Source organism: Microcaecilia unicolor, chromosome 14, assembly GCF_901765095.1.
Source record: "Microcaecilia unicolor chromosome 14, aMicUni1.1, whole genome shotgun sequence".
Taxonomy (NCBI): Eukaryota; Metazoa; Chordata; class Amphibia; order Gymnophiona; family Siphonopidae; genus Microcaecilia; species Microcaecilia unicolor.
This window is the reverse complement of record NC_044044.1, coordinates 26363332-26506352: the sequence shown is the minus strand read 5'-3', so window position 1 is coordinate 26506352 and position 143021 is coordinate 26363332. Positions and strand designations below refer to the sequence as shown.

The window sequence follows — 143021 nt, the reverse complement described above, 5'->3', positions numbered from 1 at the left end:
CTTTCCCCGGGGAAGTGTCTGAAGATAATCCAGCGCTGCTGTGACAATTAGTTCTATTAATTATCCTCCTACATCTCTCTTCCGCCTTTCCTCCTCTGACATGAGGAAAGGCTAAAGCAGCTGGGGCTCTTCAGCTTGGAGAAAAGGCGGCTGAGGGGAGATATGATAGAGGTCTATAAAATAATGAGTGGAGTTGAACGGGTAATTGTGAAGCGTCTGTTTACGCTTTCCAAAAATACTAGGACTAGGGGGCATGCGATGAAGCTACAATGTAGTATTTTTAAAATGAATCGGAGAAACTTTTTCTTCACTCAACGTGTAATTAAACTCTGGAATTTGTTGACAGAGAATGTGGTAAAGGCGGTTAGCTCAGCAGAGTTTAGAAAAGGTTCGGACAGCTTCCTAAAGGAAAAGCCCATAGACCGTTATTAAATGGACTTGGGGAAAATCCACTATTTCTGGGATAAGCAGTATAAAATGTTTTTGTACTTTTCTGGGATCTCGCCAGGTGTTTGTGACCTAGATTGGCCACTGTTGGAAACAGGATGCTGGGCTCGATGGACCTTTGGTCTGTCCCAGTATGGCAATACTTATGTACTTCTGACATTCTCTTCCTCTCTCTTTGCCTGGCTCTCTCTCCCCTCTCATTATCACCCTTCTCCATCTCTCTCAGGTCTTTCTAAGTCCCGGGCACCGGTTTGATCGGGATATGGAGCTGTTGATTTACTATCAGGACGCAAACACACCTAGTGTTAGTGTGGAGGGAAGAATGCCCAGTGCTGAAGCAGGTCAGTCAGTCCATAACCAGATTCCCCTGGGAAATCTATTCCAGGCATAAGGTGCCGCGAGGGAAAAGGACCGAATAATGTTACACATACTCTTGTTCTGTCCTCTCAGTTTCAATTCTCCATTTCATTGTTCTATTATTTTAAAGATTTACAACCCAATGAGATCATTGTGGTCCGAGAATGACAAATGTTTGACTACTTCAGGACCCAGGCCTAAACATTATGAAGAGACCATTGTCAGATTACTATGGGCCTTAGATTACTCACAAACAAGAAAACAGTCAAAAACATATTATTTTCAAAACACTACCAATGGGACATGAATTATAGCAGATGTGAACTTGTTTTAAGCTTTGTAGATGTTTAGGTAGGATGATATTTTCTGTTTGTTGCTTGTGTGTTGTGGTTAAGTAAAAAGTTGGCGTATTATTGACGTTGTGATTGTTATTTTATAAAATCTGCCTTTTGTCAACAAGGAATATAAATAAAAAAACAAACACTCTCTCATGTTTTCTCCTTCTGGAAGATTCCCTGATGTCGAAGGCAGCCATGATGCTGAGTTTCTACCCGCATTTCCCCGAGGCTGAGGAGCAGTCTCACTGTGGGGAGTTCATCTTCCTCATAGATCGTTCTGGAAGCATGGAGTTCAATGTGGGCAATGTGCAGAACTCTCCTAGACGCATTGACAGTGCCAAGGTACTTGATCCATCTCTTCTATGTGTCACTGTACCTTCCCAATCTTTTGTCACCGTCCTGTCTCTCTTCTGCTTACATGTTTCTGAGCGGTCTCTCTCTCTCTTCTTTCCAACAGACTGACTCCCTCATGGTCTTTAGACTTTATGATGTCTCTGGATTGGGTTATGTCTCTTCGACTGTCCTTGCACTGCATGGTCTCTTTTGTCCTCTAGGTGGTTTCTGGATATCTGACAGGCTGTCTCCTGAGACACTCTCTCTTTCTGTTTCCAGTTCTCATGTCTGCAGCTTCTCTTTCAGGAGACACTCCTTCTGCTGTTGAAGAGTTTACCACTTGGCTGCTACTTCAACATTTTTGGCTTCGGTTCTACCTTTGACTCATTTTTCCCGTGAGTGTCCTGATGGGGGAAGATAGGAGAGGGAAATGTTAGGTAAAAAATGTACTGGACCTCTGATTGAAAGGGACATTTGGATGACATCATATCATGAGAAATCCTGACCAGCAGAAATATTGTCACTGCTGTAGTGATTTTGAACCAACTGACTGGCGGCCATTTTGCCTGGCCTGGAAAAAAATTGTTTAAAATAATCCTGTCCACTCTGAGGAAAGGCGCATTTCCAGTAGTATTGCAAGTACCATTCCTTGATCTGGCTTCTTTTAACACTTTCATAAGGGATATTGCAGAAAGGTTATTAGAAAAAAAAAAGTTTCTTTTGGTGGATTTCTGTCATTCTGACGTCTTTCCCTGCCTCTTTTCGGCTTTATCTGATGTTCTTTCCTGTGTCCATAGTGGTCTCTTCTCCCTCAGAGTTATACTTTATATTTCTCAGTTCATCTTTTAAGAAGATTCTCTGGGTTAATGTAGCTACATCTACTGTATAATGTTGATTCATGAGTCTCTAGTGTGGAAGCATATTCACGAACTCAGCTGGGCTTTCTATGGGATTCTGTGGCCCTGTCTCTTGCTGTTTCTGACTGGTGCTTGTTGATCTGTCAGGGAGAGCGTGGAGTATACCCAAAAGGCCATGGACTCAGCCCTGGAAAAAGTGAAGATGATGTCTGCTGACCTTGGAGGCACTGAAATCTTAGAACCTCTGAAATATATCTACAGTACAGCTGGTAAATCAGGGCACCCCAGACAGGTAAGAGTTAGAGGGGAGATGGGTTAATAATGTTGCTACCGCTGGACTCAACAGAGAATCTCTTCTAGGTCAGGTTAGAATTTATTGCTTTTGAGATGGAAATCCCTTGACCCATTCATGACAAAGGACACATGTTGGTGCCTGGCTAGAGATAACCCATGATGCTCTCCTGCAGAAGGAAAAGTGTCAGCTTGGGTGGGGAAGATCATCTCTCCTGAGGTGTGACTTTCTAGGCAATATCTATTGATTAGATCAACAGCTTTTCTTTTCAGCTCTTCGTTTTCACTGATGGAGACGTCGGGAACACCAACCAAGTGATTGCAGAAGTTACACGGAATGCTGACAACCACCGGTAATTATGACCATGGACTTCCCTTGTTATCCCTATAACAGAGTGTGTTGTGACACTGTTCTTTGACATGTCTATGTGTTCCTCTGACTTATTCTCTGCAGATGCTTTGTCTTTGGGATTGGGGAAGGGGCTTCCACAGCTCTCATCAAGGGCATTTCTCAAGCAGCCAGTGGTACTGCAGAATTCATCACAGGGAAGGAGCGAATGCAGTCCAAGGTTGAAACCCTCCACATTCTCCCTCACTCTGTTGTCCCTCCCTTGCCAGCAGTGCTTGGTCATTCATAACTGTATATCCATCCCCAGAAAGAGACTCCTCTTCTCATTCTTCCTGCTCATGGGCCCCTCCATCTCCCTGCATTATGCTGCCTTCCCCAGTGACGCTGCACTGACTTTCCAATAACTATCTTCATTCACAGTAAAAGAAACACCTCAACATACCATCCCTGCCATCACTGGGTGATTTATACTTTTTTTTTCTGATGAGTTGATTAGTGGAATAGCATCCGTAATTGTAATAATGTTTACTGATGAACCTTGAAATGACAGTGACCTTCTTGTAAAGCACAGTGTGAGGGCGGCGGCCAAAAAAAGCCAACAGGATGCTAGGAATTATTAGGAAAGGGATGGTGAATAAGACCAAAAATACTATAATGCCTTTGTATCGCTCCATGATGCGTCCGCACCTTGAGTATTGCGTTCAGTTCTGGTCACCGTACCTCAAAAAAGATATAGCGGAATTAGAAAAGGTTCAAAGAAGAGCGACCAAAATGATAAAGGGGATGGAACTCCTCTCGTATGCGGAAAGGCTGAAGAGGTTAGGGCTCTTCAGCTTGGAAAAGAGACAGATGGGGGGGGGGGGGGGTGGATATGATTGAGGTCTACAAATTCCTGAGTGGTGTAGAATGAGTAGAAGTAAATCAATTTTTCACTTGTTCCAAAAGTACAAAGACTAGGGGACACTCGAGGAAGTTACATGGAGATACTTTTAAAACAAATAGGAGGAAATATTTTTTCACTCAATAAATAGTTAAATTCTGGAACTCTTTGCCAGAGGATGTGGTATCAGCAATTAGTGTTTCTGGGTTTAAAAAAGGTTTGGACAAATTCCTGGAGGAAAAGTCCATAGTCTGTGATTGAGACAGACATGGGAACCAACTGCTTGCCCTGGGATTTGTAGTATAGAGTGTTGCTACTCTGAGATTCTGCATGGAATCTTGTCACTCTTTAGGACTCTAGAATCTTGCTATTCTTTGGGGTTCTACATAGAACGTTGCTACTCTTTGAGAGTCTGCATGGAATCTTGTCACTCTTTAGGATTCCAGAACCTTGCTATTCTTTGGGGTTCTACACGGAATGTTGCTACTCTTTGAGATTCTGCATGGAATCCTATCACTCTTTAGGATTCCAGAATCTTGCTATTCTTTGGGGTTCTACATGGAATGTTGCTACTCTTTGAGATTCTGCTTGGAATCTTGTTACTCTCTAGGATTCCAGAATCTTGCTATTCTTTGGGGTTCTACATGGAATGTTGCCACGATTTGGATTTCTGCCAGGTACTTGGGACCTGGCTTGGCCACTCTTTGGAAAACAGGATACTGGGCTACATGGACCATTGGTCTGACCCAATTTAAACACTGCCTCGCCCTTACTGTGTCTGTTTATTACTAGATAAAAGTGTCCTTTTATACTGCTGTTAACCTTTTTGAACTAATGTAAGCCACATTGAGCCTGCCCATGGGCGGGAAAGTGTGGGATATAAATGCCTAAATAAATAAATAAAATAAATTTAAAAAAAAACAACAACAACAACTCTAGCTTCGAAATTTAAATAAACTATGTATATTAGACTCGGGTATCTGAATAGTGAGCGGCACTCAATACATGTAGAGAGCGGTCATGCCTCTTGCTGTCTGGAGAGTGGTGATCAGAAAACCATCCCGATACATTTAGGACAGATTTTTGCTAGTCTCTGGATAAGCAAGTGAAAGGCCCGGGCTTTACCCGCACTTTGCCCCAGTGCCGAGCAGCTAGGTTTATTATATAGAGGATACAGACGTTATCCGGAGAAATGTCTGTGTCTATCGAGCAAAGTGGTTTTTCTGCGTAGGAACCAAGGGCTTAGCCAGACAACAGATTTTGGGTGGGCCTAGGCAAGAAGTGGGTGGGCACCAAGTGTTCTGCCCCCTCCCCCCAACCACCAAAAAATATCTCAGCTGGCGGGGAAATGCTTCTTTCCACCTTGGCAGTCTGCAGCAGGCATGCGTTGAAAACTGAACATGCGAAGATGCCTGTATTGTGGAGAGTAGCGTTTTCGTTACCATCAGGGGGAAGTCTTCAGCTGGCAGAGTTTGGGATCCCCACTAGCCACTGCTAGGAACAGCCCAGAATTTTCTTTTGCATTTTTAATTCAATGATTATTTTTACGGACTAACTAATGGATTTTGAGCTAGTCACGAGGGGCCATTTTACTAAGCCACGTAAGCGTCTACGTGCACCCAATGCGCGCCAATTCTGAGTTACCGCCTGGCTGCGGCGTGGCCCGGCGGTAATTTTGTTTTTGACGCGCATCCCCTACGTGAGCCAGAAAATAATTTTTATTTTTCTGGCGCGCGGCGCTACTGGGCGGTAAAAAGCATTTGATGTGTGTAGACCATTACTGAATGCATGAGACCTTACCGCTAAGTCAATGGCTGGCGGTAAGGTCTCAGACCCAAAATGGACGTGCGTCAATTTTCATTTTGCCGCACGGCCGTTTTCGTTCGAAATTTTTTAAAAAAAGGCGTTTTTACAGGTGCGCTGAAAAATGGATCTGCGCACGGCCCAAAAAAAAAAACGCACCTACACTAGCGCAGGCCATTTTTCAGTGCATCTTAGTAGAAGGACCCCTCTGGAAATCGCTAGAATTTTTGGTATCATTTGCCAGTTTTTGCTGTAGTGTGTATCTACTATCAGAAAAGTATAACGTTTTTTTTTCTGACGGTCACAGTAGTTGACCCTGGTGAAACTTGCGTTGGATGGTAGCTGACGTCTCATCTCTCCCACAGGCCCTGCGGTCTCTGAAGGCCGCGCTTCAACCAGCGGTGAATAACATCGCTCTTAGGTGGACTCTCCCGCTTGGCCTGGAGGCTGCCGTGGTTTCTCAACTCCCCAGTGCAATCTTCACGGGTCAGAGGTCAATTGTCTACGCTCTGTTGAAGGGAAAGGTGCGTGGGCTGTATCTGTCTGTCCATCTCTCAAATTCACTGAAACAGTATTTCAACTGTTTGGCTGTGAGTTTGCGTTCAGATTTCTGCTCTCTGTACTAACCTAACCTGCTTAGTTAGTTATATATATCTGAAGGAAAAATAAATGTGGATTTCTGTCTCTCTGCCTTGCCCTCCTGGAGATAACAGGCCTTTTAAATTCTCTCTTGCTTTCCTTTGCTGCAATCTGTTGATGAATTTGCTTAATTCTTGGCTAACGAACTGTTGAAAATCTCTGTTAGGTTTTTACCCACTGCCATTCACAGACAGGTAAGCTTTTAGATGATATACCCGATTTTAAGCTGTAGTTAAGAGTTCCATTAAAAACTGCTGGATTTATAGGAAAAATTGGGTTGTAAAAGGGCTTGATTTTTAGTTTTGTCTCATTCTGTAAGCCCCTCCTATCTAACGTTAATAATCGTGCTTCAGCTGTTCCAATATCATTTATGCGGGAATCACCAGATCCAATCTGAAGAAACTACAAACTTTGCAAAACTCAGCCATTCTTACGTCATGTCCATAGGTTTGATCATGAGCTTGTGTTAGTTACAATTAGAGAATGACACAGGGACTAGCAGTAAACGCGGGGACGGGGACAGAGCCCACAGAGAAGGGGACAAACTTTGTCCCCGTGTCACATTTTCTAGTTGGAAGGGTAGAGGGTGGTGGTGGGGAAGGAGGGTTATTATAGCTGCTCATTGTTATTATTGTTTTCCCTTTGTAATTTATACACACCAGTTGCACAGCACATTGTTCCTTTTTAAATAAAAAGATTTAAATATAAAATCATAAGTGTTCAAGGCCTTCTGTAGATGAGGACAGAGCCCACGGGGCGGGGATGCAGACAGGGCCTGCGGTGATGGGGCGGGGATGGAGACAGAACCTGTGGGGACGGAGACAGAACCCACGGGGACGAGGACAAACTTTGTCCCCGTGCCATTCTCCAGTTACAATTTCATTAGGAGAGTTCAATAGGAGCTACAAGATTTTCATCCTTGCATTTCAAGTGCTACGTATATGCCCTCACCCAGTATCTTGCAAATGTTATTACGTTTCATCGCCCTCCACGCTTACTTCCTTCTCTGCATAGTAACATAGTAGATGACGGCAGAAAAAGACCTGCACGGTCCATCCAGTCTGCCCAATAAGACAACTCATGTGTGCTACTTTTGTGTATACCCTACTTTGATTTGTACCTGTGCTCTTCAGGGCACAGACCGTATAAGTCTGCCCAGCACTAGCCCCGCCTCCCAACCACCAGCTCTGGCATAGACCGTATAAGTCTGCCCAGCACTATCCCCGCCTCCCACCACCGGCTCTGGCACAGACCGTATAAGTCTGCCCAGCACTAGCCCCGCCTCCCACCACCGGCTCTGGCACAGACCGTATAAGTCTGCCCAGCACTATCCCTGCCTCCCAACCTCCAGTCCCGCCTCCCACCACTGGCTCTGGCACAGACCGCATAAGTCTGCCCCGCACTATCCCCGCCTCCCAACCTCCAGCCCCGCCTCCCACTACCGGCTCTGCATGTCATATTGTTGATTGTTTATCTTGTAATGACTGGTTTTGATCTTGTTTTATAAAATGGCATTCTGTTTCAATTTTTCTTTTATGTGTTTTAGTATGTACACTGCCTTTTGACCTGCCAGTTAAAGCGATACATAACATTAAAAAAAAAAATTACACTATAAATTATAGTCAACTCAAGACACTCAAACAATATTTCTCAGTCAAGTCAAAATCAGGTAATCTTGCTGATTGGTTGGGAAGGAGTTGAACAGGGATGTAAATCAACATTACTTTCATTCAGTGCAATAACTGTAGTGTGTTAGTCCTAAGACGGATCCATCTGTAGGCTTCAGACTTGCACCATTTGTCTCCAACTCTCTGCTTTGAGAAAAGAGTTGATCTGAGGGTGGAATCATCTGTACTAAAATGAGCCTCCCCCAGATTCAGCCTGTCCACCTCTGCTCCCACAAAGAAATCAAACAACTCAGGAATAAATAGATTCCTGGGGTTCCGACAGGGTATGTGACCTGTTGCACAGAAACACCCATTCCCTCAAATGATATAAATACATAAAGTACATACGTGTTGCCATATTGGGACAGACCGAAGGTCCATCAAGCCCAGCATCCTGTTTCCAACAGTGGCCAATCCAGGTGACAAGTACCTGGCAAGATCCCCAAAAAGTACAATACATTTTATGCTGCTTATCCTAGAAATAGGCAGTGGATTTTCCCCAAGTCCATTTTAATAATGGTCTATGGACTTTTCCTTTAGGAAGCCATCCAAACCTTTTTTTAAACCCTGCTAAGCTAACTGCTTTTACTACATTCTCTGGCGACGACTTCCAGAGTTTAATTACACTCCTCCATTATATTTAACAAGACTTGAATCCACACACCATTTGGCTTGCTGTTGCACCTTTCCATTGAAATTCTCTTCCCTTGGATATCTGTTCTGAGCTGTCTTTATTTTTTCAGGCACTTACTGACTAAAAAGACATGACCTTCGCACTCCTGGGTCTTGGGTCCCCTCATTGGCAGTGACTTCTGGGATAGTTACAACACTTTCTTTCCTTTTTTATTCACTGCTTTTTTTCCTTTGTAGTTCCTTTCTGTTTTTTAAATTGTAAACTGCTTTGACTACTCTGTGAAAGGTGGAATGAAACACGATCAACTGTATCACACGCGGCCGACAGGTGTGAAAAGCACATATCTCAAACCACCCTTTCTCTTCACAATTATGCCATCATGAAATTGTTCTTTTCTAGATGTGAAGCACCATCTCATTGAATTTTCCATGCATTTTCTGCAATGATCTGTCTTGGGATTTTCCAAGGTGGACAAAGAAATGTTTCTCCACCGCTGCTCTGTCGTCTGTCTGAGGCATTGCTTCCCTCCCTGTTTCTCTCTTCATTTTAGATGGAGGAGACAGCTCAGGGAACAGTCTTTCTGGAGTACACTTTCAAGGATGAAACTTTTCAGAACCAGCTGCAGTTCCCTCTCCAGTCAGAGAAAACCTCCAGGTAAGAAAGTGTCCATCTGTCTGCATATGTGGCTGTCTGTCTGCCTGGGTCTATCTTGGTCTGTCTGGACCCGTTGGTGTTGGGTTGTCCTTCTTTCAGTCAAAGTGTCCATCCCTAGAGGAAGGCTTTCTTCACTTTCTCTCTACATCCCCCTCCCCAGCTGTCCCCTCACCTCTGTCACCTCTTGCTCAGGGCCACCATCCATCGCCTAGCTGCGAAATCCCTGATTATGGACCTGGAGCACAGCCGTGACAGTTGCTCTGAGGAGGTGAGGAAGAGGATCCTGGAGACCAGCCTTCAGTCTGGGGTCATCTCCTCTCTGACCGCCTACGTGGCTGTGAACAAGGACTTAAACCAGCCTATCCAGGGCCCGCTGATCCGCAGGGATATCCCATTAGGTGAGCTGTTTGGAAGGGGTGCCAGACCCAGCCCTTGTAGAGCTTGTGGATTTGATTTCGACTGAGAACAATCCCTTCATCGGACACTGGGGGAGCTATTTCCAGCCCTGGTTTGACTGGGTTGCTGTTCTTGCTTTTTGCCCTTATGCCTTTCTGTCCCCACAAGTGTAATTATGGGGTCCTTCTACAAAGGCGCACTGAAAAATGGCTTGCGTTAGTGTAGGCGTGGGTTTTGGGCATGCGCCGATCCATTTTTCAGCGTGCCTGTACAAAAGGCCTTTTTTTTTGTTGTTGTTGCTGAACATGAACGTGCGGCAAAATCAAAATCGCCGTTCGTCCATTTTGGGTCTGAGACCTTACCGCCAGACATTGACCTAGCGGTAAAGTCTCATGCGGTAACCGGGCGGGTAATGACCTACGCGCGTCAAATGCCACTTGGTGCGTGGCCGATACGTGCGGCCGAAAAAAAAAATATTTTTCAGACGCGGGTCAAAAAAATGAAATTACCGCAAGAGCCATGAGGTAGCCGGGTGGCAATTCCATTTTTGCACGTTGGGCGCGGGTAGACGCTTATGCGGCTTTAGTAAAAGGACCCCTTTGTTTGTTCATGAACTCTTAAAGTGACAGCAACCTGCAGTGTGTTTGGGTTGGGAACAGCCCAAAACTTTTCTTTTTTTCATTTTCAATGAAACAATTATTCTTACAGACTACCGGTAATTAATTGATAGATTTTCACTAAACATTTAACAAAACATCCCTCAAGGCTTAATATCTTGTACCAGTTTTCGCTGTGGCAAATAAAAGGACGGTTTTCTAAGGCTCCCAAGCCAGACAAATAACTATGGAGATTTCCCTGTCGGAAAATTGTACCCTTCAGAGCTGCCAAAACTATATACAGGATTTCACATTATTAGCTGAGTGAATGACCATCTTTGATTATCAAATGTATGTCCATTTTATTACCCCCCTCCCCCTTCCTATCATCTCACATAAATTCCAGGTGCAATTATATAAAACACTACAAGGATCTGCACCTTGCCAAAAATATGAGTTGTTTAAAATTGTCCCCTAAGAGAACACGGCAAAATTTAACAATGGCAAAAGGAACCACAAATCTGTCATTCTTGGAGACATGTCCCCATTCTATGCCCATTAGCACGAATGATGTCACATTATTATTTTCTGGCTATGCATTTTTTTTTTTTTTAAATCTTATGGGAAAAGAAATCATTAGAGATCCTTGTGAGAAATGTGTGTAGAACTGACTCTTTAAGGCCATCCTTTTTGTAGGTGAAAAATTTTCTTAAACAGCTGAATATTTTGCTTCAGAGGTGTTAAGACCCCCTCCCCCCCCCCCCCCCCCTAAATGAAGTGACGTGAGGAAAAGGTTTCAAATACGGTGTAATGGAAAGAAAACAGGGTTGATTTCATGCCAGGAAATTCACAACATGACATGACATGGATTCTTGTATTCCGCAGTTACCCTGGGAATTCAGCGCGGATCACGATAAAGAAAAACAGGCGTCTCCTGAGAGCGAACAATGCGAACTCTAATACCACATATACAGTTAATTAAGCTAAAAATGTGTTTAAAAGAAATATTTTAAAAAGTTTCCTAAAAACATCGTAACTAGTGAGAGGAGGGGATAGTGCTGGGCAGACTTATACGGTCTGTGCCCTGAAAAAGACAGGTACAAATCAAGGTAAGGTATACACATATGAGTTTATCTTGTTGGGCAGACTGGATGGACCGTGCAGGTCTTTTTCTGCCGTCATCTACTATGTTACTATTATGTTACTATGTAAATGTGCTGCTGTGTTTTGACTTGCGTGGATTTATTTAATTTACTAGTAAAAAAGGCCCGTTTCTGACATAAATGAAACGGGCGCTAGCAAGGTTTTCCTCGGAGTGTGTATGTTTGAGAGAGTGTATGTGAGAGTGACTGTGTGTGTGAGAGAGAGAGAGAGTGAATGTGCGAGTGTGTGTGTGAGAGAGAGACTGAGTCTGTGTGCGAGTGTGTCTGTGAGAGAGAGAGTGTGTGTGTGAGAATGAGAGTGTGTGCAAGTGCGTATGTGAGACAGTGCGTGAGAGAGAGTGTGTTTCAAACAGATACAGTGTGTGCGAGAGAGAGAGAGAGTGTGTGAGACACAGACTCTTTGTGAGACTGACTGTGTGAGTGACTGTGTGACACATAGAGAGTGAATATGATACAGTGTGAGACATAGAGTGTGTTAGAGACAGTGTGTGAGAGTGAGAGAAAGACATTGACTGTGAGAGAGAGAGTGTGTGTGTGACAGAGATACCTCCCCGCCCTCTCTGGTGTCAGCCCCCCCTCTCTCTCTCTCTGGTGTCTGAGCGTTACTGTGCAGGTTGCTGAGCTCTGGCTGTGCTTCAAGGAACTGACCAATCCTATTTCATAGAATGCACCTCCAACATTCTGAAGCCGAGAAACCTCGTGTGGTTGGTCACTTCTGCTTGTGACCAACCCGGAAGTATGTGATGTCAATTCAGGAGATGGACACAGAGAGCAGGAACGCCTCAGCCATGCAGTCAGCTTCAGAATGTTGGAGGTGTGCTTTATTATATAGGATTTGCAGCATTTGTATCCCACGTTTTCCCACACACAAGCAGGCTCGATCTGGCTTACAAGACAATAATAAATAGGGTCAGGTAAGGGAGGGGTACACGTGTAAAATAAGAAACAAATATGTAATAAAATTGTACTCTGAATCAATACAAAGTAGAGTCTATTGAGTAGCAGCAGTAGGAGAGGCCCGACTAAACAGATAAGTCTTTAAAGATCGCCTGACGTCTTGATGATCATGTAGCGTTTTCACACAGGTCGGTAACGCATTCCACATCTGCATACTTAAGTAGGAGAAATTAGGCGCGTAGCTGGTTTTGTACTTAAGACCAATACAACTTGGGTAATGAAGATTCATATAAGTACGAGATGACCCGATTCTATTCCTCGCCGGAAGGTCAATTAAATCAAGCAAGCGTATAACCCGGGGCATCACCGTAGCATATTCTCTGGACTAGAGTACAAAATTTAAAAGCAATACGGATTCTTCTCATAAGGGGTGGACAGCAACTCCCCACCCCTCATCCGCTCTTCTTCTTCCACCAAGCCTACCTCACCAAACATTCTTGTCTCACCCTCAGCCACTCAGGCTGTTGGCCTCAACTTAAATCTCCTCCTTTCCCCTACCCATAACCTCCACTCTCAAGACAAATCCCTCCTTTCAGTACCCTTCTCCACCACCGCCAACTCCAGGCTCCGCCCTTTCTGCCTCGCCTCACCCCACGTGTGGAACAAACTCCCCGAGCCCCTTACGCCAGGCCCCCTCCCTGCCCATCTTCAAATCTCTGCTTAAAGCCCACCTCTTCAACGTCGCCTTCGGCACCTAACCTCTACACCTCTACCCAGGAAATCTAGACTGCCCCAACTTGACATTTCGTTCTTTAGATTGTAAGCTCCTTTGAGCAGGGACCGTCCTTCTTTGTTTATTTTGTACAGCGCTGCGTAACCCTAGTAGCGCTCTAGAAATGTTAAGTAGTAGTAGTAGTAGTAGCGTTGGGCTGCCTAGTGTCTTTGAAGATGTGTAGAATACCCATCCTGAACCATTTCTCAGCAATGCCACCAAACAGCAGCCTCCCTGTAGCAATGAGCTATTAAGTTGCCAATTATGACAGCCCAGAGATTTATGACTCTGAGGATACTGCAGAGTACCCCAACCTGCTGGATGACTCAAATAATTTCTGCAGGTCTTTATGTTATAATGTACTGTATTAAGCATGTTTTTTTTTTTACCAGTTCGTCAGATAGACTATTGCTGTATGAGAGCGGCAGTCCTGCCAGGTACTCCTACAAACATGGGGGGGGGGGGGGGGGGAGGGGGAAGGGCTTGCTGTTCCGAGGGAGGGGGAGTGGGGAGGAAGGGGGGGAGCCGGCTTTGATTTCAGTTGGGTGGGAGGGGGAGTGGGGAGGAAGGGGGGGGAGCCGGCTTTGATTTCAGTTGGGTGGGAGGGGGAGTGGGCATTGGAAGGATCAGAAGGGGGCAGATCTTTTTATGTGGGTCCTGGCCAATATTCAGCCAGGAACCATATAAGCTCCGGAGGCTAGCGTCTGAGGAATTAGGCATGGCTATTCAGTACCTGTGGTAGGATATGGCCCAGCATTGTATAGCCAACCCTTTTCCGGAGACGGGAAGGTGGTAGAACTAGAGGACATGGATTGAGGTTGAATGGGGGCAGACTCAGGAGTAATGTCGGGAAGTCTTTTTTCAGGGAAAGGGTGGTAGATACGTGGAATGCCCTCCCGGGGGAGGTGGTGGAGATGAAAAACGGTAACGGAATTCAAACATGCGTGGGATAAATACAAAGGAATCCTGTTTAGAAGGAATGGATCCACGGAATCTTAGCGGAGATTGGGTGGCGACGCCGGTAATTGGGAAGCGAAACCGGTGCTGGGCAGACTTCTACGGTCTATGCCCTGATTGTGACTGAATAGATAGGGATGGGCTGGAGTGTAAATTTTAAGGGGTTTCGACGCTAGCTTCAGAACTTAGTACAAGAACAGTGTTGGCAGACTTCTACAGTCTGTGCCCTGAGAATGGCAAGGAGAAATCAAACTCGGGTATAAAATATCACATCCCATATAAAATGAGTTTATCTTGTTGGGCAGGCTGGATGGGCCGCTCAGGTCTTTATCTGCCGTCATTTTCTACGTTACTATGTTACTATTGGGCTCATTTTCGAAAGAGATAGACATCCAAAAAGTGACATAAATCTGCATTTGGACGTCCATCTCACAGAGACGTCCAAATCGGTTTAATCGAAACTGCATTTTGGACGTCTTTCTCAGAAGTCCATCGCAAGGACGTCCAAATCTCAAGGGGGTGTATTAGAGGCGTGTTCGAGGCGGGACTTGGGCGTTCCTAAGACTTGGATGTCTTTGAGCCATAATGGAACAAAGCAAAGACATCCAGGATTCAGCTAGACCTGTTTTTATTATGAATAAGGCACAAAAAGGTGCCTGAAATGACCAGATGACCACTGGAGGGAATCAGGGATGACCTCCCCTTACTTCCCCAGTGGTCATTAACCCCCTCCCATCCTTGAAATATATAAATAAAAATATTACTTGCCTATGCCAGCCTCAGAGGTCATACTCAGGTCCATGACAGCGCACGCAGGTCCCTGGAGTAGTTTAGTAGTAGGTGCAGTGCACTTCAGACAGGTGGACCCAGGCTCCTACCTCCCCCTACCTGTTACACTTGTGGAGGAAACAGCGAGCCCTCCAAAACCCACCAGAAACCCTCTGTACCCACATATAGGTACTACCTTCACCTGTAAGGGCTACGGTAGTGGTGTACAGTTGGGGGTAGTGGGTTTTGGGGGGCTCAGCACGCAAGGTAAGGGAGCTGTGTACCTGGGAGCATTTTAAGAAGTCCACTGCAGTGCCTCCTAGGGTGCCCGATTGCTGTCCTGGCACGTCAGGGGGACCAGTGCACTACAAATGCTGGCTCCGCCCACGTCCAAATGGCTTGAATTTGGACATTTTAGACTTGGACGTTTTTGTTTTCGAAAATGGCCGAAAATCAAAGACGTCCAAATCCAAGGACGTCCATGGTATTTTCGAACACAAAAGATGGACATCCATCTTTTTTTCGAAATGACCTTCTCCCCGCCTCCGAATTCGGACGTCTTTGTAAACCGTGCAAATTCACACTTAGACGTTTCTTTCGAAAATGCCCCTCCACGTAATTCTGCCCATGTCAGCTAGTGTTTAAAAAAAAAAAAAAAAACCCGCTGACTGTCGCAGGCCGAATATTGTTATAATTAATGGTATTTCTCAGCTTCTTTTCAACCAGACCTTTTTCCGACAGATTACAAATTATATAGCTGTAGCCCAGAAATGAGGGGCCGGTTGAAGGCCTCAGCGGGAAAACGCCTTTGGAGATTTCTCCTCAGATGGTTCTCTCCACAGCCAGGTAAGCCCTTGAAATGCACCACTTGCTCTTCTAAACTCAATTACTTCATACAAAGATCACATATGACGGCTGAAATAATAAAACCCCAGAATAAAATCCAGAGCACCCGATGGTTTTCTTTCGATCTCCTTCAAACTTTCTGTTGTAGGCTTTCTGCGTATGGTTTCCTTTCAAAAGATTTGAGGCACGTAAAAAAAATGCACAATTAATTGGCTTTACACCAATCAGATTTCCAAATGAATGCATACAAAGTTGATTCACACAAGCTAAAAATGTGCATTAATCACATTTTACACGAGTTCGTTTCTGAAAAAAAGAAAAAAAAAAATTTATTTTTGTGCATTTTTATCCCACATTTTCCCCACAAGAGCAGGCACAATGTGGCTGGGAATGGAATAGGGGTCTATCCTAAAAGCAGTCAAAAAAAATGACCCTGAAACAAATACAATTTTTTTTTTACATTCATACTGCTACATTCTTGCTGTATCTCCTGATCTGCTGCTGCTATTAATCATTTCGGAGTCCCTTTTATAAAGCGCGCTGAAAAATGGCTTGCGTTAAGTGTAGGCGAGGGTTTGGGGCGTGCGCAGAATCATTTTTCAGCACACCTGTAAAAAAAAACCAAAACAAAAAGGCCTCTTTTTTTTTTTCTCCCGAAAATGGACGTGCGGCAAAATGAAAATTGCCGCGCGTCCATTTTGGGTCTCAGGCCTTACCGGCAGCGGTAAAGAATTTGGGCGGTAATGACCTTCGCGCATCAGACGCCGCTTGGTGCGTGTCCGCTACGTGTGCCAGAAAAGGAAAAAAAAAACAATTTTCAGACGCAGTAACTGAGCTGTAACTCCAATTTGGCGCATGTTGGCCTTGCGTAGGTGCCTACGTGGCTTAGTAAAAGGGGCCCATAGATAGCGCAACAAGTTATACACAGCACTGTGCAGGTGTGCGTAAGCGACCGTCCCTGCCTCATAGAGCTTGCACTGCAGCGGCTGTGCTGAAACAGGAGCAGGGTGTGAGTTTCCTGTTTCATTCCTTACAGAAGAAGCAGAACAGGTCACTTCGGAGGTCTTGGAGTCTCATCTCCTGAAACTCATCTCCCTGCAGAACGCGGACGGCTCCTGGACCCTCAGTTCCTCCCTGGCTTCTGTCTTAGGAACATCAGAGGCCAACCTCAAAGCCAAGATCCCCAATCCGGTATGAGCCTGATAGCAGGGGCTGGTGATGAGGGAGGAAGGTTTTGGGTTGGGGGTGAAGGTGGAATCTGTGACTGCCTCCAAAATTACGGGAATAAGAGAAACACATGATACAACCCCCCCCCCCCCCCCCCTCCCAATCAAAATTACTGCCATCTATGTGGTAATGAATCAGGCTGTTATCACTGCTATTTCTGTATCTCCCTGTTCGTCTGGGTCCTCTCAGTCCGGTTTTTCACTGTGTCCCTGCGGAGTGATCTCTGGGAAGGACCTGTCCATTTTCCTACGCACATCCTCGGCGTGCCACCTGCTGCTACCTTTCGCCGACAGGATGTAGGGCGAGATGTACCTTTGGTCTGACTGGGTCTCTGCAGGACGTGGAATTCAGGGTTTCTGGATCATCTCCTGCCTATGGGATTTTGTAATAGGGCTGTAACGGTCTCTTCCTCTCTCCCCCCTCTCTCTCTATAGGGTCTAGACCCTGCAGTGTGGGCCACAGTTTTGGCTGTCATCTGGTTGTACACCTCTGCGGCAGAGCAACGGCAGGAGTGGGAGCTGCTGGAGGGGAAGGCTGTGGAGTGGGTGAAGGGAAAAGCAGGTGAGGAGTTGGGGGAGGGAGAGGTCTCTCATGAGAGGTCAGTGCCAGAGACATGTATGCCGATGCCCTGGCAAGCTGCGTGGTAACTTATCTCGCTCTGTTTTCTCTCAGGAGCCGCACTCAGTGACTGCGTCCGAGCCGGCAATGTTCTTCTGAAGGCCTCGGTGGATGCTGCGGTGTTTGGCTTGTGAGGGGACAGACCCGTGTCCCTCTTTCCTGGATCCTGGAGCCCCGGGTGCTCTCATCCTAATCCGCTTTGATCGTGTACTCGCCCCAGCCTTCATCAGGGGTATAAATTTACGGAGAGGCCACTCAGTAATCGCTGACCACTTCAAGTCTGCTTGTATAAGGATGTACCCCAGTCCTGAATCTCTTTAATTCCTGTATGGCTTTAAGGGGTAGATGCACTAAAAAGATCGTTAAAACCCTTCCCTTACTGATTCCTTAGCGAATCGGTAAGCAACGGGAACGCATCAAGGAAATCGCATGCAAATGAGCTGGTCGCTGCTAGCTCATTTGCATCGGATTTCCTTCCAAGCCAGTCGGCCAGCTGAGCATGCGCAGAGCAGCCAAGCGTTATGCTGGCTGCTGTGCGCATGGCAAGGACGTCCTTCACTGAAAGAAAAAACAAAGTCGTCCCCATAATCGGGAGGGAGATGAAAGGGCTACGAGGAGGCTCCCGATGCTGCTGGCAGCTATCGGCGGCTTCTGCTCCGGCCGCCTTGCTCCTTTCTGTCTGCCACAGGGTGTTAGCAGCACGTCCGATGCCCCTCCTCCAGGTCTTTCTCAGCCAATCACAGCGCGTTTAGCTGTCACTGGTGTCAGCTAAACGCGCTGTGATTGGCTGAGAGAGACCTGGAGGAGGGGCATAATCGAAAGAGACATCTAAATAGTTTTTTGATTTGGACGTCCTCGCACGTCATTACAGGACACTCATCACAAAAAAATCTGAGGGAAAACTGTCCTAGTGCTCGTCAGGGACGTCCTTTTTTTTGTTAGTGAAGGACAGCCCCGACGAGCACTTGGACATGGCTAGGCAAAGGTTTCCGGCTGGTTGCTTTTTTTTTTTTTTTTTTGAGTAAAGGACGTCCCTGACGAGCACTTGGACGTTTTTTTCCCCCGATTTTTTTTTGGGGGTTAAATTTATAGAAGTTTTTAAGAGGCGAATAAATCCCACGCAGCCCCAACGAGAGGTACAGACCTCCCGTTAGATTTTCCACGGATAGGCAATCGGAAAACGGTAGTGCACCTCATTACAATACGATTTAGACACGTTATAATACTAATGTGCCCATCTGCATTCCGTTTTCGTTAGCTGCTACCGTGACAGGACAATGCCCTTTTGTGCATGTCCTGGTTTACTACTTGCGCGTTAAACTGGCTAGAACCAGTTTAAAACCCACGTTAATGTCTCGTTAAGTTTAGTGCATCTGGCCCTAGGACTAGGACAGTCTTTGGATCCCGCTGTGATATAAATGCATCTTTGCCCTTCCTTAATATATGAAAACCTTAACAGAACCCTCCATCCGCCTTCCATGTTTTCTCCATTCTTTCTCCTGGGGGTAGGAGGAAGGAAGGGCTGCGAATAGTTCCTTAATACAGTGCTGGGGGGGGGGGGGATGGGGTAGAGAGCAGGCATTATGTCCCCTTTCCCAATTTGGGAGGGGTAACTCAGGCTGCCCCCCCTCTTCTACATTTGGATCATGTCCTTGAAAATAAGAAATTCACACATTTAGCAATAAAACTTGGCTTCTATGTGTTCCTGACTTTGTTTGGGTTGTTTTTTTTTTTTTTTTTTTAAGTATTTTCCTCATATACGCAGATTTTTTAAAGTTGATTAGGTAGAATGTTCCTGTCCTGTTGGCTGTGGATTCGATGAGACGGGCAACGCTGAATTCAAAACAGGTTGCAGTAATAAAATCAGCAGCGCAGAACGTCACACAGATAACCTAACATGACGTCAATTCACCGATATAATATGAAACCCGCCCTCCTCCTGAGTGACAGATCATTTCACATATACCACATCCTCAAAGACACATAAGTACTACTACTTATCATTTCTATAGCGCTACCGGACGTACGCAGCGCTTTACACTAGAACATAGACAGTCCCTGCTCGATAGCGCTTACAATCTAATTAGGACAGACAGACAGGACAAGTGAGGGATAAGGGTTAGGACAGACAGGGCATATCAGGGATAAGGGACAGTTGAAGGGAGGATGAAAAGGTGAGGGTTTTGAAAAGGTGAGTAGGGGTTAGGATTTAAAAGCAGTATCGAAAAGGTGGGTTTTTAGCTTAGATTTGAAAACTGCCAGAGATGAGGCTGGACGTACCGGCTCAGGAAGTCTATTCCAGGCATACGGTGCGGCAAGATAGAAGGAATGGAGTCTGGAGTTAGTGTTGGAGGAGAAGGGTGCAGACAAGAGAGATTTTCCCAGCGAGCGGAGTTCCTGGGGAGGAGTGTAGGGAGAGATGAGAGTGGAGAGGTACTGAGGAGCTGCAGAGCGAATGCATTTGTAAGTCAGTAAGAGGAGTTTGAATTGTATGCGGAAACGGATAGGGAGCCAATGAAGTGGCTTGAGGAGAGGGCTAATATGAGCATAACGACACTGGCGGAATATCAGTCGTGCAGCCGAATTTTGAACAGATGGAAGAGGAGAGAGATGGCTCAGTGGGAGACCTGTGAGGAGCAAGTTGCAGTAGTCTAAGCGGGAGGTGATAAGAGTGTGGATGAGGGTCTTTGCACTCCTCCTGGGATGTTGGAAAACTGCTTCTTAAAAACAGCAATGCAACTTAACCAAAAGCGGAGACATAGGTTCAAACTTTCTGGCTGAACAAATCAGTCTAGCAGTTGCATTCTGTAAGGCTCGAAAGGATTTACAAAATGTCACAGCCATTCTGGAGCAATCAACGGAAGACGTGACTGAAACGGGAACGTTGATAGTTTCATTTGTTTTCCAGCAGGACTTGAACCCAATAATGCGGCTCTACCTTGTAGCGCTATAGAAATGCTAAATAGTAGTAGTAGTACTTTAAATCAACTAACCGTATGTTTGCTGCCCAGAAAATCTGGCTTTACCCTGATGTGACTAAGACTACTCAGGAAAAGAGGAAACAGTTTCTCTCTATGAGGTCAAAATATTGGAATTAGGGGGTTCTTTTCTCCTTGCGTACCCCTGCAAATGTGCCATCAGGTTAAATCAGATAAAATATGTATATTATATACCTGATCAGCTTAAGACCTTCTTAGAAGCAAAACAACATTAGAGACAAGTTGTATGGGAATACGGCGCCAAATTTTCCCTTTTAATTTTGTTTGAAGTGCATGAATATTTCACTAATTCCTATCTCCCCCCCCTTTTTATCGAGGTCTAAATAAGCCAAATTGAATTTGTGTTTAATGGCTGTATTACACTTAACAGTAAAATATATCTGTATAAGTATATAAAAAAATTAATAAAAATTATAAATCATGAGGGTTCTAGTTGCGTACTCAGAAAGGAAAGGGCGAATTTTGGTAATGTTATAGAGGAAGAAACGACAGGATTTAGCAGTCTGTTGAATATGTGAAGAGAAGGAGAGGGAGGAGTCGAAGATGACCCCAAGGTTACGTGCTGATGAGACGGGAAGGATGAGCGTATTATTATCCACAGAAATAGAGAATGGGGGGAGAGTAGAGGTCGGTTTAGATGGAAAGATAAGAAGCTCAGTCTTGGTCATGTTTAGCTTCAGACGGCGGTGAGACATCCAGGCAGCAATGTCAGACAGGCAGGCTGAAACTTTGGCCTGGACGCTTGCTGAGATTTCTGGTGTGGAGAGGTAGATCTGAGAGTTATCGGCGTAAAGATGATACTGAAAACCATGGGATGAGATCAGAGTACCAAGGGAAGAAGTATAGATAGAGAAGAGTAGAAGTCCCAGGACGGATCCCTGAGGTACACCCACTGACAACGGGATAGAAGAGGAGGAGGATCCACCACCAGAATGTACGCTAAAAGTACGTTGGGAGAGATAAGAAGAAAACCAGGAAAGAACAGAGCCTTGAAATCAAAGTGAGGATAGCGTATCAAGGAGTAAGCTCTGATTGACTGTGTCAAAAGCAGTAGATATATCAAGGAGGATGAGGATAGAATAGAGCCCTTTGGATCTGGCCTGGAGCAGGTCGTTGGAGACTTTAGTAAGCGCTGTTTCAGTTGAATGAAGGGGGCGAAAGCCAGATTGAAGTGGATTAAGGATTGCTTTAGATGAAAGGAAGTCGAGGCAACGATGGTGAACAGCACGTTCAAGCATCTTGGATAGGAAAGGGAGGAGGGAGATGGGGAGATAGTTGGAGGGACGGGTAGGGTCCAATGAGGGTTTCTTTAGGAGTGGTGTTACTACGGCATGTTTGAAGGCATCAGGAACAGTCGCAGTGGAAAGTGAAATATTGAGGATATGACAGATGAAAGGGATGACAGTGGGTGAGATAGTGTTGAGTAGATGAGTGGGAATAGGGTCAGAGGAGCAGGTGGTTAGTTTTGAGGAGGAGAGAAGGAGTGTAGTTTCGTCTTCAGTGATTTTAGGAAAGGAAGAAAAGGAGGCGGGGGTTGGGGGGTTGAGAGAATGGACTAAGGGAGGGAGAGGTGGGGGTGAACTGGTTGAGAATTCAAGTTTAATCTTGCGGACCTTATCGTGGAAGTACTCAGCTAGAGTCTCGGGAGAAAGTGAGGGGTTGTTGGAGGAGAAGGCACTTTGAGGAGAGAGTTGAGAGTGGCAAAGAGGCGTCGAGGGTTTGAGCCAAGAGAATTTGTCAACTGGATGTAATAGTCCTGTTTGGCGAGGAAAAGAGCATACTGGAAGGAGGTCAGCAAGAATTTGAAATGTATGAAGTCAGCATGGGCACGAGATTTTAGCCAGAGGCATTCGGCAGAGCGGGCACAGGAACGTAAGTAGCGGATTGTAGAGGTCAGCCAAGGCAGGGGTTTGGTACGTTTTATAGGACGGGGCATGGGAGGAGCGAGAGTGTCCAATGCAGAGGAGAGAATAGTGTTGTAGGCAGAGACAGCCTCATTGACGGACTTGGATACCATAGTGGTAGAGAAGAGATTTGAGACGTTGGAGGATAGGGTCGAAGGGTCGATAGCCTGAAGATTCCTAAATGTGTTGCTTAGGATTGAATGTGCCTGGGGAGGAGGGTGTTTAATTGTGAAAGTTATCAGATGATGGTCGGAGAGGGGAAGAGTTGAGGTGCAGAAATGGGAGAGTGAGCAGTTTGAGGAGAGCATAAGATCGATCGAGACAGTGGCCTTTCTGGTGAGTTGGGGCAGTGGAGCACAGTTGGAGATTGAAGGAAGATGTTAAAGAAAGAAACTGAGAAGTATGAGAGTCAGAGGGATCATTAGTATGAATGTTAAAATCCCCTAGAATGAGAGAAGGAGATGAGGGTGCAACAAAGAAGGAAAGCCAGGCATCAAAGTCGGTGAGAAAGGAAGAAAGGGATTTATCAGGGGGTCGATAAATGACTGCTACTCGGAGAGGCAGAGGAGCGAATAAGCGGATGGAGTGGACTTCGAAGGAAGAAAAGCGGTAGGATTGAGGTGGGAGGAGAGGTTGAAATCTACAAGAGGGCGAAAGTAGTAGCCCAACACCGCCTCCACGGTCAACTGGGCGAGGAGTATGGGAGAAGAGATAGCCTCCATGGCATAGAGCTGCAACTGAAACAGAGTCTTCAGGGTGAAGCCAAGTTTCAGTTAGGGCAAGCAGATGGAGGGTGCGAGAAATAAAGAGATCGGGGATATAGGGAAGTTTGTTGCAGATGGAGCGGGCATTCCACAAAGCACAGGAGACCAGGTGGGGGGAGGGCTCAACATACTTTGAGGAGAGAGAAAGATCAGAGCAGAGTACATGCAGTTTTAAATCTAGTGTTCAGATATCAATAACTATAGTCAATAAGCAAAATTACGGACACAGCAAGGAGGTCTAACAGAGCAGATAAGCTTAAAACTTGTAGTCTGTGTTTCCTGTAAAATCTATCTGTAGAATCTATCCAGAGCTGTACTCAAAAACCCAATAATGCACCAGAAATACCCAAGAACCAAATTGTGCCCAAAACAATTACTGCCAAAGCAGACATCTGAGATCTTTCAGCAAAGTGGGCAGGATGGAAAAGACTTCATGGGAGCCTCAGCTCACACACACACACACACACACAAAAAAAACAGCAGCTTAAACCAGGCCTAAGTGATTCAAAAACTGTTTAGAGGAGACCAGGTGTGGGGAGGGCTCAACATACTTTGAGGAGAGAGAAAGATCAGAGGAGAGTACATGCAGTTTTAAATCTACAGTTTCAAATCTACAGTTTTAAATCTAGTGTTCAGATATCAATAAAGATAGTGAATAAGCAAAATTACAGACACAGCAAGGTCTAACACAGCAGATAAGCTTAAAACTTGTAGTCTGTGTTTCCTGTAAAATCTATCTGTAGAATCTATCCAGAGCTGCACTAAAAAACCCAATAATGCACCAGAACTACCCAAGAACCAAATCGTGCCCAAAACAATTACTGCCAAAGCAGACTTATCTGAGATCTTTCAGCAAAGTGGGCAGGATTGAAAAGACTTCATGGGAGCCTCAGCTCACACAAACAAACAGCAGCTTAAACCAGGCCTAAGTGATTCAAAAACTGTTTAGAGGAGACCAGGTGTGGGGAGGGCTCAACGTACTTTGAGGAGAGAGAAAGATCAGAGCAGAGTATATGCAGTTTTAAATCTACAGTTTCAAATCTCTGCCTGCTGCCCCATACATAATGTCAACTAAGGAGCCCTTTTACAAAGGTGCGCTGAAAAAATGGCCTGTGGTAGCGTAGATGTGTGTTTTGGGAGCACGCAGAATCATTTTTCGGTGCACCTGCAATAAAAAAAAATGCCTTTTAAAAATCTTTTTCATTTTGCCACACGTCCATTTTTGGCAAACTGCCGCGCGTCCATTTTGGCTGCGAAACCTTACCGCCAGCCATTGACCTAGCGGTAAAGTCTCACGCGGTAATGACCTGCGTGCATCAAATGCCACTTGGCGTGCGTCTGATACGCGTGTCCGAAAATAGAAATTATTTTTCGGACGAGCGTCAAAAATGAAATCACCGCACTGAAATTTGTTCTAGTGTCTGTAATGAACTCATTTAAGCAAGCAATTGCAACTGGCAACAACATACTCCTCCTACAATTCGACTTGTCCAGTGCCTTCGACATGGTCAATCATGGAATACTTCGGAGCAGGAGGCACAGTTCTCTATTGGTTCAGAGGATTCCTGACCACAAGATCATACCAAGTAACAAGGAACGCAGACCTATCAGCCCCATGGACACCTGAATGTGGAGTCCCCCCCAAGGATCCCCCCTCTCACCAACCCTCTTCAACCTAATGACAATACCCTTAGCCAAATTACTAGCCAATCAAAACCTCAACCCTTACATATATGCAGACGATGTTATGATTTATATCCCGTTTAAACATGTTCTAAATTAAATCACCAACGAGATCAACCAAAGCCTCCAAATCATGCATTCATGGGCGGATGCATTCCAGCTGAAACTCAACGCAGAGAAAACTTAATGTCTGGTCCTCACCTCACAACATAACACAAGCAACTTCACCACCATACCCACACCAAACTACTCTCTTCACGTCTCAAATAACCTGAAAATTCTTGGAGTTACCATTGATCGAGACCTCACACTCGATACCCAGATGAAGAGTACAACGAAAAAGATGTTCCACTCCATGTGGAAACTCAAAAGAGTAAAACCTTTCTTCCCGAGACACATCTTCCGTACCCTGGTACAGTCAATGGTACTGAGTCATCTAGACTACTGCAACGCACTATACGCTGGCTGCAAAGAACAAACTATTAAGAAACTCCAAACAGCCCAGAATACCGCCGCCAGACTCATATTTGGAAAAACTAAATATGAAAGTGCAAAACCCTTAAGAGAGAAACTTCATTGGCTCCCACTTAAAGAATGCATCGCGTTCAAGATCTGCACGATTGTACACAAAATCATCTACGCAGATGCCCCGACCTACATGTTAAACCTCGTGGACCTGCAGCCCAGAAATGCCACAAGATCATCCCGCAAATTTCTTAATCTACACTTCCCTAGCTGTAAAGGACTAAAATACAAGATGATACATGCGGCTACCTTCTCTTACATAAGTACACAGTTGTGGAATGCATTACCTTCTGCCCTGAAAACAATCGACAAAATATCTAACTTTCGTAAATCTCTGAAGACGTATCTCTTCAACAAGGCCTACATAGAGAACCCATAACCTAACTAGATCACCTCACCAATCCACCCCGGTCATGAAAGTCTTCCTTCTACATTAATATGCTGTAAAGGACTAAAATACAAGCTAGCACACGCAACTACCTTCTCTTACAGGAGCACGCGGTTGTGGAATGCACTACCTACTGACTTGAAAACTACTGACAAAATTACCAACTTCCGTAAATCCCTGAAGACGTATCTCTTCAACAAGGCCTACAAAGAGAACCCATAACCTTACTAAACCACTTCTCCAATCTACCCCATCAGGGCCGTGCCAAGGGTCTCTGGCGCCCCCCTGCAGACTATCAGTTGGCGCCACCCCCCCCCCCCCCCCGGGTGGCACAAGATGCAAAGGAAATAGGAGCTGAAAGATGGAGTGCATCTTTGTGGGATTGCTGAACAAATAAAGGGTTTACACCCACTTAGCTTTTCGTGCTTTCATGTTCATGAAATTGGTAATTAAATCTTTGATATCTAACTAGGCACATATATCATTCTCAGTAGCAATCATGGCAAGGCTTACAAGCCTTTCTTGCAAAATACTTGATTGCAAATAATTTTTTATGATTTTTAACCGTGAAAATGATCGCTAGCACTGGACTCTAAAGTTTAGCAATTTCATTAAAGCAAAATGTATTTTCACATATCACAAACTCTTTACTCTTCCTATCCAAGGAGAATGTTTTATATAAAAACAAACACAAAAAAAAAGCAATCAGATTTTCACTTACCACCTCTTCAAACACTAAACAGTCAGCTAAACTTCTTTGAAACTACTGTTGGAACCATCAGCCAATGAAATGGCTTTTAGCTCTAGCTATCTCAGGTTACCTGATAATTATGCATACATCATTGCAGCCATCATGCCCTCCTCTCAGTGTACATGCTCAGAAAAACTTTGAACCACTTACAGATTTTAACAATTACACTATTTATTTTTTATTTCTCCCCAGTCTCACTTGCACACCTCCCTCCAAACCTGTTCTCTTTAATTTGAATGTTGTTCAAGCTCACCCTGACTAAGGAGTTCTTCCCACACCAAAGACATATATAGCACTTGTATTCTTTCAAACAACTTCAGCAGAGCCTGCCTGCCTCAGTGAGCACTGCTACGTGAAGAGGGGAGGGCAGGGGAGAGAGGAGAATCACAACTTCAGGTAAAAGATTTTGCAACTGAGCAGACCTCAGGCGCCCTCCTGCAGTGCTTACCTTGCTTACTGTGTTGGCACGGCCCTGTACCCCATTACGACAGTCCATCTTCTACACTCACCCTGTAAACTCTCTTTTCCCCTACTTATTCTAGTTACATCACTAATTGTATTTGACATCCTGGAATGACAATGCCATAACAGGACTCTGTAAGCCACATTGAGCCCGCAAATAGGTGGGAAAATGTGGGATACAAATGCAATAAATAAATAAATAAATAACTACTACTACTACTACTATTTACTACTACTACTTAACATTTCTAGAGCGCTACTAGGGTTACGCAGCGCTGTACAATTTAACAAAGAGAGACAGTCCCTGCTCAAAGAGCTTACAATCTAATAGATAAGAGTGAGACAAATATAGGACAATCAAGCCATTGTGACATCACTGATGAGGTTGGCTCTTAGGCATTGGTGGAATGAGGCATTATGACATCACAATCTCAGCTCTGGTTAAATCACTGCTATATGTAATTGAGCCAAGTATAGGACAATCAAGCCATTGTGACATCACTGATGAGGTTGGCTCTTAGGCATTGGTGGAATGAGGCATTATGACATCACAATCTCAGCTCTGGTTAAATCACTGCTATATGTAATACTACTACTACTACTACTTAACATTTCTAGAGCGCTACTAGGGTTACGCAGCGCTGTACAATTTAACAAAGAGAGACAGTCCCTGCTCAAAGAGCTTACAATCTAATAGATAAGAGTGAGACAAATATAGGACAATCAAGCCATTGTGACATCACTGATGAGGTTGGCTCTTAGGCATTGGTGGAATGAGGCATTATGACATCACAATCTCAGCTCTGGATACCAGAGACTGAAACTCTTCACACTAAGGGGGGAAGTGGGCCAAGTATAGGACAGTCGAGCCATTGTGACATCACTGATGAGGTTGGCTCTTAGGCATTGGTGGAATGAGGCATTATGACATCACAATCTCAGCTCTGGTTAAATCACTGCTATATGTAATACTACTACTACTACTACTTAACATTTCTAGAGCGCTACTAGGGTTACGCAGCGCTGTACAGTTTAACAAAAGGACAGTCCCTGCTAAAAGGAGCTTACAATCTAATGGGCGAAATGTCAAGTTGGGGCAGTCTAGATTTCCTGAATAGAGGAACGGTGGTTAGTTGCCGAAGGATTTGAAGATGGGCAGGGAGGGGGCCTGGCGTATGGGCTCAGGGAGTTTATTCCACGCATGGGGTGAGACGAGGCAGAAAGGGCGGAGCCTGGATTTGGCGGTGGTGGAGAAGGGTATTGAGAGGAGGGATTTGTCCTGAGAGCGGATGTTACGGGTAGGAACGTAAGGGGAGATGAGGGTAGAGAGGTAAGGAGGGGCTGCAGATCGAGTGCATTTCTAGGTTAGTAGGAGAAGCTTGAACTGTATGTGGTACCTGATCGGAAGCCAGTGAAGTGATTTGAGGAGAGGGGTGATATTTATTTATTTTATTTTTGTTACATTTGTACCCTGCGCTTTCCCACTCATGGCAGGCTCAATGCGGCTTACATGGGGCAATGGAGGGTTAAGTGACTTGCCCAGAGTCACAAGGAGCTGCCTGTGCCTGAAGTGGGAATCGAACTCAGTTCCTCAGTTCCCCAGGACCAAAGTCCACCACCCTAACCACTAGGCCACTCCTCCACTGTTGCTACTATTTGAAGTCGGCCCTTGCAGATCACCAATGTGGCCGCGCAGGCTTCTACATGGAATGTTGCTAGTGGAATAGGAACATTCCATGTAGAATCTCCAATATTATCTATTTTTTTTTTTGTTACATTTGTACCCCGCGCTTTCCCACTCATGGCAGGCTCAATGTGTCTTACATGGGGCAATGGAGGGTTAAGTGACTTGCCCAGAGTCACAAGGAGCTGCCTGTGCCTGAAGTGGGAATCGAACTCAGTTCCTCAGTTCCCCAGGACCAAAGTCCACCACCCTAACCACTAGGCCACTCCTCCACTCCACTATGAGTATATCGGTCCAGGCGGAAGATAAGATGCGCAGCAGAGTTCTGAATGGATTGAAGGGGGGATAGATGGCTAAGTGGGAGGCCAGTGAGGAGTAGGTTGCAGTAGTCAAGGCGAGAGGTAATGAGAGAGTGGATGAGAGTTCGGGTGGTGTGCTCAGAGAGAGGAAAGGGCGAATTTTGCTAATATTATAGAGGAATAAGCAACAGGTCTTGGCTGTCTGCTGGATATGCGCAGAGAAGGAGAGGGAGGAGTCGAAGATGACTCCGAGGTTGCGGGCAGATGAGACGGGAACGATGAGGGTGTTTATCCACTGAGATAGAGAGTGGGGGGAGAGGAGAAGTGGGTTTGGGAGGGAAGACAATAAGCTCAGTCTTGGCCATGTTCAGTTTCAAGTGGTGGTAGTTTGTAGATGCTCCCTGCTGCAGGAAGAGAGTCTGGGTGGGATATCTTTCTGAGACTGACTCTGCAGCTGGTAGTTTGCTGTTTGCAGATGCTGAGATCTTTCTGGGTGGCTGTCTCTTTGTGGGGTTGTCAGTTTCAGCTGGGGTGTCTCTTGTTCTCTGGGGTTGACAGCTTGTAGACACTCCTTGCTGGGGTTGTGATGTCTCTGTAGGAGTGTCTTTCTGCAGAATTGTTGGTTATTTGCACATTCTGGGAACTCTCTTTCTCTCTCTGTCTGTCTCTTTGAGGGCTTGTTGGTGTCTAGACCCTGCCTGCTGCTTCTTTTCGGGGGCTGGTACTTTGCAGACACTCCCTAAACGCGAACGTATTTACAGGAAAGGGCTGGCACAGTCTCAACAGTCAGAGACAGCATAGCCCGGAGCCTGCACTGCACAGGAGGGAGTAACCTGGTACCAGCAAAAACCCCAGCTCTGCCCCAAATCGAGACCACCAGAACCAGAGGCTTCAGTGACAGCAGGTACCGGTAACACTCTGGGACCACGGGAAAGGGGGGGTGGATTGAGGAAAGAGACTGCAGAACCTCATCTAGGGAGAGACAAGAGACAGAGCTGCGTTGAGCAGCAGGGAGAGAGACCCGGTTCTGTCTGAGAGCAGAACCAGCCCTGATGACAGTGACAGCAGCAGGGTCCCTTCAAAACTCCATGCTACGAAAGCATTTCTCTGCAGTCTCTCTGGAAGGTATGTGACAGCAGGGAGGGGCAGCTCTTGTGCTCCAAGGGCTCAGTTAGTTCTGTACCAGCTTAGGACTCTCTTATTGCATAAGAGACCTCGTGCCCCTCCACCTCCTGAATCGAGATGGGATAATCTCCCAGTCACTTGCCCGTTTTCCCAAGATTTCAATTTCGTGCATTTTGAACCGAGAGAACAGAAAGTTTGAAACTGGTGTGTAAAGGCAGAACCAGGGAAGTCTTCCTAATTTTTATGCATGGTGGGTGGGTGATATAAGATGTGCAGCTTTCATTATATTATTCACTCTTTCCCTTTTCCTCCCTGTACACTGCTGTTCAGCTGTCCTCTGTGTGGGGGTTTGAGCAGACTGTCAAAGCTGAAGATTAGAACCTAGGGGGAGATAAAGCGACTTAGGGTCACAGAGAGTTAGTGACGGAGCTGGGGATTAGAACTGACACAGGAAGGTAAATTGGCTTCCCCAGCATCACACAGAGAGTGACAGAGCTGGGGCTTGGTTCCCCAGCCTCTGAAATGCTACGTGGAGGGACATAATCAAACGGGGACGACCATGTCTAAGGGCGCCCGTCTCTAAGGACGTCCCGGCGAAGGGGCAGGGAAACCCGTATTATCGAAACAAGATGGGCGTCCATTGTTCGTTTCGATAATACGGTCGGGGACGCCCAAAATCCCAACATTTAGGTCGACCTTAGAGATGGTCGTCCCCAGTTTTCGGCGATAATGGAAACCGAGGACGCCCATCTCAGAAACGACCAAATCCAAGCCATTTGGTCATGGGAGGAGCCAGCATTCGTAGCGCACTGGTCCCCCTGACATGCCAGGACACCAACCGGGCACCCTAGGGGGCACTGCAGTGGACTTCAGAAATTGCTCCCAGGTGCATAGCTCCCTTACCTTAGGTGCTGAGCCCCCAACCCCCCCCCCCAAAAGAAAACCCACTCCCCACAACTGTACAACACTACCATAGCCCTAAGGGGTGAAGGGGGGCACCTATTTGTGGGTACAGTGGGTTTCGGGTGGGTTTTGAAGGGCTCCCCATTTACCACCACAAGTGTAACAGGTAGGGGGGGGATGGGCCTGGGTCCACCTGCCTGAAGTACACTGCACCCACTAAAAACTGCTCCACGGACCTGCATACTGCTGTCAGGGAGAGCTGGGTATGACATTTGAGGCTGGCAAAAAAAATTTTTTAACTTTTTTTTTTTAGGGTGGGAGGGGGTTGTTGACCACTGGGGGAGTAAGGGAAGGTCATCCCCGATTCCCTCTGGTGGTTATCTGGTCAGTTCGGGCACCTTTTTGAGGCTTGGTCGTGAAAAAAAATGGACCAAGTAAAGTCGGCCAAGGGCTCGTCAGGGACGCCCTTCTTTTTTCCATTATCAGCCGAGGACGCCCATCTGTTAAGCACGCCCCAGTCCCGCCTTCGCTACGCCTCCGATATGCCCCCGGGAACTTTGGTCGTCCCCGTGACGGAGAGCAGTTGAGGGCGCCCAAAATCGGCTTTCGAGTATGCCGATTTGGGTGACCCTGAGAAGAAGGACGCCCATCTCCCGATTTGTGTCGGAAGATGGGCGCCCTTCTCTTTCGAAAATAAGCCTGATAGTGGACTCTTTTTAAATTAGTTTCAGATTTCCAGTTCCCTGCATTATACCGTGATTTGCTCCATTAATGAGCTGAGAGAAGGTTTGTTAGCTTTAGAACTCAGTAGCCCTTGGTGGGTGAGTTCCAGTCCCTGCTCGAGTCACTGGGTTCTGAGTTAGTCATGGTCAGGCTGATGGTGTAGTGAACTGTCCGAGGTGAAACCTTCACTGGGTCGAGTTGATCGGTCCTCTCTGTGGTGGGCACACAGTTAGATTTTGCTGCCTATTGAAATTCTTATGGACCCAGGGTCCAATCCCAGGCAGATCCTCACTGAGAAGATTCTGATGCTTCCATCGGTGTCCATGTAATAGTCGCAAGAGCAGGATTATTCACAAAGTTCACATCCACAGGTACTTCGCAGTGAAGTAGATTCGTCCCACCTGTACTGACATTACGGCAAGACATCAATTTGCCTTCGTATTATTCTCCAGAGCAAAGTGCAAAAGCAAGACCAGCAGCTCTCAGAAGAGCTGGAGAGCGTCCACAAGACAAGGGCTGAAGGTCCCCACCACCCTGAGCAAAGGAAACAGCCTTTTGTCTCCTCACAGGCTTCCTCTTAGTGAACCAGATCAAGTTATCTCACCTAGGTGCTGGAAATCAGATCCAAACCGTCCATGATGCTGGTAAAGCCAGGAGCACAGTAAAGCCAACCATTTCAGTTAAAGATGTTATCATCCTGATAGATCTTGCCACTCACGTGCCAGGAGTCTCCAGGTAACGCAGTAACATAGTAAATGACGGCAGATAAAGACCTGTACGGTCCATCCAGTCTGCCCAACAAGATAAACTCATTTCACATGGTATGCGATATTTTATATGTATACCTGAGTTTGATTTGTCCTTGCCATTCTCAGGCCACAGACTGTAGAAGTCTGCCCAGCACCGGTTTTGCTTCCCAATTACCGGCGTTGCCACCCAATTTCCGCTAAGATTCCGTAGATCCATTCCCTCCAAACAGGATTGCGTCGTGTTTATCCCACGCACGTTTGACTGTTTTCATCTCCACCTCCTCCCGCGGAAGGGCGTTCCACGTATTCACCACCCTTTCCGTGAAAAAAATAACTTCCTGACATTACTCCTGAGTCTTGACTACCCCCCGCCAACCTCAATTTATGTCCTCTAGTTCTACCGCCTTCCCGTCTCCGGAAAAGGGTTGTTTGCGGATTAATACCTTTCAAATATTTGAATGCCTGTCTCATGTCACCCCTGTTTCTCCTTTACTCCAAGGTATACATGTTCAGGTCGGCAAGTCTCTCGTACGGTTTGCGTTGCTTCCAGGTTCGAGTGCAAGGGCTTGAAGGTGTATAATGTATGGTTGCAGAAACTGTCAACATGTGATGAAGTGGACTCCAGTTCTCAAAAACTAATGTCTCAATAAATTGATTAACCTAACTGTGAGTAAGATGGACAGTAAGAGACTTGCTCGCCAGAAAATAAGAGATCTAGATAGCATATTTTATTTTTGTTACATTTGTACCCTGCGCTTTCCCACTCATGGCAGGCTCAATGCGGCTTACATGGGGCAATGAAGGGTTAAGTGACTTGCCCAGAGTCACAAGGAGCTGCCTGTGCCTGAAGTGGGAATTGAACTCAGTTCCCCAGGACCAAAGTCCACCACCCTAACCACTAAGCCACTCCTCCACTAGCAACATTCCATGTAGAAGTCGTCCCTTGCAGATCACCAATGTGGCCGCGCAGGCTTCTGCTTCTGTGAGTCTGACGTCCAGCCTTCTACATGGAATGTTGCTAGTGGAATAGCAACATTCCATGTAGAATCTCCAATAGTAGCAACATTCCATGTAGAAGTCGGCCCTTGCAGATCACCAATGTGGCTGCGCAGGCTTCTGCGAGTCTGACGTCCTGCACGTACGTGCAGGACGTCAGACTCACAGAAACAGAAGCCTGCGCAGCCTTCTACATGGAATGTTGCTAGTGGAATAGCAACATTCCATGTAGAATCTCCAATAGTAGCAACATTCCATGTAGAATCTCCAATAGTAGCAACAGAATCTCCAATAGTGGCAACATTCCATGTAGAATCTCCAATAGTATCTATTTTATTTTTGTTACATTTGTACCCCGCACTTTCCCACTCATGGCAGGCTCAATGCGGCGTACATGGGACAATGGAGGGTTAAGTGACTTGCCCAGAGTCACAAGGAGCTGCCTGTGCCTGAAGTGGGAATCGAACTCAGTTCCTCAGGACCAAAGTCCACCACCCTAACCACTAGGCCACTCCTCCACTCCATATGACCAGGATAACTGTATTATAAAGCAGAAAAGACGGGAACATATGAAATGATGTTAAGGGGGGTGGAGTAAATGATGAACAGATTATGGGATATGTCAAGCAATATTTTCGATAGGTGTAATATGTTAAAAAATGGTTAAGTTATGATGTAACGTTATGATTCCAAGCATTTATAAATAAAGATTAAAAAAATTTTTTTGATTAACCTATAACAGGGGTTCTCAATCCAATTCTCAGGACTCACCCAGCCAGTCAGATTTTCAGGATTCCCCTAACAAATATGCATGAGAGATTTACACACAATGGAGGTTGGCTAGGTGTGTCCCGAGGACTGGTTGAGAACTTCTAGTCTATTAAATGCCACCTGCCTTCGTCAATTTTGTTACACCAGGCTAACACAGCCGTCCCTTTTAAAAAATTTTTGCTGTAGGGTACTGATGCAAGGAACCGATCAGGGCTGGCTCGAGGGGTTGTGGTACCCTGAGCAAAGGAACAGGCTCTGATCGCTGCGAAGGGCGAGGTAAAGTTTTGGCACCCTGAGCGCTAGGGTCACCTGTCTCATGCCTGAAGCAAGCTGACTGTACGATGGCCCAGGGGCATAGCCAGACAGCAGATTTTGGGTGGGCCTAGGCAAGAAGCGGGTGGGCACCAAATGTTCTCCCCCCCCCCCCCCCCACACACACCAAAAAAATATCTCAGCTGGTGGGAAAACGCTTCTTTCCACCTTGGTAGTCTGCAGCAGGCATGCGCTGAAAACCGAGCATACACAGGTGCCAGTATCGTGGAGAGCAGCGTTTTCGTTACCTCCAGGGGGAAGTCTTCAGCTGGCAGAGCTTGGGTTCCCCACAGCTACTGCTAAACCTGTGTTACTGTTGGGTGGGCTTGAGCCCTAAGTGGGCCCACCCAGGCCCACCTGTGGTTACGGCACTGCGATGGCCCTTCCGTTTCTCATCACCCTGGCAGAAGCTGGGGCACTGTCCCTTTAATCGGCTGGGTTCTGGTGAAGCAGGTTACCACAGGACACTGGCTTTGTAAAGACAGAATCCATGGAGCAGCTGCAGGGGTGATGATTGCGGTGGCATCACGAGGTTGGGTGGCTATGAATCAATGGGAGCCTATCTGAACTATGGATCAGCAAATGAAACTGAAAACCACAGCGAGAGAGCCTGAAGCGTTTACATGTGACTTTTACAGTGAGGCTGAAGGCCAAATAGTCAGATTTTGCAGACTGCGTCTGGGGTATAAAGCTAAGAGAGTGTTCAAGAGTAGACAAACCAGAACCACAGAAAATAAAAAGCACAAACGGGGCCTCCGAGACATGAATGATTCAAGAGTCCTGTATTGAAAAGACCCAACACGGGCCGTGTTTCTGCATATTTACGTCTGCATCAGGGGTCTAACAGAAATCATGCGAAAATATAGATGATGTGAAGTGTTTGTTTACAATTTCAAACAATAATAGAACCAGGGGACATAAGATGAAGCTAGAATGTGGTAGATTTAAAGCAAATAGGAGAAAGCTTTTCTTTACTCAGCGCGTAGTTAGACTCTGGAAGTCGTTGCCGGAGAATGTGGTGACGGCAGTTGGCCTCGCTGAGTTTAAAGGGGGTTTGGACAGATTCCTGGAGGAAAAGTCCATTGAACATTATTAATTTACATTTTTTTGTTTTGTTTTGGGGTGTTTTGCCGGGTTCTTGAGGCCTGGATTGTCCACTGTCGGAGACAGGATGCTGGGCTTGATGGACCCTTGGTCTTTTCCCAATATGGCGGTGCTTATGTTCTTATGTATATAAGATAATAGGGCTCATTTTCAAAACAACTTAGGCTCCTGTTTACTAAGCTGCACCTTAGTAAACAGAGCCCTGAGACTTACAAAGTCCCATGGGTTACTATTTAAGCTTTTTCTTTGAAAATATGCCTTAACATAAATTACGTCAAGGGTTTCTGTTAGAACCCCTGACGCAAGCGCAGTGGCGTTCCTATGGGGGCTGACACCTGGGGCGGGTTGCCGATGTGCCCCACTCCCCTGGGTGCAGCGCCACCCGGAACAGCACGACGCCCCGCCCCCCAGCGAAAGACCCCCCCGGGTGCACGCCGCTGGGGGGGGGGGGGTGCCGCGCGCCTGCCGGCTCTTCGTTTTCATGCTCCCTCTGCCCCGGAACAGGAAGTAACCTGTTCCGGGGCAAACGAAGAGCCGACAGGCGCGCAACACCCCCCCAGCGGCTTGCACCCGGGGCGGACCGCCCCCACCTTGGTACGCCACTGCGCAAGCGTAGATACTCTGAAACGCAGCCTGTGTCGGGTCAAAGGACTCTTGATTATTCAAGTCTTGGAGGCCCATTTGTGCTTTTTTTTTTTTTTTTTTCTGTTGTTGGGGTATAAAGCTAGAAAGATTTGGAAGCTTAGGGTCGTTGCGACACAGGAAATTTTTCTTCCCGATCACTTCAGAAGGACAACTCAGGTTTTTATATTAGTGTAGCTGGATTACTGTAACGGCTGTATATTCTGGTTGTTTGAAAAAAGCTACTTAAATGCTTTCGAGCCTTACTGAATGCAACTGCTAGACTGATTTGTTCAGCCAGAAAGTTTGAACCTATGTCTCCGCTTTTGGTTAAGTTGCATTGCTGTTTTTAAGGAGCACTTTTCCAACATCCCAGAAGGAGTGCAAGGACCCTCATCCACACTCTTATCACCTCTCGCTTAGACTATTGCAACTTGCTTCTCACAGGTCTCCCACTGAGCCATCTCTCTCCTCTTCAATCTGTTCAAAATTCTGCTGCACGACTAATATTACGCCAGTGTCGTTATGCTCGTATTAGCCCTCTCCTCAAGTCACTTCACTGGCTTCCTATCCGTTCAAACTCCTCTTATTGACCTATAAGTGCATTCACTCTGCAGCTCCTCAGTACCTCTCCACTCTCATCTCTCCCTACATTCCTCCCCGGGAACTCCGTTCACTGGGTAAATCTCTCTTATCTGCACCCTTCTCCTCCACCGCTAACTCCAGACTTCGTTCCTTTTATTTTGCTGCACCATATGCCTGGAATAGACTTCCTGAGCCGGTACGTCAAGCTCCATCTCTGGCCATCTTCAAATCTAAGCTAAAAGCCCACATTTTTGATGCTGCTTTTAACTCCAACCCTTATTCACTTGTTCAGAACCCTTATTTTATCATCCTCACTTTAATATTCTCTTAGCTCTTGTTTGTCTGGCCTAATTAGACTGTAAGCTCTGTCGAGCAGGGACTGTCTCTTCATGTTCAAGTGTACAGCGCTGCGTATGTCTAGTAGCGCTTTAGAAATGATAAGTAGTAATAGTAGTAGGAGAGCTGAGAGGAATGCAGACGACACTTTTTTTGGCATGTATTTGCATGCAGTTAGCAGTCAGAGCTATCGAGCTGATTGTTTCACGTGCTTGTTGCCTCTGATCATCAAGTGCAAGTCCAACGCTAATGGCCTGCAGCGCCCGCGTTTGTTTTTATCATTGGGCATGAGTGTGCTATTGGAAGCAGGAAAGGGGCACTCTGATTTTTCCTACCGGTGGGACCACATGCAGTGGCATAGCTACGGAGGGCCATGGGGGCCTAGGTCCCCCCCAAATTGGCTCTGGGCCCTCCAATTTGGCTGGTGGGGGGTCCCCAACTCCCCTGCAAACTGAAGCATTTGTCCCACGCTGGTCTCCCTGCATTGCCTGCCGTGCACAATTATTTTAGTGAACCTGAGCATGTTCGACACGTCACACATGCTCAGTTTCATTAAAACGAGCGTATATGACGCGACTGAGAACAGGACAGGCGATGCCAGACTAGCACGGGACAAATGCTTCAGCTAACAGGGACTGGGGAGCGGGGCAGTGGCAGGGAGGCTGGCTAAAATGTGCCTCCCCCCCCCCCCCCAGCCACTTGGCTTTTCTCTTCTCATGAAAGCAGTGATCAGGAACAGGAGCTTGTACTGAAGCTCTAAGGAGTGAGAGAAGAGCTGAAAGAGCCTTGGATTGAGTGAGACTCACTCTTAACTAGTGAGACTGAAGCTCTGCTTTTTACTAAATCAAGCATTAGAGCATTCCTACCTGACCGAGGGGGGTCTTCCGCATGGAAGAGAGATTGGGCTCCTTGCCACTGGCCGTAAGTCATGGTGCACTCCCAACCCCCTCTCTTGTGAATAAAAGTGCTCACTTGTTACTGTTTTTCACTTTTTTTTTTTTTTTTTTACAGATTTCTCTCTGCCATGATGCCCTGCTGTGGGCTCCTCACTGCCTCCAAGCATCCAGGTGAGATTCTCTTTCCACCTAGTGCATGTAATCCTTGACCTCACAGATCGTGGACTGGACTCTTTTTGGAGAAAAAAGTTTATTTGTAAGAGATTTTTTTCCCTTTACCCTCCTCTCACTGTCTCTTTTTCCTTGCCTATACCATGTTATTTTAATACTTGAGTGATCTGTAATAAAAGGTTTGTTTATTTTATTAAGACATTTGTTAGGCGATACTCAAACTGGATTGACTTCTGTGACTGGTAATCAATAGAAATAAAACAAAATAAATCATGGAAAAGAAAATTAAGATACCACCTTTTTTTTATTGGACATAAAGCTTTTGGTTGCCCTTTCTTCCTCAGATCGGAAATAAGCAAATGTTGGTAGATGACAGTATATATATGAGTGAAACAAAGCATCAGTGACAGTCTATATTGTGAGCTGGTCACCCTTCCAGACTCCGGCCAGGGCTGACCCTGCTTAGCTTCCTCCACACACACAGTCACTGCTGGGCTCTGCCCTTCTTGGTAACTCACAGGACTCTGCCTCAAACACAGGGGAGTTCTCTGCCTCCCCTTCTCCTTTCACAAATATTCACCAACACCAGGCTTCTTATAACTAAAGGTTTTATTAGTTGCCACCTAACATACTCCTCAAGGCTTATTACATAAGTACATAAGTACATAAGTACATAAGTACATAAGTAGTGCCATACTGGGAAAGACCAAAGGTCCATCTAGCCCAGCATCCTGTCACCGACAGTGGCCAATCCAGGTCAAGGGCACCTGGCACGCTCCCCAAACGTAAAAACATTCCAGACAAGTTATACCTAAAAATGAGGAATTTTTCCAGTCCATTTAATAGCGGTCTATGGACTTGTCCTTTAGGAATCTATCTAACCCCTTTTTAAACTCCGTCAAGCTAACCGCCCATACCACGTTCTCCGGCAATGAATTCCAGAGTCTAATTACACGTTGGGTGAAGAAAAATTTTCTCCGATTCGTTTTAAATTTACCACACTGTAGCTTCAACTCATGCCCTCTAGTCTTCTTTAACTCAGACATAACAAAAGGCATTTATTCATGGTTTTCTAATTAAACCCTTTTCAGACTTAAAAGCAGTTCCTTAAACTTTCACAGTTCAAACAGCAAAACAAAGCATTTACTTTCCCTTCTCAGGGGGTAGTGCGGCTGTCACCGTTTCAGCAGAGAGCTTCCCCAGTGCTTCCATCTCCCACCAAGCAGCTTCCCACCAATGTTTTAATAAAGCTGCCTGAAAAACCCCTCACACCTGGTTCAACTTCTCAATTAACTCCTGGCTTCTCACTCTCCTGCCCAGAGTCCCTTGCTGCTGCAGTGCATTCTGGACTTTGTAGTTGCCTGCCTCCTCACATACCCCTCCCTGGCCAAATTGCTAGTCCGTTTAACCTTTAGTTCTTTCTTCCACGGACTAGCAATCCGAGACCCAACATCTGCTGGAGGTACCCCCCTTCTTTGCCTGATGTTCTCCCGGCTTTCTCTCTCTTAGCAGCCCCGCTTTCCCTCTTACACAGCGGGGAAATGCGGGCCAATCTCTGCCCAGAATTAGCTCTTGTGGCAGTCTAGGTAATACAGCCACCCCCACACCCAGTGTGTACCCAAGGGCCCTTTTGTCTGAACCTTTTGTAGGGGATATGTGGTGGAAGCCCCGTGAATACACTGAATACTAACCTCCCGGCCCTATTATTAACTCTCCATCTCCCTCTTTTCTTTATTCTCTCCCACAGGGACCGAGAAAGCAGAGTCTGGTCCGCTCCGGAATCTAACAGTGCATTAACCCTGACACCCAGTACCTCCACTGTTCACTGCCATGGCTTCACCCCTGGCCCCTGGGAGTAGGTGGTGAATCCCAACCTTGCAAGACAATCCTTCTTTAAGTGTTCCTTTCTCCCACATCTATAAACACATTCTCTCCTCATTCACACTCTGCCTGGCCTCTGCTCCCTTATACACTTGAGAAGCCCTCCGGGACATGCTCTTGGACTGGGAGGCAACCCCCCCCCCCCCCCCCCCCCCATGACCTCCTAAGCATTGGGACTCCAAACATTTAACAGCTGCTTCTAATGTTTCACAAACCCCTCTTAACCAAGTCCACAGCCTCTAGAAATTACTCTAATACCACCTCTTGTAAGATCTGCCTTACTGACCTCTTATCAAGGCCCAACCACTTTGTGGCAAGGTCCATTAGTTTCTGTGCCAGAGCCACAGGACCCAAGTGCCGCTCCTCAGGGTAGATATCCTGTCTGGAGCCCGTGACTTCTCCACCTCTCACAATCCTCCCCCAACTCTGTACCTGCTTACCGGACACCGGTGAGGTACTCGCATCTGCCGGCAGGGCTTCAACGGATCCCACCACTGCCACCGCTTTGTGAGCTGGTCACCCTTCCAGACTCCGGCCAGGGCTGACCCTGCTTAGCTTCCTCCACACACACAGTCACTGCTGGGCTCTGCCCTTCTTGGTAACTCACAGGACTCTGTCTCAAACACAGGGGAGTTCTCTGCCTCCTCTTCTCCTTTCACAAATGTTCACTGACACCAGGCTTCTTATAACTAAAGGTTTTATTAGTTGCCACCTAACATACTCTTCATGGCTTATTTCTTCTTTAACTCAAACATAACAAAAGGCATTTATTCATGGTCTTCTAATTAAACCCTTTTCAGACTTAAAGCAGTTCCTCAAACTTTCACAGTTCAAACAGCAAAACAAAGCATTTACTTTTCCTTTTCAGCAGAGTTTCCTCAGTGCTTCCACCAATGTTTTAATAAAGCTGCCTGAAAAACCCCTCACACCTGCTTCAACTTCCCAATTAACTCCTCTCACTCTCCTTACCCTGACTCTGAGTCCCTTGCTGCTGCAGTGCATTCTGGACATTGTAGTTGCCTGCCTCCTCACAATATGCATGGAGACAGGGGATGACTGAAACATCAAAGCATTTCAGTGACAGTCTAACAGGATGTGTGGGTGGATAGGTGAGAATCAGGAGACAGAGCAATACAATTTACAAAGCAATACAATTTTATGCTTTATAATGGGCTGGAAAACCCAGATCTTTGTTACATCCTGTCTGGTGGGTGTCAAAATATTTAATCACTCTGACTTCAAAGGTCTTACATTCCTGTATTGTTTTAAAGTTCCCTTTCAGGATTCTTACAATGAAGTCACTGATACAGTGTTCTGGTTTTGTAAAGTGCCGCCCCACAGGCGTGACATCTTTGTTGGCACTGGCATTTTTCATATGATGTCTATGTAAATTTAATCTCTTCTTTAGCATCTGACTTGTTTCTCCAATGTAGCAGGCCTTCATCGCATTTTTTACACTGAATGATAATATACCACATTTAAAGGTAATCTTTCACATGCTCATCTTCCAAAGTGGACTAACACGGCTACCGCATCTCTCTACTTCTGTTACTGAAACCTGGCTTACAGGCGGGTTGAATTATACCAGCAAGGCTATAAAATCCTGCATTGCTGTAGGGCCTGGTGCATCTTAACCCAGTTCTCAGGGCACAGCCAGCCAGTCAGGTTTTCGGGATACTGACCACGAAGTTACACGGAAATACTTTTAAAACAAATAGGAGGAAATATTTTTTTTCCACTCAAAGAATAGTTAAGCTCTTGGGGAATCCCGGAAGTAATATAGCTGAGTTGGCGCTAAGCGGCATAAGGGGGGGGGGGGGGGGGGAGTCCTTGATACAGCTTAATAGCGAAACATGCATGTCGGGTGTCTTTGAACCCCCCAGTCCGAACATCTACACAGAAAAGTGTTTAAATTATACACAAAATAATATATATAAGCCGATGAAGATTTGGGTGCTAAAGTAATTGCCACAGAAATCGTGACTGGGCAATGAGTACCACTGAGGCAAATGGAAAATAACTGAAAAGAGCGTGTAGAGTATTGTGAATACTTGATGAAGCAGGTGGAGGGAAAAGGCTATCTAGGACCGAATAATTTGAAGATACAAATCAAGGTCAGGTATACACAAAAAGTAGCACTTATGAGTTTATCTTGTTGGGCAGACTGGATGGACCGTGCAGGTTTTTCTCTGCCGTCATCTACTATGTTACTATGACTCAACATTAACCACCAGAAGTGGAACAGGTAGGGGGGGTAGGTATGTCTTCCTTAAGGCTCCAAAAAGAGGGGGGTGGGGGAAGTGAACTTGAATTTACGAGGAAAGCACAAGAAGAAAAATTATTAGTAAAGAATAGGCCCTAAGCTGAATGATCCACAGCCATTTAAAAGTGTCGAGCACTTTGATGATCAAATCCCACTGGAGATCTTCTTAGTATCTAGGAAGGTTTGCAAGTATTGAAGGTCAAAAAAATACGTATTTAACGCCCAAATAACGTATAATACGTTTATATGGATATTCTAATCAGCTTGGAGAAGAGACGGCTGAGGGGAGATATGATAGAAGTGTATAAAATAATGAGTGGAATGGATCGGGTGGATGTGAAGCGACTGTTCACGCTATCCAAAAATACTAGGACTAGAGGGCATGAGTTGAAGCTACAGTGTGGTAAATTTAAAACGAATCGGAGAAAATTTTTCTTCACCCAACGTGTAATTAGACTCTGGAATTCGTTGCCGGAGAACGTGGTACGGGCGGTTAGCTTGACGGAGTTTAAAAAGGGGTTAGATAGATTCCTAAAGGACAAGTCCATAGACCGCTATTAAATGGACTTGGAAAAATTCCGCATTTTTAGGTATAACTTGTCTGGAATGTTTTTACGTTTGGGGAGCGTGCCAGGTGCCCTTGACCTGGATTGGCCACTGTCGGTGACAGGATGCTGGGCTAGATGGACCTTTGGTCTTTCCCAGTATGGCACTACTTATGTACTTATGTAACAAGGCTCCTAAAGAGCATATTTCAGCTCTCATAGCCAGAAACAATTTTCTCCTAGCCTGCGTAGCTGTAGTATTATCAGGGTACAACCACACAGGGTTTATCTAGTTAGGGGTCATTTTCAGTCCACAGACCAGCTATGAGCCCGGGTAAAGATAGGAGAGAAAAAGGCTGTCTTGACTTACTTTATCCAGGTGTTTATCTGGCCAGCAAATGGATAACTTCTGGTAGTCGCTATTGCCTGGGTTATGCCCGGCCCTGACTGTTGGGTGTTTAATTCAGTCTGTGGCTGTCAGCAGCTTTGAAACCACTGCAAGCTGAATATTGGCCCAGTTTTCTTTTTTTTTTTTGGATATTTCAGTGAGCGCAGAGGAGACTAGTTGCATCACTGCTCTGGGTTGGATGGGGTGTGTGTCTCTGCAGTCTCTCTCTCTGGGCTGTTTCATGGGATGAACAGATAAGTGTGTTACTGACCTCTCTTACGTAGGGTGTGTCTGTATCTCTGCAGTTCCTCTCAAGGGTATCTCGGTGGACGTACAAGTGAAAGGTTTTGTTGCTGACGTCTCGGCCACTCTAAAATACAAGAATGAGGAACAGAATCCCTTGGAAGCCGTTTTCGTCTTCCCCATGGATGCTGACTCGGCCGTCTACAGCTTCGAAGCCCTGGTGGACGGGAAGAGGATCGTAGCTGAGATCCAGGAGAAGAAGAAGGTGAGGAGATATGCTCTCTCTCTTGCTCTCCCTGCCCTCTGTCTCTTTTTGTGATGTCTAACCTCTGTAGCAATGGACAAGGTGAAGAGCAGGCAAGATGGCTGCCAACCATTGACTTTGCTGTGATCCTTTGACAATTGGAGAGATACTCTTTCTTTAAGGGGTGTGGGCTGGGCAATGAGAAGCTCATATAAACCTGAAGAAGCTTCCAGGAGAAGCTCAGGTAAACCTGTTCTGGACTGTGTGATTGTTGATCAGGCATTTTGGTGGATTTTGTGCAGGAGAAATAATGTTGTGTTTGTCCACCTAATTCAGGTGGAAAGTGTCTGTGTCATCATATGTATGGCACCTGTAATGTTTTCTCCTCATTACGGACGCCAGTGAAAATCCTCCGAGTCCTCGTGTAGTGGGAAAAGATGAAACTAGGGGTTTGCTAGATGTCTTCATGCAGTTTCCGATCCTGGGTTTGCCCTATTGAATCCCAAGGGCTTGGTGTTATAGCATAAATTACAACTCCCAGCATTCAACGGGGCAAAGTCATATCTCTCAGCCTGTCGCTGTCTAAGCATAGCTCTGGGATACAAGAGGGGTAAGGCCCCCTGGCTCTGGAGCTCTGAGGGATGAGAGGAATGAGCTCCTACCTGGTGACACTGTTGTGTCTCTTGACCCCCAAACCCAGGCCCATCAGACTTATGAGGATGCTCTAGCTCAGGGGAAGGAGGCCTTCTTGCTGGAGGAGGATGAGAGCTCTGGTGACATCTTCAGCTGCAGCGTGGGGAACCTGCCCCCGGGCCAGGAGGCTGAGGTCAAGCTGGCATTTGTCCAGGAGCTGCCTGTGGAGGCTGACGGGGCAGTGCGGTTCGTATTACCAGCGGTGCTGAACCCAAGGTACACTCCACAAGGTAAGAGGACCCCACACTGATCCACCATACACAGAAAACACTATCCTTTGACCCTCCCCCCGCACACTATACACACTCTCAGCACAGGCCTATTGGGTTGTACAGGTGGCTGACTTCGTTACTAGTTATACGTTGCATCTCATAAACACATACTACAGTCTGTATTCCAGAAGACATGGGTGGGTGTGGGATGCTATGAGCAGGGCTTTTTTTGAGGGGGTACTGAGTACCGGCACCTTTTTCATTATCTGCTAAAATTTTGACCCATGGACCCCAAGTTTTAACGAAAGAGCTCTACACACCAATTCTGCCTTGTCATAGATTCTGTGACTGGTTGCAGGGGGCCTGGCTATTGTGGGGTGGGTCCCTCAGTGATCAACTCACCCCTGAAGGGTGGCCTGGCATTTGAGTACCAGCACCTTTTTTTGCTAGAAAAAAATGCACTGGCTATGAGTCTTAATTATAGGAGAAAGGAGAGATTTGTATACAGGATTATCACAAGTTTTTTCTTCGTTCTCAAATAATATCCATTTCTGGAAAACTCCATCAGTGACTGGAAGTGTGTCAGAGCTCAACTGAGGCAAGATTTAACCCTCTTGCTGCGTGGAGGTTCTTCACCCTTGGCGGTTTAACCCTTTCTTCTACCTTCCCTTTTGCAGATGAACAGACACAAAGTGTGACTGCCAACATCCCTCGGGCCCCTAAGGGGAGTCTTCCCTACACTCTGGAGCTATCAGTGAGTCTCCAGTCTCCATATGGCATCGCCCGGGTGGAATCTAACTGCAGCCTCACCCCCCTGCGGTACACAAAGGATGACAAGACCACAGCGCAGGTATGGAGCCAAAGACACACCCTAACCCCATACGCATCTCTCCACCCCACCCCACCCCACCCCCCTCAGATCCTCTTCTCCTTTCATACACTTCCTGTACCTTCACCCTTTTTTCCCCTTTCCCTGGGGAAGTGTCAGAAGCTATCCCAGCACTGCTGTGACTTTTAGCACTATAATTTGACTTTCTCTCTCTCTCCACCTGTGACATTCTCTACCTCACTTTTTGACTCTCTCTACTACCCTTCTCCCGCCCTCTCAGATCTCCCTGGGCCCCGGGCACCAGTTTGATCGTGATGTGGAGCTGTTGATGTACTATGAGGAGGTGAACAAACCCAGTGTCAACTTGGAGTGGGGGATACCCAACGCCAAAGCAGGTCAGTCAGTCAACAGACAGATTCCACTACAAAGCCCCAACTCCCCATCCTGTGTCTGTAACCCTTTGGGGAAGGGACCCTGCATCTCCTAAAAGATGTGTCTCCTTTCTTATCACATTCATCAGTGATAAGGAATCCCTTGTAGAAATGCTCATGTGCAATTCATCTCCTCTGCCTGATATATCTTTTGGGTTGGAGGAGGCCAAGCAAACCAATCTCCAGCCCTGTTTCAAGTTCTATGGTAGCCGATGCTATCCTGGGCAAAGTGTTGGTGGGTATCAGAGGAAGTGGGAAGTGGACCAATGTTTTTAGAAACACATAATCATATATACACACACAAATAGAATTGGTGAACTGACCTCATAAGCCTTGTTCCCTTTGTAGGAACGTGAAATCTCTCACATTTTCCTTCTCCAGGATCTGTGTAAGTAATGTTATATACACTCTTCTAATGTTCTGTCAATGTATCTCTCATGTTATCTGATTCTGGAAGATTCCTTGATGTCAGAGACAGCCATGATGTTGAGTTTCTACCCACGTTTCCCTGAAGCTGAGGAGCAGTCTGACTGTGGGGAGTTCATCTTCCTTATAGATTGTTCTGGAAGTATGGGGTGCACAATGGGTGATGCTGAGAACTCACCTACGCGCATTGACAGCGCCAAGGTACCCTGCACAATCTTGGGCCTCTGAGTTTCTTCTGTCCTTGACGTGTCTCTGAGCTCTCTCTCTCCCTCTCTCTCTACCCTTTCCAACAAACTGTCTCCATCATGGTCTTCAAACTTTTTGATGTCTCTTCATCTGTCCTTGCACTGCATACTCTCTTTTGTCCTCTGATGGTCTTATGGGTTCTGGGTGTCTGAGAGGCAGTCTCCTGGGACACCCTCTCATTCTGTCTCCATTTCCAGTATGATCTCATGTGTGTTTGTCCTGTTTCAGGAGACGCTCTTTCTGCTGCTGAAGAGTTTACCAGTTGGCTGCTACTTCAATATCTTTAGCTTCGGATCTACCTATGACTCTTTTTTCCCGTGAGTGTCCTGGTGGGAGAAGAGGGGAAGGGCAGAGAGAAGGAGATGGGAAGAATGGGAATTGGAATAGTGTTTGGTAATAAATGTCCTGGACCTCTGGTCATCTTCTGCAGTAAAAGGGTCTTTTGCTACCTTGCCATTTTGAAAAGGGTATTTGGATGGCAACATGGCATTGGAAACCCTGGTCAGCAGACATCATTTGTTACTGCTGTGGTGATTTGGAACCGACTGGCTGGTGGCCATTTTGCTTAACCTGGAACATACATAATTCTATATTGGAAAAATATTGAAAAATGATACTGTCCACTCCAAGGAAAGGAGCATTACCGATGGTGTGGTGCAGGGAAAGGTTATAGGGGAAAATGGGTTTTTTGGTGGATTTCTGTCATTCTAACTTCTTTACTGAAGAACAAAAACCTCGCAGAGATAAAATCTCTACAAAGATAGTGAAGGTGACTGAAACGATGATGCTGTACTGGTCTAGATGATGTATTGGTGAACAACAGTGACTCGACATGGACGTGTTTTGTCCCACTGGCCTGCCTTAGGAGTCTTCTAATGTTGTTTGGATTGGCCTATTCTTTTCGGACCATGGACGAGTTGCACAAGCCGAGAGAAGTTTTTGAAGTGCGTTTATTGGCGTGCTGCGCTATTTTCAGTGCTTCTCGCCATTGTTTTTTGAAGTGCAGCAGAAAATAGAATTTGATAGGCTTCACTGTAGCAAGTGAAACAACATTAGAAGACTCCTAAGGCAGGCCAGTGGGATGAAACACGGCTGTGTCGGGTCAATGTTGTTGACCACTAAATCTTCTAGACCAATACAACATCATTTTGCATAAGCTTCGCTGTCTTCTTAGAGATTCTTTCTTTCTCGGCCTCTTTCAGCTTTATCAGATATTCTTTCCCGTCTCCTCTTGAGTTTTATTTACTTAGAAGAGGACCTTTCACTAAAACGTGCTAAATGCTACGTGTCCGATTTTATACCTGTGGGCCACATGGCACCTAATGCATACATTAGCTTGCCCTAAGCTTTAGTAAAAAGGGTCCCTTAGTCTCGTATGGTGATGTTTCATGAATATCCAATGCGGGATCCAAGAGGCTGCATTTCGACTGGGCTTTCTGTGGGATTCTGTGGCCCTTTTAGTTGCCGTTTCCAACTGGTGATTGTTCACCTGTCAGGGAGAGTGTGGCATACACCCAACAAACCATGGAGTCGGCCCTGGAGAAAATGAAGACGATGTCCGATGACCTTGGAGGAACTGAAATCTTAGAACCTCTGAAACACATTTACGATACAGCTGGGAAACCAGGGCATCCGCGACAGGTAAGAGTTACAGGGGAGATGGGATGATGTTGTTGCTAGTACTGGACCCAGTGCATTTTTTTTCTAGCGAAAAAGGTGCGGCACTCAAATGCCAGGCCACCCTTCAGGGGTGGGGTGATCACTGAGGAACCCACCCCACAATAGCCAGACCCCCTGTAACCAGTCGCAGATTCTATGGCAAGACAGAATTGTTGTGTAGAGCCTGAGCTCTTTCATTAAAGCTTGGGAACCATGGGTCAATTTTAGCAGACAATAGAAAAGGTGCTGGTACTCAGTACCCCCTCAAAAAAGCCCTGACTGGACCCAACAGAGAATCTCTTCTAGATCAGGTGTAGAGTTTGATGCATTTGAGATGAAAAGTCCCTGGATCATTCATGATAAGGACACATTTCCCCATATTGGTGCCTGGCTAGAGATTGCCCACAATGTTTTCCTGCAGCAGGAAAGTATCGCCATGGTTGGGGAAGATCCTCTCTCCTGAAGGGTGACTTTATTGATTAGATCAACAGCTATGCTGGTGTTATTTTCCCAACTTTTCCTTTCAGCTCTTTCTTTTCACCGACGGAGAAGTCAGAAACACCAAGGCAGTGATTGCAAAAGTTAGCCAGAATGCCGACAAGCACCGGTAATTATAAGCATGGACTGTCCCTGTATCCAATAATGGTGTCCTTGGACATGTCCCCCTAACTTCCTTGGCTCTGTATTCTCATCCCTTTGCTCTTTGCCTCATTTCGCATTCTCTGTTCTTCCTGCAGATGCTTCGGCTTTGGGATCGGGGAGGGGGCCTCCACGGCCCTCGTCAAGGGCATCTCTCAGGCAGCTGGTGGCACTGCGGAGTTCATCACAGGCAAGGAGCGAATGCAGCCGAAGGTGGGAGTCCTGGACACGTTTCCTCACTTTCACTGTGCTCGGTTGTCCCTCCCTGCTGACAGTGAGCAGCACACCCAACCTTGCACGACAAATTCAATCCTCCGTAAGAGATGCCTTTCCACAGAGACTTTATATTCTCTTACTAGTCAACTCTTTGTAATACAACCAGTTGTATTTTTTCAGACTAAGTACGAACTGCAAAGAGCTAGTTATAACTCCAGTAACTCTTGATGGTCACTGGTTGTAGTAATACTTGTCTAGGAATCAGCTAATGTGGCTGTCACTGTTTGGCCCCTCTCATCTCACCCACAGGTCATGCGGTCTCTGAAGGCCTCACTTCCTTTCATCTCTCCCACGGGCCCTGCGGTCTCTGAAGGCCTCACTTCCTCTCATCTCTCCCACGGGCCCTGCGGTCTCTGAAGGCCTCACTTCCTCTCATCTCTCCCATGGGCCCTGCGGTCTCTGAAGGCCTCACTTCCTCTCATCTCTCCCACGGGCCCTGCGGTCTCTGAAGGCCTCACTTCCTCTCATCTCTCCCACAGGCCCTGCGGTCTCTGAAGGCCTCATTACAGCCGGCAGTGAAGAATGTCTCCCTGCAGTGGACCCTTCCTCCTGGACTGGAGACTGTCTTGGTCTCTAGACTCCCCACTGCGATCTTTAGGGGTCAGAGGTCAATTATCTACTCCCTTTTAAAGGGAAAGGTGAGTGGTGCTTCTCTCTGTCCCTCAATTCAGAGAGACTTTCTGGGCCTTACTGTTTGCCTATGTAAATGAAGGGCCCAATATTCAAACGACTTTAACCGGGTAGAAGAGGCTCCGTTAGCGGTCATGGCGGCCATTTTGCAGCCGGATCCAGCATGGACAGGAGCGGCTGGGGATTGTTCCTGCCCAAACCACCCGCTATACCACCAGGAACCCTAAAGTAAGTACACAGGGACCTACAAGGGGATTTTGGGGGTTGGGGGAGTCGAGCGGAGGGAGGCTAGGATCATGGGGTTGGGGGTATGGGAGGTGGAATGCTGAGTGAGGGTGGGGGATCAGAAGGAGCTATCCTGATATTCAGCCCACTACCCGGTTAGCTAACCGGTGGGCTGAATATTGTACCTGGCAGTATCTGCATAGGTGTTGGCACTGAGTATCTGGGGCTTTATTCAAACTGTGGTATTCGGCATTAAAAAAAAAAAATGCTGACCACTGCCAGCTGAATAATTGACCAGGAATTGTAAGAAAAGAAATAGCAAAGTGTGTTCCTGGGTTCAGATGCCGGTCTGTATAGTCCCTGCTCAAACCCCATGGTATCGTGGTCATTGTATCATTGTTGCTCCGTCTCCAAGGATTTGACAATTTCTTTGACCTTTTTTTCTCTCTGTTCTGGTAACTGGGCATCTCTGATCTCTTTCGATTTTTTTGCATGGCGCAGGAAGAATTGCGGCTCTGAATTTGTTTCTTTCGTGGTACTCTGTCTCCCTCGGTCTCAGGATTTGTCTTCCCTGTCGCTCTCTATATTAGGTAGATGAGACAGCGCAGGGAGCGGTTTCTCTGGAATACACCTACAGGGAGGAGACTTTCAGAAACCAACTGCAGCTCCAGCTAGAGAAAACGTCCAGGTAATCTTTTTGTCTAGGTCTCCCTCCACCGGTAAATCTCAGTTAAATTATTGAAGATTTTATGCAGTTTAAATCAGCTTGTAACCACACAAACCTAACCAATTAAAATTCTCCTGTCCCCCAACTTTGCCCAGCTAAAATCCAGGTAAAAATGAGCCGCTACATTGGGGGGGGGGGGGGGGGGAGGGCATACAGGGAGGGGCTTTCAAACAATATTCAGTGCACATCAGCTTCATTTGCCCACCTAAATCCAGCTGCACGAACAGCTGTTTTAAATCTAACCACAAAAGCTCAGTGCAGTCAGATTTAACTGGATATTTCGTCCCAAATTTAGCTACTTGACCACAACTGAAATCTTGACGGAGTTAACTGGTTAAAATCTCGTGAGGGTCCATGCCTTAATTTTTTCTCTACGTCCTCCTCCTTAGCTGTCCCCTCACTTCTGTCACCTCTTGCCCAGGGCCACCATCCATCGCCTGGCTGCAAAATCCCTGATTATGGACCTGGAGCGCAGCCCCGACAGTCGCTCTGAGGAGGTGGTGAAGAGGATCCTGGAGACCAGCCTTCAGTCTGGGGTCGTTTCCTCTCTGACCGCCTACGTGGCTGTGAACAAGGACTTAAACCAGCCTATCCAGGGCCCGCTGACCCGCAGGGATATTCCATTAGCAGCAGTAGGTGAGGCTTGAGTTGAGGAGATGCTAATCCCCCCCACCCCAAATTCCTGGCCCTGCTGTAATGGGGTTTGTTGATCTTCACTTTATTCAGAGGTCTGGGGCAGGGGAGGAAAGAATCCATTCATGGCAGCACTGGGGTAACTAATGTCTGCCTTGCTATGCTGAGGGGTGCCAATCCCAGCCCTGGTTGGCTGGAATTGCTGATCTTGCTGCTTGTTTATGCTGAGTGTCCAGAAAATTGCAGATTTTTGTGCAGAATGTTTTAATATTTGTAATTTCCTCTCTGAGTGATTAACACCTCCTCCAGAAGATTTATTGACGAATTCTTCATTATGTGCCTTAAATACATCATGAAAGTCACTATCTGGATGCCTACCAGCAAAATCCTTATTGTCATGTCATCTTGAGTACCTTTTTGCTGGTCAGTATCTCAGAAGAGACCCATTTTATTTACACCACACATGCATGCAAATGACTCAAAAACTTTCCCTCACCGTGTGATAAGAAAGCTAAGCCTCAGAGCCTTTTCTTGCCAGTTGCTATGCTCCTGGATTGTTTTGAGTTTTGCTTTGATCGTAAGGTCATCGATGGATGGATCGGTCTGGTCCTGAAAATTGCTCTCATAGTCATCTCCAGGGCTTTTCTTGACGGGGTGCTGAGTACCGGCACCTTTTCCATTGTCTACTAAAATTGACCCAGGTCCCCGAGTTTTAATGAAAGAGCTCAGACCGTACACACAAATTCTGCCATCGTAGATTCTGTGACTGGTTGCAGGGGGGCCTGGCTATTGTGGGGGTGGGTCCCTCAGTGATCGCCCCCACCCCTGAAGGGTGGCCTGGCATTTGAGTGCCGGCACCTTTTTCGCTAGAAAAAAAAACGCACTGGTCGTCTCTGTGGTGTTTGATCATGGGTTTATGTAAGTTGATTCTTATCTCTAGCTTGTGGTTTCTTTCACCAGCTGTATGAGAAGGAACTGATAACACCCCTCCTCCCCCAGCAAGGAGGAAATCATAAGGACTGTACGGTTACATATCTCGTGCCTGGCTGACGGCAGAAGGCCTGTACACAGAGACGCACAATACGGTAGAACAGTTTATCTAACATTCCTCCAAGGCACTCAGGAGCCTGCTATCCATTTCCCTACCTGCAGGGGGCGCTACAGCAATATTGTAGCTTCAGTTGCAAAGGGCAGGCAGGTTCTGTGAGATTCCCAGTGGGACCCGCCTGCCTTGTGCAGTTGAAATCACGATATAGAAATGAATCTGATTCTTCTTGTCAGATGAATTTTGCTAATTTCTTTGACTGGCTGGCCAGAGAGTTGGATTGAGGGAGAGCGCTAGATGTGGTGGATTTAGGTTTTAGCAAAGCTTTTGCCTAGCGTACTTAATAACTGACTGCCTTCCGTTTGGGCCCTAAAGTTTACTGACTTTTTTTTTTTTTAAATAGCATTATTTAATAATTTCCTGGGAATGCCCAGTTTCTTATTTTGTAAACCACACTGAATTCAGGAGGTAAGTGTCATAATGTAATATGATTTTAGATACTCTGCAACCCATGCATGCTACTGCCAAACACCCCCCCCCCGACCTGCCCATGTCCCTTCCAGGTCCTCAACCCCTTGCAGTTACGCACTCTGGAACTTCTGTGACTGCTGATTACTGCCATCGACGACGGAGGGCGGGTGGGACTGCGGTGCCAGGCCCCCCTTTGAGGCCCAGGGAATTTTGTCCCCCCTGTATATTTGATCTTGTGCCCTTGCTGCAAGGTGTATGTGGATAAGACCGCACATAGATTAAAGACTCTTCTTGCAGGTTTTTGTTGGTTTTTTTTGGTTGTTATGCACAAAACAATTCCATTTGGAGACCCTGCCCCCAAGAGAGCAAAAATTCCAGGCTTACACATCCGTGGGAGAAGTGCAAGAAATCCAAGCTACGAAAATTTTTTTTTTTTTTTTTACAAGATCAAACTAACAGAGAGGCATCTTTCAATTCTCTGGATCCATCTTAGAAATATGAATTTCAGAATTTAAACACACGGGGGTAGTGTTGAGCAGCACTTTGTCTAGTTAAACTGGATATTCAGTCACATAACAGCTTAAGGTGGGAAGTTATCAAAGCGGGCGGCCGCTAAGATGGGTTATTTTACCACAATTTGTGCTGTTTTAGTCCAGGCTTCCATTTTGTGGAATGAGACCTGTTCCTAATAGCCCAGGTTAACAGGAAAATAACATGTCTTCACGGTAGCCCATGTTGATAACTTGTCTCCTTTGTGTCTGTCAGATCTGCCAGGTAACTATCCCTCCCTTCTGCACACAAAGGGGAGACATGATAGAGGTATATAAAATAATGAGTGGAGTGGAACAGGTGGATGTGAAGCGTCTGTTCACACTTTCCAAAAATACTAGGACTAGGGGGCATGCGATGAAACTACAGTGTAGTAAATTTAAAACAAATCGGAAAAAATTTTTCTTCACCCAACATATAATTAAACTCTGGAATTCGTTGCCGGAGAAAGTGGTGAAGGCGGTTAGCTTAGCAGAGTTTAAAAAGGGGTTGGACGGTTTCCTAAAGGACAAGTCCATAAACTGCTACTAAATGGACTTAGGGAAATTCCACAATTCCAGGAATAACATGTATAGAATGTTTGTACGTTTGGGAAGCTTGCCAGGTGCCCTTGGCCTGGATTAGCCGCTGTCAAGGACAGGATGCTGGGCTCGATGGACCCTTGGTCTTTTTCCAGTATGGCATTACTTATGTACATGTACTTAAATGTCTCTTTTTCCAATCAAGAATTTGCCAAAGATGAGAGGAGGGATCACCTCTGAATTATTCATTTTGGAAAATGACACTCCCTCCCCCCCCCCCCCCCCAATCCAAGTGCATTCTGGGAATTTATAGACCACTTGCCTACCAACATCTCTCCTTCACACCGAGACTGCCAGTCCCAGGCTACAGCTGAAGGCTACATTCATTTGTACAGTTCTTTTCTCCTCTTCCCCCCCACAGCGTATGGTTGCTCTATGCCAACGGGGAAGAAACTTCTCGGAACACGTATGTGCATGAAATATACGCCACGTTGTAAGATGCAGGTGGAAGCTGCCAGTTTTAGGAAGAAGGCCACTGACAGTCGCTGCCTCAGGGTGGCTGACTCAGGTAATTTCTAATGTTCTACTTTTCCAGTTGCCCAGTTCTAGAAATGGTTATGATATCAGAGAAGGACAGGGTCCTCTTTTGACAAGATTGAATACTGTTTGTTACGGTGCGGTCAAGCACTGCCCGTCTTTGCCCAAGGTGTCCAGCTTACCCAGAACTGCTTGCAGTACTTAAGTTGTGGCTTCATCATAAGGAGTCTTTCATGTTGCCAAGTGCCTTCTGAAAATCCATGTACAATATATTGACCGTCTTGCTTTACGTTTTTTATTTACACATCTTACTGGAATATTACTGCCCCATACTTGACCATTTTTAAATCTAGATTGAAAGCCCACCTCTTTAACATTGCTTTTGACTTGTAACCACTCCCCCACATTAATTGATTTGCTTGCTTTATTTTTGTCTATTAGATTGTAAGCTCTTTGAGCAGGGACTGTCTTTTTTCTATGTTTGTGCAGCGCTGCATACGCTTTGTAGCGCTATAGAAATGCTAAATAGTAGTAGTAGTGTCCATCTAGGCCCCAGCGGTATTTTGGGGTGGGTGGTTTTTCTTAGGTGCTTGTCACTGCACGGAAAATATTTAAGGGTGTAATTAAAATGGGGAGAGTGCAGCCTCCCCTCCTCCAGTGTCCTTAGGTACTGAGGCTCTTGCTCATTCCTGTAAAAGTCAGGGCGTTGGAACCACAGTCAAAGCAAGAGAGAGAGTTATTGAAACTTTCCCTGTCTAACGTTTCTCATCCCTCCGCCCTCTTAGGTTTGTTCCTTGTACACTCCATGGATTTGTCTCTGTCTCCTTTGCAGTATCTCATGCCCCTCTTTTTCTTTACTGTAGGAGAAGAAGACGTCTCCCCTCAGTGCCTGGATTCTCCCCTCGTGAAACTCATTTCCCTGCAAAACGCGGATGGCTCTTGGACCCTCAGCGGCTCCTTAGCTTCCGTCATAGGCACATCGGAGGCCGAGCTCAAAGCCAAGATGCCCAACCCAGTAAGAGCACTTGACAGCAGGGGCTGGTGGTGAGGGAGGAGGGTTTTGGGTTGGTTTAGGAAGGGTGGGAAAGGTGGCATCAGTGACCTTGCTTGTCATCCCGTTCTTTAAAAATACAACGCTAGAAGAAATGCAAGCAACCCACAAAGCCCATGGTTGCATTGGTGATGCGAAATTCACGTGCGTTTCCTCCGCTCTACTTGTGATTTTTCACCGTATCCCTGAACTGGCAGTGGCACCTCTCTGTGTCCCTCCAGAGTGGAGGAGGAGCCTAATGGTTAGTGCTGTGGGCTGAGAACCACTGGCTGGACAACTCATTGCCCCAGGTACAAACCCCCCCCCCCCCAAATCATGCACCTCCTAGGTACAGAGAAAATACCTGCATAGAATATACGTAAACCACTTTGGTTGTAGTACAGAAAGATGGTATATCAAATCCATGATCCTTTCCCCCATTTTAATTTAAGCGCTCATGCCTTTTCCCAGGATGAATTACACTCAAGTACATTCCCTGTCCCTAGTGGGCTCACAATCTGTTTTGTACCTGAGGCAATGGTGAGTTAAGTGACTGCTTACACGCATTCTTGGAGCAACTGCTGCCCCCTGCGGACAGGGATAAGGTACTGGGCAAGAGGAATCTTGAGCAGGATGTAATAACAGCGGTTAGCGTATCTGGGTTTAAAAAAGGTTTGGACAAATTCCTGGAGGAAAAGTCCATAGTCTGCCATTGAGGCAGATATGGAAAGCAACTGCTTGCCCTGGGATTTGTAGTATAGAATGTTGCTACTTCTTTGAGATTCTGCTTGGAATCTTGTCACTCTCTAGGATTCCAGAATCTTGCTATTCTTTGGAGTTCTACATGGAATGTTGCCACGATTTGGGTTTCTGCCAGGTACTTGTGACCTGGCTTGGCCACTGTTTGGAAAACAAGATACTGGGCTACATGGACCATTGGTCTGACCCAGTATGGCTACTCTTACGTGCTTATGTTCAGTAGAGCAGTTCCTGTATTCCTCCTGCATTCTGTGTGCTGTCTCTGTAATGTGATAGTAATTCCTGTCTCTTTTTGCAGGGTGTGGACCCTGCAGTCTGGGCCACAGTTTTAGCTGTGATTTGGCTGCACACGGCTGGTGCAGAGCAGCGGGATGAATGGGAGCTGCTGGCGAGGAAGGCGGTGGCCTGGCTGAAGGGGAGAGCAGGTGAGGAGTGGGGAATGTGAAAGGTCTTTTTGTGATAGATTAGTGTACAGAGATGGGCACACACTGACATCGAGGAAAGCAGTCATACAGACCCTCCATTCTTTGTTTTTTTTTTTGCCAGGGGCTACACTCGCTGACTGTATCGGAGCCGGCAATGCTGTTCTGAAGGCTTCTGTGGATGCTGCGTTGTTTGGTCTATGAGTGGACAGAGAAATGGTTCAATTGACCAAGGGATAGGTTTGCGTCCTCCCTTCACGTATTCTGGCTGCTCTCGTCCTTTCTATGCAACTGGTGGCTTGGATCCTTTACTAACCCTTGCTGTCCGTGGTACAATTTTAGGAGCTGAACTACGGACCATTTCTAGCCTTTTTGCATAATTTTGTAACCAGCTGCTACAAAGCCTTAAGGGCGACACTAAGGGTCAAGAGGAGAGTGGACCGGGGGAGGGATGTGTTAATACACTAAGGCCGGGGGGGGGAGGGGGGGTGTTGAGCGTAAGATGTGGAGGCTCAGGGCTGGCTGCACCCCCTTCCATTTCCTCCTTTAACGAGTTTCAGGTGGGAAGAAGCAAAGATTACCTTCTCCTATGCATGTCAACTGTTTTACTGAAAGCAAAGCCATTTTCGTGTATTTAGCAATAAAACTGGATTCTGTGACTGTTCGGTTTCGGTTTATTTTTTTGTTTCTTTTGGCCTCGGAGCGCCAGAAATTATGTTCCATTTGTAAGGCTGGAGTTTGCTCTCCTGGCCTGAACTCTTGTCTTTCTTCTAATGCAGGACTCAATATAAAGCTGAAGAACCAATATTGACAACTAGTAAAAAAGCCCCGTTTCTGATGCAAATGAAACGGGGGCTAGCAAGGTTTTCTTCTGTGTGCATATGGGAGTGTGTGTGTCCCTGCCCTCTGCCCTCTCTCCCTTCCCCTGTGCTGTCTGTCCCCTCCCCCCTCGGAGTCGAGTCCTTCAGTGTTAAGTTTCCTGCTGTGCTGTGTTTCTGTTACAGAGAGAGTGAGGGCTTCTGCTCTCTCTCCCCTCCCCCCTCTGAGTCCTTCACTGTTACAGAGAGAGCGATTTGATTTCGTGCTTTGCTGTGTTTTCCTTCGTTTGATTGTGTTACAGAGGGGCAGACACTCATGGGGAAACCGGATATCTCTCCCCCTTCACACTTCCGGCTGGAGGCTTCATAGAACGTTGGTGGTGCCTTTTATATATAGAGATATCCCTGCAAGTAACCTATTGCATTATTGCTGGGAGGAAAAAACCTCAAAACGTCCTGTGCTAGGCGGCAAGCCTACAAGCTTAATGCCAGCTCATCTTGGACTGTGGTCACAGCACTGGGTCAAAAACCTCCTGTAGGGTTACCCTATGGCTCCAGAAAAAGGACACGTTGATCCAGCCCGGGTTTTGCTTCCAGCAAAAGCAATGGCAGTAAAACCCAGACTGGCTCAATCTGTCCTCCTTTTTCTGGAGCCATAGGGTAACCCTACCCCGCAAGCATTCAAATTTTTCTCTTTTAGTTTTATTAGATTTTTATTCAAAATACCAACACTTAGCTGCAGTGGCTTACCAAGGGGGGCGGTCCGCCCCGGGTGCACGCCGCTGGGGGGGTGCCGCAGCGCGCGCCTGTCTGCTCCCAGTTCGCTACGCTCGCTAAATTCTCTCGTTTGTTGCAGCAGCTCCCTCCTTCTGCCCTGGAACAGGTTACTTCCTGTTCCGGGGCAGAGGGAGGGAGCTGCAGCGAACGAGAGAATTTAGCGAGCGTAGTGAACTGGGAGCAGACAGGCACGCGCTGCGGCACCCCTGCCCCCCAGCGGCGTGCACCCGGGGCGGGGGGCGCATTGGCGATCCGCCCCGGGTGCCGTCGAAGCTAGGAACGCCACTGCTTAGCTGCGTTTCAGATCACACATTAGGTACACTATTACTTAGATTACAACACTTAGAGCTTAAGACTCTTGTCCCACCGGGACTCTCGGTTTCACTCTCTTGATGAGCTTCTTCAGGGGACTAAGTGCTAAGAGTAATGCAGTTCAGTCCACCACTTTGGCTCAGGGCCGCTGGGGTGGGGTGGGGCAAAATTCCCCAGGCCCAGCACTGGGGGTCTCTCTCTCTCTTGCTCTGGACGGGACCTGAGTGATCGTGTCCCAACAGGAGCAGAAGAGAGAAAACTCCTGCACTGCGGCCAGGGCCTACCCCCCCCCCCCCTTGGAGGCTGGGGAGGACCCAGAGGAGCACCTCCAGCGCTGCTCTTCTGCCCAGCTGAGCACCTAGTTTTCCTCCCAGGCGTGCGAGCATGCTCTGGGAGGAAAAGCAGCAGCCGCAGGGGCAGGCAATCAGCAGAACAGCAGCGCTGGTGGAAGACATCTTCTGCTGGCGGGGCCTCGGGCTCTGCGCTAGCCAACAAGGTATTTCAATTGTGGCTGTGATCCGGGGGTGGGGAGTGGCAGCCCTGCTTTATAGCCCTTTCATTCATGATGGAGAGAGACTTGGCCTGTGTTTCGACCAAACCTGCCTCAGTCCATACCTGATGATCAAATCTTGCAAATTATGGAGGGGGAGGATTTCTCCTAAACCTTTACTAGAAGGAGCAACTAATTAGCTAGTCAAGGACTAACACCAGTTGCACACGTACTGTGGCAGGACTTGCTTATCCAACTCTTAGCCTAGCTGAGCTCACTTTCCTATTTCTGAACCCACAATGATATGCTTTGATGTCCCCATGCGTACCTCCTACCCACCCCCCTCCTCCCACCCTGTCAGACTGTCACAGTAATGCTTGAATGTTTTCACTTATATATACTGTCAGCTAGCACATTTGCTTATTTCCGATCTGAGGAAGAAGGGCAACCTTCGAAAGCTAATCAAGAAATGTATTAAGTTATGTCCAATAAAAAAGGTATCATCTTATTTTCTTTTCCATGTTTCCTGAAAGTCACTCTTTTCTTCTAACTAACTCACGTTCCTGTATCTTTTTCTGTCTGTATGTTCCACGTCAGCTTTTACCTTATTCAGAGGCCCATTTCCTAAGCCGCGTAATCGTCTACGCCAGGGGCGTAGCCAGACACCCAATTTTGGGTGGGCCTGGGCCCAAGATAGGTGGGCAGAAGAACCCCGCCCCAAACCACAGGTGATTTGGTCTCTCCTTCTCTCGCCTGCATGCCATATGGTCTTTCAAACATCCCCCCTCTCCCACATACCTTGTAAATAGCAGATCTTTGCTTGCAGCAAGCATCAACTAATACACACTGCTCCCCACTTATCCAACTTCCTGTTTCGCACAGGTGGGAATATGTTAGAGGGAAGGCTGTGGGGCCGGTGTGAGCAGTATATATCAGTTACTGCTGCTGCTGCAGGCAAAGATCTGCTATTTACAAGGTATGAAGGAGGAACAGTCCTTGGGAGTTTTCAGCTGGTGGGGCTTGGGAATCCCTGCCAGTCACATCACAGGTGTACTGCTACTGGGTGGGCCTAAGCCCAAAGTGGGTGGGCCTAGGCCCAACTGGGCCCACCCTTGGCTACGCCACTGGTCTACGGGTGCCCAATGCGTGCCAAAATGGAGTTACCGCCCGACTATATTTTTCTGTTTCAAAAAAATGAGCCCCCTCCTGGTGTTTTACCTGCCTTCATTTTTTTTCTGGTGAATAAACACACCTCTGACCTGGAGGCACTTGAAGGAAAATATAAAAACAAAGAACGAGGCACAGACAAACTCTGTAATTTGTTTACTCTTTGATTGTTTTTATTGTTAAAGGTTTTCACTTTTTTTTTTTTTTTCTGTTTAAAATTTTTTTTTTTTTAATTATTATTATTATTATTTTTTTTGGTTAAGTCTTTGCTTTCCCTCCGGCAATCCACAGGGGCAGGGAAAAAGCATTTCACAGAAGCAACAAGCAAAAACAAAATGTTAAAAATTTAACAAAAAAAAAATTTTTTTTTTTAATGAAAACTTTTTTCCTAGTTCATTTCCAAAGGAAACTGATAATGTTTCTATACTAGAAGACACTCACTCCCCATTTCCCCATAACCACCCCCTTTAATACCTAAAATCTAATATTGCAACTTCCTACCACAAGAATTCAGGTTAAAGGGTTTTAAGGTGTCTGCATATATATATATATATATTATTTTCCTTTTAATAATTTGAAAACTTGGTTACTTTTTTTTTTTGTAAGTTGCAAGCATCACTAACCCATTGCTGCTCCCTTGATTTTTGGCAATGCAAGAGCATGAAACGTGTGGCGTGAAGAACACAAGAACGCATGTGGTACGTCAGGGAACGAGCTACACACAAAACTCTGATGTCAACCCTATCTCCTCCCATGCTGCGGCCACTTCATCTAGGGGATCTTTCAATAAAATCCCCACTTATGTTTAGCGCAAGCTAAACGCTAGAGACACCCATAGGAATCTATGGGCGTCTCTAGTGTTTCGCGCACGCTTATTTTTAGCGTCTGCTAAAAACGCTAGCGTGCCTTTGTAAAAAGGACCCCCTCGTGCAGGAGGACAGGGGGCAGGGAACAGGCATAATCCCTAAAAAAAAACTGTCATTGCTCTGTTTCTCCAAGAATATTCCTAACTTACTTCAACATCGATTAAGAGCTAGTTGAACAGAGATCGGATAGCTTATTCCTATTTTGAATTTTTATAAACCACTTTTCCAAAGGACTGTGCTCAAAGTGGGTGCAAAGGGCTCTTTTTACTTACTTGTGGTAAAAACTGGTTTTCCTATAAATGGCACCAATGTTGCCATTTAAAAAAATATTGGCGTGCGAGCCCTTACCAGCAGATATTCTACGGGTGGTATCGGCTCACACAGTAATCCTATGCTGATCAGTTAGGGCGTGGTAATGCTGCTGTGCTGATTAAAACTGGAAAGCCCACTCTTCGGCCCCAGACATTTCCCCTCCACGATAAAATTAAAAATATTTTAAGAAATTGCAGCAGGATGCCTGATCATGTGCCACAGTAAGCCATTTTAAGTTGTGGTAAGCAGCTTACCAAAAGGACCCCTTAGTAGAAATCCCAACAGAAGCAGGTGACAGCAGGTTTCAAGGTTTACAGGGGCCACATGCTGGTACCATTTGATTTTTCTCCCCAAAACCTTTTCCTGTGCCAATGGGCACCGTTCACTACTGGAAAAGGGCTGGGATCTGGCAGCCTAAGCCTTCGTTTGTAATTAGCTAGGGATTCCCCATTTTAGTCTAGTCATTGAAGTGACAAAGATTGGCTGGGGCACCACAGACCAGGGTTTCCTTCTGGGGTCTGGCAATCATGGGCCATAAATCCTCTTCCTCCACCACTTCTATAATACCCCCAAGTTCCAGAGTAGTCTCTAGGTGAAACGGTGCCCTCTTTGAGGCTCACGTACTTGAAGAGCAACTCTAAAATATGATGCAATAGCCATTGGCTTGATGTCCAACGTCATCACCCTTCTTGCCCCGTCCCCTATAACAAACTTGGCCAGGGTTCAAGGACTGGAAGAACCCACTGCTGCCATCTTGTATGACCAGTTCTGAAGATTGATTTCTTTCCCCACTATTTCCTTCCCCTAAACTTGGTGCCTCAGCAGGGACTGGAAGATTAAACCTTATATAAGTGAGTTTGCAGTAGAAAGAGAAGCATGGGTAGCCTCATCCCCACCCCCTCCTAAATCGCTAAAGAGAAAGACAGAGAAAGCACTAAAATATAAATCAATGCTAGGTTCTTGGCCTTTGCTGCTAGATATAGGGCTACTGGGCCATGAAGAGAGCAATTTTATAAGAGGGGAACGAGGGAGGAAAAGGTCCATTGAAGCATAAGTTGTTCCTGTGTCCTACAGCTTGTGTGTTTGCTTTCCAGTTCCTCTTTACAAAATGTTACGCACATAAAGAATACTCACTAAATCAACTGTGCACTAAAAAGTTTGCGTCCCTTGCCCGAGCAACTGAGGCCGACAAAAAAACGAGGAGAGGAAGCATGGAAACTCCCCACCCCCCAATCTAAAATTCTTGGGCAGAGGGAAAAAGTATTTTGAAGTCAATTTGGGAATGACCTCTGAGAGGATGTTGAAGCATGTTTTTTTCTGTTAGGCTGGAATAAGTGAAAGATTCCTTTACAAGTTCTTTTCTCCCCTCCCCCTACAAATACATTTTTAAAATTTCATGCTGTACCAAAGAGCTGCCCCCATCCCTTAGCCAAACCAGCAGCAAAAGGCAGAATCAGGTTGTACATGCAAAACCAGCGTAAGAGCCGTATGGAGTAGACACAGCCCTGTCCTCTCTGCTCAAGCCCCTCACTACTTCCCTATTTCTGTCACCCACTCTTGGTCCATCCCTTGGATCAGGAGTGGGGGCTAGAGCTCCTTTAGTAATTAAATCTGATACTCCCTCTAGCTAAAACAACTCTGGATGAATTACATTATAATTTATATACAAAATACATAGCAGTTTTTTCCACATCCAATTACAATCACCTCTGATGCATTTTTGGCATATTACAATGTTTTACTTTTTTTTCTGCTAGACCCTCCCTTTCTGTAGCCTCCTCCCAAAACCTATTTACAAGGTACCCTCAAAAACCTTATTAACCTCCTCTCACTTTCTATTTTCTAGGCCTATCTGTCTCTTTTCAATCACTCCTAGCATTACACAGTCTTTCGTACCCCCGAATCCCTTTTCTACATTTCTCATACAGTCTTCTGAATTCCTTTCCTCACACTACTGTCTTAACAAGCTTTTTGGGTCTAAAGCAAAGATCGGGTTTAAGTGTTTCTGGGGTATGTTTTGTAGAGACGAGCGGAAAGAGGGTAACAGTAGAATAACTTTACTTTTCGATTTAAAACTGCGCAACCTTATTTGATTCTGTCTTGCGAATAAAAAAAACGTACATCTTTCCCAAGCCTTTCACTGGAAGAGTACCCTTATTCTATCTCCCCCTCCCCTAATCTTCTCTCTCCAGTGCCAAAGTTCGTAGCCCAGGGCAAGGAAAATCTTGGAGCTCTGGCTTCTCTATTCGGATAAGGCCGTTAAAGGCGGACGGGAAACCAAACCTGGGGGGGGGGTGTTTTGGAGAGCAGGAATGAAATTCAGCTCTCTGCAAGCTCCCACACCTTCTCTGCACCAACCTAAGAATTTCTAAAATGATTCTGTATCTCTCCCATAACTCCTATGTCAGCCCGATGACATGGCTCGGAGCTTGCAAACAATCCAGTTGGGGCTTGGACTGAAATAGCTTCCATAGGGAAAAGCCGTGGGCAACTTGATCAGTGTCCTCGCTTTTCTCTTCACTCCTGTCTCACATCTTCAGCAGAGTTAAAGGTCTATACTCATCCCAGACTATGCCACCCACCTTCTTCGTTTGTCTTGGGGGGAATAGCGCCATCTTGTGACAGGGAGTTTTAGAAGATTTGCAGAAAAAAAGAAATGCGCTAGAATCCAGGAAAAGGGAGGCTCTACCCAGGTTCCCTAAAAAAAAATAAGTCTGCATTACAATCCATTTACATATACAATTTTTAAGGAAGACGTTCTACAGAGCAAACACTAGGTGGTGGTATCACACTACCAGAGATTTTTTCCTGGGCCTAAGTGAAAATTACAACACTTTATTGAGAGGACAGCAAAACTTCTTTGCTCCTTCCCTTAAGCAAGATGTTTGATCCCCCTTCCCTTCCCCCCCCCCCCAAAAAAAAAGCAGTGACGTTTTATAGGGATATATAGGAGGGGAGAAAATAGGTGCCACTGCCCCCTCTTCCTTCCTAATGTTACAGTTGAAGGAGGGCAGAGACCCCAGTCCTCAGAAATACCAAAATCCTCAGCACAGTGCTAAAAAAATGCTCCCCCCCAATACCTCTGCTCTCTCCAGAACATCAAACACAATGAGCTAAGGACCCCCAACCCACCACAATTCTAAAAAGAAAGATTTCTATTCTTTTTGCTTTGTGTTTTTTTTTTTGTTTTTTTGTTCACTTTTCTTGCTGCTGTTTTGAACATTATATATAAGCAAGGTTACAGGAGCCTTTTTTTCCTCCCCTCCAAACTTTTCAGCATACTGCATTATGGGTTAGTTGGTGGGACAGAAGGTTCCCCCCCATTCCAAGTGAGTAAAAAATGGTACAGTATGGTCTTTTGGGGAGGAAGGAGATCATAGACTGGAAGAGAAGGGAGGAGGCATGTCCAAGGACGTGACTTTTCTTGCCATCAGCAGCGGGGGGCTGCCTCTCTCCTTTAGCAGGAGACCTCCATGGTCTGGGATTGGCCCGGGGGAAACTGTCCGGACTCACTGCTCTGGGACATGGTCCGGGAGCGGGAGCGATTCCCCTCCCCCGAAGCTGCGCTGGAGAGAGAGGCGGTGCGAGAGCGTGAGAGACGGGTCATGCAGGAGGATGCCACTGCAAGGAGTAAACAGAAACAGAGAAAGAAACAGACAAGAAAGAGAGAGAGAAAAAAAAATCAATCCAGTCAGCATGACATTATTAAACATTTGTAGTTAAACTGCAATACAAAGAGGGGCATTTTCGATATGACGTCTAAGTCCGACTTTGGACGTTTTGCAAAAAACGTCCAAAATCTGAATAGCAAACGAGGTCATTAAAAAAAAAAAAAAGTCTTATCTTTTGTTTTTGAAAATACAAAGTTTTGTGATTTGGATGTTTTATTTTTTGGTCCATTTTCGAAAAACAAAAAACGTCCACGTGCAAAACGCACAAAATCAAGCCATTGGGATGTAGGAGGATCTAGCATTTTTAGTACACTGGTCCCCCCGACATCCCAGGAAAGCAATAGGGCACCCTAGGGGGCACTGCAGTGGACTTCGTAAAATGCTCCCAGGTACATATCTGACCACTGCTCCCTTACCTTGTCTGCTGAACCCCCGAAAACCCACTAACCCCAACTGTACACCACCACCATAGCCCTTACGGGTGAAGGGGCGCCTATATGTGGGTACAGTGGGTTTCTGATGAGTTTTGGAGGGCTCACAGTTTCCTCAACAAGTGTAACAGGTAGGGGGAGGTAGAGGCTTGGGTCCACCTGTCTGCAGTGCACTGCACCCACCACTAGACTACTCCAGGGAGCTGATGCTGTTCTAATGGACCTGAGTATAACATCCGAGGCTGGCAGGTAATGTTTTTCATCACATTTTTTGGGGGGTGGGAGGAGGTTAGTGACCACTGGGGGGAATAAGGGGAGGTCATCCCTGATTGCCTCCAGTGGTCATCTGGTTATTTAGGGCACCTTTTTGACCCTTATTAGTTATAAAAACAGGTCTAGCTCAAAACGTCTTTGTTTTAGTCTAGACGTTTTTGCTTTCTTCCATTCTTCTAAGTCTCAGGAACGCCCAATCCCCACCCTGAACACACCCTTGATACGTCCCCTTGAGATTTGGACGCACTTCTGACGGACTTCAAAGAAACACGTCTAAAAATAGGTTTCGAAAATACTGATTTGGACGTTGTGAGAAAAACGTCCAAATGCTGCTTTATGCCACTTTTTAGATGTTTTCCTATTTTGAAAATGAGCCCAAAAGTCTCTCTGTGAGAAGGGATTGGGCCTTCCACAGCATATGCCCAAAATAGTTTAGTGAGGAAGTTGTCTTTGTCATTGGGAAGTAAACATGGCAGACAGAAGAGAAGAGAAGAGATTTACACTTCTCCCCGCCAATAAAACGGTGACGTCCTTATCAGAACCACTGTGTGCCAGAGATGAAACTACTCAAACATTTCAATACAAAAATGGTGGGGTTTATCTGGGTGGAGGAAGGGGTGGGGAATTCAGCCACAGGTGAACTGATTCAAGGGTCATGCCATGCGGTAGAAAGTGACAGGTGAAGAGCAGCTCGTTTTGGCACAAGGATGAAATATCCTCATTGTCAGCAGGGACTGGTTTAAGTGGGAAGGGGAAAGTCAATTGGTGTGACCTCTGAAAACACAGTTCTGGATGGGATGAACTCACAGAGCTAATCTAAAGCAGCAAACAGTTATTTCAAACAATTAATACACCAAGAGAAAAAAGAAGGGGAGAACCAAGCTATAAAAACCCATAAAGCATGTGAAAAATGTAGGCATTCAAATGAGAGCAAACAATAATTTTACAGACAAAAAGGGGAGGGGAAGAACCATAGGGTAACCAGCTGTCACAAACCTGCAGAGCTAGCTTATTTGTAGACATCAGTCCATGTCCTCTCAAGTTTATCGGAACAAATGTTTCTTAATACAATACTAATATAATTCACAATGATAAGAAAGTCCCATCCCCATGAACCAACACACAACAGCTAATGTTTGGGATTCCTTGCTCCTTCATGCCTCAGGGGTGAAAATATTCTAATCATTTCAATTATATGGGTTAGAAAATACACATGGTATTATATTCACACCTATGAAAAACTAATTATACCTCAGGAAACCATTCCTCATGCATTTCAAGATAGGTTGCCATACCAATCTTTTCCTATAAAATCTTTTTTTTGCAATCATTTTCTTCCTGTTTGAAACGTTGGACTTTTTTTTCCCCACAAATCGCCAAGATTTTATAGCTTGGTTCCATGATCCCCCTATAAACCATCAGCACCAAGGTTTCCGGTTTTCACGGACCTTGGGATACATATATATATATATATATATATTTTTTTTTTATTTCACAGACAGCAAAGAAGATTGTGGGTAGCGAATGGAGGAGGAGGAAGAGGAGAAGGAAGGGGTTACACGTGCATGGAGTGGTCTTGAAGCGTGTGAGGAGCTGACAGAACACTTGAAAAGCTACCTGACCCCAGACTACGCTTCTTGTCCAGCACGTGAGGAACTAAATTAGGAAGGAAAAAAAATAAGAGAATAAAAAAAAAAGAAGAGAGAAGACAGGGATTTAAACTGACATCTGAAAAGTCCATGGATTAGACAGGGTTGAAAGAAAGTTCTGAGCTTGCATTGGGGGTTTGCAGAAGGTTCCTAAAGATAGTTCCCCTCCCTCTGGCCCCCACTGGTGGGAACTTCCCTAACGGTGTTATCACTATGCGGTCTGATGGACACTGGATGATAAAGTCATCTCAAGGAGGCAGGGACACTGTCAGTAATTCACCCCGAATCAAATACTGCAATAGCAATAACTAACGCATACAGCGGTTGACAGGATATTGTGATGAATATTCATGAGCTGGATTTGCACACAGTTATCTTAGAAGTCGGCTACCCTGAAAAATAAAATAGACCTGGCTGGGAGCCTGAGGAACTAAATTTAAGAATCTCGGAGAAAACAAGAGGCTGAAGACAGCCTATATATGCGTTCGTGCACGCATGCATGCGTCTGTATCTTATTTATACCCATATAATACACACATGTACACACTACTCACACTCTGGGCTGTACAGGTTCTCACAGCATGGGCAGTGGCATTATTGGAAGTGGGAAAATGTTTCCCCGAGGTTGCCATCTTGAGTGCCATTAACAAGATGGGAAAGATGTGAGTTGCAGAAAGCCTTAGGTGGTCAGTCTGCTGTTAGTGGTAAGGAAGAGGAAGAATGGAAGGACCTCCTCCATAGAGAAAGGGATGGTGGGGCAGAAACACCCACTTAGGCAGCAGTGCCAAGAGAAGGGAGTGTGGGGTGAGGACTATTAAAACTCGCAAGACCGGGAAGAGTAACACAGGGTCAGGTTATACTTACTGTAGCCCATCCCTTGGACAAAATACTTGAAGGCTTCTGTCAGCTTGCTGGGCTGCACAGACCAGAAAGAAATATCAGTTAGAACAGTCGTACACATTAATATTAATAATCATACAGAGGGCACCTCCATTTAGGCGCCCCGAGGCAGGGCCGCCGAGATGGGGGGGGGGCAAAATTCCCCAGGCCCCGGTATCCAAGGGGGGCCTGACACCGGGGTCTCTCTCTCTCTCCTGCTCCTGGCGGCACCTGGGTGACTGCGTCCCAACAGGAGGAGATAGAGAGACCCCGGCGCTGGGCCCCCCTTGCATTGCCTGTGCAGCAGCTGCTGGGCCCTCAGGCCGCGCATGCTCAGTTTTGAGACGGAGCATGTGCGACCTGAGGAAAGCAGCCGCAGGGGCAGGAAATGCTGAGCAGAGAAGGAGCCGCGGGGCCAGCCAAGGTACTTCAGGCGGGCGGCGGCCCCGCCCTGGGCCCAGCTCACTCTCCGGTGGCCCTGCCCTGAGGCTGTGCGGTAGAAGCCTATTCTATAATGGAACTTGGGTGCCTACATTCCATTATAGAATATTAGTGTAACCCGGTTATCAGCATGCCATACGTTTAGGCAGTCGCAATTACACCAGCCATCGATCTCGCATACGTTCAGGCACCTAAATGCAGAAACTGCTCCGGTAATTTGCAGTATTCTGAAAGTTGTATGTGTAGGTGGGAGCCCGCCCATGCTCCGCCCCTGCGTACATCCCCCTCGCATTTATGCGCTACGTAAAGTTAGGCGTGGTGTTACAGAATAGGATGTTGACATTTACACGAGACACATGTGCGTGTCAATGTCAGTATTCTGTAAATTTATGCGTATTAACACACACGTAAAATGTTATAGGATTGCCCTTACAATAACTAGATGCGCATACCCTCTCCCGGCAATCACGTTAGGGGCTGCTGCCCTTCACAACCAGCATCTCAGCATCTACAACTAACACTAAGGGCCCGATACTCAGACAGCAGGAGGTAGCCGGTTGGTGCTGAGCCTGGGTATTCAATACCGGATCGTTTCCACGGACCGGCACTGAATATCTGGGTGTATTTTGGTTGGTTTAAAATTTAACCGGCCAAGTCGATATTTTGCACTGGCCAGTTACGTTTAAACCGGCCAAGATATACCTACTATTCTGGTGGCCAAACTGAGCCGCTAAATTTAGCCGGCGACGCGCTATCAGCCAATTATATTGCGTGATACAACCGGCTAGTCGCTAAGCGCTAAAACTGGCAATATTTGGCGGGGGATAACTGGCTCTCTGCGGCTGAATATTGCTGGATAGCTGGCCGGTTAAATGGTTTTTAAAAATATCGGGCGGTGAAGCTCACCTGTGTAATCTGAGGTTGTCCACCAGAATCGGCCATCTGGAAAACACAAGCCAAAGAAAGCAATGTAAGATAAAATTCGGAAGTGTGAAATCCCAAAAAGAGTCAATTCCTATCTGCTTTATTTGGGATCCCTTTCTCCTTGAGTTGATCTCTCAACCTTGGATGACCAAAAATCAAAAGGTGCACCAGAGCATGACGAAGAAAACATTTCTGAATATCGGGCTCAGAATATTTTTCCATTGCACTTACTTATATGCAGTATTGCATTTAATTGATGAATTTGTTTTTTATTGATGTGTTATTTATTATGATAGTTGTACCGAACAGAATATTTTACTATTCAGCCGAATACGAATAATGAAAAACATTTGGCTGAATACAAATACTGGGCATTGAGTTTTAATATAACAAATAATAAAAGAAACATGAAATCAGAGCTCAAGTGTTTATTTCAGTAGGATTTAGCACAGTAGATCCCTGGGTTATTCGTATTCAAATTTAAATCACTATTCGGCCGAATATAAATAATATATTCTGGGTTGAATATTCGGTACATCTTGACCTGACCGGCCGGATCTGGGCACCTCATCAGCCAGTTCCACTCACCTTGAGGAAGGAGGTCTGGGTGGGGTCCAGTTTGGCATTACATTCCACCTGGACAGAGAGACAGATGAAGAAAGAGCACATTTTAAGCAAAGTCAATCCACATTGGAAGGAAGAAGGGGAGATGGAGAGAGAGCGAGGACAGGGATTTGATAGTTTCGTCTGACAGAAAGAAGGTGGTGGTGTCATGAATCTGCATTACAACTACTGATGGAATTGGAGGAAAATCCAGGGTTTCAGAGGTATTAAGGGCATGAATTTAGGTGATGCTGAAAAGCCCTGTAGCCTTCCCTGTGGTACAGGTGTAAGTAAAAGGAGAAAACCACAGGGAGTGTATATGGGCGAGTGCGGGGGAGAAGCACGTATGAGGTACTAAAAAAAATATCCTTCACCCACCACTGCGTCCTCATGGGGAGCTTGATCTCCTACCACCAGCATCACAGGGCACCTGGGGAGGGGGAGAAGCAAAAGGAACAAAAATCATGTTCATGTCTTTGAGATGGGACACTTAACATCACTTTAGCAGAGAACATACTGAGCTTCCTCTTCCATTGCCACTCTGCAGCAACATAGAAGGTAATGGCTTTTTTTTTTTTCTTTATCAAAGCTTTCCCTTCGATATTCAAAACCATTTAACTGGCCAGGAACAGCACTTAGTTGGCTTTTGGCAAATTTTCAGCGGGACATGGCCATGACCCGCTGAAAATTCACAGTTAGCCAGTTATATCGCATGATATAACCAGCTATTTGCCGATTTTCAGTGTGAATTTGGTGGCCATATTTGACACACCTGGTATATCTTTGGCCAGTTTGAACTCGACTGACCAGCGCCAAATATCGGCTTGGCGGGTTAGTTCAAACCGGCCAAAAATAAACCGGATATTCAATTCCGATCACCAGAAGCGGCCCGCCGTCATGAATATCGACCTCTTTATGTTTATCTAGGGTTTTGCTATATCGCCTTTCACAACAGAGAATAAAACAAAGCAGTTTACATGGTTAATTAACTTTAAAACAAGGAGAAAATACATTTTGGTCAACAAAGAACAAAACTAGCAAGACATCTCTAGGTCATCAGATGTTTGGGCAGCTGAGACACACACAGGTATCACCTCAAAGGGGCCATTCTTACCCCCACAGGAAGAATTCTATACCAGCAGAGAACACATTCTGAGCTTCTTTCTTTCATTGCCACTCTGCAGTAGCTAAATGGGAAAGCAGTGGGGGAAGGGGTGCTCTGAACTGTGAGAGGTTGGCGTTATGAAATCGGACACTGAAGGGTAATGGTTTAATGAACAGAGAGCAGTTTCTGCAAGGGGCTCGGGGTCATAGTGTTAAAGGAAAGACTCACTTCAAAGTAACGTCTCCTCCGCGTTCAATGTTCAGGTCTCGACGGCTAAGGGAAAGAGAGAGAAAGAGAAGGGTAGGTTAGAACACCCCCATCACTGTTGAGAACTCAGTATTAAACACTGTCTGTTCCCCTCACCGCAAAATGACAGGGAGGGAACACAACGTCTTTCACCTGAGGTTTTATTCTACGTCAAGACTGATCAAACCATTCTAGAGTAGCTCCATAGTCATCTTAAAACTATTAGAGTAACCCTATAGTAACATTTCCCAGGCACCCTGCACTGACCTCTTCTAAAAACATACCCCAGTAACGACGTAGTAGTTTCTACCCAATAACCATATAGTAATGCTCCTCCCCATCAAAGTATGTACTAGTAACCATGTAGTAACATTTCCATTAAATGATGCAACAGTAGAAGTAGTAACAACCCTTTTAGTAACACTTCTCCCAACTGAAACAGAACATAGTAATCCTACATTAGTCTCTATTCTTAATCCACACCAACTCTTCTAGTCCTTAGAAAAATGCACATCAATTTTCTCCAATTACATTTTCTTCAGTAAACCTCTGGTAAAGTTTTTCTCAAAATGTATGTTATAGTAACTTCATAGTAGTTTCTTTCCCTTTAGTTCAGTATTGTATAGAAATACTGAACTAAAAGGGAAACTACTATAGCATTGCTTATTGGGGGTTTTCTTTAGTGCAGGGGTTTCCTTTATTTAAAAATGTTTATACACCGCCTCCTCAAATCCTAATGAAACTGTCCAGATCGGTGTAGACAGTTTCATTAGGATTTGAGGAGGCGGTGTATAAACATTTTTAAATAAAGAAAACCCCCAATAAGCAATGCTATAGTAACCCTCGAGCAAAGTTCCTCCTCAAAAGCATGTGTTATAGTAACTCCATAGTAAAGCTTCTCCCCTTTAAAGTACATTGCAAAATCCTTGTATTAAAGATAACCCCCAATAAGCAATGCTATAGTAACCCTCGAGCAAAGTTCCTCCTCAAAAGTATGTGTTATAGTAACTCCATAGTAAAGCTTCTCCCCTTTAAAGTATATTGCAAAATCCTTGTATTAAAGATAACCCCCAAGTAATGCTATAGTAACCCTCAAGCAAAGTTCCTCCTCAAAAGTATGTGTTATAGAAACTCCATAGTAAAGCTTCTCCCCTTTAAAGTACATTGCAAAATCCTTGTATTAAAGATAACCCCCAAGTAATGCTATAGTAACCCTCAAGCAAAGTTCCTCCTCAAAAGTATGTGTTATAGTAACTCCATAGTAAAGCTTCTCCCCTTTAAAGTACATTGCAAAATCCTTGTATTAAAGATAACCCCCAATAAGCAATGCTATAGTAACCCTCGAGCAAAGTTCCTCCTCAGTACGTGCTATAGTAACACTATAGGAAAGGCTCTCCTCTTAAATACGCTGTACTAAAGATTTTGCCCACTAAAACACGGTATAGTCCTCTATTACAGCTTTTCACCATTAATGCACACTGTGGTAACCCTATAGATAAGTGTATCCCCCCCCCCCCCCCAATAGCACTTCTATATAATGTTCCTCCTATTATAATGACGATAGCAAAGATCCGCCAATTCCTACTTGTTGTAGCTGTTGAAGTAAAGTTGGTGGTTGCCGAGGATGTTAGAATTGGCCAGACTCTCCTTGTATTGCCGCACTGTTTCAGTGTTGTTAGAAATTTCTTCCTGTGGTACAGAAAACAGAACTCGTTTACGAGGCACAGAGTTGTACGCAAACCACAGAGACACAAATACGTGTGACAGGACACACAGATAGAAAGACACATCCACACTCGTATCGGAGACCCACAATTATGGAGCCATGTGTGTACTGAGACTGACACACAAATACAGTAACAAACAGAAGCACACTACACCACTCGACCATTCACACATCATCGCTCCCCCTCAAATCTCACCTCCTTCAATCACTCCCCAACTATCTACCTACTCTCCTTTCACAAGCTTCTCCTCCAACAATCACCCCTGTCCATTCACATGCTCACATCCACAAGATATGAAATCACGTGATGCCTGACCATTCACACTTTCCGTGCTGAGAATCATCTTCTGCTGTCGCACATTCCCACCCCAATGAGACATCTCCCAAAATCATGCTCCCTAGCCCATCCACGTGCTCCCTCTCCCACCGAGACTCACTGAGCTGAAGAGATGTGCCAGAATCATCTCCGAGGGTGAGGAGGTGAGACCTGTGAGCTGAGAGAGAAAGATGGGGGATCAGCTTTAACCTTTGGTTGTCTCATTCTATGCCTCCAACAACCCTTTAGATTTCAACATTCTATTGAGAGAGTGAGGAGAGGCAACTGATGACATCGTCCCTTTAAGGTAGGGTCTCTAGGACACAGGTTGACTCCCAGTCCTTGGAACACGCCTAGCTAGTCAGGTTTTCAGGATACCCACAATGAATACGCTTGAGATAGATTTGAACTCAATGGAGGTAGTGTACGTAAATCCATCTCATTCATTATAGATATCCTGAAAATCTAACTGGATGAGTTCGTCTTAAGTACTGGGTTGAGAACCATTGCTCTAGGGAGAAGCAACTTCCTGAATGACTCTTATTCTATGCTGGAGTTCAGAGTTCATTCCTACAGGATGTCTATGCCCCCCCCCCCCACCACTCCTTCTCATTCACCTTATGTGCTGCCCAGTCCATCCATCCCTTGGCATTGGGGTCAATGTTGACCAACACCAGACCTTCCACTGAATCTGGATGATTGAGCTGTAGAAACACAAAGCAAAGAGAAAATTGTCTAAATAATCCTGAGCCAAAAAGAGATTCAGTGAAGGAGATAAGGATGGAAGAAGACAGATAAAGAAAGTCCAGAAAAACCAAACTTTCGGTGGGTGGTCTGGACTTACCGTGTAACGGGCTAGAACATAAGCCCCAGCTCCAACGCCAATTCCAATGATACTACCAAAACTGAGAAGAGAGAGCAGAGGAAAGGCTCAGAGCCGTGAACAACTTGCACACATACACACGGAAAAACATGGTCTTGTGAGGGACGATGTGGTTAATGCGTTTTCTACAACCAGTACTGCTACCTTGAGGGTGCAAACGGATGGTAGAACAGGTATCCTAGGGTACACTATCCCTATTACTGAACTCGCACTCAAAAGTGTTGACTCGGGAAGGTGACAGAATTCTGACGATAATGGTGGCGACCATGGGATTGGAGGCTGGCTAAGTCGATGCCAAAGTCACGCGGTTAGAGTCGGCGACAGTAGAGGACTTAGAACTAATATCTTCAAGTATCATGGCTCCGTATTCTCTCCCCCGAGTTATACAAAATAGAGTTGTATCAAATAGCATAATTTTACTATTTGGCCGAATGCGAATAATGGGTACTGAGCTTTAACATAACAATAAAAGAAGCAACGTGAAATCGGAGATCAAGCGCTTATTTCAGTAGGATTTAGCACAGTAGAGCCTGGATTATTCATATTCGGATTTAAATCGCTGAATTGAATCAAATATGAATATTCCGCACAGCCCTAATACAAAATATAAAATTACTGCTCAGTGCAGGCTTTGCTGACTTACTTTAAATACTGGAGGACACAAGTGATCATTTCGGCCAGTTGATCCAAGGATGGATATTGATATCTACGAGACATGAAGAAAGAGAGGCATTAAAAGTTACTTTCAGTCAGAACGTAACAGATCCCTGCAGCGTCCTTTGGGGGAAGGGGTGGCTAAGGGATACACGAAGGGAAATCTCTACGAAACACAGAGAAGAGGGCTGGGACAGAGGAGGACATGATGGATCCTCAGTAGCATTAGAGTGGAGCTCAGAGACAGAGAAATCTTCAGGGAACCTCAGGAACAGGGTTAACGCATCCCCCTCACCCTGCAGGGAATGCAACTGCTCCTTCCTCCTGCCCAGGGGCATCGATGTGACAAACCACGAAGTTCTTCACAATTTCATACATGTCTTCGTAATTGAATAGAGTTTCAAAGCACGTCTTGTCTGTAAAACCAAAGGAGAAAATCTCATAATATGCCCACCACTCCCAGCAGGTGCTACATGGAAAAGAAGTGTTCAGTGTGGGTGGCTAGGGGCAGCTGTAGGAAATGGGAGGGGGAAGGAGTGTTGGGGTTAAGTATAGGTGAAGGAGCTTAGGGGTTATGGTTAAGTAAAGGAGAAGGTGCACTAGGTTTAGGAGTAGGTATTGTGTTTGGTTCCTAGGGTTAGGGTAGGTGAAAGGGCTTTGGGATTGGAGAGGAGTAGTGTGTTGGGATCCCAAGGTTTAGGATAGATGAAGGAGCTTTGGGATTAAGAGTTAAGAATTGGTGAAAGAATATTAAAAATAACGGATACGTTTGGATCTTGGGGTTTTAGATGAAGAAACATTAGAATTACAGATGGGTTTGGATCTTGGGGTCTGAGATATAAGAAGGAGCTCTGGGGTTAGGAGTAGGTTAGGGATGGTTGGATCCTAGGGTTTGGGAAAGGAATGTGCGAGGGTCAGGGCTTGAAACTCTCCAAGCAATCTCTACTCTGATGCTTCACATGCCCCCCCCCATGCCGGTAGTTTAACTGGTTATTATTTGTATTGAGGGGCAGAATAGAAAATATCCACAAAACTGGAGAAATATTACCAGGGTTGGGCATAAGCAAAGGAGCTTTGTAGATCTGGGGAGATTTAAGGTGACACCAAAGATGCCGTTACTCACGGTTCAGCCCCACATCATGGAAAGTTACGATGGCTGGACGTTTGGGTTTCGGAGTTCCGTGGATTGTGACCTGGGCAACTCCACAGGGTGTCTCTATAGAGTGTTTCTGTCAAAACAAGAGGAAGAACTGTTGTCAGGTGACAGAGTAAAACACAAGAGCAAAAGAGACAGTATTTTCAGAGACTGAAAGGGACAATAATACATTTTCCAGCCAACTTCCTTTAGAACTGATCCCTTTTTCATAGATCTGGTGCTCACTAAACTTCACTTTCATCATTATTTTCCCAACATTTGATATAACACTTCACCTTTCTACCACTTCTTTTATGCTCTTGAAAGTTTGCTTTTATAATTGAGACAGACAAGGAGGCATAGAAATGCAATGCAACCATAACTCTGCACAGCTAAACCTAAGCCTATCAACAGTAACACCTAACCCAACACCTCTTCAAAATACTTAACCTTACCCCTTCTCAAAGCCTAACCCAACACCTCTTCAAAATGCTTAACCTTACCCCTTCTCAAAGACTAATCCTACACCTCTTCAAAATGCTAAACCTTACCCCTTCTCAAAGCCTAATCCTACACCTTAACTTGTAACATATAACCCTGCGCCTCAACCATAATATTATTCTATTTAGCAAAAACGCAACCCAGAATCGACTTTTACTGCAGAAAATCTCCAGATAACTATTTCTGATCTGTTCCTGGCTGAGACAGACACAAGGTCTTCAGCGTTGAGAGGTGGGGTTTGCTCTACATGATGGCACACCCAGCTATTCAAGGTAAGCAAGGCTGGGCATGGGAGCGGGGGAGGTGAGAGAAGAGAAGAGAAGTAAGGCAGAACATATGGCCAGGCTGATAAATCTATATAGGAAAGGTGGGTAAATGAGTTGCTTGAGGGTGGGGGATTGTGTGCATATGAAGGGGTGGAAAAGAAATGAAGCAGATAAATGCGAGACAAATGTATGGATATGGAGGGAGGTGGATAGGTGATCCAGATGAGTGGAGGAGGAAGGTAAGTTCCTTCTCAAGAGTTTAAGGCAGTTCCCGAAATCATAGTTTCTGATTGTGGTTTCCCTCCCATGGAACATAAATGTCCCGTGTGTGTGTTGATGTTCTGTGACCTTTCCTGCGGTATTCTCTGTCCTACAGAAGGATGTCAACAAGAAATCGAGGAAGTACTTGGGTCAGAGAGCCTTCCTGCTTGGGAAGATCGGCTTAGGATGCCCTATGTGAATGCGACAGTTCACGAAACCTTCGATTTGGGAATATTTCACCAAACGGTGTCCCCCCGAGAAGTAACAAAGGACATCAGCTTCTGTGGCTATTTCCTGGCAAAGGTACTCGGACAGAATAATCCCGTATAAGGGACCAACTTTTGTGATTTCTAAAGATGTCTGCATTTCTGTATAGGCAGAGGAAAGAACACTCTCAAGAGTTGCAGGAGAGACTCTCTTCCCTTCACCGTGGAAGTCTACCCAGCACTGGCCTTGTTCTCCAACTTCTGAAGCTCCAGCCACGATCAGGGCACAGACCGTGGAAGTCTACCCACCACTGGCCTTGTTCTCCAGCTTCTGAAGCTCCAGCCACGATCAGGGCACAGACCGTGGAAGTCTACCCAGCACTGGCCTTGTTCTCCAACTTCTGAAGCTCCAGCCACGATCAGGGCACAGACCGTGGAAGTCTACCCAGCATTGGCCTTGTTCTCCAGCTTCTGAAGCTGAATCTGTCCAGCCACGATCAGGGCACAGACAGTGGAAGTCTGCCCAGCACTGGCCTTGTTCTCCAGCTTCTGAAGCTGAATCTGTCCAGCCACGATCAGGGCACAGACCGTGGAAGTCTGCCCAGCACTGGCCTTGTTCTCCAGCTTCTGAAGCTGAATCTGTCCAGCCACGATCAGGGCACAGACCGTGGAAGTCTACCCAGCACTGGCCTTGTTCTCCAACTTCTGAAGCTCCAGCCACAATCAGGGCACAGGCCGTGAAAGCCTGCCCAGCACTGGCTTTGCTTCCCAATTACCTACGCTGCCGTCTAATCTTCACTAAGCTTCTTTGGATCCATTCCTTCTAAACAGGATTTGTAAATAAAACTTTTTGACATCCTGGAACAATGTTTTTGCGGTCATTTCCACGGTAACCAGCACTGCTCTTCTCCTGACTAGGCCTCTCTTTTTACCTCTTCTCATGGTTATGACATTGGGCCGGTGCGGGACCCTTGAGCATCAGCCCATGCTGAAGGCTCTGCACCAGCCCAGAACCATAACTGTGAGAACAGGTAAGAGACATCTAGTCATCGCGGAGTGGAGGAAGGCAATGCTGGTTACTGTAAATTCTGGGGGTGGGCTATTATTAGGGGAATTTAAATTTTGGCTTTAAGATGAAATTTACAGGGTTTTTCAGTGCTGAAATGGGAGTGGGGGGGGGCCCATTATTAGAGACAATACCGTATATCAGTGTATCAGCAACACCTATATCGTTGAGGGAGGAGGGGGAGTGATGAGGGGTTGTGATATCAGTAGATCAGGGCATCACCCTTCCCTGTCCCATGGATTTACACAGTTTGGAAGGGGCGGGGGAACTTAACAATTATGCTCAAACACAGAACTAGGGTCTCTTCCCCCCTCCCCCACGTCCTAGATCTCATCACTCATTCCCTGGCTCCCCACGCCAGGCCTGCTGCTGTTACTTCTCTCTTACTTCCAACCGCACTCGGATCAAATCAGCAAGGCCTAGGCCCCAGGCGACTTCCTGTCAGAGAGGGCGGGATATGGCAGGACTTGAATGTGGTCCTACAGCCACTGTAGCAAGCAAGGGAAGAGGGCTCCGTTAATACCTGATGCCCCCCCCCCCCCGAATGTAGGGTTACCATATGGCTTCAGAAAAGGGAGGACACATTGATCCAGTGGCGTAGGAAGGGGGGGAGGGGCGGTCCGCCCCGGGTGCACGTCGCTGGGGGGTGTCGGCGCCGCTGGTTACCTGCTCTCTCTGCCCCGGAAGAGGTTACTTCCTGTTCCGGGGCATAGAACCAACGGAGCCGACGCAGCTCCCAGCAACGACGTGCACTCGGCGGGGCGGAGCGCCAGTGGTAATAATGCACTCCGGGGGGGGGGGGGGGGGGGGGAGGTGCCGAGGGGGAGGGTGCGCCGTGCTGCACCCGGGGGGGGGGGGGGGGGGCACAGCGGCGACCTGCCCCGGGTGTCAGCCGCCCTCGCTACGCCACTGCATTGATCCAGCCCGGGTTTTGCTTCCAAATGTCGGTGAACCCTGTCAGGCTTACCTTGTTTACCACTGGCCTTGGTTATGGCTTTATCTACCAAACATGTTATCTGAGAAGTAATTTCTTTGCTAATCAGTAAGAAAATGAAACTTCCTTCCCTTTTTCTCCTCCAACCCTGGAAAGAGACTTAAAGCCTTTGGACAGGGGATAAATTAAAAACAATCTCCCCCCCCCACCCCATCCAAAAAGTTTCAGCATAACAAAGAGCATAGTGTATTACAGAGAGAAAAGGGCACAAAAGAGTGCAATCGAATGTAAACAGAGAAGGGATAACTGAATAAACACAGAAAATCCCCCATAACCTCCCACTAAAGCCCAGGATTAATGAGTCAGATAAACTGTGGCATGCTAAACAGAAATGAACCGGTGCTTAATCCAATCGCAGAAAAGAGGGATTAATAAAGGAAAAAAAAAATCAAATCCAATTAAATGGAAAGTAAAAGCTGGAACAGCTTTAAAATGTCAAAAAAACTGCTCCGTATTACCTTCAGCTGTACCTTAGAACCAGGCCCAGTCCTGTCCTCCCCATTACCTCAGGACCAGGCCCCATCCTGCCCCCCCATTACCTCAGGACCAGGCCCCATCCTGCCCCATGTTACCTGAGCTGTACCCTAGGAATGAGTCCATAGCCTCACTTTGTACTGCATTTTCTGTGTGATACCCCAAGACCGAGCTCCGCCTCTGTGACCTACACTGTACCCCAGGGTAGATTCCCACACTGCCCCCACATTAATTGTGCTGTACCCCAAGACTGAGCCCCACCCCATATTACCTGTGTTGTACCTCGGGCCCTACTCCCATCAAACCCTGAGTTACCTCACGCTGTACTCTAGGCCCAAACCCTGTTACCTCATGATGTACCCAGGGGCGTAGCCCGACTTTGGCAGGAGGGGGGCCCAGAGCTCGAGGTGAGGAGGCACATTTAGCCCCCCCCCCCCGGCGCCGCCGATCCCCCCGCCATTGCTGACCCCCCCTGCCACCAACTTGTCAGACTAGAACAAAGACTTGCGCGGGATTGGGAAGAAGAAGACCTCGGCTCGGCTGGCAGGGGTTGGGGTCCTCCGCCAGCAAAGGTTGGCGGCGGGAGGGGGGCATGGCAACTGCAGGGGGGTCCAGGGGCAAATCTATGGGGGCCCAGGCCCCCGTGGCCCCATACTGGCTACGCCACTGGATGTACCCCAGAGCTCAGCCCCACCCCGAATTACCTGTGCTGTACCCCAGTTCCTAGTTCCAGCTCACATTACATAAGCTGTCTGCCCAGGGCTTTTTTTTGAGGGGGTACTGAGTACCGGCATGTTTTCCACTGTCTGCTAAAACTGACCCGTGGTCCCCAAGTTTTAATGAAAGAGCACAGACTGTACACACCAATTCTGCCTTGTCATAGATTCTGTGATTAGTTTCAGGGGGGCCTGGCTATTGTGGGGTGGGACCATCAGTGATCACCCCACCCCTGAAGGGTGGCCTGGCATTTGAGTACCGGCACCTTTTTCGCTAGAAAAAAAAACACACTGTGTACACCATGGCCGAGCAATGCCTAATGCCGAACTGTCGAGCTGAACCCCGCTTTGATTGAAGCTATAATTCAGGATTTTTAACAAATACAGTAACTGTTGACCGTTACCTGCTCTTGTTCCAGGAGTATTCTTGCAGCTAGTTCAGCTGCCTAGAGAGGAAAACAAATAAAAGCACAATTTAAGAACTATAATCACCCCATCTACTGGCCTTATTCCCAGCTCTGTTTTCCTTTTTCTCCTATTTACACCGAGTAAAACCAATGCTCCATTGTTCTAGCCACACCCCAGGTTTCATGCTTCAGCTGTCTGTGCTGACTTGGCATCAGCTGTAACAGCTGCCTGAGGCTCTGATGACAATCAGAGCAGTAGCACCCCCCCTCACACTTCCCAACTCACTTAAATCTGGAACACCACTGCTCAGCCAGGTATTCAGGATATCCACAATGGATATGAAAGAGAGAGTAGTAAGCCTACTGAATTTCTCTCATGAATATTCGTTAAACTTATTTTTGTTAATGCTCGCATATATTATTCATTGAAAAAAATGCAAACTTAAACAAAAATACTTATTACAAATAATATTCAATACATCTCAAAATTTAACCCTGGATTGTCCTGTCATACTTCCACATCACTAATATTCCCAAATTCTAAACTTATCCTAAAAACCCAACTGGCTGGTGGTTTCCTAGGTTCCTTCATTTGCAGGAGTCCAGACACCTTTTTGATTGCCCACCGGTGCCTAGAATAATAATTTAGACTGCTGTAAGGCAATGTTAATATTAGGTAATTATGTACGGCCGTAACGACAGCTGAGCGTTTATGCTACCGTCTTCGGTATGGAAGTTTTGCTTGTTCTTTCCTATCATTTAGTGGAATTCCCAGTTTAAATTAGTTTGTGCTATTGTATAATTTTGCCTTGCAAACCCGTTCTGACCTATGTAATAAGTGATGGTACGGTAAATAAATTAAAAATAAAATAAATAAATAATCTCACCTTCAAGGGATCCTGAAGCAGGGTCTTGTCCTCTGTGATCTGTACCTCTTGCAGCTCGGCCATGGTGGGCCTCGATCCACTGCCTGTGGAGACAGGAGGGAGAGACAGAGAGAACTATTTATACAACTGGGCCCCATCTCAAGGGGAGACACTCCACCCACCCAAGAACAGTGAACAGGCAAGGAAGAGTGTAAAAGTGGGAGAGAGGGGAGTTGCTCAGCGCTGCTTGATCCATCTGGGTTTAGGAGCTGCCAGCGAAGCTGTAAAGAGAAGCAGAGAGAAGCTACCTCAGGTTCACCTCCGGAGGTACCCACTTATTGTTGTTTTCTGAACCTTAACACACTAAACGGTGTTCTCCACTTTTAGCAGGAGAGAGAATTCCTCCCGCAGCTGACACCATGAGGGGGGGTGGGGGGATGACCTACTTCCCTGGAGGAGGTACCTTCAAGGCCTGAGTGTTGGGTTCCCCGTTACAGTCTGTTTTTAGCTTTGCCTAGGCAGAGGAGAGGAGGAGGCAGGCTGGTAGAGCAGATGGGTTACCCGCACTGAATGCATTTGTCCACTAGGAGGCAGCAAAATAAATATTCTAATTTGGGCACCTACTGCCAGAATAGTCTGGATCTCAGCCTAATCAGAAAAAAAAGCAAGTTACCGGGGGACATGTGGCAGCAGTGATTGGGGGGGGGGGGGGGGGGGGGGGTCATTTTGGGGGGTTTCATGAAAAGGAAAATGAACAAGTCGTCACGGGAGCCTCAAAATCTCTCCTGTCCCCTTGCTAAATGCTTGAAGACATTCAAGGGTTCTGCAATGTGCAATGGAGCTGGGATAACACAGGGAAGCCTACGATCGGTGGCAAGTACTGCAAGTTCCCGATTCACCCCGAGTCAGGGTCCTCCGTTCCCCAGAACCCCCAGAGGCCAGGTGGGGGGAGTAGTGGCCATCGGTACTTAAAAGGGTGACACCTAGTGGCCAGAGTCAGAGACCACGACTGCAAGATTCCAGAGGGGGTGCCGGGCCTGGGACCGTCACTTTACTGAAAAGGAGAAATAAAAGGGGGCTAAAATCACCGAGTTGTTATAATTAAAATCTCACGGTGCCAGAACCCAGGCCTGGTTCTAAATGAGTTGGTTGACCCAGAAGAACTGAAGGAAACTGCCAACGCAGAGCAGACTGAATCAACACATAACCCCCCCCCCCCCCCCAACGAATCAAAAGCAGAGACACCACATCCGTAGCGCCGAGAAGCAACCGATTTGCCCAAAGGGTGCTCGCCGCAGCGGTCATTAACGTTGAATAGGTACCGAATTACCAAACCGGTGCTCGCTGATATCTCTGGCAAAGGGTCTGATTTTCCAAAGCAGTGAACACCTCAAAGAAACAAACAATCTTTTCATTTTCACAGCCCCGATGGGTCTCCCTCCCGTGGAAATAAATATCCATTCTGAGCACACATTCCTAACTCCCCAAGCTTGGCCCCATGGCCAGATGTCTTGTCTGTGCTCTATTCCTAGTCATGTGTATATCTTTAAATAATTTATAGGCATGTTTGCAAGCGTATTGCACCCAAGTAACCCACGCATTAAAAAAAAAACCAACAACTTCTTTGAAGCCCGTTTGGGGCATTTACTCACTCGGTTATTTAAAGTTCTATGGGACTTGTTTATCTCTATCCTGCCAATTTCTCTTTACTCTCCCCCCCCCCCCAACCCGAGTCCTTTTATTTCTTGTGTTTTTATATAAAGGTGTGTGCTTTGCATTAAGGCCACACCCGTGTTTTCAACACCTCTCCTTCTCCCAGCGACGGTTCTGCAGCTGTCCGTGCTGTATTCGTGCAACTATGTGCATCCGAACAGTGCCTGTGTGGGAAGAGGGGCTCTGATGATGACGAGCTACACAGCAGCACCGTCGTCTGCGCCCATAAATTTGTAACAGTGGGAGGAGCTATTGAAAGCATTGATCATATTTTAGTATTTATCTCGATTGAGCCCTGTCACACTGAGTTCTTGCTGGCTGAAGAGAGGGACTGGGGGAGGGCAGGTATTGATTTCATCTGTCCAGTGTACAAACATTCTCTCCTGGCCCTGCGATTCCCATGGCTCTTTGGGGCAGAGCGGTTTAGTGCCTGCCACTGTGCTGGAATCCATGAGAACGGTTTCATTTCTGGCAGCGCTGTGTGAAAACAAGGCTATCAATCTCGCCTTGTTCTGTACAGAGAGCTCTCCTGCCAGTCCTCCCCCCCCCCCCCCCCCCCCGGGATGTGGGCTCCGTGCCAGCATCACCCCCTGGCACTTGGCACATTCTCTCTCTCTCTTTTTCTCTGAACACTCTTGCATCAAACAGAACTGTTGAATTCTAGGAGAAGGGTTTCATGTTTAATCTGGGAAGGCTGTAAAGACCTTCACTTTATCCCTTATAACTCAGTTCCAATCTCTGGCTCCCCTCACTGACTCTCTGTGTATAACCCTGGGGGAAGTCACTTATCTTTCTCTGCTTCAGTTCTAATCCCCGGCTCTGTCATTGACTCTCTAGTGTATGACCCTGGGGGAAGTCACTTATCTTCCTGTGCTTCAGTTCTAATCCCCGGCTCTGTCACTGACTCTCTAGTGTATGACCCTGGGGGAAGTCAATTATCTTCCTGTGCTTCAGTTCTAATCCCCGGCTCTGCCACTGACTCTGTGTATGACCCTGAGGGAGTTGCTTTATTTTCCTGTGCTTCAGTCCTAATCCATGGCTCTGTCATTGACTCTCTAGTGTATGACCTTGAGGGAAGTCACTTATCTTTCTCTGCTTCAGTTCTAATCCCCAGCTCTGTCATTGACTCTCTAGTGTATGACCCTGGGGGAAGTCACTTATCTTCCTGTGCTTCAGTTCTAATCCCCGGCTCTGTCACTGACTCTCTAGTGTATGACCCTGGGGGAAGTCAATTATCTCCCTGTGCTTCAGTTCTAATCCCCGGTTCTGTCACCGACTGTGTGTGTGTGAGACACTGGGGATCTCACTGTCTCTCTCTGTGCCTTAGTTCCGCTCCTAGTCTGACTGCTGACCTTGAGGGTAACCTTGGAAAACCCTCTAGTCTCTTCCCTCTAGTCCTAAAATCAGAGCCAAATAAAGAATATGACCGTTTTATAACATACCCATCTCTCTGAGCAAACACAGGAAAAGCAGGTCAGCTCTTCTCCAGAGGAATTATTCAGGTGTAAGATTATAGCTTAGAGTTTACTGTGTGTCTCAGAAGGGAGAGACAGGACCAGCGGAAGCAGAAAGACATACGCACAGAGACAGACAGGCAAAGAAAGAGGGAGAGTATCAGAGACAGAAAGAGACCCGAAAAACCGAGAAAGTGACATTAAGAAAGGCAAAAAGAGAAACAAATGCATGCAGACATTTAAGGAGTCAACTGTACATCCGGATGACTCCACTTAAGTGCCCTGAGACGTGCAGTGCAAGCCTGGTCCATAAGAGCATCCGGATCAGTGCGTCTAACGTTTGCATGCCAGCCTGGCGTAGCTGTGAGCGCAGGGATGTGCATAAACTTACGCATATAAAGTGGGAGCCCCGCCCATGCTCCGCCCCCTTGCATTCATGCACTATGTAAACTGGACATGCTGATACAGAATTAGCACCTGGGGAGGTGGGGGCCCAGATCATTTTCAGCCCACCCCTGGCTCCCCTACCAGCACTTCTGAAAGGTTTAAGTGTACAACTTCCGCACATAAGCGCTAGAACTATATATGTACGCAAGGGGTGTAGATTATACAACTGTCCTCCAAGAAGCAAAGGAGAAAAAGAGCGGCGGATGTGAAACGAGAAAGAATGAGAAAGTAAAATTACGGGAAAAAAACAAACAAACAATTATTTAGGAATATAGGGGCATGAGTGAAAAGATAAGTACCTAAGTGCTGCCACACTGGGACAGACCAAAGGTCCATCAAGCCCAGCATCCTGTGACCAATCCAGGTCACAAGTACCTGGCAGAAACCCAAAGAGTAGCAACATTCCATGTAGAACCTTAAAGAGTAGCAAGATTCTAGAATTCTAAACTTTTCCTTTAGGAAGCCATCCAGACCTTTGTTAAACCCCGCTAAGCTAACCGCCTTTACCACATTCTCTCGCAACGATTTCTAGAGTTTAATTACACACTGAGTGAAGAAACTTTTTCTCAAATTCGTATTATATTTACTGCTTTGTAGCTTCATTGATACATCTATAAGTTGTCCTTCTCTACCGTTCACAGCTCAAGAGGCGCAATGGAAGGTGACAGGCAAGCCCCTTCCCACACAGAGTTTCCCATAAAAAAGTGGGATCTGCTCCATACCATTTCACCCTGGTGCAGATTTAGGAAGGATTATATCAGTGAGACACCTCCGCCAAAGGAATTGTTCCCTTCTCCAAGGGCTGACAGGGCTTGCAAAAGACTTTGAAGGACCACTGGGTCCCCCTTCTTGGCTAGTGGAGCGGCCTATGCCCATGGGATTCTTACAGAAGCTGGTGGTCCATAGGTACAGTAGGGGGGGGGGGGGGCTTAGCCTACCTCTGGTTAACCCTTTAATGGTGATCAACTAGCTCCCAGGTCCCTGTTTGCATCTGAAGGCACATGGTGTGAGTTACTTTACAAGATCAAGATCTCAGCAGAATAGTGGGAGAGTAGGGGATGGGCACCGGGTACCTTCCAAGGTTTTCAGGGCCAGGCTTGGCCCATCCTGATTACAAAGAAGTGATCCAGATCCTGCTGGGATTTGCAGTCTCCAAGGCAACAAGAACTACAGATCCCAGAATTCAGTAGGGCAGACATTAAGAGAGACAGCATGGGGGCAGGGACGCCTAGCAGAAAGATCCAGTCCCAGTTTTGCTACCCTCCCCCTGCACTGATGTATAGATCAGATTTCTATCACAAGGCAGGAACTACTTTTCCCTCCATGCACCTCAGGGGGAGGTGACAGGGGCGGCTCAACCCGGTAAACATGGTAAAAGCGGTAGGGGCAATGACCTCTGGGGGTGCACCAAACTACTCTAAGCCATGGGTTGTGCCAGGCTACTCTGCTCTCCTCTCCCTCTGACCCATCCTCGTGCAGTTGGACATCTCTCCCTTCTTGTTCCCCCACATTATCTCTCCTTGCCCCCTTCCCTCAGCTGTGTCCCACCCTCTTTGAAGCATAAGTACATAAGTACATAAGTAGTGCCATACTGGGAAAGACCAAAGGTCCATCTAGCCCAGCATCCTGTCACCGACAGTGGCCAATCCAGGTCAAGGGCACCTGGCACGCTCCCCAAACGTAAAAACATTCCAGACAAGTTATACCTAAAAATGAGGAATTTTTCCAGTCCATTTAATAGCGGTCTATGGACTTGTCCTTTAGGAATCTATCTAACCCCTTTTTAAACTCCGTCAAGCTAACCGCCCGTACCACGTTCTCCGGCAATGAATTCCAGAGTCTAATTACACGTTGGGTGAAGAAAAATTTTCTCCGATTAGTTTTAAATTTACCACACTGTAGCTTCAACTCATGCCCTCTAGTCCTAGTATTTTTGGATAGCGTGAACAGCCGCTTCACATCCACCCGATCCATTCCACTCATTATTTTATACACTTCTATCATATCTCCCCTCAGCCGTCTCTTCTCCAAGCTGAAAAGCCCTAGCCTTCTCAGCCTCTCTTCATAGGAAAGTCGTCCCATCCCCACTATCATTTTCGTCGCCCTTCGCTGTACCTTTTCCAATTCTACTATATCTTTTTTGAGATACGGAGACCAGTACTGAACACAATACTCCAGGTGCGGTCGCACCATGGAGCGATACAACGGCATTATAACATCCGCACACCTGGACTCCATACCCTTCCTAATAACACCCAACATTCTATTCGCTTTCCTAGCCGCAGCAGCACACTGAGCAGAAGGTTTCAGCGTATCATCGACGACGACACCCAGATCCCTTTCTTGATCCGTAACTCCTAACGCGGAACCTTGCAAGACGTAGCTATAATTCGGGTTCCTCTTACCCACATGCATCACTTTGCACTTGTCAACATTGAACTTCATCTGCCACTTGCACGCCCATTCTCCCAGTCTCGCAAGGTCCTCCTGTAAACGTTCACATTCCTCCTGCGACTTGACGACCCTGAATAATTTTGTGTCATCGGCGAATTTAATTACCTCACTAGTTATTCCCATCTCTAGGTCATTTATAAATACATTAAAAAGCAACGGACCCAGCACAGACCCCTGCGGGACCCCACTAACTACCCTCCTCCACTGAGAATACTGGCCACGCAATCCTACTCTCTGCTTCCTATCTTTCAACCAGTTCTTAATCCATAATATTACCCTACCTCCGATTCCATGACTCTGCAATTTCTTCAGGAGTCTTTCGTGCGGCACTTTGTCAAACGCCTTCTGAAAATCCAGATATACAATATCAACCGGCTCCCCATTGTCCACATGTTTGCTTACCCCCTCAAAAAAATGCATTAGATTGGTGAGGCAAGACTTCCCTTCACTTCCTGATTCCTCGAGGGCGGGACACAGTGGAGGGAAGGCCTCCGGGGCTGTCAAAGCAGCCTGCTTACATTTGCTACCACTGACATTGCCACAACACAGAGGAAGAAACTTTGACTGTCAGCAGGACAGAAGGAAGAGACAGAGAAAGGTTGCAAGTTGGGACACCAGAAACCCTAGAACCAGCCCTGGGAAGACAGGTGGACCTGGCCTGGATCCTTAGGATGACCTGGGGTGAGGTGCCAACCTTAGGTTCAGTTGTCCCCATCCAATATCAGAGACGCTAAATTACCTAGTCCTAGGGTTACCCTATGGCTCCAGAAAAAGGAGGACACATGGATCCAGTCCGGGTTTTGCTTCCATTGAAAGCAATGGAAGTAAAACCCAGACTGGCTCAATCGGTCCTCCTTTTCCTGGAGCCATAGGGTAACCTTATCCAGCCCCAGGAGAGAGACATTAGCCAGCCCTTCCTTTGAACTTACGTCCCAAAGCAGCGCAGATCTGTAGTCCTTGATTCTACCCATTGAAATCAGAACTGAAGTTCCCATAATGCACCAGGATAAAGGTGTGAAAAATTCAGGACAGACCTAAAATCTTCCTCCTGGAACTCAATAATGTTCTGCAAGCGGGGATTTTAATCTGATAAAAATATCCCCCCCCCCCCTGGTCTTCCCCACGGCAGAGGGGTTTCTTCTTCATGCAAGGGGGGCACCTTCAGTCCCTAGTGTACCAGACATACATCAGGGTATATGTGGATGTGTGTGTCACTGTTAAGTGCATTGTGTGCAGAGGGGAAGAGACATGCAGGAGGCAGCCAGTTGACTCAGAATGAACCACCGAACCTGTCAGGACTGGAAAGGTTAAAGAGAACCGCACTCCCCTCAGGGCAGGAGAGGGAAGCCAGTGCTGGAAAAGCTGGTTCAACCAGCTCCTCTCAGCCCTGCTCATAAAAGAGATGTCGAACCACATGAGAGGAGGAGGAGGGGCCTCAGCCCTGCCGCTGAGAGCTTCCACATGTCCTTGAAGGATTGCCTCCAAGGTCATACAGAGCTCCCAGCTCCTCTGATGGCCCAGGAGCATAGGTGCCAGTTCGGTGGGGGATTGAATACCCACAATATCGCACAGCCTCCTTTACTGTGTCCGGGCAGGAGTAATCACTTAGGAAAGTTACCCTCATACCTCAGTGACCCCACTTTCAAACATTCTTTTTTTTTTTCAGGCATATGAGAGGGTGGATGATTGGGCTAACTAAGAAGCAGGTCTTCGTTTCGTACTGCATTAACTGTATTTTTTATTAGTTTCTCTCTTTATGAGATATTTCTATAGATTTTAAGAAATGTCTTGTCTTTTGTATATAATATTTTGTGATACATCTATTACGTATATATGATTTGTGATTGTAAAACTTTTGGACTGCGCGGAATAAAAGGTTTTGAACAAATAAATAAAACTATTTAGGAAAGGGAAGAGAGCCTGGTCCAGATGGCTAATGACTGCAGCAGCTCCTTGACAACCCCCCCCCCCCCACTCTCCACTACTGCAACACCACCTCAAAATAATAACCAAGGGATAACCAGGATCCCTGGCTGACCATTAACACACGAGCAGAAAATACATTCTCTCTGTTTTGCAGGCAACTTTAAAGCAGATATTTCGAACAGACTGAGAATTTATTTGGTTGTGATAACAGATTTTGAGGGGAGGGTTGTTTTCACGTTTCCAATTTGCGATTTCCAAAAGAAGGTGATAATCCTGTTAAAGATGGTGCAAGGCTTGTAGATCTCAAGGGCCAAAACTGCATCCCTACTACTACTATTTAGCATTTCTATAGCGCTACAAAGCGTACGCAGCGCTGCACAAACATAGAAGAAAGACAGTCCCTGCTCAAAGAGCTATGTAATAAAAGTGAGCCAAGTATAGGACAATCAAGCCATTGTGACATCACTGATGAGGTTGGCTCTTATTGGTGGTCTGAGGCATTATGACATCACAATATCACCTCTGATTACAAGAGACTACTACTACTATTTAGCATTTCTATAGCGCTACAAGGCGTACGCAGCGCTGCACAAACATAGAAGAAAGACAGTCCCTGCTCAAAGAGCTTACAATCCCTTCAAGTCAAGAACTAAGAAAAAAGGAATATTGATACACAATAAATTCACAGTGAGTTGCAGGGCTGACCAGGACAGACAGAATTGTTATCACAGGTTAATGATGTGGGTGGGGTTTTTTTTCCCTTTACTGTGTTTTCACCACTCTGAAGATATTTCCAGTACAAGCGGGTAATTACATCTGCAATACCATTAAAGGATAAAGAACTTTACAATCGTAAATCACATTGCCGACATCCATTAACAGGCAATGTTAGCAATACAGCTAGCAACCCTATTATATACCATTTATTATTGAGGGATTTTTATCCCTGGAGGGGGCGAGAGAAAACACAGAACACACCCTGAGATTCCTCCTCTACTGCTCCTCTGCAGTATCTGAGAAAAAAGCAACCCGCACCTAGCACAAAATGCTCAAATCTAAAATGGAAGGGACACAAAGGGCCACCGAGATGTTGTTACACGAGCAGAGGAAGACTAAACAGAGACTAAGTGGTGGATAAAATAGAAGCAGAGGTTTATAATTAACAAGGCACTGTCCCAGTGACACAGGCTGAGCGGAGACCAGAGTTCTGTATATTTATAAACACGGCAGCCGTCAGGGTGCCAATGTCATCGAGGCCATGTGGGATGTGGTTATCCCACTGCTCATTCGCTGAACGGCAGCTGGAATGTACGAAGACGTTACTGGAAATCGGATAATAGAGACTTACGATGTCACTGATGTGAATAGCAATCTCCCTGCTATTCTAGTACTGAAATATCCCCACATATATAGTTTTGCCAATGCACCTCACTCCTGCCCCGCACATCCTCTGGTATTCCAATATAGAGACCCACTCTCCTAGGTTTTGCCAATGCACCTCACTCCTGCCCCGCACATCCTCTGGTATTCCAATATAGAGACCCACTCTCTTAGGTTTTGCCAATGCACCTCACTCCTGCCCCGCACATCCTCTGGTATTCCAATATAGAGACCCACTCTCCTAGGTTTTGCCAATGCACCTCACTCCTGCCCCGCACATCCTCTGGTATTCCAATATAGAGACCCACTCTCCTAGGTTTTGCCAATGCACCTCACTCCTGCCCTGCACCAATCCTCATATTCTAATACAGAGACTCCCTCGCCTTCCACAGCTCTGACTGTGCACCTCATTCCTTCCACTTTGAACGGCTAGAGAATAATCATATTTATTGGATTTAGTGCAGCCCTTTTCAACAGTCGTTAATACGTGTTTTACTGATCTGGAGTTCTAAATATATCAAGAGACATCAGAACTTCACACACTTAGACCACACAAATTTCCATCCTACCGTAGGAAAAATTAAAACCAGGAGGCAGATCATCTAAAACGGTAGTCTTTAATAAAGTAAAATGCTCCCAGGTCAATAGACATCTTTAAAACTAACAGATGCTTTTAGATGTATCTTAAGTATTTCTTAGATAAGATTCCCAGACAGATCCGCCGGCAAGCGGAGAAGTCGAACGCCCCACGGGAGAACACAGGTATAGGAGAAAGTGGGATGTTTGACCACGGAGATACAAAGCCTACTTTTTTCATCAATAAACAAGTGTTTTTAAGATCAATCTCTCCAGGCTTTGTATCTCCGTGGTCAAACATCCCACTTTCTCCTATACCTAACTTAGATAAGATTCCTCCATGTTTTTCTTAGAAATCAGTGGTCATATTTATTTATTAATTCCTTTTTGAGCTGAGATGTTCTTTTTAAGTTACTTATATATACTTACTAGTAAAACATGCCCATTTCTGGAGCGAAGGCGGTAGAACGAGAGGACATGAAATGAGATTGAAGGGGGGCAGACTCAAGAAAAATGTCAGGAAGTATTTCTTCACGGAGAGAGTGGTGGATGCTTGGAATGCCCTCCCGCGGGAGGTGGTGGAGAGGAAAACGGTAACGGAATTCAAACATGCGTGGGATAAACATAAAGGAATCCTGTTCAGAAGGAAAGGATCCTCAGGAGCTTAACCGAGATTGGATAGCAGAGCCGGTAGTGGGAGGCGGGGCTGGAGGTTGGGAGGCGGGGATAGTGCGGGGCAGACTTATACGGTCTGTGCCAGAGCCAGTGGTGGGAGGCAGGACTGGAGGTTGGGAGGCAGGGATAGCGCTGGGCAGACTTATACGGTCTATGCCAGAGCCGGTGGTTGGGAGGCGGGGCTAGTGCTGGGCAGACTTATACGGTCTGTGCCAGAGCCGGTGGTTGAGAGGCGGGGCTAATGCTGGGCAGACTTATACGGTCTATGCCAGAGCCGGTGGTTGGGAGGCGGGGCTAGTGCTGGGCAGACTTATACGGTCTGTGCCAGAGCCGGTGGTTGAGAGGCGGGGCTAGTGCTGGGCAGACTTATACGGTCTATGCCAGAGCCGGTGGTTGGGAGGCGGGGCTAGTGCTGGGCAGACTTATATGGTCTGTGCCCTGAAGAGCACAGGTACAAATCAAAGTAGGGTATACACAAAAGTAGCACACATGAGTTGTCTTGTTGGGCAGACTGGATGGACCGTGCAGGTCTTTTTCTGCCGTCATCTACTATGTTACTATGTAAATGAAACGGGCGCTAGCAAGGTTTTTGTCCTGAACCCCCCCCTACCCACCCCTTCGGCGTTGTGAAGCCACTGACCGCCATTGCTCCGCACCTCGTCAACGCACGCCACCTTCATCTCCTGAGTCGTGAAGCCACTGACACCATTGCTCCGCCCTCGCTCTGTGACGCCATTGCTCCGCCCTCGACGTCAACACGTTTGACGTGAGGGCGGGGCCCAGAGACAGTGATTTCGGTGGCTTCACCACCACGAACCCTTCGAACCCGAAGGAAGTGGGACTGACGTCAGTGTCCTCAGAACGTTGAGGGTGAGTTTTATTATACAGGATGGTTTTACTTCATAATGTCCCTGATGCAGCCAGTATTGTTGGCGAAACACGGCCATGTCGGGCACAGATGTCTATTGACCTGGGAACATTTTATTTTATTAGAGACTACCGTTGTATAGATCTGCCTCCTGGTTTTAATTCTTCCACGTTGGATCTGACGGATTCTTTGCCTTGCTGCTTCCTGACATCCTACTGTAGGGACATAAGGTTCATAAAGCTTTGGGTCTGAGCTCTCTCACGCTCTCCGAGTCCCTTCTGTCACTCGTTAGGAGCGTGTGACACTCATTTGAAGTCTCTCTCAGGCATTGGAGTCTCGGTGCTCCTATTCTGATTTTGACCACTACTTTCATTACGGACAAGCCTGAGAGGAAAGATGCCAAGTGGCCCTAACCAGCTGGAAGCAGGAGGAGTGGCCTAATGGTTAGTGCAGCCGGCTTTGATTCTGGCAACCTGGGATCGATTCCCACTGCAGCTCCTTGTGACCCTGGGCAAGTCGCTTAACCCTCCATTGCCCCAGGTACAAAAACTTAGATTGTGCGCCCTCTAGGGACAGAGAAAGTACCTGCATATGTGTACTGCGCTGCGTCAGGGGTGTAGCCAGACCTTCACGGGAGGGGGGGGGGGGCACATTTTGGCCCACCTCCTTCCCCGCGGCCGCCTCCGCTCCACCGCCACTGCGAGGGTACTAAAGCGTTTGTCCCGCGCTGGTCTCACATTGCCTGGCGCCATGTTCTGTTTTCAGTCGCTGTGCACGCTCGTTTTAATGAAACTGAGCCAAACTGGGGGGCCCAAGAGCCAATTTGGGGGGGCCCAGGCCCTCATAGCTACGCCACTGTGCTGTGTATGTCTGGTAGCACTACAGAAAATGATTAGTAGGAGGAGTCTGAATACATCTCTCTGTATACTGCCTCCCTCCGACCCATCCCTTTCTCTGTTGTGAAACCTATGGTCATGCTTTTAGGCACCAGACAAATTCCTTTCAAAACTGTCTCATATTTCCTCCACTCTGTTTACATACTCTTTTAGAGGCACCAAAGATAAGCAAATATTATTTCATGCTGCTTTTTTTTTTTTTTTATTTGCAAAAGTAATATTATACTTAAATCTTTCCAGATTTACACTCCAGATGCATCATATGAAAAAATAAAATCATACTCTTTGGCCTTCAATCTCAGTCTTTGAGACAGTAAATTGCACTCTTTGGGACGGTCTTCCCCTTGGCATCTCAGTGCCCCCTTCTCTTTTTAAATTATTTTAATTAAAGCATGTCGGACCACCAAAATGTATATATATATATATTTTTTTTTTATGTGCAGCAAGCTTGACTCTGGCTGGCTGTTGGAAACATTTGATGGTACCTCCATTGGTGAAATGGATTACTAAGCTGTGGCACCTTTGTGACAGGGAAAGGGAAATGGGACTTGATATACCGCCTTTCTGAGGTTTTTGCAACTACATTCAAAGCGGTTTACATATATTCAGGTACTTATTTTGTACCAGGGGCAATGGAGGGTTAAGTGACTTATCCAGAGTCACAAGGAGCTGCAGTGGGAATTGAACTCAGTTCCCCAGGATCAAAGTCCACTGCAATAACCACTAGGCTACTCCTCCACTCATTCCACCAATAAGAGCCAACCTCATCAGTGATGTCACAATGGCTTAATGTCCATTGCACTAACCACCAGGCTACTCCTCCACTCATTCCACCAATAAGAGCCAACCTCATCAGTGATGTCACAATGGCTTGATTGCCCGATACTCGGCTCACTTCTGATATTGTGATGTCATAGGGGAAAAGGGGGATGTCACAATGGCTTGATTGCCCAATACTTGGCTCACTTCTGATATTGTGATGTCATAAGGGAAAGGGGACTTGATATACCGCCTTTCTGAGGTGTTTTGCAACTACATTCAAAGCGGTTTACAGGTACTTATTTTGTACCTGGGGGAAATGGGACTTGATATACCGCCTTTCTTAGGTTTTTGCAACTACATTCAAAGCGGTTTACATATATTCAGGTACTTATTTTGTACCAGGGGCAATGGAGGGTTAAGTGACTTGCCCAGAGTCAGAAGGAGCTGCAGCGGGAATCGAACCCAGTTCCCCAGGATCAAAGTCCAGTGCACTAACCACTAGGCTACTCCTCGACACCATTCTCTACGTGGGAAAGGATTCGGCAGCCTTTGACGCACGCACTGCTTTTACTATGCATTTCGAATACTGTGTTTCTTGGTTCTGCTTCCTGTTTACCAATATGTATTGCGAGATGTGTGTATGTGGGGGGGGGTGTTTATGGAGGGGAGAGAGGGTGGTTTTCTTTTATTATTTTTCTTGTAGGGAGGGGACTTATTTGCTTTATATTGTTAAAAAGTGATTAGAAGTGAGTATTTCTACCCTTTAATGCTGTGGTCTGATGTGACTGCTCAGGGTGTACATTAGTGTTCTGTATTTGCATTGTTTATTAATCCCTTTTTTTTTTGTATACAGTTTAAGTGCTTGTTCTTCTGGTTATGTTTGACTTTCACCCACCCCCCATGTAGCAAAGTAGCCAATATCTTAATCGAGGAGGCCATAATGATTAGTTTTGAGGTTTCCGTCAAGATTTTCTAGCAACCAGGCCTGCGCCAGAGGCCTACAGTCGCCATGGCAACCTTTTTCAAGAGAAATCTCTGGCGACTGCTTCTCCCACCCCACCACCCTCCCAACCCTTCCTTTTCATGCAATTTCTTGATTCACAGGAAATGGCCAATATTTGACGGGGCACCGAGCCATGGCCTGCATGATCTCCCTGCCCGTTCTATACCCCACCCCAACGGGTCAGGCAGGCCCATCCTGTGGAAAACAAATCTGTAGGATGCAGTAGGGTCATTTGTTAAGCTCTTTCTAACATGCTCCAAATGCATCATCTCCTTACTTTAAAGAAATCTTCCCCCTCTCAGCCCCTCAATTCCTACAATTTCCCATGAGCCCCTGGGGTGAGGGACAGCCATCTTGCTGTGTGGGGGGAGGTATAAAACTACCTCACAAAATTCCCCTTCCTGGATATCACACACGCCCCGCTCTTTAAAAGTGGTCTGCTGCCTTGTTTGCGAACACGGCCTCCGTCACCACTGCAACCAGGGTTTGAGCGGCTTCAAGAAACTGCAGGACCTGATGACTTTTCCGCTACTAGGCCAGGAAAGATTGGGTACACCCACAGCGCAGATCAATTACCCCTCGCACGTTTATGCTGAGGCGGAACATTATTTTCCACCCAAGCAGAAATGTCCTTCACAAGATAAACAAAGCCTGAAGGGATTGTAGTGGGGGATTTACCTGCCCCGGAGGTGGAACCACCTCTGGAGGTGAATCTTTTCTAAATGAAAGGCTAGCATTGTGTCAAAGCCACCCTGTAAATGATGAACTATAAACAATAGTTGCTTTTATAGCTTGGATTTATAAAGCGATTCTTGTGTAAACAACACAGGAACATCCTGAGGTACAAGGAGATCCTGTAACACACCCACCCGTCACACACACAGTTTGGTGGAAGAGCTGAGATAAACAAACCCAATGCAGCTGTCCTTCCAGCTCAGTGGAAGTGCCACACACTGAGTCTCTCCCACCTTTCTGTGGAGGGAAGCGTCGGAGAGGGCGAGCCATAGACAGGCCTGCAAGGGTGAAGCCCTCTGGCCAGATTTTGTGGGCTGCGCATAAACCAGTTTCCAAATTGGAGGATTAGAATTGAGGTACAGAGAGGAAAAAGTGACTCCCCCAGGGTCACACACAGAGAGTCAGTGACAGAGGGAGATAATGCAACTCTGCCAAGGTCACAACACAGGGAGTCAGTGACAGAGGCGGGAATTAGAAGTGAGAGAAAAAAAAGACAGAACTGGGAATTAAGAATTCTTACAAACACCCCTCACCACCAGGGGCGTAGCTAGGTGGGGCCACGGGGGCATGGGCCCCCGCGGATTTAACCCTGGCCCCCCTGCTTTCACCCCCCCCCCCACCACGTTCGACCCCCCCCTCCCGAAGCCACCAACCCTCCCCTGTCGCCGCTGCCAGGTACCTTTGCTGGCAGGGGTTCCCAACCCCCGCTAGCCGAAGTCCTCTTCAGCGCCGGTCTCCGGTGCGTTGCTGATCTGGATTCTGTTTCTGTAAGTCACAGAAACAGAATCCAGATCAGCGAACGCGCCAGACTTGGAGACCGGCGTTCAAGGGGACTTCGGCTGGCGGGGGTTGGGGAAGATTGGCTGCGGCGGGAGGGTTGAAAGGGACGGGGGAGGGGATCAAAAGTGGCAGGGGGGAATGGCGGCACCGGGGGGGGGGGGGGGGGGGCTGAAATGTGCCCCCTCACCTTGGGCTCTGGACCCTCCTCCCGCCGAAGTCTGGCTACGCCCCTGCTCACCACCACCTAAACGAAACATGCCTGTTGCTGAAAACAATGTCCCCCCCTGTGAGTGAGGCCTATGGCCGTAGCACACCCGTTGATGACAATCAGCACAGCAGTACCAAGCCTTGACTTAGATTTAAAATACACAGGGAATAACTCAGTAACAGGCACCTTGTAAACCTCAAAGACCACTTCTTCCTGTATCCGGTGGTTAAATTTTACGATGCAACAACTTACTACACAGAGACTGCTTCTGTTAAACCAGTGGTTCCCAAACCCGGTCCTGGGGGCACCCCAGCCAGTCAGGTTTTCAGTATATCCACAATGAATATTCATGACAGATTTGAATGCAGTGGAGGTTTCCTCCAGGGAAAGGTTTGGGAACCACTGTGTCAAATAATAAGCAACACATATGGATAAGCGAGTCAGACCCTTCATGTGTCATAGCGAAACAAAACAATATAAGGAAAGGTAATTACTAGTAATTCTGCGAAATCTTGTTTTAAAAGCAAGCAACGGCGGTGCTTTGTTACTCAGTGAATGTTTATCTTGCAGGGATTAAACACCAGATCATTCACAAACCCCCCAGCAATCAAATACTCAGGGGTCCTTATACAAAGGTGTATTACAGTTTTTAGTGTGTGCGCTAAATGCTAGCATGCGCTTATTTTTAGCGCATACTAAAAACATCATCATGTATTTGGCTAACGGACCCGTATCGCCAATATAGTAATTTTTTATGTAATTATTTTTATAAAGATTTTCGGGGGTTTCAGAACTACGGTCAGCTGCATGTACAGTGATAGTTTTCATCGATAATCCATCCGAAAACAATCGGTGAAATCCGAACCCGACGAAAACCGAGGCAATTATTTCACGATGAGAAACAACGCCACACTGAGCAGGAGAACGCGTGGGCCACCCTTTGTTTTCGCAAAATTAGCAGCGAGTTGACGTGGGCACGCCGACGAAATCAGAGACAAATTTTTCGTGGAAAAAAAAAAAGCGACGAAAACCGAAACTGACGATAACCGAAGTCAACGAAAACTGAGGTATTACTGTAAACCAATATCCTTAAATGAATTAATGCCCGCTTCTCATCCGAGATCCACAAAACTGTTGTAATTAGTGTTAAAAAAAAGTGAAAATATTTAGCCTGCGCAGAGTTTTCACCCAATACTGCAAAATGGCACCCTCTGCCGACATGATCGAAACCTGGCCATGTTGGCAGAGGGTCCCATTTGCAATACTGGGTGGAAATGCTGGGCAAGCTAAGGCCCCCTTTTCCAAAGCCAACGCTAATGCTGGTGCTGCGGTAATGCCGACGTATACACAGAAGAACCAAATCTCCGCCAGAATATACAATAGGCAGCGGAACAGCAAAGATGACTCAGGAATAAGTAGCCGATGCTTCAGATGGTTTAACAGTTTAATATAGGACAACCGAGACTCGACACAGCTGTGTTTCGGCCGACAAGGCCTGCATCAAGAGTCTGTTACAAAAATATAATAAAAATATATAATAAAAACAAAAATATAATAATAAAAATATATAATAAAAATAAAAATATATAAAATATATAATAATAATACTATTAAAATTAATAAAAAATTAATATAAATAATATAAAATACAAAAATGTTAAAATAGTGAGAAATATATTTAATTTGAATATTATTTATTATTTCTATATATTTTTGAAAGACTCCTAATGCAGGCCTGGTCGGTGCGGTAACTTTGAACGGGCTGTGTCAGCATCGCGGTGTGGCTTTGTAAAAGGCGACCTAAGTATTTTCACTATTTTAACATTATGTATAACGGTTTATGGATCTTGGATGAGAAGCAAGATTAAAGAAACAAGTTTTGTTGGAATTAAGAAGATACATATGAAAACGAAAAAAAAAGAAGGAAAAAAAATGGACCGATGAGGCCGATGAGGAGTGGGCAGCAATGTACTGAAAGACGTTGATATGCATGCAGATGAACGTAGTTCTGAGGCTTCAACAACAAAAAAAAGTTTATAAAAATTAATTGCGTACAAAATTACTATATTGGTGATAGACATTTAGTATTTGATTGCTGGGGGTCTGTGAATGATTCAGTGCATGTTAACGGCATATGTGCAGCCCTGCGCCCCCCTCCCCCCCCCCCAGAGCTTCACAAGTATTAAGGGATGGTGTGAAGTAGATGAGAGAGCAGATGGGTAGAAGTTGGCACTCTGGCCCCTGACTGCTAATTTTCAGTCTAATGAGGTACTTGCTCACTTGTTCAGAACCCTTATTTTAATATTCCCTTTTCTCTTGTTTGTCCTGTTTGTCTGTCCTAATTAGATTGTAAGCTCTGCAGGGACTGTCTCTTCATGTTCAAGTGTACAGCGCTGCGTACGTCTAGTAGCGCTATAGAAATGATAAGTAGTAGTAGTAAATTCAAGAGTTGCCAAGTTATCCAGTTCTAAGAGGGAGATTTTGGATCTGTCCTGGATTTCTGATGATGTTGTCTTGTTGTATTATGGGATCTACAGCACTGATTTTATATAAGGGAAAGGTAAATGGGACTTCATATACCGCCTTTCTGAGGTTTTTGCAACCACATTCAAAGCGGTTTACATATTTCAGGTACTTATTTTGTACCAGGGGCAATGGAGGGTTAAGTGACTTGCCCGGAGTAGTAGAACTGGAGACTACAAATACTACTACTACTATTTAGCATTTCTATAGCGCTACAAGGCGTTCGCAGCGCTGCACAAACATAGAAGAAAGACAGTCCCTGCTCAAAGAGCTATGTAATAAAAGTGAGCCAAGTATAGGACAATCAAGCCATTGTGACATCACTGATGAGGTTGGCTCTTATTGGTGGCCTGAAGCATTATGACATCACAATATCACCTCTGATTACAAGAGACTACTACTACTACTACTACTACTATTTAGCATTTCTATAGCGCTACAAGGCGTACACAGCACTGCACAAACATAGAAAAAAGACAGTCCCTGCTCAAAGAGCTTACAATCTAATAGACCAAAAGAAAAAAAATAAAGTAAGCAAATCAAATCAATTAATGTGAACGGGAAGGAAGAGAGGAGGGTAGGTGGAGGCGAGTGGTTACAAGTGGTTACGAGTCAAAAGCAACGTTAAAGAGGTGGGCTTTCAGTCTAGATTTAAAGGTGGCCAAGGATGGGGCAAGACGTAGGGGCTCAGGAAGTTTATTCCAGGCATAGGGTGCAGCGAGACAGAAGGCGCGAAGTCTGGACTTGGCAGTAGTGGAGAAGGGAACAGATAAGAAGGATTTATCCATGGAGCGGAGTGCACGGGAAGGGGTGTAGGGAAGGACGAGTGTGGAGAGATACTGGGGAGCAGCAGAGTGAATACATTTATAGGTTAGTAGAAGAAGTTTGAACAGGATGTGACAACGGATAGGGAGCCAGTGAAGGGTCTTGAGGAGAGGGGTAGTATGAGTAAAGCGACCCTGGCAGAAGACGAGATGGGCAGCAGAGTTTTGAACCGATTGGAGAGGGGAGAGGTGACTAAGTGGGAGGCCAGCAAGAAGCAGATTGCAGTAGTCTAAACGAGAGGTGACAAGGGTGTGGATGAGGGTTTTGGTAGAGTGCTCGGAAAGAAAGGGGCGGATTTTACAAATACCACTCTCTTATCTATCAATGGGGTCCCTTTAATAAGGTGTGCTGAAAAATGACCTGCGGTAGTGTAGGCGTGTGTTTTGGGGGCGCGCGCAGATCCATTTCTCAAGCGCGCCTGCAAAAAAAAATGCCTTTTATTAAAATTTTGGCCGAAAATGGACGTCTGGCAAAATCAAAATTGCCGCGCGTCTATTTTGGGCCTGAGACCTTACCGCCAGCCACTGACCTAGCGGTAAAGTCTCACGCGGTAACCGGGGCCGTAATGACCCACGCGAGTCAAATGCCACTTGGCGCGCGTCCGAAATAAAATTTATTTTTCGGATGCGCGCCAAAAATGGAATTACCGCAAAAGCCACGCAGTAACTCCATTTTGGCGTGCACTGGGCGCACGTAGACGTTGGCGTGGATTAGCAAAAGGGACCCTAAATCCTCCTTCTTTGCTTATACCCTACACTGTCTATTAAAATGTTTTATTACATATTGTGTTGACTTTGTAAGTAGTAACTATGCCATGCTTTGTATTAAGACATAAGACATAAGCATCGCCATACTGGGACAGACCAAAGGTCCATCTAGCCCAGCACCCTGTCTCCGACAGTGGCCAATCCAGGTCACAAATCACCCGACAAGATCCACGGAGCAAAGCATTTTGTACTGCTTGTCCCAGGAATAGTGGATTTTTCCCTACGTCCATTTAATAACGTTCTATGGCCTTTTCCTTCAGGAAGCCGTCCAAACCTTTCTTAAACTCTGCTAAGCTAACTGCCATTGTTATTTGAATATTTTTACTGCTGTAATTGTCATGTTTGATTTATTCTTATTGTATACCACCTTGAGTGAATTTCTTCAAAATGGCGGTAAATACATACATCCATAAATATATACTGTGAAATGTAAATTTAAAACCAAGACTGGCCAAAAGACTTCTCTCCTGGAACTGGGTAACTTGGCAGCTCTAATTCCATCCAGCTCAGTAAAAGAAAGAAAAGTAGAAAAAGATAAAGACAGGGCTGGAGCAACCACTAGGAAAAACTAGGCATCTGCCTAGGGTGGAACAATTTGGAGCGGGGCTGGCACTGTGCCTATACAACACTCATCGAGGCAGGGCCGCGAGAACCCGCGCGTTCTGACGCATATAACCAGCGCACTGGCATCCATTTCTCCCTGTAATGTCAGAACCGGCTCTGCTTATCGCTCCACTTTTCAAAGTCCGTCACTGGCTACCGATGAATCAGCGCATCCATTCATAAAGCAGCAACTCTCACATTTAAAGTATTCCGTGGATAAGCACTCCTGATTATGTATCTTGTTTCACCATTCCATAGTCACCGGTTCGGCCTCTGCGATCAATAAATGATCAGCCTTTGGCTCTCCCCGGTCCCAGATCGGCCCAACTTGAAATCTCCTAGACGATCCGCATTCTTGTTTCTTACATCTTTTGTCTGGAACGGGCTCCCCTTATCGCTTCGTAATAACACTTCTTTCAAGAAGTTTAAACGTGAATTAAAAGCTTGGCTCGCTTCTCAGGCTGTTAAGGTCGTTAATTGCAGTCCAGCTCTCCTCTTTTCTATGCTGCTTTGACCCTTCTTCCCCTGCCCTTTTCCTTCTTTTCTCTGTGATTGGTGTGCTTGTGCTATAGATATATTTCTGCTTTTATTGTTTTTATTGCATTCTTGCATTTTAGTTTGTGCTCTGTTCTGCTCGCCAGTTTGACTGGTATAGTAAGTGTAATAAAACGATAAGCTATCCTGTTCTAAGATACCAGTGGAACTTGACACATCCCGACCCCGACGTCTCCAGCCCTGCTTGTATTTCCTTTCTAAAATGCCGTTCCAGATGTCAGGAAATAAAGGACCAGTTGGCCAAGTCTGTCCAGTTTTCCCCTGCATACACAGTAGAGGCTTAGCTATGTGGGGGCCATGGGGGCCTGGCCCCCCGAATTTCCTCTGGGCCCCTAGTTTTGCTAGCGGGGGTCCCTAACCTCCACCAGCTGAAGCCTAGTGCATCTCCGGTCTCCGACGACGCCACATTGCCCGCCCTGCTCTCGCTTCCTCTCACGTCCGTCGTGCTTCTTTTAGTGAAACTGAGGCAAGGTATTTGCTGCGGCAGGCAGTGGGTGGGGAGCGGGGTAGAGCGGCAGAGCAGCGGGGGGGGTGGGGGGGGGGAGTGGCAGGGTCGCAGCCAAAATGTGCCCCCCCCCCTCACCTCGGGCTCTGGCCCCCTCCACTTGCACCGCTCCTTTTGGTCGTTACCTGAGAAATGCAACAGAGTCACGTCGAGGCCCATGCTAGGCCACTTCCTAACTTTACCTCCCCTTTACATCCTACCACCATCTCATAATATCCGAGAATGTAGCAAAGCTCTGCCAGCCCCATTTCCGATCGTGTTTAATCTTGCCTCTTCTCCACGGCAGCTTGATGCAGTCGGACCACTGCTTCTTCCTTCCGTTATTACTGTAACATACAGGCTTCCTCTCCTCCTGACCTTTTCCATTCGCCTACCTTTACCACTGCCCTGTCCATCCCAAGCATACTTAGGTCCTAGCGCAGTGATTAAATGTGTTCCGAGTTCTGGGCTGGCGGCAGAGCTAGAGATTTATATCAGCATTTTAGACAACTGGCTGGGTTATAAATCCTACCTTCGGAATGCCTACAAGTGCAGCGCGATACAGCTCTGGAAACTACCAAAGAAATCATACAGCCCGTCGTCTCTAGTTCCTACCCTAGTGCTGGTGGATGAAGGGACCACCGACTCCTGTCCGAGTCCCGCTGCTCTTGCCAGACTCTGTAACCAGCTTAAGTAGAGTAAGAAAGTCCCTGGAAACGCTGAGACAATGAATTAATAGAAACATTAAATTTGCCCTTCCTAAGTAGGATGCACATTTGAAGGGATTCTGACAAGGCCTCAGGCTGGTGGTTTATGGGGCAGAATGCACATTTGAAGGATTTGGGGGGTAGGCCTCAATTTGCGGCAGTAGGGAAGAAGCCTGAGGCCTAGTCCTTTCAGAATCCCAAGGGATATGCCCTGAATCTTGAAGGTTCAACAGGCGAGGAGGGCACATATTCTCTTATAAAAATGCTCTGGAGAATCCAAGATGGCAGACATCCAGCTACTCTTGGTGAATCGCATTTTGCAGATCGGAGTCCCTCTGGAGTTGTATTTTGCTGTTTTACCAACACAATGGTCAAAAGAAAAAGAGTTAAGAGACCACGAAGCCCTTCCAAATCGTCCCTAACGTTATCAGCTGTGCATTCTTGTGATGTCCTCATGTTCTGCAGGAGATGGTGTCACTCCACCTGGATGCTGATGTACCTCTGCGTTTAGGGGGGGGGGGGGGGGGAACTTGTCAAGGTAAAGCGTAGCATCGCTGCAGACAGTGGAGGCGCTGCTGCTTTACTGGTGGACTTAAGAGGCATGTGTTTCTCCAAACGGCCTAAGTGATCTGATTTATTCATTTCTTAATCTGCCGCCTAAGAACAGTACCAAGGATGTCACAGTGGAGGCGCATGTTGCCACACCACAACTCGTGGAGGAGGGGGTGGGGTAGATGACCATGCCTAGGCTGGAATTATCTTTTTTTTTTTTTCTTCTTCAAGTTTTTGCTTCCAGCTCAATCAGATCCAAGGGTAAGATCTGGAACCATGAGCCTTCGCTCTTATCTACCTGAGGATTTTTTCCGTTTTGTATTTCCTCACTGCCGCCCATCATCGTAGCCACGGACCCATGCCGAGGAGCCTCTCTCAACCCTGCAATCAACAGCCCTGACTCGATCTCACCTCTAAAGCAGCGACACCATTCCCTGTTCCCCCCCTTCCCAGGCTGTGAAATCTGTTCCCACAGCCTCCCCAGCTTCACCTGACCTGGGGAACAGAAATCTTGACTCGGATCAAACCAAGAGCCTTCTGTTTGAGCTATTAGACCTGCCCCCAGGCTGGATTTTTTTCATTTCAGCTTGTACAGATGAACCAGCTAAAATGAATGATTAAAAAAAAAACCCAATTAGAAGTTTTACTTGAGGATACAGGTCATGTTACACAGGTAAAGATTCTGGAAGGTCAAGTTTCTGAAGAACGGACACCCAACACTTCAGTTATTAAAGATAATTTTGTCCGTCGTAATAACGCTGGGAAGCTGATGAGCTCTGTCAGGGAGATCCTGGTATGTTTTATTAACTGCCCTGGCATACATTCAAGTGCTACCTTTTGGAGGTTTCGAAGTTACAGGGCACGGAAGCCACGACATCGCCGCAGGTCAGAGATCTCCGTAAGCACTTTCCTTTTAAACTCACTACCTGGAAAAGTCTTGAGATGATGTGGTTTCAAAAACTCTATCACCCTGGAGCCTGCCTGACACTGCACTCGAAGGAGGATGACTCAGCCTAAGTGGGAAAAGGTTTGGATGGGCTCCGTCAGGGATTAATTCCCCTTGATGCTAAACTTTCATCTTAAATTTCACTACAGGTAACTGAATCAGCGTCAGGAGGAATGTTTTATGTTGGGTTTTTGTTTAATTTATTTGTTACATTTGTATCCCACATTTTCCCACCTATTTGTAGGCTCAATGTGGCTTACATAGTACCGGAGAGGCCTTTGCTGGCTCCGGTGTGAACAAATACAGGGTGACGTTGTGGTAAGATCAAGTTCGTGTGGCCCAGCCACATTAGGGAATCGGAGAACGGAAGAGTTGTGTTATGTCCATTACGTGCTTTAGTTTGGTTGGTTTTTATTTTGAGCTGTTTATTGCTTTTCTAAGAAACAGCTAGACGCCAGCTAAGTGCTATCTGATCAAGGTTTAGGAAGCAGTCGTCAGTGATTTAGATTTGATTATACATCTTTTTAATTCCAAGTTCAAGGTGATTTACTTTTTGGGTAAGTCGCATAGAAGACTTACAATCTAAGTTTTGTGCCTGAGGCAACAGAACAGGGAAGCAGGGGTTCAGGCCTTGAGTGCTACGAAGAGGTAAGTTTTTCAGGATATCCCTACTGAATATGCATGAAAGAGATCTGCACGGATTCTACCTTCCCTGTACGTAGGTCTCGTGCATATTCATTAGCGATAGTCTGAAAACCTGATCTGTTTGCAGCACTCCAGGCCTGAATTTCTGCATCCCTGAAATAGCGTGAAGTAACTTGCCCGAGAGCACAAGCAGCGTCAGTGTGAGAAGCTGGATTTGAACCCCGCCTTCCCTGACTCGCAAACTACTCAAAAATGACCTCACCCAATACTATAACATTTATAAAGGGGTGAGGGAATATATTTCCTATGGGTCCATGCAAATGACTCTTGCTTACAAATATGTGAAGTGAACAGAGAGAGATGATCATCAGGGCTCCTCAACCCAGTGCTCGGGACACGCCCAGCCAGATTTTCAGGATGCCCACCATGACTATGCCGGAGATAAATTTGAATGCACTACCTTCACTGTATGCGGTATTTATTTCATGTGTATTCATGGTAGATGTCCCGATCACTGGCTGGGTGTGTCCTGAGAATTGAGTTGAGAACCGCTGATCTATTAAAAGCATCGTTGGGCGAGTTAATTTTTGTTTAGTCCTAATTGCTTAATCCCCCTTGGCGGTTTTTTTTTTCTTGTTTTGAAATCATTCCCTGGTTCTCAGCCGTTCCCCAACCCCTAACTTTGGCAGACTGAGTAGGTAAGCCTACTCACCCCTTGTTCCTCAGCACAAGCTCTTCTGAACAGAACGTCCTGGTAGTCCCACGGTAAAACCCTAGAGCCTCCACGGTGTGGTTACCCCTTCCCTTTGGGACGAGGTACCCTCAGAACGGAAACCTTCACAACGTTTAAACCAGGATTAAAAACCTCTCTGGGCCTGCATTCGTGAAATAACTGCTCCTTCTTCGCTGCTTACTGCCAGTTGGTAAATCAGCAAATCTGGAATATATCTGGTAGATCGGAACGCTGTTTGAAATTAAATTACCCATCTTTTAAGGGTGTTCAGAAGAAATTCACGCTAGATCGTTCCGTTTTACATCAGGGAGTTAAGCTTTGGAACAGACTGCCTTTAGAAATTCAGAAAATAACACAATGTTATTCCTTCAGGAAAGCGTTAAAATCTTTTTTGTTTGATGAGAAAGACGGGTTTTTTTTTGTTTCAATGTATTTAATAAGAAAGATGTTTTTTTTTAGTTTCAATGTATTAGATATGCAATTGTAAATTCTCCTGAAGAAGGATTTATGGTTTCTAATCCGCTTAGAATCTCTTTTCAGCTTAGCGGACTATAAGAATCATATAGCATAGCACAGCAGTATTACAGGAGCTGGCCGGAGGAACGACCGTGTTTGCTGTGCTTATCTTTCCTTCTTTGTTGGTATATTCCTTTTTCTCTCTCAGTTTCTTTTGTTTTACATTTTGTAAACTGCCTGATAACAACATGGTATAAACCTAACAATGCTGTAGCGTAATAGAGGCTAGTTCTGACTCAGCTGAAAGGCCAAAACCCAACCGCAAACAATGGTTTTTTTTTTAGAGTTTGCCCAGTTATTCAAGCTCCAGGCGCCCATTTTAGAGGTTACAGTGTCACAGAGCTGATGAAGGTGGGGGGTAATAAAAATAACTGATGATGTCTTCTGCTGGCCTTGATCCATGAAGTCATCAGCTAGAGACAGCTTCTTCCCTCTGATGTCATCAGCACGAGACAAGTCTCTCCCGATGTCATCAGTAGGGACCCGTCTTTTCCTCCTGCTTTTCAGCAGGTCGAGACAGCCAACGTCCGACAGCGGTGTCGGTCTCAAACTTTCCTTTTTCGGGTTCCTGGGTGGTCATTTAATTTGTTTTTAAATTAGCAGATCTAGCCCAAGGACCCTTCTGCGATTGCCGTAACAAATGTAAACGTTCAAAGTTGATGAACAGAATTGAGGCACAAAGAAATAAAGTAACTCCCCCCCCCCCACCTCCATACGCACAATTGCCGACAGAGCCGGGGATAAGAACTGAGGCCGAGGGAGACCGAGTGATTTTTCCCCAAATATCTCAAACACGCAGTCCGTGACCGAGCCGGGGATTAAAACTGAAACAGTGGGAGATAGAGTGAATCTCCCGGGGTCACATACACACACACACAAAGCCGGGGATTAGAACTCGGGCAGAGGGAGAACGACTGATCTTCCCAAGATCTCAGTGACAGAACAGGGGATTAGAACTGAGGCAGAGGGAGACAGGCGATTCACACACACACAGAGCCGGGGTTTAGAACTGAGGAACAGGCAGAAAAGAGTGACTCCCCCAGGATCACACACACAGTGGAATATTTTAGCATTTGTCTGATGATCTGAAAGAACCCTTGCTATAGAGTAAATCAGGGGGGGAAGGGCACAGGGCTGCCCCTTACGCTTGAGCTAATTCCCACAAATGGAGATCTGGGACTGTTTGTGGGCTGTGATTCACTCTTCCCTCCCAAATCTTGATGTAGGAACATTATAGTGTAGCACCTGCCTTCTCTGCTGGAAATCAACAGTGGGAAAGTGAGGGGAGGGGAGTGAGCAGAAATCTAGGATTGGCCTCACTCATTCCGTTTGTTGTTTTGGTCTATTTAGAGCTGTTTTTAAGGACTTCCTATCTGGTTAGGTTTTTCTTTAGAGTTCCTAATTCTCTTTATTATGATGTATGGTTCCAATTCTTATCGTAAACTGCTTTAAACCAAATATTTGGTGCTAGCGGTATATAAAATGTAAACTGTAACTGTCGAGCACTGAAGAATAATCTCGCAGGGAACTATTTCTCTTTGTATGTTATGGTGCCACAGAACAAATAAATTGATAATCACCTGCTTACACAGGCAGAATGACATGATGGCCTAAGAACACTTCTGCACAGGAAAGTGTCTGAAACGATCAACATATATGTAACCTTCGCTGCATGCCCCTTAGGACTAGGGGGCATGCAATGAAGCTACAAAGTAGTAAATTTAAAATGAATTGGAGAAAATATTTCTTCACTCAACGTGTAATTAAACTCTGGAATTCGCTGCCAGAGAATGTAGTAAAAGCAGTTTGCTTAACAGGGTTTAAAAAAAAGGTTTGGATGGATTCCTAAAGGAAAAGTTCATAGACCATTATTAAAATGGACTTGGGGAAAATCCACTGCTTAGCAGCATAACATGTATTGTACTGTTTTGGGATCTTGCCAGGCACTTGTAATCTGGATTGGCCACTGTTGGAAACAGGATTCTGGGCTTGATGGACCTTCGGTCTGTCCCAATATGGCAATACTTATGTACTTATGCACAACTGGCACATTTATTACGGCTTCCATGCTGTAGAACAGTTGATTATTCTGTTATGAGCAACAACTTATGCGTTTCTCATGGTGACCACACTGAAGAGAATAGAGAATTATTCCATCACGGGCACCCATCGGCACATTTCTCATGGTGCCCACTCCGTGGAGTAGAATAGTGGGTTATTCTATCACGGGAACCAGTGAAAACATTTTTCATGGGTGTCCAGTCCGTAGACTAGTGGATTATTCTATCATAGGAACCAATCAACACGTTTCTCATGGCACCTACTCTGTAGAGTAGACTAGTGGATTATTCTATCATGGACACCCATTGACACGTTTCTTATGGCATCCATTCCATAGAGTAGAATAGTGGATTATTCTTCAGGGGAACCAATCAACATGTATATCATGGCATCTACTCTGTAGAGTAGTGGATTATTCTATCATGAACATCCATTGACACGTTTCTTATGGCATCCATTCCGTAGAGTAGAATACTGGATTATTCTTCAGGGGAACCAATCAACACGTATATCATGGCATCTACTCTGTAGAGTAGACTTGATGAACATCCATTGACACGTTTCTTATGGCATCCATTCCGTAGAGTAGAATAGTGGATTATTCTATCAGGAGAACCAATCAACACATTTCTCATGGCATCTACTCTATAGAGTAGACGAGCGGATTATTCTATCACGGACACCCATTGACACGTTTCTCATGGTCCACTCCATAGAGTAGAAGAGTGTATTACTTTATCACAAGTACCAAATTGCGCATTTCTCATGGCATTTGTGCTGTAGAACAGAATACTGGATTATTCTATCGCATTTGCCAGTTGGCAAATTTCTCACTGTGTCCGAACAGTAGAATAGAATGGTGGGTTATTCTATCCTGTGCACCAGTCTGCTGTTTTTCACAGCATCCATGCCGTAGAATCACAAGCGCCAATCGGCACTCTAGAATAAAATAGTGGATTATTCTATCACAGACACCAATTGGTGCATTTCTCATGGCAGCCAAGCAGGAGAATAGAACAGCAGATTACTCTAACAAAAGCACCAATCAACTCGTTTTTCACATTGCTCACGCTGTAGGCCAGAATATTGGATTATTCTATCACAAGCGTCAATCGGCACGTTTCTCTTGGCATCTGCACTGTAGAACAGAATACTGAATAATTCTCTCGCAGCCCCCACAGGCGTGTTTCTTACAGGGTCAGACTAGACGTTAACAGCATCTTATGTCAACAATCACATTTCTCTGCATACATGTACAGCACCCCCTATCCCCATGTGTACAGGTTCTGTCTAGCCTTTTACACTCCCTGACCCTCCCCTCCAGGGTTTACAGAATCCACAATCTACACCCCAGCTGTCAGCATTCGTGCTTAGGCATCGAATGTGGGGTTGCATGTGGTTTAAAAAAAAAACACAACCCAACCCCCCACACAAATTATCATATTAGTGGAAAGAAAAGAGATTTTAAGGGGGCCACATAAAAAAAAATCCACCAAACACAGATGTAATCTATCCTTGCACACCATGAGCAAGCAGCTATGGTGGAGAGACACTTTATAAATACACACACAGACAGTGTGCGTCTATGTTTTTTGCTTTCAAAAATAATACTCCAGGTGCAAATATATCTAATGGTCTATGTTGGAGAAAGACATATAAATATATATATACGCTCACACCCACTATGCCAGGCATAGAGTGTTTTTAAATTCTGTTTGTATTTACACTTGCATTTATGCTGTGCATGATTGCACACAACCACTCAAAGACATGTCGATAACCGTCTCGTCCCCCCCCCCCCCCCCAGTCCCAACCCTTCTCCTACCTCTCCCTGGCCTTCGCAGCTCCGTAACCCTCTCCCCTCCCAACCCACAGGGCTTAAATCGAACAAAGAGCTTAGCCAAAGCATGGGGAAAGCAAGGGTTGCAGTGGGATAGGGGTGGGGAGGTGATCCCCCCTCTTTGCTGTTGCATCCCCTCCACTCCCCCCCCCCCAGGAGCAAGAAGGGTGGGAAGGGTGAACGCTGGTTTTAATCATATTTACCTGCGTCTCTCTCTCAGCACTGGGTGGGGGGGAACGGAGCGCTGGTAGAACGGGGGGGGGGGGGGGGGCTTTCAGGTTCTGGGGTGAGGGCGGAAACTTGCAAGCTGGCTATCTTCTCTTCTGGGTGCCGGGGAGAGACTCTTTGAGCTGGGGGGCAGATGGAGAGCTCCAGCAGGTTTTCTGTTGCCTCGTGAGATATAATAATTCCCCAGTCTGTCTGTCTGGCTTTTTCTCAATTCCTCCTCTACTTGCCTTTGGGTAGGAGGGAAAAAAAAAAACCCAACCCAAGCACAGATCCAGCCCCTCTCTGAGTCAGCGAGAGACAGGTCCACACCCCCCTCCTTCTCTCCCCTCCCTCTCCAAGGCAGACGGGTGGTTGGGACTACTCTGCTGAGCCAACCCACCCTCCGAAGCGTGGCTGTCAATCCAGCCGTGCCTTGACTAGCACTGGAGCAGGCGGTAGAGAGGGAGGAGAGCAGGGCAATGGGGTGTGGCAGTCTGCAGGAAGAGAGGGAGGGCAGACCCAGGGGGCTGTTGTTTTTGTTTTGAAGGTTAAGAGTTTTTGCTGCCGTTCCTCTCCTCCCACCAGAAGCCAAAACAGGAGAGAGCAGAGAAACAGGCGTATACCCGGGGAGGCACTATGAAATGAAAGCTTAAAGTCAGTGTCATCATCTTCTATCCCACCCAGCAAACATTTTCTGCCCCTGCGCTCTGTGCATCTTGCCAGTCTGCTCTGGTATTTTCAACCCGTGCACTCTGCATTTTGCTGGAGTCTCTGATATTTTCAGCCCCCACACGCTGCATTTTGCTGGAGTCTGCTCTGGTATTTTCAACCTGTGCACTCTGCATTTTGCTGGAGTCTGCTCTGGTATTTTCAACCCGTGCACTCTGCATTTTGCTAGAGTCTGCTCTGGTATTTTCAACCCGTGCACTCTGAAAATACCAGAGCAGACTCCAGCAAAATGCAACCTGTCCATTCTACATTTTGCTGGAGTCTGCTCTGGTATTTTCAACCTGTGCACTCTGCATTTCCCTGCAGTCTCTGATTTTTTCAGCCCCTACACTCTGCATTTTGCTGGAGTCTGCTCTGGTATTTTCAACCTGTGCACTCTGCATTTTGCTGGAGTCTGCTCTGGTATTTTCAACCCATGCACTCTGCATTTTGCTGCAGTCTTGGGTATTTTCAGCCCCTGCCCTCTCTGCATTTGGCTTCAATTTCACATCATATCCAATATCAAATCACTAAAAGATTTCCAACATAACTGTGGAAAGATTACTCCTACTAGGCTCTTGGGGCCCAGAATGGTGCATGAGATAAACATTATTCCTGCCTTGTAGAGCTTACAAATTTAAGCGGATGCACATTAAAAGGAAACAGAGAAGAGAAGCAGTGATATCTCGAGCTGTTTAATTTTGTTGGCTTCCTGGGCCCCTGGCTGGGTGCGTTGTAAGACTTCTCTCTCTCCCTCCCCGTTCACAGGTTAGAACTGGTTCTGGGATCCTGGCCTCTGGATGATGAGGGAGCCTGTGGGATAATGAGAAGGAATCCAGGGGGAGAGAGAGACTGGAATATCAATAGTAACTGAGAATCAGAATGGGGTTGCGCCTGGGAGAGAGAACAAGGAACACACACAGTTTGTCACATTGCCTTCCCTTCACACTTGTCCCAAACTTTCAAGTTGCAAAACATGTTTTTCTCTCTCCCCCCCACCCTCCTCCTTTCCTCCCTGTTGTTTGCTGAGAGCCAAGCAGAGGCTTTGAGAAAAGAGAGAGCTTTTAACATTTCGGAACACACAAGAAGGGAGAGAGAGAACAAAGGTGTCCTTGTATCTGACCCCCTCCCACCAGTCCAAACCGGAGCTCCAGCCTCCTAGCAGCCACTATAATTCTTTCCCCCTTCCTCCATTCTCCCTGGACCCCTCCACCATCCAATAACCCCTTCCCTGCCTGCCTAGGTTTAGGAAACACAATGCTAGGGTATGCCCCTTGGAGAGAAGGACCTCCGTTTCTCCCTGGGCTCTACAGGGGGTGGATTGTAGGTCTGGGATCAGAAGGCTGGGGATCAGTTATTGGAGGGAGAGAGAGATGAGTATTGGAGGGGGAGATCTAAGGCACTGGATCCTAGATATAATATCTGTGGGGGGGGGGGTGGGGGAGAGAGATTTTAAATCCTAGATCCTGGATATAAGATCCTGGGAAGGGGGGATTTAAACCCTGGATCCTGGAGGGAACTGGCATAGCCACAGGTGGGCCGAGGCCCATCCACTTAGCGCTAGCTAGTGGGGATTATTATTTTTATTTTATTTATTTATTTATTGCATTTGTATCCCACATTTTCCCACCTTTTTGCGGGTTCAGTGTGGCTTACAATATGAGTTGAATGTTGGAAATACAATTTGTTACAGATAGTTAGGGTTTATATTATGCAGGGTTAAGCGAAACAATTGAGGTGTCGTTAGGGGATGTAAAAATGGAACATAGGCATTGCAACTTTGGAAGGAAACAATGGTAGCTTAGGGGCGATAAAAAGACATGATTCCAAACTCCGCCAGCTGAAGACCTCCCCCTGATGGTGCTGGAAACACTACTCTCCACTTCAGCAGTCTAAGCTTCCTAAGCTGCTGATACTGGCCTCATCGCATTGGGAGGGGGGGGAGGGGAGGAGAACACTTGGTGCCCACCCACTTCTTGACTAGGCTCACCCAAAATCTGCTGTCTGGCTACGCCCCTGCTGGAGGGGAAGATCTTAGGCCCAGGGATCTGTTGCAGGTCAATTCGATTGTGAGGGTAAGTTGTAGACTTTTTGATATACGCCTGTGCCACTAAGCTGTGGTCCTTCATGGGTCCTGTGGCACTGATGTCACGTTACAGAAGTCAGTGGATCGGGAGAGGGAAGGGAATGAGAGGGACTTGCACGGTAGTAGTGGTTGGGGCTACAAGTTCAAAATGCATATCTCCTTGCAGAGAGGATCATGGAGGCAGGTCGGTCACAGTTGACTTGTCTTCCCCAATCTCTCCATCTTCATGTCTTGCCCAGACATCCTTCATCAGAAAGGCGTCATGAATTCTCATCTCCTCTCCTCCGTCAGCCTGAATCTCTCCTGCAACAACCTCTACCTTCAAATGCATACTGTGATTCCCTTTCTCCCATCTTGTCTCTGTGTAGATGTAATTTCCTGTCAATGTGCATTTGTCCACCATTGTGTCTTCTCATCATTTTTCTTCGCTCTCCCCTTCAATTTCGCATTTAGAATTCTATGAGAAGAGGGTAAGCAGGCTCTTCCGAAAAGACCGAGGGAGACACTGGTTCAAAAAGGTGATCTTTATTGAAACAACTTAAAAGACTCGACACAGCTGCTGTGTTTCGGTGTCCAAACGCCTGCATCAGGAGTCTCGTGATGTTCGTTGTACAGAGGTAGGCAAAGTTTCCAAGATCACATTCAGCTTTAAATGAATAAAGTAGATCCAAAGTCCGTGGACCCTCATGAAACTTCTGTCGCCTTTTTGAACCAGTCTCTCCCTCGGTCTTTCGGAAGAGCCTTATTTACCCTACTCCTTGGATTCTCTCTCGTTGACGCACGAAGGGCCTGATCGTTCCTGCACTGTGTGTATAATTCTATTATAACAGAATGTAATATGTATGATATTTTACATTATGCTGTACCTGGTCGCCGCATCTCAAAAAAGATATAGTGGAATTAGAAAAGGTGCAGAGAAGGGCGACAAAAATGATAATGGGGATGGGACGACTTCCCTTTCAGGAAAGGCTGAAGTGTCTAGGGCTCTTCAGCTTGGAGGAGAGACGGCTGAGGGGAGATATGATAGAGGTCTCTAAAATAATGAGCGGAGTGGAATGGGTAGACGTGAACCGTTTGTTTATTCTTTCCAAAAATACTAGGACTAGGGGGCATGCGATGAAGCTACAAAGTAGTAAATTTAATACGAATTAGAGAAATGTTTTCTTCACTCAACATGTAATTAAACTCTGGAATTCGTTGCCAGAGAATGTGGCAAAGACGGTTAGCTTAGTGGGGTTTAAAAAGGGCCTGGATGGGATAGACCATTATTAAATTGACTTGGGGAAATCCACTGCTTATTTCTGGGATAAGCAGAATAAAACATATTGAGCTTTTCTGGGATCTTGCCAGGTATTTGTGACCTGGATTGGCCACTGTTGGACAAAGGATGCTGGGCTTGATGGACCTTTGGTCTGTCCCATTATGGCAATACTTATGTACTGTGGAGGAGTGGCCTAGTGGTTAGAGCACCAGTCTTGCAATCCAGAGGTGGCCGGTTCAAATCCCACTGCTGCTCCTTGTGATGTTGGGCAAGTCACTTAACCCTCCATTGCCTCAGGTACAAACTTAGATTGTGAACCCTCCTGGGACAGAGAAATATCCAGTGTACCTGAATGTGACTCACCTTGATCTACAACTGAAAAAGGTGTGAGCAAAATCTAAATAAATATCACCACAATATAATATATTAAATTATGGCATAATACACTGGTCAGTAGAGTAATTCAGTGCTTCTCAACCCAGTCCTTGGGGCATAGTAGAGGTGTGGATGGGGACAATGGGAAAACCCATGGGTATCCGCAGTATTGATGACTAAGATGCTTTGATAACAGCAGTCGCAGGACAAAATGGCTTCCTTGACGAGGGTTGCAGGTAACAGAATAGTGCCCCGGGCCATGGTTGCAAGAGAATAGCCATGGTTGCTTTTGACGCTTTGCTGTTCACAGACTAACTCCAAAGTGGTGCCCTCCAGCTTTGCATCCTGGGTGGTTGCTCTTCTTGGCCACTCCATGATGACCAACTGGCTGGCCATAATGTGATGCCTCTCAGAAGGTTCTAGATCCTGAAAGTTGGCCACACCCACTCTTCTATTGGGAAAAAAAACAAAAAAATAAGGCTGATGCAGACTGTGGATCTCTCTCTCCCCCCCTCCCTCCATCCTCCTGAAATGCAGAAAGGGGAAAGGAAAATGGGACTTGATATACCGCCTTTCTGAGGTTTTTGCAACCACATTCAAAGCGGTTTACATATATTCAGGTACTTATTTTGTACCAGGGGCAGTGGAGGGTTAAGTGACTTGCCCAGAGTCACAAGGAGCTGCAGTGGGAATCGAACCCAGTTCCCCAGGATGAAAATCCACTGCACTAACCACTAGGCTACTCCTCCACTCCAGAAGACTTGCTCCCTTGATTCAGTCATTTGAGGCTCCTTTTTCTAAGCAGTGGCAAGCCCAACGTGGGCTTAGCTCTCACTATACAGGAGGTACTGCCGGGTTACCGCACAAAAAACGTTGTGGCGTTGGAGTGTTCCCAGCGGTAACTGGGCAGCGCCACGCGCTGTCCCGTTACCGCCAAGTGAGGCCCTTGGTTTGCTGTGGCACCCTGTCCAACTGACCCTAAGAAGCGGGTGGTGTGGGATGAGGTAGGAATTCTAATTCCGCAGCATAGAATCCCCTGCCCCTAAGTAATATTCTTTGCCCATGAGGTGTTTTGGTTGTCACAAGGCTGGATTGGAACCTAAAGGCTGTTATGGGAGCAGATAGGCCTCACTCCTTTTCTGTAGCTTGCTTTGTTTTCCCAGTGGTACATAGTGCCTGCAGCTGTTTTTAGGGAGAGGAGGTGTCTCCAGATGTTTCCAAAGAACAATTTACACCTGTCACACCCAGAGAGTTTTGGTGGGAGGAGGAGGGAGAAGACATCCTGGAGGACGGGCAGGGAATGAGGCCTTGAAGGGATCCAAAATGTTTTTTCCATATGGGAGGAGATTTTTTTTTTTTTTTTAATTCATTTGGGAAAAGCCAGCAGACCATGCCAATGTCAGAGAGGAAGGAAGAGAATTGTGAGTGGACAGTGAAGAGCAGAAGGTGGGCTGAGACACAGAGAGTGCATGAAAAGGAGTGACACTCAAAGATCGGGAAGGATACAGGGACCATGAAATGGAGAGGCACACACAGAGAGGGTTATAGAGAGCGCAACAATGAGGCAAAGCCTGTTTTTATGTTTCGAGGCTGTCAGTGTTATTCAATGTCGGGGATTTTCCAGCCCAGAAATCTCTCCGTGCCCACAAGTGGTGACGCTGGCACTCAAGAGCCCTCTGTAGCCAGGAGATGAAAACAGTCAAAGAAGAAAAGACGCTGAGGCGCAAAAGGGGGGGGGGGGAGGACAGGGTAGGCCCATGGCTGAGGCCAGAGGGTTCAAGTGTTTTACCCTTAAACTATTTTCTTCATCGCTTACAACTTCTGCAGCAGACGGGATAGAAATATGAGAAATATTTATCGCTGGGCCTAACATTTAACCAGGGCAGTGATGGGAAGAAGGTAAACACCGGCCGCAGCGTATAACTTATTCTGCGTGTTCGGTGCAAGTCACTATGATGGAGCTGTTCGCCACACCCAAACGAAATGTATAAATGATCCGTTTAGTAGCTCAATGTCACCACCAAATGGATGATTTTAAAGCCCACCGTCACTGCGGCCCAAACCCACCCTCTTAATGTATAGATAGTATTGAGCTGTTCTGATGGATTTTGACCCAATGCTATTTGTGGAAGGGTTAAAAATCCAGGGACAGCGAAGTCATATGTGTACCTTATGTGCTGAACAGTATAACGTTATTTGAACATTAGCCTTCTTATAACTTGTTTATAAGGGACAGCGAGGGGAGGGGGTGTCTTGTCCTTAATATCAAATTATATTGTGTAACTCAACATCAGAGGAGTTAGGAGACCGGCAGAGCTGACGGATGCACACCTGCTCCGCACACCCCCTTGCTGCCTGCTTATGTCACAACTGTGAGGAATGATCCGGAGTAGTGAGCCCTTGTGCCGCTGTCAGGGACCGGCAGCAGAAGGTGAACCACCCAACAGGAAGCGAGACTAAACACAGAGAGGCTGGTACAAGATTCAGGACTCTCAAACAGGCCTGGCTGGACAGAATTCTGGAATGGACTTGGCTTGGCTCGACTGGAAGCGGATGCAGGAATGGACTTGGCTTGGCTGGAATCAGATGCTGGAACGGACTTGGCTTGGCTGGAGCTGGATGCTGGAATGGACTTGGCTGGAACGGACTTGGCTTGGCTGGAACAGGATTCAGGATACTGGAACAGGCTAGGTTGGAATGAAAGCTGAAAGCAAACGGGGCAGCCACAAACAGGAAGGGAACTGAAACTGAAGACAAGAAGACAAGAACTAGCAGGGCTGGAAGACCTCTGTTGCAAAGGCCAGTCTGAAAGTTCCCAGGTGCTTAATAAAGGCAATTACAGATGAGGTCACAGGTAAGAGTGAGGCTTGACAGCAGAAACACCTGAGCACGGCTTGGCTGCAAGAACAGCAAAACGAGGCTTGGCTGCAGGAACCCCAAAGCAGGACTGGAATGAACTCTGGAACATGCCCAGGAAACAGGAAGAAGACAGTCCACAGTAGCCACAGGTCCTGGGCACCAGGAGGCGAGGGGAGAGTAGGCACGGAATACAGTCACAATCGTGACATGTTACTTCCTGTGCTGGGCAGAGGACCGACAGCCGCGTGCCTGCTCCGCGCACCCCCTTGCTAGGAGGAAAGGTGATGGCATGATGCGCTTTGGGGGCGGGGGGTGATGCACTTTAGGAGGTGGTATGCCTTGTGGGGGGTGACGCGCAGGAGGAGGGGTCGAACAAGCTAGGAATGCCATTGGTACAAGTGGTACATCCCTCGGAATGCACATTTGAATACAGATAAGCCCATTTAAATAAATTAGCATGTTATTACTATTGACAGCTGCCGGGGACGTTAAATAGCTCTCAGATCCCCTTTGTGTGTTTCCCCGTTGAATAATGTGCTCGCTAAACCGGCTGGAACTGGTCAAGAAAGCACGTTGCTGGCCTGGTAAACTTAGTCCATCTCCCCCTGAGACAAGTAAGTTTGGGCAGGATGCTTATGACACAAGGCGCGTTAGACCGCAACTTAACACTAGAGAGCCAAGTGACATCCACAACAAAGAAAATGTTCCACTCAATGTGGAAACTCAAACGCGTGAAACAATTCTTCCCGAGGGGAACATTTCGCAACCTGATACAATCAATAGTACTAAGCCATGTAGACTACTGCAACGGAATTCATGCGGGATGCAAAGAACAAACCTTAAAGAAACTTCAGACCGCTCAAAACACGGCAGCTAGGCTTATCTTCGGAAAAACGCGATTTGAAAGTGCATAACCCCTTCGCGAAAAACTACACTGGCTCCCAATCAAAGAACGGAATGCTTTCAAAATCTGCACCCTGGTTCACAAAATTGTCTACGGTGAAGCCCAGGGATACATGACAGACTTGATCGACCTACCAACTAGAAACACATCTGAATCAACACGAACGTACCTAAATCTGCACTACCCAAGCTGCGAAGGACTCAAATACAAATGAACTTACGCGTCCGGTTTTTCCTACATAAGCACACAACTGTGGAACGCACTACCAAAAGCCTTGAAAACGACGTACGACCACCTAAAATTCCGGAAATCAGTAAAACCCAACCTGTTTAAAAAGGATACCCTACCGATCCAACTTAAATGCCTAATCTCTGCAACGCAACCAAACTAAAGCACGTAATGGACATAACACAACTCTTCTGTTCTCCGGTTCCCTAATGCGGCTGTGCCACATGAACTTGATCTTACCACAACATCACCCTGTATTTGTTCACACCGGAGCCTGCAAAGGCCTCTCCGGTACTATGTAAGCCACATTGAGCCTACAAATAGGTGGGGAAATGTGGGATATAAATGTAACAAATAAATAAAATAAAGGCTCAAAGCGGGGGGGGGGGGGGGGGGGGGGGGGAGTTGAATAACTTTAAGGAAACATTACTCCAGCGGAAATATGCAGAGCAGCCTCCCAGCAGGCGAGGTGATGTGAGCTAAAAAGTGTCAGAATTCAAGAAAACCTGGGCTAAGCAGAATTGATGCATCTGGGGTGAGGGAGACACCGGGCAAAGGTTTGGGCACAGCCTGAGCTGTTCTGCGGGACTTTGCATGAGTCCCAGGAGCAGAAAACACACAGGGAGGATGGAGAGGGGCACTCTGTTACTCAACACGTGAAAGCAATGGTGGGCAGACTTCTATAGCAGGCAGGCAGGCCCTATTTTTAGAGATGGCATGCAGAGCAGTTAAAAGTCTGGGCCCCCTGTCCACAGCATTGATTTATAGGTGGAGGGTAGCTGGGCTAGAGCTGTGAGCCTGACAGGGGTACAGCACCCCCTTCCTCTCTCACCCCATGTGTGCCGAGGCGAGAAGAGAAGGGACAACATGTGAACCCTGATCAACTTTATCTGGTTAATTAAAAGCGAGCTAGGCCGAGCAGGGAGACCCTGACTCTCTGTCTCTTTCTGTCTGTTCCAGGCTCTTTCTCCTTTTTGTCTTTATATCTCTCTAGTTCTCTCTCTCTCTCTCTCTTCCTTCCTGGGGTTGAGTGTTGGAAAAGGCACGTACAGATAACAATAGCTGCTCTGAGACTCTGGACATTGACAGAGGAACTTTCCAGAACATTCAATTTGGCACCAGCAGCCCCCATTCTCTATTGTTCTCCTTGGCACTGTCTCCTCTCTCTCTCTCTCTCTGTATTCCTTCCACATCCTCATGTATGTGTCCATTAAGAGGTGGAGGAAAGAAGCCTATACACGATAACTCCCCGATGAGAGCTGAACAGGAAAGTGACCCCCCATTCTTTATTTTGATCCCTGTTGGCATGTGCCCCGCTCCATCTCTCCCTGCCTTTCTTTAATCCTTTTTTTCTCCTTCACCTCTATGTCTCTATCCAGTAACAGAGGAATGGGAAGAAAAGGAAGACTATGCATGAGAACTCCCTGATGAGAGCCAGCTGAAGGAAGGAAGGAGGAATGAGATCATCAGAACTCCCTCAGTGGACACACCAGGGGTCCCTCTGTCTCGGTGTTCTGTGTCCAACAATGGTGAGGTATCGGCAGTGCATTTTTTTCTAGCAAAAAAGGTACCGGTACTCAAATGCCAGGCCACCCTTCAAGGGCGGGGTGATCACTGAGGGACCCACCCCACAATAGCCAGGCCCCCTGCAACCAGTCACAGGATCTCTGACAAGGCAGAATTGGTGTGTAGAGCCTGAGCTCTTTCATTAAAACTTGGGGTCCCGCGGGTGAATTTTAGCAGACAATGGAAAAGGTGCCGGTGCTCAGTACCCCCGAGTACCCCTTCAAAAAAAAGCCCTGGCTATCGGAGAAATGAGAAGGGCGGGAGGCATGTGAAGAGCGGTTCATCCTCCATCACACCCTATCAGAGCAGACGTGGTTTAGGGATGCACTGTCTTTCCTGTTGTCATTTTATGCAGCCTACGATCAATCTGTCTTCTGTAATTTTTCTAATCTATTTCAAGACCCAGTTATGCTATCCTCTGGCAGTGAGCGCCACAGGTTAGCTGTGTGTTGTGTGAAGGCACCCCGTCATTTAAACCTGCTGTCGGACAGTTGCATCAGGTGTCCCCGGTTCATTTACTTTCCGCTCATGATTCTGTGGGCACGGAGATGTCTCATGTGAGCTGAAGAGCCCTAAATAAATGTATCTCCTTGTGTGGAAGCTGATCTAGAACCTGAATCACTTCCCTTCTTTGGATCCTTTCTAGGGGTACCAGGTTCTTGCTGAGACAGAATGCCTACAGCCCCTGATAGTACCCAAGATCTGGGTGCTGTGGGTTCGTGTGATGGCAGAGTGACGTTTTCTCTTTTGTGTACAAACCTTTTCTCGGTGATTTCTTGTGATCTTCTGGCATTCCTTGTTGACACTAGATCCCTGTTGGTGGACTCTGAGATCTGTCGCCTGAGGAGTAATGGCCATTGCTTTCTGTTCAATACTCATTTCATCTGACACGTTCTTCCCCTCTCACTCAGTTTTTTTTTTACTTTGCTTAAGGTTTCCTTGAATAATATATTGTATTACTGGCAGGCTTTACCAGCTCTCTGCTTATATTTTTCCCAGGCCGTTTCTGAACGTCATAAAGAGAGCTGGATCTTCTGGGATGCCATACCACCTGTTTGCACTGACCATTCTCTCTTACCCCTTGTATCCTTGCTTTCAGCCAATTCCCCCCCCACTATTCTCGGCTCCATTAATAACCCATGGCGTGTGTCCTTAACAGGACCCCATCCAAGTATATCATATTCACAGCTTTCCCTTACCCATCTGTTTGTTTACATCCTCGGAGAACCCCCAAGGATCAGTAGGACATGATTTCCCTTGGCAGAAGCCAGGTTGACCCTTCTTAAGCAGATCATGCTTCTTCCCATGACAATGGAATGACTCTACTTCTCCCAGGTCGTTTTTTCTAGCAAAAAAGGTGCCGGGGTACTCAAATGCCAGGTCACCCTTCAGGGGTGGGGTGATCACCGAGGGACTCATCCCACAATAGCCAGGCCCCCTGCAACCAGTCACAGAATCTATGACAAGACAGAATTGGTGTGTAGAGCTTGAGCTCTTTCATTAAAACGTGGGGTCCATGTGGGTCAATTTTAGCCGGTACTCAGTTCCTCTGAGTACCTACTCAGTTCCCCTGAGTACCGCCTCAAAAAAAGCCCCACTGCAGACCGTAGAATTTTCTTGGAGTGAAGGTGATGCTGGATTGGTTTGTGGACTTCTCGGATACCTCAGGAGGTCCTTTCAACGATGGGTGTTATGCTGCCAACCCTCTGGTTCTTTGCCAGGGCAGGATTAATCCATTCAAGGACATCTTAAAATAAATACATATTACAACCCCGTGAGGCTCTGGCTACAGGGAAACCTGGCAGGCAAAGAGGCTGCAAGTGAGTCCTTCTGCTGATGGAGGACAGTGCACCGGGGTTGAGGAGCATAGACAGACTTCTGAGGGCGGTGGTGGTGGTGGCTCTGGTGTTCCTCCTCTCTCCCCAATCTTCTTTCTGAGTTACCAGGGCAAAAAGCAGCCTCTGGGGGGCAATTCTATACCTGGGTGCCAACGTTAGGTACCTAGATAGAAAAGTCAACATTATCATGGCTAAGTTTAGATGCACCTACCTCAGCGGCGTACCAAGGGCGGGGTGGTCCACCCCGGGTGCACGCCGCTGGAGAGGTGCAGAGAGCAGCCACGCGCCTGTCGGCTCCGCTGGTTCCCTGCTCCCTCTGCCCCGGAACAGCTCCCAGCAGCTAAGTTGCGCCGGGGGTGTGTGTGTGTCATGCTGCTGCACCCGGGGGGGGGGGGAGGTGCGCATCGATGATCCGCTCCGGGTGGCAGTCGACCCATGATCGTCACTGACCTACCTTAGTGGGTAACTTACAGTATTGTGTAAATATGTGTGTAAGCGGGAGCCCTGTCCTTGCTCCACTCATGTGTATGCTCCCTTAACTAACAGGCAGATTCTCAAAAGTCGCCGTTAAATATAACGTGCATTTATAACCACAGTTGAACTTCCCAATTTCAAAACAGCGACCGATGCTTCAAGGAAATGGCGTGCGAATGAGATGCGCAGAAATTCTGCAAGTGGTTCAGTAGGGAAAGCGCCCAGCCCATGCGCAAAAGTCTCTTGGTAAGTGTCCATGTTCTGCGCATGCGCAGGAGAAAAAGGCGTGCGTCTGGTGATGTCACATGCGGAGTTTCCCGTTTTTTTTGGTTCCATGGCAACTTTTTAACACTACTGTTATGTGCAGGACTCACACACACACACACTCACAATGCACGCACATAGCACATTTCACACACATGGACCGATACTATTAAAAATATTCCATGACAACTTTTTATCACTACTGTTACGTGTGGGACACACACACGTGACCCATTTCATACACACGTGCCCATACTATTAAAAATGTTCCACAACAACTTTTTAACACTACTGTTAAGTGTGGGGCACACACACATGCACACACACGGCACATGCATATAATACACGCATATGGCACATTTCACACACTCGTGTAGATACTATTAAAAAATGCAAGCAGACTGCTCCACCGAGAAGTCGCCTACAATAGGTGCACTTGCGTACGCCATTCCATTATAGAATTCACGCTTAGTGCGCTGTCTTGCAGCATCTAACTTTAGGCCCACTTTTGAGAATTTACCTCTTAGCAGCCAACTAGCACTAACCCGGCGTAAGTGGACCATTCACATACCAGACGGCTGGTATTCTAGAATTTTAATGCAAAAATGACATAAGTACATAAGTATTGCCATACTGGGAAAGACCAAAGGCCCATCGAGCCCAGCATCCTGTTTCCAACAGTGGCCAATCCAGGTCACAGATACCCGGCAAGATCCCAAAAATGTACAAAACATTTTATACTGCTTATCCCAGAAATAGTGGATTTTCCCCAAGTCCATTTAATAACGGTCTGTGGACTTTTCCTTTAGGAAGCCGTCCAAACCTTTTTAAAACTCCGCTAAGCTAACCGCCTTTACCACATTCTCTGGCAACGACGCTTACATTTATTTAAGCAGTAAAGTTATGAATTAAGGAGGTTTAAATTGGTTTAAATCCCAGCCGTGTCAACACTTATTTCTATAGTGCTATCTGATGGGCATAACAGAGGGTAGCTTTGGGTGAATGCTGGTGGGGGATTTTTCCCCGTTGATCATGTGGCTTTTTCCCATCCTCTTTGTTTCCCCTCCTGGCACCTGTAGAGCCACACTTTCCCGTTACTGCTTTATGTCCCCCGCAGTGGAAATCCTCCCTCCACTTCCTGTGTAGCACAGGATGCAAGCCCTTGGCTAACTTTCAAGTGCCAACCAAGTGCAGAAAGAAAACCAGCAGAGCCCAGGGAGGAAGTGTGAGGCGTGGCTAAATACTCTGGAAATGGATAAGCCAGTGGTTCCCAAACCCGGTCGTGGAGGCACCCCAGCCAGTCAGGTTTTCAGGATATCCACAATGAATATTCATGAGAGACATTTACATGCAGTGGAAGCAGTGCATGCAAATCTCTTATCATGAATATTCATTATGAATGGCCTAAAAACTTGACTGGCTGGGGTGCCTCCAGGATCAAGTTTGGGAATCACTGGGATAAGCCAAGGCTGGTAATGTGGCCCCCCCCCTTCCCCTCATGATGGAGAATACAGTGACCTAAAGGATCCAGTCTTGGTTTTGCCCCAGTGCTTGCAGGAAGATGTAGTTTGTACCAGGGGCGTAGCCAGACAACAGATTTTGGGGTGGGCCTAAGCAAGAAATGGGTGGGCACCAAGTGTTCTTCCCAACCCCCACCAGAAAAATATCTGAGCTGGCGGGAAAACGCTTCTTTCCACCTTGGCAGTCTGCAGCAGGCATGCGCTGAAAACTGAGTATGCGCAGGTGCCAGTATCGTGGAGAGCAGCGTGTTAATTACTTTCAGGGGGATGTCTTCAGCTGGCGGAGCTTGGGATCCCCACCAGCTACCGCTAAATGTGTGCTATTTTTATTATTTTATTTTTTTTACATTTGTACCCCGCGTTTTCCCACTCATGGCAGGCTCAATGCGGCGGGCAATGGAGGGTTAAGTGACTTGCCCCGAGTCACAAGGAGCTGCCTGTGCCGGGAATCGAACTCAGTTCCTCAGTTCCCCAGGACCAAAGTCCACCACTAGGCCACTATTTGAGATTCTACATGGAATGTTGCTATTCCACTAGCAACATTCCATGTAGAAGTCAGCCCTTGCAGATCACCAATGTGGCCGCGCAGGCTTCTGCTTCTGTGAGTCGTCAGACTCACAGAAACAGAAGCCTGCACAGCCTTCTACATGGAATAGCAACATTCCATGTGGAATCTCCAATAGTAGAAACATTCTATGTGGAATCTCCAATATTCCATGTAGAATCTCCAATAGTACCAACATTCCATATATAATCTCCAATAGTATCTAGTTTATTTTTGTTACATTTGTACCCTGCGCTTTCCCACTCATGGCAGGCTCAATGCGGCTTACATGGGGCAATGGAGGGTTAAGTGACTTGCCCAGAGTCACAAGGAGCTGCCTGTGCCGGGAATCAAACTCAGTTCCTCAGTTCCCCAGGACCAAAGTCCACCACCCTAACCACTAGGCCACTCCTCCACCCTGCTACTGTCAGGGCTTTTTTTGAGGGGGTACTTGGGGGTACTGAGTACCGGCACCTTTTCCATTGTCTGCTAAAATTGACCCACGGTCCCCAAGTTTTAATGAAAGAGCTCAGGCTCTACACACCAATTCTGCCTTGTCATAGATTCTGTGATTGTTTGCAGGGGGCCTGGCTATTGTGGGGTGGGTCCCTCAGTGATCACCCCACCCCTGAAGGGTGGCCTGGCATTTGAGTACCGGCACCTTTTTCACTAGAAAACATGCACTGGCTACTGTTGGGTGGACCTGAGCCCTGTGGGTGGGCCCTGGCCCACCCAGGCCCACCTGTGGCTACGCCACTGGTTAGTACTTTGTCTCAGGGTGCTCAGGCTGCTATGGAAGTGGAAACCCAGCAGCACATCAGCTCATTGTGTCAACGCAGAGCTGGCAGATCTCCTTATTAGGGAGATGCCAAGGTGTTTAAAATATTGGGAAAGCTTGCTCCTAGCGCATTCACCAAGTGCTAACTGTCAAATTATGTCGTTTCTTAGTTCTCTGCTTCAGTAATAGGCCTGTGAGATGTTGAAAACCAATAACCGGGCATCATCTGAGCAGGACTCAATGTAGCATCAAAAAATAATAATGATGCAACAGTGCCATCTGATGTCCATGTTTAGTACTGCAGTTCTCGAAAAATGCATTTTATTCAAAAGTCAATTTCAACCCCCTCCTTTTGTTCCTTAAAAAAATTCTCCATATGAGCCTGATAAATCTAGGAAAATGCATTGTCTTAGTGCAGAATATATTTATTCTTCTAATTAACACCAGTAATTTAAATTAAGTTTGCTAATGCTGAATAACTTTTGGTCCCACTTAAACTCGGGGTTCGTCGCCTCATTGAAGTCAGCTCAAAGACTCTGATCTAGTCTTTTTTATTTTTATTTGTTGCATTTGTATCCCACATTTTCCCACCTTTTTGCAGGCTCAATGTGGCTGACATATATAGTCCTGGTACTGATCCAAGAGCAGACTCTTTAATTGTGCAATCCTAGGCTACTGCTTGTGCTGTCTAGTGGGTAGCACTGGTCTGCATTGGGGGACTTTCCAGAATAAGAATTTAGGACGATATTGGCATTTTGATATCCTCTCCCTCCTTCCCACCCTGTCTTGATGGATTTTCATTCTGTAGAACAGGAGTTCTTAACCTAGTCCTCAGGGTACATCTAGCCAGTCAGGGGTTTCAGATAGATTTGCATATTGCAAGATCCTTCCTAAACCTACACTACCCAAATTGCAAAGGACTGAAATGCAAAACAACTTACGCAGCCGGCTTCTCTTACATAAGCGCACAACTATGGAATGGGCTCCCAAAAGCTGTGAAAACAATCCACGATCACTTGAAATTCAGGAAATCACTAAAAACCAACCTCTTCAAAAACGCCTGCCCCAACGACCCCACGTAACCCTCTTCACCTACCAACACAGCATGACTATGATCGAACAGGACAACACGCAATCTTCATCCATTCCGACCCTCCACTTATACCTCATACAATCACTATACAACTTTGTATTTGTTATCCACCGACTGGGCAAACGCCTTGACGGTACTACGTAAGCCACATTGAGCCTGCAAATAGGTGGGAAAATGTGGGGTACAAATGCAATAAATAAATTTACAAAATATTGTGGAGGTTGCATGTGCGTATTCAGTGTGGATATCCTGAAAACCTGACTGGCTGGCAGAGATGCCAAGTTACCCAGTTCCAGGCTAGACATTTCTTCCAGTCCTGGTTTTGAACTTACATCCCAAGGCAGTGTGGGATTTGTAGTGCCTGATCCTGCCCATTGAAATCAGTGCTGCAGGTCCCATAATTCACCAGGAGGGTGTGATCAGAAATCCAGAACCGTCCCGAAGTCTGCAGCCTGGATTGAGAACTCCTGATGTGGAAAGGTGCAACCGGAGGCAGCACTAAATATGACTGCTGAAGCTGGGGGGGGGGGGGGGGGGGGGGGGGTCTCCAGTACTGTGAAGCAGTGGCTTGGATCTGGCTCTCTCTTTGAGTATAGGACCGCTATAGAATGGCACAGGGATGGGATGACTTCCCTATGAAGAAAGACTAAGGAGGCTAGGGCTTTTCAGCTTGGAGAAGAGACAGCTGAGGGGAGACATGATAGAGGTATAAAATAATGAGTGGAGTGGAACAGGTGGATGTGAAGCGTCTGTTCACGCTTTCCGAAAATACTAGGACTAGGGGGCATGCGATGAAACTACAGTGTAGTAAATTTAAAACAAATTGGAGAAAATCTTTCTTCACCCAATGCGTAATTAAACTCTGGAATTTGTTGCCAGAGAACGTGGTGAAGGCGGTTAGCTTGGGAGAGTTTAAAAAGGGGTTAGACAGTTTCCTAAAGGACAAGTCCATAAAGCACTACTAAATGGACTTGGGAAAAATCCACAATTCCAGGAATAATATGTATAGAATGTTTGTACGTTTGGGAAGCTCGCCAGGTGCCCTTGGCCTGGATTGGCCGCTGTCGTGGACAGGATGCTGGGCTCGATGGACCTTTGGTCTTTTCCCAGTATGGCATTACTTATGTACTTATGATTATTAGAAAGATAGTTACCGTCAGCATTCCAAAAAGCCATGAGCTGAAGTTCCAAACAGTGAAAAAGCTAGCAAGTACCTTTTGCCTTCAGAGTTTACATCACTTGTCAAGGAAACATCTCCCTTTGAACATTGACTTGGGAAAAGGATGCCCACAAATCTACTTCCTGCTATTTGTGTGGGTACTTTCCTTATGAAATCCAACACCTTTCTCTCTTATCCGAAAAATGGCTAATGGTGTCAAAAGGAGGAAAAAAAGACCTCAGCTGGCTGTGATGGTTTGAAATGCAGTGTACTTTCTGGTGCTGTTGTCATAAGGCCCCTAACGAAGAGCAGACCACCTCCTTCTGATCTCTGAGGAAAGGCCTCCTAGAGAGAATCACAGGTTTCAGGGCCTTCCGTGTTGGCTTCACACAGAAGCAGAGATTTCAAGTAGTCAACAGCACACAGACAAAGACCAAAGACCTCCCAGCAAGGAGCAGGTCCCCTCAGCGCTTGGCTAAACATAGTAACATAGCAACATAGTAGATGACAGCAGAAAAAGACCTGCTGTCTGCCCAACAAGTACTGTTGTACATTTGTGGGTAGTGGGTTTTGGGGGGGAGGGGGTTGGGGGGCTCAGCACCCAAAGTAAGGGAGCGCTTTTCTGAAGTCCACCGCACTGACCCCTAGGGTGTCCAGTTGGTGTCCTGGCATGTGAGGGGGACCAGTGCACTACAAATGCAGGCTCCTCCCACGACCGAATGCCTTGGATGTCGCCGGGTTGGAGATCACCGGTATTTTTTTCCAAGGGAAAATTTGCCCACACATTGGCATACCTTGAATCCATTTTAATAACAGTTTTGCTGTGATGTGATGGCAACAAATTTCCTGATTTCAGAGCTGGGTTGAAAACGATATAAAAGTTGGAGCTTTTGAAAACATTTGTGATTCTAAGTTTCTGGCAGACCAATGATCAACAGGCTTTGCAGAATTCTATTATAATTTTATTGTGTTTTATATTAATTTTAGGTTATTTTAAAATCTGTTTATTGCATTGAAATTCTGTTTTGAAAGACATTTCTTGTGATTATTATAAACTGCTCCATTTATTTTTGTAAAAGGAATAATATATATTAATAGCATCATAGTAGATGATGGCAGATAAAGACCTGTGTGGTCTATCTAGTCTGCCCAACAAGATAAACTTGTATGTGCTACTTTATATTGTAATATCTGCCATCCCGGTAGCAAACCTTCAGGGGTGGTAGGCTCCCTTCAGCAGTCCACAAACAAAGTCCTTCCAGACAACACAGCTTTTAGTTCCAAACAGTTTATTCCCCTCCTCCACCAAATCTCAGTTCCAGGGGGTTAAAGTCCCATTCAGTTTCCAAAATAAAGCAACAAGAAAAAAACTTCCCTTTAAATCCAAGTTCTCCCCCAGTTCAACAGCCTGGGTTTCAGTTTTAAAAGTCTTTCCGCTTGGGTGGTTGCAGAATGGCAGTACACCGCCCACAACACAGCTAATTGACTCCTGTGACCACCCCCTGCCTTCAGTCCCTGCAACTCTGCCCCAAAGTACAATTACAGTCCATGTCCACTGGTTCCTCCAAACCTGGGGTGTTGGTCTCTCCACCCTCTCCTTCCTCCAAGCATTCCATTAACTCTGCTTCTCTGCTAGGCTGTTGGTTGGAGACCTCCTCCCCTTCCCAGGTGGAAGGAATCTTGTACTGATTTCTAACCCAAGGGTATTGAGCTTTGTCATCCCTGCTCCCCCTTCTGGCCCTCGCCTGCCATAGCAGCTGCTCTCTCCAGTCCTTTTCCCCCTCCCTTCCACGTGGGGACCAAACCGGGTTTTGGGACCTACCACCCCGATTCCTTCTCTCAGGGCCTTGTGGGGAATGTAGTCTGGCCCCATACCGCCTCCTGGGCTGCTTAGACCCTCCAACCTCCTTACAATATGCATACCTGACTTTTGATTTGTCTTTGCCATTTTCAGGGCACAGACCGTAGAAGTCTGTCCAGCACTAGCTTTGCTTCCTAATTACCAGTGTTGCACCAAGGTGCAGATTTTGAAAGCGATACGTTCTTGGATTGGTAGCCAGTGTAGTTTTTCTCCGAGTGGTTTGGCGCTTTCGTATCGTGCTTTGCCAAATATAAGCCTGGCTGCTGTATTTTGAGTGGTCTGAAGTTTCTTTATGAGTTGTTCTTTGCATCCCGCGTAGATTCCATTGCAGTAATCTGCATGGCTTAGTACCATTGATTGTACCAGGCTGCGAAATGTTTCCCTCGGGAAGAAAGGTTTCACGTCACCAATATATTAGCTCCTAATTGGTATTAATCAATAATTGGTGCTAAAGAAGGAAAATAAGTTTGTTTTTATAATTCTGTAATGTTTTCTCTTTTATTCCTTGGGGGTCTCTGCAGTCCCTCATTTAGCTCAGGGGACTCTCCTTGACAAGAAGCTGGATGGTTGGGTTTGCCACAGTGGTAGCAGCACTTCCCTCTTTCCCTCTGGTCCTGAGTGCCCCCATTTCCATGGTACAACCAGGGTTGATTGGGCCGAGGGATTTGAACCTGGATCTCTATAACCCAACCCTTAATGATGACCCATAACAGCTGTATTACTGTAATCCATTGCCTTGCAAAAGAGCTAATAACAATTCATAATTATAATAATCAAAATGTATGAATAGGGAAGACTGGATGTTGGATTGTACATGTTGGTTCATTGTTTACATGAAAATAATACATCAAGAATAACTGGACTCCTAAAGCATCACATTAACCCCAAACTAGCAAGAAAAGGTAAAAAGAACAGACAGAGACTCTTCAATAACTTTAGCCTGCAAAGACATAACGGACATCTTGATCCACAGCGTTTATTCATTTTAGTGGATTGGGCTCTGTAATGCATCTTTTTTTTTTTAAGCAGACATCCCTATGTGAGAATGATCCCTTCCACTGGGGTTTCAGTATGTCTGTGCTTCAGGATTCCCAGCTTACAGGTTTCAATCAGTTTTTTTTCACTTGGATGCTGCAGAGTGACAATAGAAAATGAAGCTCAGACTGTGTGTGTGAGTGATTTTTTTTTTTTTTTTTTTGCAGCGTCTCCTTCAAGGGGTACAAGTTTGTGTATAAGAACAGTCTCTTCCAACGATGCCTGCATGTCTGTCTCAACTCAGCTCTGTGCAGTTTATTTATTATAGCTTCTTGGAGTCTCATAAAACGTCCAGCCAGTACATAGAGTCCATTCTAGCAAAGAGGTGAAGAAAACGTTGCCAGAGAAATGAATGGAACAAAGGCAAAAGGCAATTAACTAATGGAAACACTGATTTCTTGCTCTTGTTACCAGACCTGGACTTTCTGGAGCTGCAAATTACGTTACTGTCCCTTTCCACAATGTATCACCCTTCCTGTTCTTAAATTTATTTATTAGAATTTGTTTATCTCCATTTTGAAGCAATTCACCCGAGAATAAGCCGGACACTGGCAATAGACAATTACAGCATTCAAAAAATTCAAATGTTCACATTATGCCATAGTCTGCAACTTACAATGTCAACACAATATATTACATTTCATAACATTCAAATCCATTTATATTCCGTATTTACTTATAAGGTTCAATGCAGATCACAATAAGGTAATCCAGCTCAAGTTAGATACTGGGAACATACATAACCAGTGGCGTTCCTAGGGGCGCTGACACCCAGGGCGGATTGCCGATGCGCCCCACCCCCCTTGTGCAGCACCCCCCCCAATGCAGTGTGACCCCCCCGGCAAAAGGACACCCCTCACCCCGGCGAAAGAATCCCCTCCCCCCCCGGGTGCACGCCGCTGGGGGGGGGTGCCACGCGCCGGTCAGTGTCGTTCGTTTCCATGCTCCCTCTGCCCCGGAACAGGTTACTTCCTGTTCTGGGGCAGAGGGAACATGGCGCGCAGCACCCCCCCCCCCCGGCGGCGTGCACCCGGGGTGGACCGCCCCCCCCCTTGGTACGCCACTGTACATAACTACTTAAAAAGGTGATTATTTAAATACTGCATAAATAAATGTTTGTAAGCATTTCTTAAAATATTTCACTATTTGTTTCCAGCCTAATTTCTTTTGGAAAAACATTCCAAATCTTTGTAGATTGCTAAGGGATCATTACAGAACGGACAGTGTAAGCACCTCGGCCTCACAGGTCAGGGAATGGTTTCTTGCAGACCAGTTCACACCTCCGGATCTAGTTGAACCCCACACCGTAATCCAACTCGGTTTTAAAGCAAAACCCAAAAAGGAAAAAAAATAAAACTCCAACCCACTCGGTTTTCAGCTCCTCCTGAGCAAGGTGCTGGCCTGCTTAGTTCTAACAGGAAGAAAAAAAAAACCCCCAGTTTATCACTTCAGCTCAACACAGTTCCACCAAGCAGCTGAAGTGCAATCCCCAAAACCTCAGACAAAAAGGGAAAAGAAAAATAAGTCCCAAAGAGTTCAGCTCTCTTACATCACCAAAACACTAATACCAAAAAGTTCAAACTAAAGTCTTTCAGTCTTGTCCCCTAGCACTGGGAGAGACCTGTACAATGCAGGCCTAGCAGAGCACCACCCTCTTCACAGTTTGCACTTGTGTGACCACCCACCCTCTGCTGCTCAGTGCCGAAAGGTTACCTTTTAATTGTTTTCCTCCAAGTCCTTATGTGCTGGATCCTCTGAGCAGGGCCATTCAAAAGGAGACTCCCTCCCTTCTTCCACACAGTCCCTGGGCTCTGCCCTCTCCCCCTCACTGCTCACGGTTCTCAGGGAATCCCACTCCTCCCCCCTTTCACAGCTGGGAGGTATCCGGTACTGATTACAAACCCAAGGGAATTGGGCTTCATCTATTATTAGCCCCCTACTGGTGACTGACTTCAATGGCATTTCTGTTCCTGAGCTGCCTCCCTTCCAGTAATTCTCAGGAATCCGCACCGGGATTTCCGGTATACCCTTTCCTTTAGGCCTCCTGGAGAACTCTGGGTAGGGTAGTTCCGGACCTGCCTGCCTTTGACATTGATCAGTGTGCTTACTTAGCCTTATCACAACATATTAGTATCTAATACCATCAACAGACGGATCATTTAGCTTTAACTGACCATTTGAATGAAGACTTTTCCCAGAGTAGGAAAATGACAGAATTAATGTAAATAGCAAAGGTGCAGAGCCATGACTAATACTGAATATTCAGGTAACACTACTTAATCAGGGAACTACCGCTTGAATTAATCAATATACAACAAAAATAACAAGCGGGTTTTGAAAATAAGAACACTGTATGAATGAAAATAGGAACACTATAAAAGTGTAAACTTGAAAAGGAGACCTCAGACTTGTGACATGCAGCGATTTTGCTGAAACGTTTTGCTCATCCGAGCGTCACACTTATCAATCATTGGTCACCTTCCAACCATCCTATACTGCCGCTTTAATTTAAGTGGCATCAATGTGGGCACTTGTATTTATTTTTTGCACAGTATAGGATGGTTGGAAGGTGACCAATGATTGATAAGTGTGACGCTCGGATGAGCAAAAGGTTTCAGCAAAATCACTGCATGTCACAAGTCTGAGGTCTCCTTTTCAAGTTTTCACTTTTATACTGTTCCTATTTTCATTCATACAGTGTTCTTATTTTCAAAACCCGCTTGTTATTTTTGTTGTATATTAATACTGAATATTAACATACATAATTTAAACTATGTTTGTGCTTCTATAGGAGGCCAAACCAATTGTCTTAACAACGGAGTTGCTCTTTCCCAGTCGTTTGCCTGACAGATCAACCTAGCTGCAGTATTCTGCAGTCTCCTGCATAACATCCTTGAGCAACCCACATAGAGTGAATTACAACAGTCTAATTTGCTAATTATAAAGGCATGAATTATTAAACGGAATTAGGTAAAAGAGAAGTAATTTTGTATTCTGCGCAGTTAAAACATCTTAACAGACAGCATAGGATGTAAGCAGAGCGGAACATATAGACAGAAATGAAAGAGTTAATAGGAGTTAGATAGAAATAAGGGTCACTAACTTAAAGAAAACATGTACACAAAGTCAGAAATAGCGCGGGAAAAGAATTACAGCTAGAGTAAGAGAGGATACGCAAGTCTTGCTACGGTATGTGCAGCTGGGGTTAATCCTTAGCTAGTTAGTTTTTTCTTCTATTAAAAGCTTGAGAAAAGAACGAAGTTTTCACCTGCTTCTTGCACTGGGTGAAGCCTTTTAGAGAGCACATTGCAGAGTGTAGGGGCTACTCCAGAGAAGGGTCACATTGAGGGGCATAATTGAACGGCGCCGGCCACAAAGAGCAGTCCCGAACCGTATTATCGAAAAAGATGGCCAGCCATCTTTCGTTTCGATAATACAGTTTGGGCCGGCCAAATGTCAGAGATACCACTCCCCTATCTCACCCCCCCGTCCCGCCTTCGCTACCCTACCGACACGTCCCCATGAAGTTTGGCCGGCTCCGCGACGGAAAGCAGTTGGCGCCGGCCGAAATCGTCTTTCGATTACACCGATTTGGCTGGGTTCAGGAGATCGCCGGCCATCTCCCGATTTGTGTCGGAAGATGGCCGGCGATCTCCTTCGAAAATAAGCTGGATTATTTCCTTTGAAGTAGGTGTGGTTAGGGATATTCTTTGGAAGGACCTAAGCGATATTGGAGATGTGTACTGGGAGATCCTGTTCTTCAACTATTCTGGCCCATTTCCTTTAAGGGTCTGGCAGATTAGACATATAGAGTTTTGAATTTAGTCCTGCGTTGCACTAGTAGCCATTATCTAACAGAGAGGATCAAGGTACACAGCATGAACAGCAAACAAACAGCACAAAGGGCTCTCACGAATGGAACAAATGTGCTTTATTAAAAGACCCAACACGGGCTGCGTTTCAACGCCACTGTGCCTACATCATGGATCAATCTACAATATAAACAAATAAAAATGTATAGTATATGTCAAAACTGCACTTGTCTTAAACATACTGAACCAAAAGTCTCTTGAAACACAAAGTGTAAAGGTCAAATGTCAATAAAGCCAAAAGAATGTATATGATAGCAACTATAACATCTGAAATGCTTATGACATGCGAAAGTGACACAACACCAAACATGTTTATGATGTGCAAAGGTGACCACAAATACATGTGTGCTAAAATTTTGGAATGCAAATATGTCATGCATCTGTTCAACTGAAGTGGTGACTTGCTGAGAAAACTGAACTAGAGTGAACAGTGAACAAAGTGTATGGAAGTGGATGGAAGGGATAGAAAGGGCAGACAGTGAATGGATGCGGGGGGGGGGGGGGGGGGGGGGGGGGAGAGAGAGGGCAGACACTCGCCTCCACCTACCCTCCTCTCTTCCTTCCCGTTCACATTAATTGATTTGATTTGCTTACTTTATTTTTTTTTTTGTCTATTAGATTGTAAGCTCTTTGAGCAGGGACTGTCTTTCTTCTATGTTTGTGCAGCGCTGCGTACGCCTTGTAGCGCTATAGAAATGCTAAATAGTAGTAGTAGTCTCTTGTAATCAGAGGTGATATTGTGATGTCATAATGCCTCAGGCCACCAATAAGAGCCAACCTCATCAGTGATGTCACAATGGCTTGATTGTCCTATACTTGGCTCACTTTTATTACATAGCTCTTTGAGCAGGGACTGTCTTTCTTCTATGTTTGTGCAGCGCTGCGTACGCTTTGTAGCGCTATAGAAATGCTAAACAAAATAGTAGTAGTAGTAACTATGGGGTAATAAAAGATGAATAAACACATAGAGACTGCTTGTACAGTAATAGCAGTCACGGGGGACTTAAAAATACAATCTTAAAAGGGACTAGAAAGATGCAGTAAAGTACCACAATATGAATTAAAAACTTGCTTACCTAAAAGGCAGCCCCCCCAAAAAAACAACAACAACAAAACAAAACAAAAACCAAATGCTGAAGCAGTGTGAAATGTATCTTAAGTCCACTAGTAGCCAGTAAAGTTTTTGCAGACATGGTGTGCTGTGATCATGCCACTTACAACCCTCTATCAGTTGTGCTGCAGCTTTCTGAATCAATTGGAGCTGGTGCAAGATCCTTTGTAGTCAGATCAGTGTAGAATGCATTACAGTAATCTAGCCTTGATGCTATTATCATGGCATAATCCTCTGTGACAAGGTCTGCCTTCTTAATGAAAGTATAGTTGTCACAGATGATAGAGCCAGCTCCTGAAGGTTGCTTGGATTTTTTGGGGGAGGGGATCAATGTAAGAGCTGAGTCTAGCTATACCCCAAAGTTTCTGACCTGTAATTTAAGGGGAAATTCATAGCTCCCAAAAGGTATTTTGATGTTAGATATGTCACTGCTTGAGTTAGGGACCCCCAGGAGCTCAGTTGTACTTGGATTTAGACCAAGGTGGTCATTTTTAGCCCATTCTTGAGTTGCTGTTACAGGCTTTAAAAACAAGCTCCTCCCACCACAGCCCGATTTTAACATAACCTTGCGTATTTATACATCATCATTCCTAGCTAATTCTTCTCTGAACCAGAGAGGGGGGGGGGGGCAGTGCTCTTGAACGCTCATTACAAATCAAATCTGACTTGTAACATTATTTCTTCCTATTTAAATTGATTAACAAAGGCAGTCACATGACTTTACTAGAAACACTGTTAAGTGTGTTGCATGTTTTCCGAGCATTAATATACCAGTTTTAACCTGCTCAAATTGATGATCCACTTATAAAGTAAAAAGGAAGGGAGTGTCTTCAGCACCATGGACAGAAGCCACAACATGGCAACCTTAAGGATGTCAAGGTGCTTCCACTAGTGAAATTTGAGTTGTTAACTCCCCTCCCTGAGGGTTTCTCCTTGTGCCCCAGTTCTGACATTTCTGTTTCAGTTTTTACAAGTGTTTTTGATCATATATAAATGGTGATAGGACAGAGCATGCCAGTGTTAGGTGGAAGTTTCTTCTGTAACTCGGTATTTTAATATCCTACAATTAAAGGATTGGTTTCTTATTTTACTGGCTTACACTGTTTTCTTCCAGAGGCAAGATGAAAATGTCTTGTAACTCTCAAACATCACCCAGGAATGGGGAGTGAGGGAAAAGGGTGAATAGAAACTCGGAAAACTGTTCCTTCACACTGACCACCCGCAGGCACCATTCTTTCAATTTGCTTATGTCTTCTCTCAGTTTATTTATCCCTGATGACAACATATACACTGAGCAGATTTTTATATCATGTAAAATGAAGTATAAGTGGATGTGTGTAGTTTAATGAGCAGTAGGCTGAGAATGAGCCTAGTTCAAAACCCTACTACTACATCCATCATTGCCTTGAGTACAGACTTAATTCTGAGTCCTCCGAGGACAGAAAAATACCTTTCCCATGTCACTTTTGTTTCTGTGGGTCAGGTGAGAGACGTACTAATTGACTTTATAGTGATTTCATTTGAAGCCACCCTGTCTACTTCACAATCAGCCTTAAACTCTGGACAGCTGCTGGAGAACCTGTCCAGAAGAGGTGGGGCTGTAACGGACTCTTTATGTGTGAACCTGGAGGAATCAATTTATCTCTCTGTGTTTCAGCTCTAATCCTTGGCTCGGTCTTTGACTTTTCTACATGTGATTTTTTTTTCAGTGTGAGTCACATCTCAGTTTATTACAGAATAGTTAGAGTAAGACCAACAAGGACCATTCCTTGCTCTCTAAAACTGAGGCAGCACAAATAATTTGACTGCATTCCCAACACTGAGATAGCTGGAAAGCATCCTGGGAATTAAGCTTGGTGAATACATACAGGATTTCAGTGGTACACGATTAAGGAACTCTATAGCCCTCAGAAATACTGTAACAATCCACTTCATTGTGATGGGTGTTCTTTTTTTTGTTTTGTTACATTTGTACCCCGCACTTTCCCACTCATGGCAGGCTCAATGCATCTTACATGGGGCAATGGAGGGTTAAGTGACTTGCCCACAGTCACAAGGAGCTGCCTGTGCTGGCAATCGAACTCAGTTGCTCAGTTCCCCAGGACCAAAGTCCACCACCCTAACCACTAGGCCACTCCTCCACTATTGCTACTATTTGAGATTCTACATGGAATGTTGCTATTCCACTAGCAACATTCCATGTAGAAGTCGGCCCTTGCGGATCACCAATGTGGCCGCGCAGGCTTCTGCTTCTGTGAGTCTGACGTCCTGCACGTACGTGCAGGACGTCAGACTCACAGAAACAGAAGCCTGCGCAGCCTTCTACATGGAATGTTGCTAGTGGAATAGCAACATTCCATGTAGAATCTCCAATAGTAGCAACATTCCATGTAGAATCTCCAATATTCCATGTAGAATCTCCAATAGTATCTATTTTATTTTTGTTACATTTGTACCCTGCGCTTTCCCACTCATGGCAGGCTCAATGCGGCTTACATGGGGCAATGGAGGGTTAAGTGACTTGCCCAGAGTCACAAGGAGCTGCCTGTGCCTGAAGTGGGAATCCAACTCAGTTCCTCAGTTCCCCAGGACCAAAGTCCACCACCCTAACCACTAGGCCACTCCTCCACTATTGCTACTATTTGAGATTCTACATGGAATGTTGCTATTCCACTAGCAACATTCCATGTAGAAGTCGGCCCTTGCGGATCACCAATGTGGCCGCGCAGGCTTCTGCTTCTGTGAGTCTGACGTCCTGCACGTACGTGCAGGACGTCAGACTCACAGAAACAGAAGCCTGCGCAGCCTTCTACATGGAATGTTGCTAGTGGAATAGCAACATTCCATGTAGAATCTCCAATAGTAGCAACATTCCATCTAGAATCTCCAATAGTATCTATTTTATTTTTGTTACATTTGTACCCCGCGCTTTCCCACTCATGGCAGGCTCAATGCGGCTTACATGGGGCAATGGAGGGTTAAGTGACTTGGCCAGAGTCACAAGGAGCTGCCTGTGCCGGGAATCGAACTCAGTTCCTCAGTTCCCCAGGACCAAAGTCCACCACCCTAACCACTAGGCCACTCCTCCACTTCTTCCCACAGATTTCACATTTTAAGCTGTAATTTGTTTCCCTCAACAAATCTAAGACTTTCTCAATGTCTTTCACTTAGTAAATAAGAAGGCTAGCTTACTTGAGGGAGACCTGGATTGTATATACTCCTTTGAAGATATTTAAGGTCCTCAGACAAACATTACTTGCTTGCTCCTTCTATGAAAAACGTTGAGGTTAACAGAAACACGGCAGAGGTTGTTTCTTTGGCTCTTTTCTTGTAGAACATTCTAGGGAGTTTGGTGAATCAGGAAATGGTTCATGTTACTTTCAGGATTTGCTTAATGGCTTCCTTATTGCTTGCATATTTTAATTTGTAATTTGAAGGTTGTTTATGTTTTGAATCGTCATGATGAGATTTTAAAGTACTGAATGGTAGCTGAAGAGAAGCCTGCTGTTTTCTACTTGTCTTGGGCATGTTGGAAAGGCAAAAATGTGAATAAACGAGTAATAAAAAGAATCCATTTCAAAAATACAACTTTTCTCCCAGGAAAACCATCTTGAATGAGCCCAAGGTGGGGGGGTCTGCTGATAGGAGACCACCCACAAAGACCAGGCATTGTGAATGGCAGGAGATCAATGCAGACCACTGATCTCTTGCCATTCACTTCAGGAAATCACAAGAAAACAACCTCTTCAAAAAGGCTTACCCCACCGATCCAACGTAAATCCCCACACCCAGCAACACAGCATAGCCAATGATCGTACTGGACAATACGCAATCTTCACTTCCTCCGACCATCATGATGCCTGACACACAACTACCTCATTCGACCACAACATAACCTTGTATTTGTTATCAACCGACTGGCGAACGCCTTTGCGGTATTATGTAAGCCACATTGAGCCTGCAAATAGGTGGGAAAATGTGGGGTAGAAACGTAACAAACAAACAAACAAATAAATAAATAATATCTTACTAAGAAGTGGTTTGTAATATTCACCAAAGTCCATGAAAATAGGGTACAAACCTCCACTACCACTGCTATCTTTGTGGACATAACCTACCGTTCATTCTGTTCCTTAATGCCCCTTTTACCTCCTTGTTCCTCAAACTGTAGATCAGAGGATTTAGCATTGGTATGATCACAGCATAGAATAAAGCCAACAATCTGTCACTATTCAGGGAATACTTCGATTTGGGTATAACATAAACACAAATTGCAGGCACATAGAACAGGAAGACGGAGGTCAGATGGGAGGCACAAGTAGAGAAGGCTTTGCGCTGGCCTTGTGAGGAGCGTATCTTCAAGATGGCATCCAAGATGCGCACATAGGAGAGGAGAACCAGAACAAATGGCACCATCACTACCACTGCACTATACAGAGAGATCTCAATTTCCGCAAAGTATTTGTCCCCACAAGCCAGCTTTACCAGGGGGGGAACATCACAGAAGAAGTGGTTGATGACGTGTAATCTGCAGTAGGGAAGGCTTAATATTAATACAGCCTGCCCCAATGCCAAGAAGATGCCACCAACCCAGGATCCAATGACCAACTGCAGGCAGCGCCTCCTGCTTATAAGTACTGTATATCGCAGCGGATTGACTATGGCTGCATAGCGATCATAAGCCATGACAGCAAAGAGAAAGCATTCTGTAGAGCCAAGGAAAATGAAGAAATAGAGCTGCAGTGCACAGCAAGGGAAAGAGATGCTTCTGTCCTCCTTGAGAAGGTCCATCAACAATCTGGGGATGGTGACAGAGGTGTAGCACATCTCCAGGATGGAGAGGTTCCAGAGGAAGAAGTACATAGGAGTGTTGAGATGGGGATCCACTGTGGTGAGGATGATGATGAGAATGTTACCCAGTAGGGCCACCATATAGAAAACAGAGAGGATGAGAAACATTATTGACCTCCATTGGAAGGACAGATCAGAGAAGCCAAGGAGAATGAAGGCATTCATGGAGGATTGGTTCATGCTGAACATCTTCATAGACATGTCAAGCAATCTAGGTCAAGGCCCGCATCTCTTTCATCTTTAGTGTTAGCAGTGTAGCATTTGTAAAGCCCACATCAATTCCATCCATTCCAGTGCTCAAAATAACTTGATTAACTTAACATATCATGCATGCTAACAAGAACTCTTCCGACAGCACTATAATCTTGATCAGCAATAATTATTAAATGTTATCACCAGTTCCTAGTGAAATGTTAGAGTGTTTACACCTCTGGAAGGCACCAAAAATCATTTCTGTCCTTTGGTCTCCTGTTCAAGTCTTAGCTTTCCATGGCTTTTATTCCAGAAATGTGCTGCCCACAGCAGAGATAGCTATCCATCTAGACATTATAACGGCCTTATCTTGACTTGCTCTAACCAAGAAGATTTGGTTGG

At 46.2% G+C, this 143021-nt stretch overlaps 4 protein-coding genes and 2 long non-coding RNA genes across 12 annotated transcripts in view; 4 read left to right on the top strand and 2 right to left on the bottom strand.

Moving 5' to 3' along the window:
* The window catches only part of LOC115457920 (von Willebrand factor A domain-containing protein 5A-like), a 23656-nt gene extending 5758 nt beyond the window's left edge, over positions 1-17898 (top strand). The window contains exons 6-19 of one of the 4 annotated variants that reach the window (XM_030187623.1): positions 674-788; positions 1315-1484; positions 1782-1870; positions 2480-2624; positions 2897-2976; positions 3078-3192; positions 6021-6179; positions 9146-9249; positions 9442-9647; positions 13466-13510; positions 15540-15644; positions 16681-16835; positions 17306-17432; positions 17544-17898. In XM_030187623.1, coding sequence (XP_030043483.1) covers positions 674-788; positions 1315-1484; positions 1782-1870; positions 2480-2624; positions 2897-2976; positions 3078-3192; positions 6021-6179; positions 9146-9249; positions 9442-9647; positions 13466-13510; positions 15540-15644; positions 16681-16835; positions 17306-17432; positions 17544-17623 — 1695 coding nt within the window. In that variant the 3' untranslated portion in view covers positions 17624-17898. Of the gene's footprint in view, positions 1-673; positions 789-1314; positions 1485-1781; positions 1871-2479; positions 2625-2896; positions 2977-3077; positions 3193-6020; positions 6180-9145; positions 9250-9441; positions 9648-13465; positions 13511-15539; positions 15645-16680; positions 16836-17305; positions 17433-17543 lie in introns of those variants that run through there. The other 3 variants (XM_030187625.1, XM_030187626.1, XM_030187627.1) reach the window with 3 other exon arrangements.
* An 11522-nt stretch (positions 17899-29420) lies between these two features.
* LOC115457919 (von Willebrand factor A domain-containing protein 5A-like) lies at positions 29421-57430 on the top strand. Of its 3 annotated transcripts, none has more exons than XM_030187620.1 (18): positions 29430-29852; positions 38185-38240; positions 43623-43825; positions 44505-44727; positions 45387-45559; positions 45819-45933; positions 46427-46596; positions 46870-46958; positions 48138-48282; positions 48828-48907; positions 49038-49152; positions 49695-49853; positions 50661-50758; positions 51201-51433; positions 54438-54584; positions 55417-55568; positions 56641-56767; positions 56889-57430. In XM_030187620.1, the coding sequence occupies exons 2-18, from the start codon at positions 38198-38200 to the stop codon at positions 56966-56968; spliced, it is 2352 nt and encodes a 783-aa protein (XP_030043480.1). In that variant the 5' UTR covers positions 29430-29852; positions 38185-38197; the 3' UTR covers positions 56969-57430. The 3 variants fall into 3 exon arrangements, with proteins under 3 accessions (XP_030043482.1, XP_030043480.1, XP_030043481.1); XM_030187621.1 differs by having other exon boundaries at positions 29433-29852; positions 51219-51433; XM_030187622.1 differs by lacking the exons at positions 49695-49853; positions 50661-50758; positions 51201-51433; ... (2 more) ...; positions 56641-56767; positions 56889-57430 and adding an exon at positions 49511-49633 and having other exon boundaries at positions 29421-29852.
* A 7244-nt stretch (positions 57431-64674) lies between these two features.
* Positions 64675-112321, bottom strand: NDRG2 (NDRG family member 2). Of its 2 annotated transcripts, none has more exons than XM_030187629.1 (16): positions 112037-112321; positions 82221-82303; positions 81331-81372; positions 76431-76536; positions 75603-75723; positions 75297-75359; positions 74615-74675; positions 74388-74474; positions 73892-73948; positions 73314-73417; positions 71711-71755; positions 70756-70807; positions 70363-70410; positions 69757-69792; positions 68395-68446; positions 64675-65127 (listed from the first exon to the last, which is right to left on the bottom strand). In XM_030187629.1, exons 2-16 carry the CDS (start codon positions 82281-82283, stop codon positions 64964-64966), a joined length of 1101 nt encoding a protein of 366 aa, XP_030043489.1. In that variant the 5' UTR covers positions 82284-82303; positions 112037-112321; the 3' UTR covers positions 64675-64963. The 2 variants fall into 2 exon arrangements, with proteins under 2 accessions (XP_030043489.1, XP_030043488.1); XM_030187628.1 differs by lacking the exon at positions 112037-112321 and adding an exon at positions 83530-83660.
* Positions 82230-103848, top strand: LOC115457922. Its single transcript, XR_003940015.1, has 4 exons — positions 82230-82305; positions 88580-88588; positions 94027-94031; positions 103837-103848. It is a non-coding gene; the product is annotated as an uncharacterized LOC115457922 (long non-coding RNA).
* Positions 112322-117878: 5557 nt separating the features above from the next.
* On the top strand, positions 117879-136714 carry LOC115457923. Its single transcript, XR_003940016.1, has 3 exons — positions 117879-117916; positions 121841-121990; positions 136392-136714. It is a non-coding gene; the product is annotated as an uncharacterized LOC115457923 (long non-coding RNA).
* Positions 136715-141671: 4957 nt separating this feature from the next.
* On the bottom strand, positions 141672-142616 carry LOC115457228 (olfactory receptor 5V1-like). The gene has a single exon (XM_030186653.1). It carries the CDS (start codon positions 142614-142616, stop codon positions 141672-141674), a length of 945 nt encoding a protein of 314 aa, XP_030042513.1.
* Positions 142617-143021: the final 405 nt, after the last annotated feature.

Bases quoted from the DNA above. Each gene is read 5' to 3' on its own strand.
- LOC115457919 (XM_030187620.1), top strand. From the start codon at position 38,198: ATGATGCCCTGCTGTGGGCTCCTCACTGCCTCCAAGCATCCAG. The intron at 46,597-46,869 runs GTACCCTGCACA...GTCCTGTTTCAG, and splicing joins CGCGCATTGACAGCGCCAAG to GAGACGCTCTTTCTGCTGCT. The intron at 50,759-51,200 runs GTAATCTTTTTG...GTCCCCTCACTT, and splicing joins CAGCTAGAGAAAACGTCCAG to CTGTCACCTCTTGCCCAGGG.
- LOC115457228 (XM_030186653.1), bottom strand. From the start codon at position 142,616: ATGTTCAGCATGAACCAATCCTCCATGAATGCCTTCATTCTCCTTGGC.
- NDRG2 (XM_030187628.1), bottom strand. From the start codon at position 83,614: ATGAAAAGATTGTTTGTTTCTTTGAGGTGTTCACTGCTTTGGAAAATC. The intron at 70,411-70,755 runs GTGGGTGAAGGA...CTCTCTGTCCAG, and splicing joins CTCCCCATGAGGACGCAGTG to GTGGAATGTAATGCCAAACT. The intron at 65,128-68,394 runs GTAAGTATAACC...TACTCCTTGCAG, and splicing joins TGTCCAAGGGATGGGCTACA to TGGCATCCTCCTGCATGACC.